At 44.1% G+C, this 117,639-nt stretch overlaps 1 protein-coding gene across 1 annotated transcript; it reads left to right on the forward strand.

Annotated features, from left to right (window-relative positions):
* The first annotated feature begins 5,686 nt into the window (after positions 1-5,686).
* Positions 5,687-73,277, forward strand: FDX1 (ferredoxin 1). Its single transcript, XM_030561264.1, has 4 exons — positions 5,687-5,876; positions 37,318-37,442; positions 56,744-56,873; positions 67,332-73,277. Exons 1-4 carry the CDS (start codon positions 5,713-5,715, stop codon positions 67,444-67,446), a joined length of 534 nt encoding a protein of 177 aa, XP_030417124.1. The 5' UTR covers positions 5,687-5,712; the 3' UTR covers positions 67,447-73,277.
* The last annotated feature ends 44,362 nt before the right edge of the window (positions 73,278-117,639 follow it).

Genomic DNA, 117,639 nt, shown 5'->3' on the forward strand with positions numbered 1-117,639 from the left:
GTGTGGGATCATTGTCCAGGATGGGTTGTAGATCCTTGATGATGCGTTGGAGGGGTTTTAGCTGGGGGCTGTATGTGATGGCCAGTGGAGTCCTGTTGGTTTCTCTCTTAGGTTTGTCTTGCAGTAGGAGGCAAGACAAACCTAAGAGAGAAACCAACAGGACTCCACTGGCCATCACATACAGCCCCCAGCTAAAACACAGATCAACAGAGCCAGACGTGTACCCAGAAGCCTCCTACTGCAAGACAAACCTAAGAGAGAAACCAACAGGACTCCACTGGCCATCACATACAGCCCCCAGCTAAAACACAGATCAACAGAGCCAGACGTGTACCCAGAAGCCTCCTACTGCAAGACAAACCTAAGAGAGAAACCAACAGGACTCCACTGGCCATCACATACAGCCCCCAGCTAAAACACAGATCAACAGAGCCAGACGTGTACCCAGAAGCCTCCTACTGCAAGACAAACCTAAGAGAGAAACCAACAGGACTCCACTGGCCATCACATACAGCCCCCAGCTAAAACCCCTCCAACGCATCATCAAGGATCTACAACCCATCCTGGACAATGATCCCACACTTTCACAGGCCTTGGGTGGCAGGCCAATCCTTGCCCACAGACAACCTGCCAACCTGAAACATATTCTCACCAGTAACTGCACACCACACCATAATAACTCTAGCTCAGGAACCAATCCATGCAACAAACCTCGATGCCAACTCTGCCCACATATCTACACCAGCGACACCATCACAGGACCTAACCAGATTAGCCACACCATCACTGGTTCATTCACCTGCACATCCACCAATGTAATATACACCATCATATGCCAGCAATGCCCCTCTGCTATGTACATCGGCCAAACTGGACAGTCTCTACGGAAAAGGATAAATGGACACAAATCAGACATTAGGAATGGCAATATACAAAAACCTGTAGGAGAGCACTTCAACCTCCCTGGCCACACTATAGCAGACCTTAAGGTGGCCATCCTGCAGCAAAAAAACTTCAGGACCAGACTTCAAAGAGAAACTGCTGAGCTTCAGTTCATCTGCAAATTTGACACCATCAGCTCAGGATTGAACAAAGACTGTGAATGGCTTGCCAATTACAGAACCAGTTTCTCCTCTCTTGGTTTTCACACCTCAACTGCTAGAACAGGGCCTCATCCTCCCTGATTGAACTGACCTCGTTATCTTTAGCTTGCTTGCTAGCACACATATATATACCTGCCCCTGGATATTTCCATTACATGCATCTGAGGAAGTGGGTATTCACCCACGAAAGCTCATGCTCCAAAACGTCTGTTAGTCTATAAGGTGCCACAGGATTCTTTGCTGCTTTTACAGATCCAGACTAACACGGCTACCCTCTGATACTTACATTCACAGACACCCTATGTGAAATCCTGGCCTCAGGAAGTCAATGGGGCCATTGATTTCAGTGGGGCCAGGATTTCACTGCAAGTCCCTATAATACAGTTTTCTGACTACACAAGCCACTAAACAAGATACTACACTCAAATATATAGGAATTTGACATAAGTTCTGTTGTTGTTTCTTTTATATGTACAAAGTGTACGGATATTAGGCCAAGTTTTCTGTTAGTTACGTGGCAGGGCTCCATTGACTTAAATAGAGCTATACAAGTTTGAAATAGAATTTGGCTACTTTTAAGACTAAAATACTGCATGATTTTGCTACCACTGCTTCTCTGTATGGAAGAGCAAAATCAGAAGAATAAAGTAATAAAACAGATTGCTGCCTTAGCAGTCTTGGGATTGCAGTAATGCTGCTGTGGCTTTTTTAATTCAAAATGGTGCCAACAAATGGTGCAAAGAATACCCAGGGTGTCACAGATATTTACGACAAAGAGTCCTTTGGCACCTTATAGACTAACAGATATTTACAAATGCATTTCTCTACCTCTACATGAGAACAGTGACAAAGCAAATGCAATAAATTTAAAGCAGTGTTTTACCACTGTCTGGGGGATTGCCAAGTAGTTGAGAAATATTAGAAGCAGCTGCTGAAACACTCCAGCAGGATGAGACACGCTGCAGAGACTGGGCCCTCACAGTGTCAGTTTGGCATAGATCAATATCACACATAAATGCTAGAGAGAAATATAAAATGTGACAAAGTCAGACCAGACTGCTATAAGAGTTGTGGAAGTCATATATATATCAGAATGTTGAAGGCCCTTTTCCTATTAACTGAAAAGAGGTTACCTTAGGTCAGCTAGGGGCAACTGAGTCCAATTAAGGGCTGCCTGTGACCTTTAAACTCCTCCCTCCCACCCCCCGCAACAGGGAAGAGAGATGAAAGACAAGCGGCAGCAGGAAAAAAAGGCTTCTCTTCTCCATATAGGGGAAGCTACGAAGCTCACTGACTGGGGAAGGACTGGCATCCAGAAGCCAGCATAACAAAGCAACACTCCAGAGAAGGGGCAGGGAGAAGTATTCCCCTTTTGTATTATGAATTTGTTTCTTTTGTTTGGCTGAAGAGTACTGCCTGAGTCTACCCTGAGGCCTATCTTGTAAATATTGAAAAATAAATACAAGTGAGAAATAAAAAAAAAATCTCTGGAGTGGGACTGATTGACTCCAGGCCCTCCCACTGCTAGAGGAGGAAATGCTGGACCCAGTGAGGTAAAGGAAGTACAGTGCCACAAGGACAAATGTGCTTCAAATGCCAAGATGCAGTTCTCAGTCTGAGTTTCCAGTAGAGGGCTCAGACAGGCATGAGACAGCCTAGCTTGTATTGCAAGGGGCATACCCCTCAGCTGTTTTTAATCCTGCCCTAAATGGAGGGGGTTTGGGTAAAGTCAAGAGCCAAATACAGTATTGCCAACCCCAAGAGTTCAAAAATCGTGAGTCAGACCCCAGAAAGCCATGAGACTGGCTTAAAAAAATCATTACATTTTAAAAACAGACTTTTGAGTTCTCTTTACTTGGCTTCTGATTTGAGCCTGTATGGTTCACATTTGCAAGATTCTTTACCCACAGCTATTAGGCCTAGAAAGCTACTTTTCTTTAAACAGTTAAATTTCTCACATGATCCCAGACTCCAAGAGCTGGAGCTTTAAGAAAACACACACCAGATGTTGCAAGAGTTAGCAGCACTGCATGAACCACCATTTAATATGCTGATACAGTTTGCATGATCCCAAGATAGCAGAGGGAAGGAGTCAACCCCAAGTTACCTCCTGTTCCAATTACATCGCTGATGGGACAGCCTAGCTGACCTGTAAACTGCAAGTCTGTACAGTGGCGCAAGTGTCTGTGTACTTAGTGCTGACTCTACAGCTGGTTTTATAAATTTTTATTAGAGTATCCAATTAGAGTTTATTAGAGTAGTTATGGGTGTATTGTTTTGAATGGATCTTCAGACACCTGAGTGCTTTATAAATGAGCTCTATTTCTAAAAATATACATATATTGGGTTATGTAATGATAACATTTGTGACTTTATTCATTAATAAATAACCATAAAAGTGCTGGGTTTTTTAAATTACAAGTAGTAGCTTCTGACAAAAGCACAGCTATATTAATTGCAATGTGTTGGAATATCCCAAAGTGACATTTCCACTACATGCAGGCTGTATTCCTTGAAGGAGATTTTCTTGCCAGTTCTCTCCACCCACAGTTCTCATATGAAAAAATGTACTGTTTAACCATTATAAGTCTTTCATTTTCTATTTCTTGAAAATTTTTACTCCATACACTACCTCTGAAATGTAAAATACTGTTTAGGGGTGTTATAAGCAAGGCATATCCCTTTCTTGGTTGCTATGCCCCCTGGTGGAGATGCAAACCTCTTGCATGGTAGGGGAATGCACAGCACTTTTTCTAAACATCTTCTGCACATATTTAATGAGAATCAGCTCAGTTAGACTAATACTGACTTGCTGCTTCCCAGATCACTATTTTTTAATGATCAGTCCATGGACCAGCACCAGTTCCTGAGATCTCCCTGACACAGTTTAGGAAGGCAGGAAACTGGTCGGAGGTATCAAAAAGATTGAAAAACACTGTCCTAGATTAGAGGACCATACAAGGAACCAGGGTCGGCTCCAGGCCCCAGCGCGCCAAGCGGTGGAGCCGCAGGAGGTCCACCAAAGCCATGGGACTAGTGGACCCTCCGCAGGTATGCCTGCGGGAGGCCCACCGGAGCCGCGGGATCGGCAACCGGCAGAGCGCCCCCTGCGGCATGCCGCTGTCCTTGGGGCGGTGAAATGTCTAAAGCCGCCCCTGCAAGGAACGTACCAACCGTCAACAGTCACTTGCCACTGGAGCGAGGACTACACTCCGCAGAAGACGTAAGTGCCTTGGGGAATAGCCGTAGCTTGTGCCGGTTATATAAGCGGGTGGACTTTACTCACAGTGGGCGGGGTCGGCTGTGTTTCAGAGTTCACTTTTAACATTCTGTTATTATCATTTTTTCATATGGCATGTATTGTCATTCCTTTGCTGAGTGGAATCAGATCTCAGAGGTTTTGCCGGTTGACTTCCACTCAGGAGGAGAAAGAGTCTGAGAATATTCTTAGTGTAACTTGTTTTATTCACAAATATATGCCAATCCTGGAATAGAAGTGGTCACAAATGGCATACAGGCAATCCCCTCTTCCAGGTATTTCAGTTCCAACATCAAAGCCCATGGAACAACTCTGCCTCAATAATTGACTCTAGCTGGAGATACTAAGGCAGATAGCAAGTTCCCGTGATGCTTGCCACAGATCTCCTATAGAAACTGCAAGAGATAAACAACACCACAGCATTTTCTTCCAAGACTAAAAGTTTCCTCACAAGCAAAAATAAAGAACTATGTTTAACTGGGGTTCTCAACTGGGGTTCTGTGAGCCCTTGCCATAATAAGATTACATGATGGTGGGAAAAGTTTTATCAGACTGGGTACAGAAGATTGGTCTCCTGAGGCTGGGGCTTGCCTGGTGCCCTTCCTATAAAAGACAGGAACAGAGCTGAGGTCAGTTTGCTAGGATCTGGCCCCAGGAGGGAAAGGGCAGCTGACCTGTTAGATTCAGAGGATGGTGAGGGTCCTGCTGCATACTGGAAATGGGGCAATAGGTGAACCAGTCACCCCTGGAAGAATGGAGAGTAAAGAGGACTGTCAGCCTCTGCAAACCCAGTGACAGGGGATCTGGGGCCAAAGGACTGAGAAGCCAGCTCCTGAGAGCTGGGGCTCATAGAGGTACTGTGCAGTGGCCAGAGAGAAGCAGTGGGGGCTGCAACAGTAGGTAGGGGCATTGGAGGGCTGCATGTGGCGGCAGCCAGAGAGGTGACTGGAGCACAGAGGCTGGAGCAGTGGACAGGGGAGCTCAGGCAGTAGGTAGGGGGCTTAGGGCAGGGTTGGAGAGGGGGCCGCAGCACCAGGCAGGGCGCCCGGGATATGGCCTAACACTCTCCACAGCTTCAAGCAAGGACACACAACGCAATTTGCGTAACCTCGGCTGTGGACTAGAAGACGGCTCTACGGACATTGCGTATTCCCCGCACAGGAAGAGGAGATTGCTCTGCCCATTTTGCGTACCAACCGTCAACAGTCACTTGCCACTGGAGCGAGGACTACACTCCGCAGAAGACGTAAGTGCCTTGGGGAATAGCCGTAGCTTGTGCCGGTTGTATAAGCGGGTGGACTTTACTCACAGTGGGCGGGGTCGGCTGTTTCGTTGCTGCCCGCCCCTGCCATGGCTGCTCCGGGCACCGCGAGTCTCCTGCGGGCCGCCGCGGCCTCCTCCCGCCGCTGGCTCCTGGCCGCGTCCCGGGGAGCCGCGGGGAGGCCGAGCGGAGACTGCGTTGCTGCCCGGACACCGGGCCGGTTCTTCGGCGTCTCTGCCCGGGCGCGGCTCAGGTAAGCGGGCAGGAGACTCGGTGGATCCAAACCCCCCCCCCCCCCGAGGGGCTTCCTTCCCCGCTTGCTTCCTTGCTGCCTCGCCCGGCGCCTCTGACCCTGCCCGCGGGTAGTGCCAGGCCTGGCGCCCTGGGCTCGGCGCTGTACGGGAGCCGCCTGGGAGGTCGGCAGCTGCCGGGGGGAAGCGGCGGCCGAGCCTAGCGTGTGAGCTGGTACCGGGACTGGGGTGGGCGTGAAACCAGTGAGCCGGGGGGCGGGGACGTGTCAGCGTCATCCCTCTGTCATTACCATGCGCTTCCCCGGGCGGGTTTTCCCTCCCCTCCCCTGGTCCCCGCTTGTTAGAGCCACCTCTCACTTACACCCCAGGCCGGAAAGCGTCGGTGCGGGTGGGTGACAGTTATGCGCAAGGGTTTGCAGGATTGGGGCCTTACGGTCGGAATTGTCCCCGGCATGTGCACTGGTGGGTGTTATTAAATGACTTCTTCTTCTGGAAGAGCTGTGGGGAATTGCTAATGTTCGGTGCGACAACCAGCAGAGGGAACAGAATTGAGCAGTAACTCCAGGGATCATAAACTCTCTTGGGTGGTATCTGAATAGTTGCACAATACCAAAAATTACTCACTTTCTGTGGACAGAACTTGAAATGCTAGCAGAGCTAAAACCAAATTAAAACTAAAAAAAAGATTTTCAAAATCTTCTGCTTTAAAAGAGAAGTGCCGGAAGCCTCTAACTAATTATATTAAATACTGAGATGTTAAATGCAAATTAATTTCAGAGCGAACAATTCCTTCCATTGTGCAAATAGCCTTTCTTAGAATTGTACAAGAATTCCCTTCTTTATACAGTAGTGTCCACAAAAACCATTGGAGCTGCCAAGTCTTCCCTCTTTATTTACAAACTACATAGGGTGTTTTAAACTGGCTTCAGCTTTATTCCAGTGCATTCCTCAATGATGAAATGTTAAATCTTGCCAAGGTGAAAGTATGATTTATATATTGTTCACCTATTAAGTATCCCAAGCTGTACCAGCAGGTCAGGCAAAACCTGTTATTTGTACTCCACTTTCTAGTTAAAATGTCATGGGTAGATAACTATAATCTCCTCTGCGTCTTCATTAAGGCAACCTGATATTAGTTTTAGAAATTCAACTCTGGAAGTCACGCAAACATGCTGGAGATCTGTCCTAAATAAGGCAGGCTTGATATCTAGCCAGCTAAGGAAAGCTCTAGTTCTTGGCAAGTCTAGAAATAAAATAATTGTATCATGGGCTGATCTTCTTGAGGCTTTTCATTTAGAAGTGCAAACAATGGCACTGAAATAAATACAATATTTGTTGCAATTTACCAAATGACAAGAAATTATATTATCACTGTTTAGATTTAAAAAATCCTGTATTGACAGGACAAGTATGCATAATTGCTTTGCTTTTTAAAGTAGTACATTAAATCCTCAACTTTCATTGGAAGTAGATTTTGAAATTTCACTGTAATTAACCAGAGGCCTCAACATAATATAGCGTCATTGTTCAAAGAAACACTCTTTTGAAGCCTCCTGATGAATGGGAGAAATTGGCTCTCTCAATTTATTGTCTGTTTAGGCAGGGTTCTGCAGACACTTATTCGTGTACACCTCTACCTCGATATAACGTGACCCGATATAACACAAATTCGGACATAACGTGGTAAAGCAGTGCTCCGGGGCGGGGCTGCACACTCTGGTGGATCAAAGCAAGTTCAATAAAACCTATAACACGGTAAGATTTTTTTGGCTTCCGAGGTCAGCGTTATATCGAGGTAGAGGTATACTTAATGCCAAGCAATAGTCCCTTTTGATTTAAAGGCATGTGTAAATGTTTGCAGGATTGGTGCCGGAGATTATAGGCTGATTAGACTCTCCTGGCACTACCATTATACAGATTTAAAAAAAAAAAAAATCTGTATAAGTCGTTTAAGTAGAAGAGCATTTGAACACTTGATTTCATAAGACATGCAACTATAGCACCATCTACAGTTTGGTCTGCTTTGTTACTAAATATTGTTAATTCCTAACTTCAGGTTTCAGAGTAGCAGTCATGTTAGTCTGTATCCACAAAAAGAACAGGAATACTTGTGGCACCTTAGAGCAGTGGTCCCCAACCTTTTTGTGACCAGTAGCACATTCATGTTTTCAGAAGAGTATGGCAAGTGCCAACAATTTTTCAAGGCTTATTTTGTATTTGTACATTAAATAATAATATATTAATCCAGAGAGAAGCCGAAGAAAAGCCACGAGGACAGAGAACACTGGTGCCTGCAGCCCTGGAGTACTCTGTCCCTGGCAGGCATGGGGCCCCAGATTCTCTTCTCTGCTGGGCACTAGGCGGGCCCTGCACCTTCCGTGGACCAAGAACACCAGTGCCCGCAGCCCCTGAGTTCTCTGTCCTTGGCAGGCATGGGGCCACAGCTTCTCTCCCCTGCTGGGAACTAGGCAGGCCCCGCACCTGTTGGGAACAGAGAACACTGCGCCCACAGCGTGAGTTCTCTGTCCCCAGCAGGTCCCCTGCTGGACACTCGGCGGGTGCACATAAATGCCCTGGTGGACGCCATGGCACCCATGGGCACCACATTGGGGACCACTACCTTAGAGACTAACACATTTATTTCAAGTTGTTTCCCTTCCTTTTTTTATAGATCTGTACTCAAATTTAAAAGTTAAGTTATGGCATGATCCCGAAGATACTTATGCACTTAATTTATTTTATTCATATAAATACTGCCATTGAACTTCAACCTGTGGAAAGTTTGTGTATGTAAATGTCTGCAAGATCAGACTTCGACAGTTAAAGCAGATTTTTTTTCCTAGTCACTGACATGCCCATTTACATTACAAATACATGTTTACATTTTAAAGTATTTGAAATTCAGTTTTGGCCTTACTTAACTGAGGTATGTTGAGGAATTCTTGACATTCTGAATAGAGAGCTTCCTCTTACTATCAGAGCTTTTGCCTCAGTACTCCAGGCTTCCTTTTCCTCACTGGGGGAAGTTCTGAATTTTGTTTTCTTCTGGGAAGTTTTAATAAAAATTAGAAAGCTTGTCATCTTGTCAAATTTAACTAGAATCACACACTACCTACCTCTTATGTAGTACTTGACATCAGTAGATTTCGAAGCACTTCATGATTTTTGTAATGAATAGTGCAAATTTAGCCTTAATCCTGCAAATCCATGCAGGTTCTTTAAGTACACAAGTATTTCTGTTGCTGATGGGACAACATGCATAATTTAAAGTTTGCAATATTGGGGCCTAAAATAAACTTGTGCCCACTAAGAGGGTATGTGGTTGCCTCTCCTAGATTTGTCCAGCTTTAGAGTTGGACAGCAATCGCTTCCGCGGCATTCAAGAACAGTGCTTCTCAACCAGGAGCAGAGGTGGATTAAGCTTTCCTGGGGCCGTGGGCCAGAGCAAGTGGGGGGGCCTTCCCCACCACTTCTGCCTGCAGCCCTGCCAACAGCCCTACCCCTTTCTGCCCTTCCCCTCCATTCTGCCCCCCCCAACTGCAGCACGGCAACCCCTTTTGCTCCTTTCTGCACCCCCCACCCCCCAACTGAATCCTCAAGACCAGAGAAGCTCTGTCCCCACAGCCTTGGGGCCGCAGTGAGGAGTGAGAGCTCCTCCAGTCCCAGGGCTGCAGCAGGGGTCTGGGTACTGGGGCTTCCCCTGCCACTGCCCTGTGCCTCTGCGGGGGACCAGGGTCAGGGCCCTGGGGCTTCTTCTGGCTTGGCGCTTCTGCTGGAGAGTGGGTTGGGAGTGGAGGCTTGTCCTTCTGCCCCACATCTTCTGATGGGGTCAGAGGCTTCTAGTGGGAGGAGCCTTTCCTGTCTTGTGGCTGCTGACTGGGTCGGGGAGCTGCTGCTGTGGGGGCGGGGGCTTCTCTGTTCTTGGAAGCTGGTACTTTGGGCTTTGACTGCTGGGAACCCCGTTGGCCAGGGCCCCATGGGCTCAGTGGCTAATCTGCCACTGGCCAGGAAGGTTGTGGCGAGGGTGGGTCTCGAAAGACAATCAGGGAGGGATTGTCAAGGCATCAATTTTATTACAGCCTAAAGCAAAGAATTTTGCTTCCTCACTGCGCGCAGTTCTTGCCCTTCAAGGTCAAGGTCCAAACAAAACATACTTAATCATATTGTTAGGTAAATAAAGCAAGTCCTCACTCACCTCTCCAGCACCCGAGTTCGTGCGGAGTTGGTATGGGGCACACAATTCTGTCAGAGATCAGACACCAATGCGTTGATCAACGGGCTCACACTATCCTTAGCTCTAAAAGCTTTAGATTAAGTGTGGCCCCTTTATTAGGGGTGAGCATCAATATTTATACACAGAAGTAAACAAAGTGATTAACAAAAGATAATGGTCATGCATAATCAATCAAGATTTTACAGGAAAAGCAAGTTAACAAGTAAATGCATAGAGATAAAGGCTAATGGCTACTTGAGAAAGGGGGTGTCATGAGTAGTTTGCAGGTCAGTGCTTTGTTCGATAAAGGGTTCAGAAAGGATTATGCAGAGACGGCCAGTCTGGGTGTGTTTTGGCTCCCCAAAGTTCACCAAAAGTTTAGACCCAACATTCCTCCATTTGTAGCTTTGAGATAACTATTAATCAAAAAGCTACACCCTATTTCAAGATCTCAAGGGCCGCTTGGCAATTTCAGCCTGGGCCAATTCGAAGAGAGTAAGGCTTTTAGCTGAAGTGGGAAAAGAATAAACTGACTTACATGAGTTTATGAGGGAGGGGGCACACTGAATACAGCAACACAGTATTATAAGGACTACTATGGCCCCAACAACACCCACCAAGAGTTTTTTAACCCACCCAAATCCGGGCAGCCAATTCCATAAGGCTCCCCACCAATCATAAGGTGGCTGGCCAGAGGAGTAGTTTTTAGCCATTTCCCTTAGGTGTTTGGTACGTTGAAAAGTGTCAGAGTTGGTGTCATTTACAAAAACACAGCATTCTTCATTTATGAGGGCGCAAGTTCCTCCCTGGGCTGCTAACATTATGTCTAAAGCCATTCTGTTTTGCAAAGCTAACTGGCGCAGCTGGGACATTTCCCCGGCCTGATTTTCAAATAGGGTTGCAGTTTCATTGGTCAAAGATTCTAATAGTCCCTGGAGACGGATGATAGCACCCTTCAAGCTAGTGTGACCAGCCCACTGCTGCCAGGACAAACCATCACGGAGATTAATATCTCTGTCAGTTTCACGGATGTTACGAACGTGGGGAAAATGAGGGGGAGTGAGGGAGATGCGAGAAGGCAGTGCTAGCCATGCCAAATAACATGACCCTGCCCAATCAGGGGAGAGAAAATAATAAGCTTTGGGCCCGCACACCCAGTATGTTCCATATAATGCGTTTTGGGTATTCCATTTCTCAAAGTAGGAGGTAACCCACCACCCGTTGTACCACTGTTCCCCTGGTAACGCAGAGGGGTCGTTGTGTGAACTGCAGAGGCACAATTTGGTAGTGTTGTTCTCAAAGGACAGTGTAGTACTGCTTGAGCAGTTGTAGAAGGCAATTGTGTATCCTTTAACAATTAGTTGGACACCCTTGAGATCTGAGCAGGGCTTTTTAAAAACTGACTCTGAAAACCTGCCCCTCCATGAAAAAGTTGAAAAGGTTGGATCGGGGTGAGGGATCCACATATGGGATAAGTGGGATGTGCAAGGCTTGAAGCCAAGATTTTTACTAAAGGTGGTGCCATTAAAATATATGTTGCATTTACTTGTTCCCACAAAAGTTGACCCTTTTCCTTTAACAAAACACAGTGATCCTGTTTGATTGGTTACCCTGAGATATTTGTTAATTGGCACTCCTGTTTTGTCCCATGTAAGATTGGGTTGGACTGGATCTTTTATTCTAGTCGGTGGCATCCAAGTCATATTAGCAGTGGTTAGGGGAATGGGTGTGAAGGGGAGTCCCTGTGCTGCATTTACTGGAAATTGAGTACATACCCAGCAATTACTTCTATTTCCTAAAATACGAGTTTTAACCTCGTGGGAATATCTAATAAAAGCATTATCTTCATAAGCAGAAAATAAACTAAAAAAGCATAAAAAAAACCATACAGTTGTCAGAATAAAGGGTCCTCTCATTTTTTTCGAGTCAATTTAAGTCTAATGTCTGAGAGAGGTAAGCTGGTCCACTGGTCGAAGGCAGTGTCCTCAGTGGTGACAAGAGCTGCTGGTCCGTCACTGTGGTCCACTACGGCTGGCTTGACGTGGGAGTGGTGGATCCAAGATTTGCGTCCTTCCAGGAACACTGCAGTCTGGGTTGTCAAAAGAACCTGGTGGGGTCCAGTAAACCTTGGCTGGAGGGTGTCGTCACGAACAAACTTTTTGGCCCAGACGAAGTCCCCTGGTTGGAACGGGTGGATCTGTTCCTCCAGCGGCACGGTCTGGGAAGACTGCGAGGCTTTCCAAAGGGTACGGAGGCGAGCTTGTAGGGAGAGAAACTGACACGCGGTCATATGATCCCCTCCCAATAGTGAAACATCAGCACGTGGTAGCGCCCCGCCTTTGAAAGGGGGGTGTCCATAGAGCAGTTCAAAGGGGGATAATCCCAATGCGCGGGTTGGGCGAGTACGAAGGTGAAACAGGACCAAAGGAAGTACCTGAGGCCACTTTAATCCTGTTTCCTGACAGTATTTAGCCAATATAAGTTTAAGTTCCCTATTCATACGCTCAACTTTCCCGCTAGACTGGGGGTGGTAGGGTGTATGAAAGGAGTGTGAAATGCCCAGTCCTTGTTCTAAACGGCCAAGGACATGACCAGTAAAGTGAGGTCCGCGATCTGAGTCGAGCACAAGAGGGATGCCAAAACGGGGTACAATGTCTCTAAGGAGAATCTTCGCCTTCCTGTGGCAGCAGTACAATTAGCAGTAGGAAAAGCTTCGACCTAGGAAGTCAGAGGGCAAACCAAAACAAGGAGGTGCTTTTTCCCAAAAGCCTTTGGCATATCTGCAAAGTCAATTTGAAGATGTTGAAATGGAGCAGCAGGCGGAGGTCTTCCACCCTTAATTTTGTTAAGAGGCGGAGCAGGTCCATTACGCTGACATGTGCTGCATGCTTTCACTATTGATAGGCAATAGGGTTGAATGCCTGGAGCATACCAAAAGCTAGCGATGGTGTCCACGAGGGCGTGCGTGCCGTAGTGACCCCCTTTATCATGGTGCCAGCGAACTGCCACGGGGTATGTGGAGCGAGGGAGGCAGGCTCGGCCATCTGGCATAAGCCAGGTCCCTTTGACCAGAGTGGCCCCGAGGCTCTCCCACGATTGTAGTTCAGCAGCAGGTACTGGTACGGGGTGCGGTGGAGTAAAGGAGGAGGCTGCAATAGCCAATGTGGGCATGGCTAAAGGTAAGCTGGCAGCCTTCTTGGCGGAGGCGTCAGCCAGGGCATTCCCACGGGTAACGGGGCTACTATCTTTAGTATGGGCCCGGCAGTGAACTACAGCCAGGACAGAGGGTTTTTGGAGGGCGTCCGAAAGCTTGTGGATGAGGGGGAGGTGCTGAATGGGTTTACCGGCAGCTGTCAGGAAACCTCAAAACTTCCAGAGGTGGATATGACAATGCACAACTCCAAAAGCATATTTGCTATCAGTAAAAATGGTAACGGTCTTACCAGCGGCCAACTGGCAAGCTCGGGCCAGGGCATAGAGTTCAGCGGCTTGGGCTCCCCAGTTGCCTGGCAGTGAGGCGGCCTCTTGAATGTCCCATTCAGAGGTGACAGCATAACCTGTGAAACGCTTGCCATCAACATAGAAGGAGCTTCCGTCCGAGAAGAGGATGCAATCGGGATTGTCCAGTGGCACGTCAAACAGGTTGTCCCTTATTTGTAAGATGCTGGAAACTACTTCCACACAGTCGTGCTGATCCTGGGGGACTGGCAGGTCAGGAAGCAAGGTAGCTGGATTAAGGGGTCCACACCTTTCAAAAATTAGGTTAGTGTCTTCTAAGAGTTCGGCCTCTAGCTGTTGCTGACGATGGGCCGAAAAGACTTGGGTTGTGCCCCTACGCAGAAGGGCTGACAAGGCATGAGAGGTCCAAACCGTGGTAAAATGACCCAGGGTTAGGCTCTTTGCCTTTGTGATCAGCAGGGCAGCTGCTGCTAGAGTCCGGGTGCAGGATGGGGTTCCTTGAGCGACAGGGTCGATTTGCTGAGAGTAAAAAGCAAGCGGGAAATGGTGGGGCCCGCTCAGCTGGGTAAGGACACCACTAGCAATTCCGCCCCTCTCGTGGACAAAAAGGTGAAAGGGTTTGCTGTAATTGGGGGTCGGAGAGACATGGAGGAGGCCACACTGTCCTTGAGTAACTGAAAGGCTTGAATAGTGTCCGGGGACCACTGCAAAGGGTCAGGAGCAAGGTTAGCAGTGAGTCGGTGGAGCGGTTTGCTTAACTCCCCGCAGGACGGCAACCAGGGGCGACAGAAGCCAATTAATCCTAAGAAACCTTGAAGTTGTTTCTTGGTGTTCGGTAGAGGGCAGTTTTGAATAGTCTTTATGCGGGCTGGGTCCATCTGTCTTCCCTCTGGGGTTAACAGGAAGCCCAGATATCGGACCTTCTGTGAGTCCCACTGAATCTTTTTAGGGTCTACCTTGTGGCCTCTGGTGTGTAGGTATAATAAAAGTGCCTTACCATCGATGCGGAGGGCAGCTTCTTTGCGATTACCTAATAGGATGTCATCTACGTATAGGACCAATGTGGATCCCTGCGGACTGGTGAAACCTTCCAAGTCGTGGCGGAGGCACTGGCTGAAAATCGTGGGGCTGTCTCTGTAGCCTTGAGGAAGTCGTTGCCAGACATAACTTTGTCCCTCCCAGGTGAAACCAAAGAGATACTGAGAGTCTGGGTGCACAGGAATGCTGAAAAAAGCTGATTTTAAGTCAATAACAGTGAACCACTCAGCATCCCAGGGGATTTGGCTGATGATAGTAGCTGGGTCAGGAACTACTGCATGAAGAGGGACCACATACTGATTAACAACTCGTAGATCCTGTACAAAGCGCCAACGAACAGGGTCTCCGTCCTTTTTAGGAGGCTTTTTGACAGGCAGTATAGGGGTGTTACAGGGAGTGCGCTGAGGGCGGACTAGCTTTTGTGCAATGAATCCCTCGATAATGGGGCGGATGCCCTCCCGGGCTTCCAGCGACAGGGGGTATTGAGGGACTGACGGGGGGGTTAAGGAAGGCTTCACCTGAATCCTTACGGGCTCTGCCGAAAGGAGCAGGCCAACATCAGTATCAGAAATTCCCCAGAGGGTTGGAGGCAAGTCAGTGAGGTCAGGGGAGAGAGAGGGAGGTGTTTCCCAATTACCCTGAGTAGGGGCAGAATCTCCTAACACTGTCATCAATAATCCTACCCCTTCAGGAGTGCAGGTTAAAGTAGCCTCAAGCTTACAGAGTAAATCCCGGCCCATCAAAGGGATCGGACAAGCTGGGGAAAAAAGAAAACGGTGAGGAAAACATTTATCAGCATAAATAACATTCAAAGGCAAAGTGAGTCCCAGAGACTGTGGGTTGCCCTCCACCCCAGTCGCAATTTTAATCTCAGAGGATAGCCAGGGAGAGGGGGCATGATTTAAAAGAGAGAAAGTAGCCCCAGTATCAATGAGGAAAGAGACAGGCAGTCCCTGGACTGAAAGGGTTAAACGAGGCTCTTTGCTGGGAGGGGAGAAAGTGAGAAAGGAGCCGGCTAAAGACATTAAGGAAATAAGACCATCACATTGTTTGCCTTCACCCCCCGGGTACCGTCATTGAGGAGGCTGAGTTTGCTGCGGCTGCTGCTGTTTCCCGTAGTTGATCCAGGCCTGGGGAATGGGCTGAGCTGGTGGTGCAGGGGTGCATTCCTCACTTGTGTAAGCATCTGCGGATGCAACCAGACCCTCTGGGCGTCCCCAGGGGCATTCACGTTTAAAGTGACCGGGCTGTCCGCACTGAAAACAATTTCCTGATGGCTGGGGTCGCCAGGAACCTCTTCCCCGAGCACCCTGGAATCCCCTGCCACGGCCACGGCCTTTGCCTCGAACACCGCCCTGAAAAGCTAAAGCCATCAGCTTATATTCTTCCTTTTTCTCTTTCTTTTTACTACTTTCCCTTTCTTTCTCCCAGGCAAAATCAGCTACGTCCAACACTGAAGTGACTGACTCACCTCCCCAACCAGGGCGAAACTTTAAGAAGTAATCCCTTACAGGGGGCACCGACTGATTCACAAAAAACGAAATAAGAGTAGGGTGGTCTGCTTCTCTCTCAGGATCCATCTGAGTGAACATTCGGGCCCCCTCCAATAGCCTCGACCAGAACTTTCTGGGCGGCTCATCAGATTCCTGCCGAATCTGCATGAACTTAGCCTGATTAGGCGAGCGGCGAGCCATTTCCTTGAGTCTCTCTAACAATCGCTCTCGATCTGTTCGCAGCTGAGTCAGCCTTGGCTGAGTCCAGTCTAGGGGATTCCAGCCAGCGGCCAGATCCCGCCTATCCATCCAAGTAAGATTAACTGCATTGCTATCTCCCCATGTCCTTTCTGCCATCCACAATCTACTACGTTCCTCTCCGGTCAAAACTCTACTTAACAACTGATCCACATCCGTATAAGTAGGATTATAACTTAGAACTTCTAGAAAGATTGTTTTTATGATCTTTCGGGGATTTTCCCCAAAAGACCCTGACAGCCGTCCCCACTCTTTCAAATCCCATTCTAGCCATCCTTTATATTCCACAATATTAGCATGTTGTAACCGTCCATCATTGCCCATATAAGGTTGATCGTGCACCTGTAAAGGCATCTCTCTGACTATACTTTTATTACTCGCAAGAGATTTGACGGGGACATCCTCTGGGCTATCCTCGGGGGGGGGGGGGGGGGCATGCACCCTGCTGTATCTGCTTGGACATTAGCCTAGTAACTACTCCTCCCGAGGTTTGCCCCTTCATTTCCTCCTCATCCTTCTGCAGAAATTCCAATTTGGGATCCTGCAGATTCCCCTCTGCTACATGGAGAGAGTCCCCCTGCGGAGGAATAGGGGCAGGTGCAGAGGGGACCAGCTGACGAGTCAAAACACGCCGTGGTCTACACCCTTCATCAAAATAACCTGGAGGGGGTTCACTCTCGGGAGAGTACCTGACTGCCATAATTTTTAAAGATTTCCACAGCTCTGCTGCTGTGTCCCAACAAAACCAGTAACATAACTGTCCCGGATGGTCTTTTTCGATCTGGCCCTTTACTCCTCTTAAGGCAGCCTTTCGAAAGAGCCATACGAAGGCCACCTCATCTCCGGGTCGGCCAATACCGCGGTATACCCAGTCCAATTCCTTACACATAGTGTGTACAACTTCTTCCTAGACATTCCTGTCTGTACTGGGAGTTTCCCTTTGTTCCATAACTTATTTACAATCCCCAACGGACTCTCAAGAGGCACGCTAGTCCCTTGACCCATGGTGTCTGACAGGAGCCCTCCAACTGGCGTTTACCCTGCTGTCCAATACACGACCCCTCAATATTGAATTGGCTGGGAGAAATCTCCTGTGGCGCCTTGCCAATTCATATATGAGTGGTCTGACCACTGGACAGAGGTACCGCACCAGAAGGAATCCCAGACGAGCCCCCAAATTGTTAGGTAAATAAAGCAAGTCCTCACTCACCTCTCCAGCACCCGAGTTCGTGCGGAGTTGGTATGGGGCACACAATTCTGTCAGAGACCAGACACCAATGCGTTGATCAACGGGCTCACACTATCCTTAGCTCTAAAAGCTTTAGATTAAGTGTGGCCCCTTTATTAGGGGTGAGCATCAATATTTATACACAGAAGTAAACAAAGTGATTAACAAAAGATAATGGTCATGCATAATCAATCAAGTAAATGCATAGAGATAAAGGCTAATGGCTACTTGAGAAAGGGGGTGTCATGAGTAGTTTGCAGGTCAGTGTGTTGTTCAAAAGGGTTCAGGAAGGATTATCCAGAGACAGCCAGTCTGGGTGTGTTTTGGCTCCCCAAAGTTCACCAAAAGTTTAGACCCAACAATATCACCATTGTGAATCTGGAGTGCCAGGATGCTGCTTTGAGGTACAGAGTGTCACATATTAATCAAGAACTTTTGAATGTATATAAGTTCTTTACTTTGCTCATTCATTGGGCTTTGTATGTCTGCAGCCAGCTTGTGTTGGAATGCTCGATCGTGTTCCCACGTGATCTCAATGTCCACCTAGTTTCAGATGGATGCTCTGTCTCCAAACCACCCTGTTATATCACTGGTGGATAGGCTCCTGAGGCTTTGCCATTGAATTGATTTGAGTGCTTTTACTTCTGCATTTCTATCACAAAGTCTTTCTAATAGTCCTTTATCATTTTGCTGTAAAATTAGCCAAGCTATGGTGGACACAATCCTTTTGGCAAATGCAATGAAGTCAAGTTAAATAATGCAGGTATATGTATACATTATTGTACAGCACTTCTTTAAGGGGCCTTAATACAAATTCATGACTGACTCCTGCCTCCACCTTGAGGTATTCTGAATTTTCCTTTTCAATAACCGATATTTGTGCTACCATTATTTCTACTCTTTGTGAAGGGATGAGGCCAGATGGCTATAGTAAAGTAGTGAGGAACAGGTATGTTTAGCCCCAGGCTAATCAAATCCCTGGTACCATGGTAACCAAATGGCAGTTGCTTCAGGTTAATCAAGACACCTAGGGCCAGTTAGTCAGTGAGGTGAGTGTGTCAGGAGCTGTAGGAGGAAGCCGTGCTGTTAGAGGAACAGAGCAGTGCAAATCCATATCAGGTGCAAGGAAGGAGGCCCTGAGGGAACAGTGAAGGAGATATTGAGTGAGGACTGCTGTCCGGAAGTGGCCTAGGGAATTATACATGTCCTATTTCCAAAAAGTCAGCTTCCATAGCTGCTACTATTAGGGTCCTTGAGCTGGAGCCTGGAGTAGAGGGCGGGCCTGGGCTCCCCCTCCCTGAGACAGGTTAGATCACAGAAACCCCCTTGGGAGCTGCCACCCAGTGTGCCAAGACTACTTTTACCTCTGCTTTTCCTGCCAGCACAGGACTCCAGCACCCTGTCTTGCTGAGCCAGACACTCCCGTCTGCTCTAACAAAGACTGAGGGTCTGAATTACTTGCCTCAAAGATGTAGGTTTACCTGAAAGCAGCTCACAGAAGTGTTCCTGTCTAACACTCAGATGCTCAATTCCTAATGCGGTCTGAACCCAAATAAATCTGTTTTACCCTGTATAAAGCTTAAGCAGGGTAAACTCATAAGTTGTTCACCCTCTATAACACTAACAGAGAGATGTTTGCTCCCCCAGGTATTAATGCATACTCTGAGTTAATATGTAAAAAGTGATTTTTATTAAATACAGAAAGTAGAATTTAAGTGGTTCCAGGTAGTAACAGAACAAAGTCACCAAGCAAAATAAAATAAAATGCATAAATCTATGTCTAATCAAACTGAATACAGATAATCTCACCCTCAGAGATGCTTCAGTAAGTCTTTTCCTCAGACTGGACACCTTCCAGGCCTGGGCACAATTGTCCCCTGGTACAGCTCTTGTTCCAGCTAAGGCGGTAGCTAGAGGATTCTTCATAATGGCTCCTCTCTCCTCTTTGTTCTGTTCCACTCCTTTATATATCTTTTGCCTAAGGCGGGAATCCTTTGTCCCTCTCTGGGTTTCCACCCCTCCTCCTCCCAGTGGAAAAAAAACAGGTTAAAGATGGATTCCAGTTCAGGTGACATGATCACATGTCACTGCAAGACTTCATTGCCCACTTGCCAGCACACAGGTATACAGGAAGATTTACAGGTAAAACACACCCATCTGCAGACAATTGTCCTGGTTAATGGGACTCATCAAGATTTCAAACCACCATTAATGGCCCAAACTTTGTATAATTACAATAGGCCCTCAGTTATATTTCATATTTCTAGTTTCAGATACAAGTGGTACATTTATACAAATAGGATGATCACACTCAGTAGATTATAAGCTTTGTAATGATACCTTAGAAGAGACCTTTTGTATGAAGCATATTTCAGTTACATTATATTTACCCATTAGCATATTTTATAAAACCATATAGACTGCAACTGTCACACTCCCCTCCCCGGTTAATCACTGAGACTAGGAGACAACAGAGACTCTGCGAGGGAGGGTTGCTTCTCCTTACTTCCCTTGCTGGCTCATGATGAAAATGGCTCAATAAGCTGTGACCCTTGCCTCTAGAGAGAGAGAAGGGCTACCTGGAGGGTCACAGTAAGCCTCCGAGGCTAGCAAAATCTGCCAGGAAATGCGGGACCCACGGAGACAAGGACAGAGCTTTGTCACACCTTCCTGATTCCAAAAAGGGTAATTATCAATAAGCCATTGTTTGTTTACATTTTACAGGGAACACAGAACATGTCATGCCCTGCATACCTTGCATGCATGTATGGAAAATTCAGGATACCATTCCCTAAATAGGGATTGATCCTACAATTGTCAATCCTTACACAATCGCCATGCTTTCGCTTGTCTTCAGCCCATTTGCATAATTGTATGCAATACCCGGTGACATTATTTATTTCACACCACAACTGACTTGTGCTTCTTGCTGTTACTTCAATGAGAGAGGCTTCCTCATATTCCTAAACTTGGATTGTTGTTTCTGTGTTTTCTCACTTTTAGATCCTGCTTCTATTAGTACCAGAAACTGCAGGCCTGGCTATTTTGTATTATAAAGTAGGGGCTTCCATATCTAGGTGCTGGAAAACAGGTGCCACTCCCCCTCCCCCAGGGTTAACTGCACCATCACTCTGTCTCCTACTTGCCAATCTACATTTTGGGCTTGTTTGTTAAAGCATACTCTGGTTTTGTCATGATTCTGCCCCTGCTCCTCTGCGATACACGTACATGTCTTATAAATTTTCCCTCAGCTGTCTTACTCATTGTTCTGTGATCTACCCTTCCTTCATTAGGTTTGGCATGGGGACTGTGAACAAATGTTCAGGGAGTCTCATCTCTCTACCTGTCATGACAGTAACAGGAGAGACACCAGTTTTATTTTAGATCCCTCTTAAAGCCATAAGAATAAAAGGCAACTTTTCATCCCAGTCTTTACCTGATTCACACACCACCTTCTTTAACATTTTTTTTTGATCTGTTTGTCTTTTCCACCAAGTCAGAAACTTGACATGGTAGTGTATGTGAAATTTTTGCTCTGTTTCGAGTATGATGCAAGCATCTTTCTTTATCTTCTCAGTGAAGGTTGTTCCTTGATTATTGTCAGGGGCATTCCCCACCTGGAAAAGAGTAAAACCTCTCCAGCACATCATCAAAGATCTACAACGTATCCTGAAAGATGATCCCCCACTCACACAGATCTTGGGAGACAGACCTGTCCTCGCTTACAGACAACCCCCCAACCTGAAGCAAATGCTCACCAGCAACCACACATCACTGAACAAAAACACTAACAGGAACCTATCCTTGCAACAAAGCCCAATGCCAGCTCTGTCCACATATCTATTCAAGTGACATCATCATAGGACCTAATCACATCAGCCATACCATCAGGGGCTTATTCAGCTGCATATCTGTAAGCAGAATCAGGATGAGCTCTACCCTGACATCTGGTGGTGAATTATGGGGAGTGTGGAAAGGAATTTTAGGTATTTGCATTGGCATACCCACCCCACCTAGCATAGCCCACGGCAGCCTGGGATGGTTATTTTGACAGCTCTGGGCTCCCCAATTTCTTTGTTACTGGGCAGGAGGAATAAAGTGTTGTCACTCTGATTATGTGAATGAGGAACTATGAGACTGCTTTACGACAGAGATGTCTCATTATCAATTAAGTAGCACTTGCTAGACAAGGGACATGGGTGCCAAAACCCATTGAAATGAGAGAGGTTGGGGACTGGTGTGTGTACTTGATGGTATGGGCCTCTTTTGAGGGCTTGGAACACCAATTGCACATCCTCCTTTCTCCACTGTTGAAGAGTAGAGCAAATTTTGATTCTATTAGAAGTCCATCTAGAGGCTGCTGAGCTGAATTCATGTTGGGCCAATGGTGCACCAGCACCGGGGCTCCCCTGCTACAAGCTGAAATCACTAAATAGAGCTAAGCTTACTGAGCTGAGATCACTGAGTGCTGTGTTAACTAGTGGGGGGAGCCTGAAGATCTATTGCTAAGTGGCTGGCAGAGCGGAGCAATTTGTAGCATGTTGGAGCAGCCCATGGAACAGTGAGTGGAGTGGATTGCGGGGACGGCTAGAGTGGCTCAAGGGTCGGCTGGAGGAGCGGCACAGCTGGTGTGGTGAAGGCTGCAGCAGAACTCCACAGAGAGGCAGAGCAGTTGGCCCTGGCCCACGTAAGGTGCCCCTTAACACCCTGTGTGTGACCCCCCCTTTCCACCCAGGCTAAGGGGGTAAAACTCTGTAGATAAACTTTTGAACTCTGGGATGGCACTGACCAGAGACTTTTGGGTTATTGGACTTTGGGGTGATTGGACTTAAGACCCTAAGGGGGAAAGGACATTGCCAAACGTACTTGGAGGTGGGTTTTTGCTTATGGTTTGTGTTATAATCCCGTTTGGAGAAACACCACAATGTGATGCCACATTGTTTCCCTCCTTTATTAAAAGGATTTTGCTACACTCAGACTCCGTGCTTGTGAGTGGGGAGGTATTGCCTCCTAGAGGCACCCAAGGGTGTGGTATGTTATTGTCCCAGGTCACTGGGTGGGGGCTCGAGCCGGTTTTGCATTGAGTTATTGAAATGGAACCCCTGGATACTGAACTCGGCCCTTGTTGCTGCCAACTCAGAGGGGCCGAAGGGTTACATATCTACCAATGTGATGTATGCCATGTGCCAGAAATGCTCCTCTGCCATGTACATTGGCCAAACTGGACAGTCTCTACGCAAAAGAATTAATGGACACAAATCTGACATCAGGAATCATGATACTCAAAAACTAGTAGGAGAAGACTTTTAACCTGTCTGGTCATTCAATGACAGACCTGCGGGTGGCAATTTTGCAACAGAAAAGCTTCAAAAACAGACTCCAATGAGAAACTGCTGAGCTGGAATTGATATGCAAACTAGATACAACCAATTTAGGCTTGAATAGGGACTGGGAATGGCTGAGCCATTACAAACATTGAATCTATCTCCCCTTGTAAGTATTCTCACACTTCTTATCAAACTGTCTGTACTGGGCTATCTTGATTATCACTTTAAAAGGTTTTTTTGTCTCTTACTTAATTGGCCTCTCAGAGTTGGTAAGACAACTCCCACCTTTTCATGCTCTCTGTATATGTGTATATATCTCCTCAATATATGTTCCATTCTATGCATCCGAAGAAGTGGGTGTAGCCCACGAAAGCTTATGCTCAAATTTATTAGGGTATGGCTACACTTGAAATTTCAAAGCGCCGCAGCGCCGCCGCTGCGGCAGCGCCGCCGCTGCGGCAGCGCTTTGAAGTGTGAGCGTGGTCGGAGCGCCAGCGCTGGAAGAGAGCTCTCCCAGCGCTGCACGTAAACCACATCCTCTATGGGTGTAGCTTGCAGCGCTGGGAGCCGCGCTCCCAGTGCTGCGGCACTGATTACACTCAGGCTTTACAGCGCTGTATCTTGCAGCGCTCAGGGAGGTGTTTTTTCACACCCCTGAGCGTGAAAGTTGCAGCACTGTAAAGTGCCAGTGTAGCCATGGCCTTAGTCTCTAAGGTGCCACAAGTGCTCCTGTTCTTTTTGCAGATACAGACTAAGACAGCTGCTACTCTGAAACCTAGAAAAGACATGCTCCAGTAATAATTTTGCTGTTAACAAATGCAGTGTCTTTTGTAGTAGGGAAGGCTTCTGTCTATTTAGTAAATGCATCAACAACCACAAGTAAATATTTGTTGCCTCTTCTTATAAGTGGCAACTCTTCCACATAGTCTGTTTGCAATCTTTCCTGATGACCCCTGAAGCGCTGTGCCTGGATAAATCCATGTTTTGTTTTTTCCTGGTGGATTATTTATAGCACAAACCAGGTAATTGTTAACATGCATTTTTTACATCTGTTTTACAATTGGGCCACCAGGCTACCTTAATTAGTTGCTGATAAGTGGCATCAGCATTTTGGTGGCAAATCATGCACCAGTCTTTACTTTTCCCATTTAAGGTACTATGACGAAATCCAAGCTAGGTAAGGCAGGAAACAGCACTGGCTGCAGGGACATGCTGGCTGCCACTTACCAGAGCTCCCATTGGCAAGAAACGGCAAACTGTGGCCACTGGGAGCTGCGGGTGGTCGTGCAAATGTAAACAAACTGTCTGGTGGCCCGCAGGTGGATTACCCTGATGGGCCACAGGTTACCCATCACTGGTATACACTGTGTATTCCATGGGGAAATGCACATTCCTTTCATAGTTTTACTTCCACTTTTTATTTGCTATAGCATTTTATTAGCTATATATATTTTTTACATGAAGTTTAACTGTTTATTTTAGGTTTGTTACAGATTTTTCGTGTACCCTTATCGAAGTGACAATCTGATTACTCAGAGCCACCTCAGTGTTCTTAATGGTGCTTTTCTTGTGCACCTCATCCCTGCCATTGCTCCAGAGGGACACTGTCTTTTTAAGTTGTCATTTGTCTCCTGCAGCTCTTGGCTGCTATTTTATTACTAAAAAAAGGATCCGGAGTCATTCCCCTTTCTCCTAGTTCTGGCAATCCCTACCATGGCCATGTCCTCAGATCCTTATTTTAAAAGATATTGAACATTATAAAAGTGTTGAGGTACATTGAGGGCTAAATAACAAAGCCAAACAACACTAGCTAGCTATGTCCGCCAAAAAGTGCCATCAGCTTTTCAACTTCAAATGAAAGATTCAGATGGATTTTTAGAGGAACATTTAAAAAAAAAAAAGCCAATTCATTTTAAACATATAAAATAGGGTTTTACAAACCAGGAGTGTTGGTTCAGGTCCTTAAAACCTTACATAAATATATTTGTGTAATTACCTTAAAAAATTTTTTTTGCTTAACATCTGTTGCGCTGCTCTCATTATTTTTATGCAACTGTATCCAGATTACATTCCCATCTTGTACATTCGGAGGCAGTCAAGTTCCAGTGGAAACTCCTTATTTCCTCTTAGTGATTTTATTTAATTTAAGACCATTCCTTTGGGAAAAGGGCCCATTTTTCCTTCAGAATGGCTATAAAAGCTCTTGGGGACAAAAATGTGGCGGTGTTGGTAGCTACTACCTGACTTCCTTGTATAATTTGTTTGACTACCAGGGTTCTATTTGGTGTGACTGTACCAACTACCATAATTTGTTTCTGTTATCAAACCAATAATTCTCTTCTTATAACACTTTAGCATGTCTACAACTCCCGACAGTTCAATTCCTTCCAAATTTTCTGAAGTGTTAATTTCTGAAAAGCTACTTTTAACTCCTCATTCTTTCCTTTAATCACTTACTTGTCTACCAAAGTGACACACATTCATCAGCCGTTTTCTCTCAGCTGCACTGAGCTTATTTTGGGCCCCCCCACTCATTCTTCAGGATGGTGCACTTTACTGGAAAGACTTAACCAGCAAGTACTGGACAATCCTTGTAACATAGCTGCCTTAGTCCGTGCTTTCTTTACCTTTAAGAAGACAGCATTCATATTTGTCTCCTTGATCTCCCATGGGTCTTCTGCTTCTAAAATTTCAGTCGCATTCAGTGGTACTTTGCCAAAAAGCTTGCCACATAGGTATCCAAAGTACCTTCCTATATTCTCCTTACTTTATTGAATTTCTCTTTAGGAGAAAATTCTATACTGGCCCCAGAGCATAGGTTGCTACCCCTTCACTCTGAGGGTGTAGAGCAAGTGAAATTAATGTCAAGGGTTATGCTGCAGTTGCCAAAATGTTGGAGTTATTAATATTTGAAATTGATATGGGAAACCACCAAACACTAATTTAACCATAAATTCCTTTATTCAATCTAAAGGCCAAATGGTATTTATACAATTGCTCTAAACATGCCAAAAAGATTGATTAATAAGCAATTTGATACATCCAAACAGTAACAAAACATGTATAAGCATTTGATTAAGATACTTACAAATGGGCTAAACTCAGGGGTGTTAGTCCCATATTGGTCGGTTCCAACGTGGACAGGCAGGTATTAGCAATGAACCCTTAGGAATTTACTTTTTTTATACACTTTAACAAACAAGTGATGTCACTGCCAATTACAGACGTTAGCTAAAAACCAGCTTGAGACAATTCACCTTATTTCCAGTTTTAATCCAGATAAATTTTACAGCCTCCTTTCTTCCCAAGTGTTCCTTCACCCTCTCACTTCCCTTGTCCTTCCTGCATGAGCAGAGAGCAACAATACCCGAACTCCAAAGGTGCAAACAGCGCTGTAAAGCCTGAGTGTAATCAGTGCAGCAAGCATGATTCCAGTTTCCTTCCTTAGTGTCCCCCTTCCCAGCTCTGACACCACAGAGCCTTGCCTGTGTCCCTGTCCCTGTTCCCATTCCCCCCTCTTAGTGAAACATGATTCCAATTCCCCCATCCCCATTCCCTCCTCTTATTTCCTGATCGACTGCAGACTATATAATAAAACTTGTTCTGCTTAGCTATATCTTAACCAATCATTTTACTGAAATTTAACTAACCAATCCTAACATGATTATTTAACCAATTATATCCCACCACCTTAATTTGTTTATACCCAGCAAAATTAATTATACAGCAGACAGAAACAATCACAGAACCAGACAGAGATTATACAGACAGACAATAGGGAAGTGGAGACTAAAGTGATAGAACAATACAGAAATGAGGATTTCACATCCCAGCTATCGATAAGTGATGATAGCACAGGATGCTATCAAACTAAGTTTCCTTTTATATCTTCTAGGCTCTTCCCTTTCTCTGGCGGTGATAGGAATACAATCCTGTCCTAACAGCCCAATAGCACCTTATTTCAGTGTGACTAGTTTGGAATGTGAGGATTGACCATACACTTCCCAGTTTATTATGGCCTTGTCTACACTACAAAGTTGCAGCGCTGGTGAGGGGGTTACAGCGCTGCAACTTAGGATGTGTACACACCTGCAGGGCATTACCAGTGCTGCAACTCCCTGTTTGCAGCGCTGGCCATACACCCGGTCATGCCTCGGGAGTAGAGGATCGTCATCAGGTGTAGACACTCACCAGCGTTTTTGTTGACCTCCGTGGAATAAGCAGGTATCCCAGCATACCTGAGGAAGCCTCTCTGGTAATTAAGCAAACTCCACTGCCCTCCAAGCAGGTCTCCTTCCCCGCGGTGTGCTCTGGCGTTCCCCGACCCCCCCTCCAAGCAGGTCTCCTTCCCCGCAGTGTGCAACAGCGCTGCAGCGTGGCCACATCTAACACCACTTGCAGCGCTGGTTGCTGTAAGTGTGGCCACTCTGCAGCGCTGGCCCTATACAGCTGTACTAATACAGCTGTAACAACCAGCGCTGCAAAATTGTAGATGTAGACATACCCTATGGCTGGCCTCTGCTACTTACCTGAAGGCCTTAGCGTAAGAATCAGGCCTCAGACTGTCACAGTAAGGCCACGTCCAGACTAGGTATTAAAATCTATTTTAGATACGCAACTTCAGCTACGGGAATAACGTAGCTGAAGTTGAATTTCTAAAATCGAGGTATTCACCCATCTGGACGGCGCGGCATCGATGTCCGCGGCTCTCCGTGTCGATTCCGGAACTCCGTTCGGGTTGATGGAGTTCCGGAATTGATGTAAGCGTGCTCGGGGATCGATATAGTCTTAACCTGCCGATGCCGCGGGTTAGTCTGGACGTGGGCTAAGAGAAGGCCCTTACACTGGCAGACAGTGATTTTGATTCTTTCCTTTATATCTCTATAACTAGCTCAGTGATAAGAATACACCTAAATTCTTAAAGTATAGGCCTTTGCAGACAGGCCTGAATATCTATATCCTAACACAAAGGCTTTTCCTTTCTTATCTTCTTCTGTCCTCCTCCTTGCTTACCAACAGAACAATGGGGAGGCTTGGGCTTGTTTCTTTTAAGACACCTTTTTTTTCTTTGTCTTGTTACTGCAGCTTATCACCGAATCACAGGGACAGTGCTCTTTCAGCTCCTCACTGTCTGTGTGACAGCCCTTCTCCGGCGTGTCACTCTTTCAGGGGTTAACCCTAGGGTTCACCGCCTTCTAGAACTACACCTCTGAGCCTTCAACAGGCCTGTCTGTCTCTATGAGCCCTCCTTGGAGAGTCCACTCGCTCTGAATCCCCTGGGGGGGCCTCCACACCCAGAGGGAGCACTGCAACCCTGACTTCTAGACAGGAATGACTCTCCCCCAGGTTAAACAAGAAGAGTGTATTGCACGTCTGGGACACAGCGCAGAAAGTTCTCAGGGACCTTGAGCATAGAAAGTCTCAGCATAGTCCAAATAGGACTTTCCAACATCCAGGTGGGCTCAGGCTGCTCTTTGTCCCAGTCCAGAAGTGACCACTCCTTCTAGTGGCCCACACTATATCACTTCCAGGGCCCCTCCTCTGTCCTTTGTCATCTTTTCTGGGCAAACTGATCACCTGGGGTATCTCTCTTCAGCTCTTAGTTCCGCTGGTCAAAAGTGGCTGGCTCCCAAGATGGAGTAGGCCTTCGGGCCATCAGTTTCTAAGTTACAAAGTGTCCAGGCTGTCTGGGTCCGGGCTGCTATGCGGAACCACACACTTGGTCCTCTGCATCAATAAACACCCTTTCCTACCACTTCATTAAACATACACGTAGAGGAAACTTGAGTCACACACAACATTCATACAAACAAATTCCCCGCTTCATCACACAGCTCTTTATTTTATTAGTTACTTTTGAAACCATACATCCTTCCCATGCTACAAGTAATACTGCTTTTTAGGGCTATTGATTAATCTCAGTTAACTTTTTAACCAACTAATTAATCGCAGATTTAATCGCACTGTTAAACAATAGAATACCAATTGAAATGTATGAAATATTTTGGATGTTTTTCTACATTTTCAAATATATTGATTTCAATTACAGCACAGAATACAAAGTGTACAGTACTCACTTTATATTTTTAGTACAAATATTTGCACTGTAAAAATGATAAATAGTATTTTTTAATTCACCTCATACAAGTACTGTAGTGCAATCTCTTAATCCTGAAAGTGCAACTTACAAATGTAGATTTCTTTTTTGTTACATAACTGCACTCTAAAACAAAACAATGTAAAACTTTAGAGCCTACAAATCTACTCAGTCCTACTACTTGTGCAGCCAGTCGCTAAAAGAAACAAATTTGTTTACATTTACAGGAGATACTGCTGCCCACTTCTTATTTACAATGTCACCTGAAAGTGAGAACAGATGTTCACATGGCACTTTTGTAGCTGGCATTGCAAGGTATTTACATGCCAGGTATGCTAAACATTTGTATGCCACTTCATGCTTGGCCAGCATTCCAGAGGACATGCTTCCATGCTGATGACACTCGTTTTAAAAAAAAAAAAAGTGTCAATTGAATTTGTGACTGAACTTCTTGGAGAATTGTATGTCTCCTGCTGTGTTTTACCTGCATTCTGTCATATATTTCATGTTACAGCAGTCTTGGATGATGACCCAGCATGTTGTCCGTGTTAAGAACACCTTTTTTCACTGCCGATTTGACAGAACGCAAAGAAAGTACCAATGTGAGATTTCTAAAGATAGCTACAGCACTCGACCCAAGATTTAAGAATCTGAAGTGCCTTCCAAAATCTGATTGGTTTAGGGTGTGGAGCATGCTTTCAGAAGTCTTAAAAGAGCAACACTCTGATGCGGAAACCACAGAACTTGAACCACCAAAAAAGAAAATCTACTTTCTGCTGGTAGCATCTGAGTCAGATGCCGAAAATGACCATGTGTTGGTCTGCACTGCTTTTGATTGTTGTTGAGCAGAACCCATCATCAGCATGGATGCATGTCCTCTGGAATAGTGATTGAAGTATGAATGGAGCATATGAATCTTTAGCACATTTTGCAACACCGGCTACAACAGTGTCATACGACTGTCTGGTTTCACTTTCTGGTGATGTAAACAAGAAGCAGGCAGCATTATCTCCTGCAAATGTAAACAAACTTGTTTGTCTGAGCAAGAAGTAGGACTGAGTGGACTTGTTGGCTCTAAAGATTTAAATTCTTGTTTTTGAATGCAGTTGTTTTTTTGGTTTTTTTGTTTTTTTTTTTTTACATAATTCTTCATTTGTAAGTTCAACTTTGAGGATAAAGAGATTGCACTGCATTACTTGTATTAAGTGAATTAAAATACTATTTATTTTTACAGTGCAAATATTTATAATAAAAATATAAAGTGAGAACTGTACACTTTGTATTCTGTGTTGTAATTGAAATTGATATATTTGAAAATATGTGGAAAACATCCAAAAATATTTATATAAATAGTATTTTTGTTTAAAAGCGCAATTAATCATGAATAATTTTTTAATCACTTGACAACTGTACTGTTTGTTATTCTCACTGCCTTATTTTACTTGCTGATTGGTGCCGTCATTACAACATATATATATTTCTCCTTAACCAAATTTAAGCTAACTTTTAATTTTTTATTTATCATACAAGGTGCTCATTAAAAAGCCTAGAGAAAATGCATCATGTCCGAAACTGGGTGCTCCCATTACACGGATCCTCACTAAGACGTTTAAATCTGCCATGTAGTCTTTACTCAACCTCTGTCATGGTACAAGTTGTACTGAGCTCAGTGAGAGTTTTGTCTCGGAAAGGAGTGTGGGGTTTGGCTGTAAAGCGATATCCAATATAAACAGTAACTCCTCACTTAAAGTCATCCCGATTTAATGTTGTTTCTTTGTTACATTGCTGATCAATTAGAGAACACTCCTGTTACACAGCCTGCATTCGCTGTTATGCCATCTAAATTCAAACCAACCAGTTTTTATCTTCTGCTATGATCCCTAAAGTTCCTAAAACTGTTCTTATTTCCTTTGTGATACCATCAGCTGCGTCAGCTTCCAACTCTATGTCAGCAAACAAATTTAAATAAATTTATTAAAGTTAATGTTAAAATTACATAACACACAGACCGAGAAAAGTGTCTTTACATCTGGGTATAGTGCTTAATTATCCACAAATACAAAGTTTGTTTTTAAAGTGATAAGATACATATAGTGCATAATGAGCATTAACCCATATTTAGGTGAGTAAATTTAAGAATGCAGTTTAGATATTAGCATCCAAGTATTCAGGTACATCACTCATGAAAAGTTTATACATTGTTGGTATGGAAAGCACATATATCAATGAATGAAGATTGTCCCTCAGTAATTGAGAATTTAGGGTAGGTTGTCCTTTTAGAAAATACAATCCATGAGGATATAAAATTACGGTCCTGCCCAAATCTGATGTATGCGCTCAGTTGTAGATAAATCAGCAAGGAGAGTGAGGGTACGTCTACACTACGGGATTATTCCAATTTTACATAAACCGGTTTTATAAAACAGATTGTATAAAGTCGAGTGCACGCGGCCACACTAAGCACCTTAATTCGGCGGTGTGCGTCCATGGTCCGAGGCTAGCATCGATTTCCGGAGCGTTGCACTGTGGGTAGCTATTCCATAGCTATCCCATAGTTCCCGCAGTCTCCCCCGCCCCTTAGAATTCTGGATTGAGAGCCCAGTGGCTAATGGGGCAAAAATCATTGTCGCAGGTGGCTCTGGGTAAATGTCGTCAGTCAGTCCTTTCTCCATGAAAGCAACGTCAGACAATCATTTCGTGCCCTTTTTCCCTGGATTGCCCTGGCAAATGCCATAGCACGGCAACCATGGAGCCCGTTCAGCTTTTTTTTTTTTTTTACAGTTACCGTATGTGTACTGGATGTCGCTGACAGAGGCGATACTTTAGCGCTACACAGCAGCATTCATTTGCTTTTGCATGATAGCAGAGATGGTTACCAGTCGTTCTGTACCGTCTGCTGTCGTTCTGTACCATCTGCTGCCAGTGTAATTTGGCAAGGAGATGACGGTTATCTGTCCTTCTGTGCTGTCTGCTGCTATCATGGGTGCCCCTGGCTGAGATCGGTCGGGGGCACAAAAGCAAAACTGGGAATGACTCTCTGAGTCAATCCCGCCTTTATGGTTTCTAAAAATAGAGTCAGTCCTGCCTAGAATATGGGGCAAATGTACTAGAGAAGCAGTGTATCAGAGAGTACAGCTGCTCTGTGTGAGATCCCACAGAAATGATGAGCTAAATGCCATTCACGGGGGGTGCCCCTGCAACAACCCCACCCGTTGCTTTCCTTCTCCCCCAACCTTCCTGGGCTACTGTGGCAGTGTGCCCCCCATTTGTGTCATGAAGTAATAAAGAATGCAGGAATAAGAAACACTGAGTTTTTAGTGACATAAAATGAGGGGGAGGCAGCCTCCCGGTGCTATGATAGTCCAGGCAGTACAGAATCTTTTCTTTTCACATGAAAGGGAGGGGGCTGATTGAAACTCAGCCCCCAGTTGCTATGATGAAGACGGTTACCAGCCATTCTGTACCATCTACTGGGAATGACTGGGAGTCATTCCTATTTTCACCCAGGTGCCCCTGGCCAGCCTCACCTGAAGCCAGCCAGGAGCACTCACGGGTTCATAAGAAGGACGGTTACCAGTCCTACTGCACCGTCTGCCACCACGGAGGGAAGAGGAGCGGATACGGCTCTTCACTGCTGCAGCATCGCGTCTACCAGCAGCATTCAGTAGACGTAGGGTGACATTGAAAGAAGTCAAGAAACGATTTCTTTCACATGGGGGGGGGAGAGGAGGGAGTAAATTGATGAACTATTCCCTGAACCACGCCGGACAATGTGTTTGACCCTACAGGCATTGGGAGCTCAGCCAAGAATGCAAATACTTTTCGGAGACTGCTGTGGACTGTGGGATAGCTGGAGTTCTCAGTACCCCCTCCCTCCCTCCATGAGCGTCCATTTGAGTCTCTGGCTTCCCGTTACGCTTGTCATGCAGCACTGTGTAACCTGTAGATTTTTTTTTTCAAACACTTTGGCATTTCGTCTTCTGTAACGGAGCTCTGATAGAACAGATTTGTCTCCCCATACAGCGGTCAGATCCAGTATCTCCCGTACGGTCCATGCTGGAGCTCTTTTTGGATTTGGGACTGCATTGCCACCCATGCTGATCAGAGCTCCACACTGGGCAAACAGGAAATGAAAATCAAAATTTCGCGGGGCTTTTCCTATTTACCTGGCCACTGCATCCGAGCTGAGATTGCTGTCCAGAGTGGTCACAGTGGTGCACTGTGGGATACCACCTGGAGGCCAATACCGTCGATTTGTGGCCACACTAACCCTAATCCGATATGGTAATACCGATTTTAGTGCTATTCCTCTCGTTGGGGAGGAGTACAGAAACCGATTTAAAGAGCCCTTTATATCGATATAAAGGGCCTCGTAGTGTGAACGGGTACAGCGTTAAATCGGTTTAACGCTGCTTAAATCGGTTTAAACGCATAGTTTAGACCAGGCCTGACAGATCTGTCTGTCATTTTGAGTGTTTCCTTACTGGTTTTGCAGTTGCCTTTCTGCAGTCTTTCACTCTTTCGGTGTTAATATAGATTGGTTTGAATCTGTGATCGCTTTTGGCTTGAAAGCTACAGAATAGTTCAACAATTCTAAAATTCAGATGTTTAGCAGCTGACTAAGCTGTTAAACAAAATGGCATTTTATTTCTTCCCTTATGCTGTATTTTATGGATCAATCTAATAACTTCTTTTAGGCAAAATGGCACATTTCTATTTCTGTGTGTTTCACATGAGCAGCTTGCTTATGTATTTGTGGGGAATAAGAAGTCTAACACTTATTTACAAGGGACTGCACTTTATCAGAAAGCGTCTCCTGCTTTTTGCAAACTGTACAAAACCATTTATCTTTCTGATCTGAAACCCACAGGTACTTATCCTTCTATGAATGCTGGAATTGTTTATATATTTAATACCCCTTATTCTTTTCTGAGCCATGTACTTTACTTGTCCCAGGGCCTTTCCTCTACTAATTCAGGATGAGGGTTTTTCACGCAAAAGGCTCCCATACATTTTTCAAATTCTTTTAAGTCCACCAAATCTGTATGTAACTGTTTATAAAGATGTGTTTTAAAATAGGCTGCACTCCTGTGACGATTTACACATATGCTTCACTTTGAGCATGTGAGTAGTCCCATAGACTTCAAAGTGAAGCATATACGTACATCTTTTTAGAATTGAGTTCTCAGTGTGCAAGTCTTACTTATTTGGAAAGGAAATGGCCTGGACCTGATTATAGTGATAGTTAAGATTGTGATCGCAAAAGATTGTAATAGCTTCTAATACCTTATCTTCCTACTAAAATCAAGTTAAACTGTTATGCTCCTGCAGGAGGTAATAGAATCATAATTTTTATACAGTGTCCTCCAGTTTGTTGGCCAACTGAGCTAGTGTGAATCTTTGACAAAAATGATTAACTTCATATCTGTAGTTAAAAATCCCAGATGCAGTCTCTCCCTGCCTCATTACTACTAACAGGTGAGGCATTCAAACTGAGATGGCTTCAGACATGTTCAGTTCAGAAGAGGGCCTTTCCTTGGCCTGTCTTCCTTCTCACAAGACATTACATATATGGCCGACATAAGCTGAGTTCACCATCTTCCCTGCTGACTAGTAACATACTTACATTGTTGTCTTTAAAGCACCCTGCCCCTCCCCTTTTTTGGGGAGAGGGTTTTTTTTTGTTTTTTTTGTTTTTTGGTCCTCTCCCCTCCAGGGGCATGCACAAGAGGGGGAAAGAAGTGGTGTGGGCCCCCCAGTGATCAGCGGGGGGCACAGAGTTCCTCTGGCCGTGGGGCCACTCAGGGGCACAAAATGTGCCCCCGCAAGAGCCATCAATTTTTTATTCCTGCACGCGCCCCTGTTCCCCTCTAATTGGTTGCCCAATTTTCTTTGCTCCTCTCCCATTTAGCCCCTCTGGCAATTCTACTTGCTGACTAGAAGCTTAATACTGTATGCAGCCTACTCCCAATTTCCCCTGTTGTCTTAGTCCAGCAGACAGGAAAACTGACACTTGCCTAGGGGTCCCTTCTGAGCAGCAGAAATGCTAAGCCAAGCAGGAATTTTACCAGCCTGACATCATTAGGAAGGATGTTTTTCAGAGGCTTAATGCCTTATAGACGTGTGGCCTGAATGGAAGAACATCTCCCAGGTGCAGGACCAGACCTGTAGGAGCCAGACACTGCTCTGACCACAGCTGGAGCTGTTGAAAAACTGAGTAGGCATCCAAAGGCATTTCTACCCTTCCTTTTGATGGTGTGTGTTGTTTTGTTGTTGTTTGTTGTTTGTTTTGGGGGGGGGGGGGAAGGGGGAGAGGAATGGAACAGAAGATGGTTGGATAGTGACCATGGAAGGATGAATGAGAGTTTTTTGTTTAAGGGAGCACTTTTCCTTGAAAGATTTTGTGCATATTTTGGAGCAAGAAGCCTACATAACTTAATAAGCCTAATTTTTTTATTTTTGTAACCTCTATCCAGCCAACCTATGACTTGCCCAACTATTGTTTCTCTCTCACACTTGTTGCATCATGTCTGCTGTTGGATTTTGAGCACTTAAGGGCAGAGAATATATCCATTCTAGATGGCCTGGCATGCTGTGGGCACTCTGAATAAATAATATTTTACATTTAGCACACTTACAAAGTAGTTCTGTAAAAGCAATCAGATCTGTATCGCCTTCACCTGCTGGGATAAAAAAGTATTCCAAATAGACTGAAACATGCTTTGTCTGCCAGAACATATGCACGTCTGCATTCTTAAAGCTGAACAACTTTATGTCCAGAAATTCAGAAACCACACTCAAGTTAATGTAGTACGTACTTCACTTAAATTTAGCGGATTAACAAGGTCAGTCTTTTGTCACTGATTATATTTTTTTGGATTAATTCATTGTTCTTGAAGGTAGCTTGTGGCTATCTTCTGGAAAATGGACTGAGAGAATATTTGACAAGAATTGAACATGGCATCATAATGAATCATGCCACATATTGCTGCCAAAGTTTTTTACAGTTATGGCAAATATAATAACTCTGTCTCAAGAAACATACTTTTATTTTTTTTAAATAAAATTATATAAGGATACTTCTAAATATATCATTTTATGCCCTGTTTCAAAATGTTTGATTTAATTTAGTCGTCATTAAGGCACTTAAGGTTTTAATCTAATTGTATAGTTAGTAAATTTTGTGAAGAATATTAAAATACTTTTCCCCCCAAAAATGTAACTTTCAGTATGAAAATTTTCGTAATTTTGTTTAGCATTGACTGTGCAGATTAGACTTCTTATGGACTGGCTTCATTTACAAGATTGGTAATTATTGTACATGGCAGGTCATCCAGAGCCTGTATGCATTAGAGGTAATACTTGGATTTAGTTTCTTGAAGCTAGATGTAATTTTAAAGCAAACATTGTATTGGTCTGCCTTTTTGCTGGTGGGAGCAATCCTATTGCCAGTTCAAGGATAATTCTGTTTACTAGTTGACATGCATGTGCATGCTCACACATGTATACAAAATAAAATAACAGGACATCCCAGTGAAGAATCTGATTGTTTTGGTTTGATTGATAATCCTTGAAGTATAGTTCTGCTCTTTAGAAGTGACTTTTAAAATGGTATTCTTGAATTCCTAGTTGTTGTTTTTATTTTTTATTGAAATGCTAATCTTACAAATAAGAACTTTTTTTTTTCTTGTCAACCCTGCAAACCCAAAATTTAAGGTGTGTGTTCTTTCTTGCACATCATTAGTGGTTTTTTAAAAAAAGTTATTGCAGACACCTGTGCAACCATATTGCTGTCGCTGGGGTTGCACAGATATAACTATTTGGAATTTAGTAAACAATTCAGTTGATGTACTTCGGAAGCCTTTCCAGACCATCAGATGTCACGTGTAGGCAGTGACTGTCTGTCCTGGGCCACTCTTTGCATATCCTCTGTTTTGGAAGTGGTGTTCAATGATGGGATTTTGTCAGTTAACCTGTGTCTGAAATAAAATAGCTCTAACTTTTATGGAAAAAAGAGAAATTCAGGATCTGATACTCTTCCCTTTCTGTCATTCATCATGACAAAATACAAACCTTAGCTGCTGTTACTTATTTCTTATGTTAGTGCACTCAGCACTGAACAAGATGTAGTGGAAATATTTACTCTGTCATGAAGAGTTTACAAACATAATTATTTCTTTGGGTTTTTGTGCTAAAAACTGTTGGTAATGTTTAGTGTTTTATTGGTGCTTCTTTAAAATTGGTAGACTACCATAAAGCTCTAAAATTCTTCTGCCAGTCACATTACATGCTTTAGTAATAGTTAACATAGATGTGCTTTTATTTTCTAGCTCAGAAGATAAAGTAACTGTCCACTTCATAAACCGGGATGGGGACAAACTAACAGCTGAAGGGAAAGTTGGGGACTCACTGCTAGATGTTGTTGTTGATAAGAATCTAGACATAGATGGATTTGGTAAGTAAAATTACTTGAATACTGTGCTTTAATTTTCGAAAGTATAATTGACCAGTTTTCTCATTTGCATAGGATGTGTCTAAAACATAATTATCTTCTTTGGAACTTCAGAATTTGTCTAACTTTTCTTTTTCTCTCTGGGGCTGCATAGAATATTTAGAATTTAGTTAATATAGAACATTACTTTTTGGAAAACAGAAACATTTGCTTTGAAGCTTTTAAAAATTGACATGAGATCTCTGCAGACAGATCTCAAAATGGAATTTTAAACAATGATAGCTATAAGAGCTTTCTCTGAAGGGGATGCACCCAATCTGACTGCTCTCTTCTAATAACAAGTTGTTTTTGCCCTGAAGATTTTCGCTGCCATGTCTTTCATGCAATCTGTCTGGAGCCCGAGTCTTGCTCTGTTTTGCCCACTGTAGAGATGCTACACAGATAGTTGATCTCCTAGTAGCATTAGCTATTTCTGCAGGTGCAAAATCTGCAGAATTGGCATATTCCCATCAATGACAAGTTCCTTCTGCCTCTACTGTCTCTAAAACTCCTCTTCATCTGTTGTAGGGCTATCTGTAACAGCCATCACTGTTGAATGTAAGTGCTGAGAGGAGGAACCAGCCAAGGCCATCTGCAGATATGGGCATACAGTTTAGCTTCTGCAAAAGCAGCAAAGAATCCTGTGGCACCTTATAGACTAACAGACGTTTTGGAGCATGAGCTTTCGTAGGTGAATACCCACTTCGTCAGATGCATCTGACGAAGTGGGTATTCACCCACGAAAGCTCATGCTCCAAAACGTCTGTTAGTCTATAAGGTGCCACAGGATTCTTTGCTTTTGCAGATCCAGACTAACACGGCTACACCTCTGATAATTGAATTTAGCTTCTGTGCGCAGGGGTAGAGGGAAACTCTTTTACTCATCCCAGTTCAATTATTTCAATGTCATCCTATTATGGTTTCCTTGAAGGCAGAGTTTATCTATTTTTTAGAGGGGTTGGATAAAAAAACCTCCTTTCCTTTCCTCCCAAGTTCTACAGACACTGGTAGGAAGTGTGGTCAGGAGTATTTCCCCTCTTCCACAAGGTTTCATTTAGGGAACCAGAGTCCCTATTCCACACACTCTCTCCCAGTCTGTTTCACAAATGCTCTGACTAGTCTTCTAGGTACCTGTTTTTGAGGGGAGGAACCTCTCACTTTTCTTCTGTTGGCTTCTCCCTTTCCTTGTCTTTCCCAGCTTCAGTTCAGACAGGACATGGAATAAGCAGTCTCCACCTGTTAGACCAGGATGCCAGTTAGTTCCTCCAGATAAGTTTTATTCTGTGAAAGCACTCATCTCCTCTGCCCCCTGCCACCCTGTCATAACTCTAGTCCCAGATTTGGACCTTAGCATCCAAAATATGAGGGTTAGCATGAAAACCTCCAAGCTTAGTTACCAGCTTGGACCTGGAACTTGCTGCCACCACCCAAAAAATTAGAGTGTTTTGGGGCACTCTGGTCCCCCTGAAAAACCTTCCCTGGGGACCCCAAGACCCAAATCCCTTGAGTCTCACAACAAGGGGAAATAATCCTTTTTCCCTTCCCCCCTCCAGGTGCTCCTGGAGAGATACACAGACACAAGCTCTGTGAATCCAAACAGAGTGACTCCCCCTCTCCGTTCCCAGTCCTGGAAACAAAAGCACTTTCCTCTTCACCCAGAGGGAATGCAAAATCAGGCTAGCAAATCCAACACACACAGATCTCCCCCTGATTTCTTCCTCCCACCAATTCCCTGGTGAGTACAGACTCAATTTCCCTGAAATTTCCCAGTAAAGAAAACTTTAACAGGTTTTAAAAAGAAAGCTTTATATAAAAAAGAAAGAAAATACATAAAAATGGTCTCTCTGTATTAAGGTAACAAATACAGGGTCAATTGCTTAAAAGAATATTGAATAAACAGCCTTATTCTAAAAGAATACAAATCAAAGCACTCCAGCACTTATATTCATGCAAATACCAAAGAAAAGAAACCATATAACTTATTATCTGATCTCTTTGTCTTTACACTTAGAAACAGAAGATTAGAAAGCAGAAACTACTTCTCCAAAGCTCAGAGAAAGCAGGCAGACAGACAAAAGACTCAAACACACTTTCCTCCACCCAGAGTTGAAAAAAATCAGGTTTCCTGATTGGTCCTCTGGTCAGGTGCTTCAGGTGAAAGAGACATTAACCCTTAGCTATCTGTTTATGACACGCCCCCCAAATTGCAGACAGTGGGGAAGCTCACTGGCGGCGATTTCCTTCTAGAACTTTAAAATAAACAGATTACTACAACAAATGCACCTTTACATATACTCCTAAGTATATAACTAACAGACTTCTACATTTTAAGAACACTTTTTAACTGCTGAATTCTGGGAAACTCTCACGGGAGAGAGCATCAGCAACTTTGTTAGAAGCTCCTGTGATGTGTTAAATTTCAAAATCAAAATCTTGGAGAGCTAAACTCCAACAAAGAAGTTTCTTGTTGTTCCCCTTGGCAGTATGAAGCCACTTTAGTGCAGCATGGTCAGTTTGTAGTTGAAACCGCCGTCCCCAAACATATGGGCGTAGCTTTTCCAGGGCGTACACAATGGCATAGCATTCCTTTTCACTGACTGACCAGTGACTTTCCCTTTCAGACAGTTTCTTGCTGAGAAACACGACAGGATGGAAGTTGTGATCTGTTGCTTCCTGCATGAGCACTGCTCCTATACCACGCTCAGATGCCTCCGTGGTTACTAGGAATGGTTTGTCAAAATCCGGGGCCCTGAGTACAGGGTCAGACATGAGCGTTGCCTTAAGTTGGGTAAAGGCCTTTTGACACTCATCAGTCCACTTAACTGCATTTGGCTGGGTCTTTTTGGTCAGGTCGGTTAATGGGGCAGCGATTTGGCTGTAGTGTGGTACAAATCGCCTGTAGTATCCGGCCAAGCCTAAGAAGGATTGGACCTGCTTCTTGGACCGTGGGACAGGCCACTTATGGATAGCATCCACCTTGGCCTGTAGGGGGTTTATGGTTCTTCAACCCACCTGGTGCCCCAGGTAAGTCACTCTGTTTTGGCCTACTTGACACTTTTTGGCCTTAACAGTTAGTCCTGCCTGCCTGATGCGCTCAAAGACCTTTTCCAGGTGTAGTAGGTGTTCGGGCCAGGAGTCTGAAAAAATGGCCACATCATCGAGGTAGGCAACTGCAAATTCTCCCAGTCCAGCTAGTAGACCATCTACCAGCCTCTGGAAGGTGGCGGGTGCATTTCGAAGGCCGAAAGGAAGGACATTGAATTCATACACCCCCGCATGGGTGACGAATGCTGACCTCTCCTTGGCAGGTTCATCTAGCAATACTTGCCAGTACCCCTTGGTTAAGTCTATTGTAGAGATGAACTGGGCACGTCCCAACTTCTCCAGTAGCTCATCGGTACGTGGCATTGGATAGTTGTGCGGACGAGTTACCGCATTTAGCTTACGGTAGTCCACGCAAAAGCGTATTTCCCCATCGGGTTTGGGTACCAGAACCACTGGAGATGCCCATGCACTGGTAGATGAGCGGATTATACCCATCTGTAGCATGTTCTGGATCTCCCGTTCTATAGCAGCTTGGGCATGAGGAGACACCCGGTAGGGTGGGGTTCTAATTGGATGAGCATTACCTGTGTCAATGGAGTGGTATGCCCGTTCAGTCCGTCCTGAGGTGGCTGAGAACAATGGGGCGAAGCTAGTGCACAGCTCCTTGATTTGTCGCCGCTGCAGACATTCCAGGGTGGTTGAGAGGTTCACCTCTTCCACGCCACCGTCTTTTTTCCCGTCGTAGTAGACACCGTCAGGCCACTCAGCATCATCTCCCTGGACTGTAAACTGACAAACCTGTAAGTCTCTGGAATAGAAGAGCTTGAGAGAATTAACATGGTAAACTCTAGGTTTTAGTGAGGAATTGGGAAATGCTATGAGGTAGTTCACAGTTCCCAGGTGCTCTTGGACCATGAATGGCCCTTCCCATGATGCTTCCATCTTATGGGCCTGTTGCGCCTTCAAGACCATAACCTGGTCTCCTACCTTGAAGGAACGTTCTCTGGCATGTCTATCATACCAGGCCTTTTGCTCTTCCTGAGCATTCTTTAGGTTCTCTCTAGCAAGGGCTAAAGAGTGTCGGAGGGTGCTTTGTAGGTTGCTTACAAAGTCCAGAATGTTAGTTCCTGGAGAAGGCGTAAACCCCTCCCATTGCTGCTTCACCAACTGTAATGGCCCCTTAACCTCGTGACCATACACAAGTTCAAACGGTGAAAACCCTAAACTGGGATGTGGTACAGCCCTGTAGGCAACAGCAACTGCTGCAACACTAGGTCCCAATTATTGGAGAATTCGTTGATGAATTTTCGTATCATGGCCCCCAAAGTTCCATTGAATCTTTCCACCAGGCCATTGGTTTGATGGTGGTACGGGGTGGCAACCAAGTGATTCACCCCATGCGTTTCCCACAGTTTTTCCATGGTCCCTGCCAGGAAATTAGACCCTGAATCTGTAAGGATGTCGGAGGGCCAACCTACCCTGGCAAAGATGTCTGTTAGGGCCAGGCACACAGTGTTAGCCCTGGTGTTGCCTAGAGCTACTGCTTCCGGCCATCGGGTAGAAAAGTCCACGAAAGTCAGTACGTACTGCTTTCCTCTGGGCGTCTTTTTTGGGAAAGGGCCCAGAATATCCACAGCTACTCGCTGAAATGGGACCTCAATTATGGGGAGTGGCTGGAGAGGGGCCTTGACCTGGTCTTGAGGCTTTCCCACTCTTTGGCATACCTCACAAGACCGGACATACTTGGCAACGTCCTTGCCCATCCCCTCCCAGTGGAAGGACTTCCCCAACCGGTCCTTGGTTCTGTTCACCCCAGCATGGCCACTGGGATGATCATGGGCTAAGCTTAAGAGCTTCCCCCGGTATTTAGTTGGAACCACCAACTGTTTTTGCGGCTGCCATTCTTCCTGGTGTCCACCAGAAAGAATTTCCTTGTATAAAAGTCCTTGGTCTATAATAAACCGGGATCGATTAGAAGAGCTGAGAGGCGGTGGGGTGCTCCGTGCCGCCGCCCAAGCTTTCTGAAGGCTGTCATCTGCTTCCTGCTCAGTCTGGAACTGTTCCCTTGAGGCTGGGGTCACCAGTTCTTCCTCAGACTGTGGACTTGGGCTTGGTCCCTCTGGAAGCGATGTAGGTGATGGGGTTGTTTCCGTTGCTGGTGAACCGCTCTCCGCTGGTGCACCTGAGGGTATTTCAGGCTCTGGCTGAGCCTTTTGGGTATGGCTGTCTGTTGCTTCTGCCAGTTCTGGCTCGCTGGTGCCCTCTGGTGTTGAGTTTGAAGATGTGGTTGCACTTGCTGGTGCTGGTTGCTGTTCCAGTTCCGGGCCTGGGACTGGAGGTGTTGTGGCTGTTTCAGTGGTTGGCATGGAATCCGGGTCCACTACCTCTGTCTGGGTCTCTGGTAACACAGACGGGGCCTCTGTGGACAGCTCAGGAACAGGAATGGGTCTGGAAGCTTGCCTGGTTTAGCTACGTGTAACCATTCCCACTCGCTTGGCCTGCTTCACCTGGTTGGCCAAGTCTTCCCCTAGTAGCATGGGGATAGGATAATTGTCATAGACTGCAAAAGTCCACATTCCTGACCAGCCTTTGTACTGGACAGGCAGTTGAGCTGTAGGCAAGTCTACAGCTTATGACATGAAGGGGTAAATTGTAACTTTGGCCTTTGGGTTGATGAATTTGGGGTCAACGAAGGATTGGTGGATAGCTGACACTTGTGCCCCCGTGTCTCTCCACGCAGTAACCTTCTTTCCGCCCACTCTCAAATTTTCCCTTCGCTCCAAGGGTATTTGAGAGGCATCCGGGCCTGGGGATCTTTGGTGTGATGGTGGTGTAATGAATTGCACTCGCATGGTGTTCTTTGGACAGTTGGCCTTGATATGTCCCAGTTCATTACACTTAAAGCATCTTCCATCTGATGGGTCACTGGGCCGAGGTGAGTTACTGGAGACTGGTGAGGTGGAAGAATAGGGCGTCTGTGGCTTTACTTGGGTTGTATGTGGGGTCTTTGGCTGTCCTCGGTTGTAGGGTTTATGGTCGGTGTGCCCCCTGGGGTATTCGTTCCCCTTGACCGTAGCTTTCTTGCTTTCTGCCACTTCCATCCATCTGGCTCCAATCTCCCCCGCCTCCGCGAGATTTTTGGGTTTTCCATCTTGTTTGTACCGTGTGATGTCTTCAGAAACACCATCCAAGAACTGCTCCATTTGTATGAGTAGGTGCAGTTCTTCCAAGGTTTTAACATTGTGTCCTGATATCCAGGCCTCATAATTTTTCCCAACGTAGTAGGCGTGTTTGGGAAATGACACATCTGGTTTCCACTTTTGGGTTCTGAAGCGCCGACGGGCATGATCCGGGGTGATCCCCATTCTGTATCTGGCCTTGGTTTGAAAAAGTTTATAGTCATTCATTTGCTGCTTAGGCATTTCAGCTGCCACCTCTGCTAAAGGTCCACTGAGCTGTGGCCTCAATTCTACCATGTACTGGTCTTCAGGGATGCTGTACCCAAGACAGGCTCTTTCAAAATTTTCCAAGAAGGCCTCGGTGTCGTCACCTGCCTTGTAGGTTGGAAATTTTCTGTGGTGTGGAACCATAATTGGCGATGGGTTGTTAGGATTGGCTGGAGTCTGTTGCTTAGCCTTTTCTAATTCCATGGCCTGTTGGTGGGCTTCCCTCTGGAGTTCTATCTGTCTTTTGTGGGCTGCCTCTTCTTCTTCTTGTTTCCTTTTGTGGGCCACCTCGTCTTCTGCTTGTTTCCTTCGGTGGGCCACCTCTTCTTCTTCTAGTTTTCTTTTGTGTGCTGCCTCTTTTGCTGCCTGTTCTCTTTGGTAGGCTGCCAGTTTGATGCTTTCTTCCTTTTCTTTCAGCTCCACCTCTTTTTGTCTTTTTTCCAGTTGTCGCCTGTGTTCTGCTTCTTTGATTTGTTCTTCGGCCTCCATTTTTGTCTTGGTAGACATGGTTTCTGTTTTCTTGTGTTGGGGTGCCCTCCGGTGTTTATCTTCAGAACTGCAGGTTCTCTGTTGCCTCCTGAAGTCTGCCTAGCAACAGTGCTTATTTCCTTTTCTTCCTCTAGCATAAACTAGAAAAACCACTTTATTTGCATGTATATAGTGCTGGTATTTGACTCCTAATGGGAGTGTTATTGCATGACAAAAGACCTGTAACAGCTCCTTAATGGCTTCTTGCTTAATATACAAGCCACAAACTGCCAGAGAGAGCAGAAAAAAAAATTCTCTCTGGTTTCTTTGAAAACCAAACCCTCTCTGCTAAAAAGTCCCTAGCAGAGAAAAGAAAAATATAATATTCCTACTGGCTTCTGGATTCTATCTCACCACTGCACACCATGTCATAACTCTAGTCCCAGATTTGGACCTTAGCGTCCAAAATATGGGGGTTAGCATGAAAACCTCCAAGCTTAGTTACCAGCTTGGACCTGGTATTTGCTGCCACCACCCAAAAAATTAGAGTGTTTTGGGGCACTCTGGTCCCCCTGAAAAACCTTCCCTGGGGACCCCAAGACCCAAATCCCTTGAGTCTCACAACAAGGGGAAATAATCCTTTTTCCCTTCCCCCCTCCAGGTGCTCCTGGAGAGATACACAGACACAAGCTCTGTGCTTCCACAGAATAAAACTTATCTCCTCTGCCCCCTGCCACCCTCCACTGGAACAAGCCAGGTTGCTCACCATGTAGGATTTAGACTGCATAGCAGAAGTTGCCTGCTCCATTCGTTATTTGTCTGGGGCAGAGTCTAAGGATCAGATAATCCATTGACAGTGGCTATTGAAATTTAGAGAGAAAATTTTTCACGAGACCAAGAAGACCAAAGAAATGGAGTTGGGGCAGCACACAATATCAGATATTTGCTCCTGAAAAAGTGTCAATGAATCTTGAACCATTCTGGCATGAATTAGCACAGAGGTGACTTCAGTAGAAGAAATTGATTCCACCCTTGAAAAAAGTCTGTATCCCAAAAGAATCTTGCAACAGAGAAACCTCATAGACTCTAAAGCAGAGGTTCTCAAACTGTGGTCTGTGGACCACCAGTGGTCCACGAGCTTCTTTCAGGTGATCTGCAGATAGTTCCCTCTAAGATGCGCGTCTGGGCAGCTGCACACAAGAATGAATGGCCACCCACCTAATTAGTGGAGTCGTGCAGGCATGGCTCCACTAATTAGGTGCCTGTACCCTGGAGAAGACGCACATGTAAGGTGAGGTGGTAGCCTTGGGGAGAATAGGAGGTAGATGGGAGGGGGAAGTTGGGCGAGAAGACAGGGTGGGGGTTATTTTGAGATATGCAGGGCTGTGGTGGCCAAAGAGGCAACTTTTCCCAGCTACAGGGCTGCAACTGCTGGGGAGAGATCTCCCCTGCTCCTTCCCAGCCTCAGCTCTGTGGCTGCTGTGGTGGTGGAGAGGGGGAGAGACCCCTCCCTCCTTCCCAGCCTCAGCTCTCTGGCTGCTGTGGTGGGGGAGAGGGCACATCCATCACATTAGAAAGGTAAGACTATTGATATTGAAATATGAGTTGTGTGCTTTTATTTGTAGAAGGAAAAAAATGTTGTTTGTTAAGGTTTTTTTTTATATAGTGCTTTTATCTAAAGCGCTTTACAATAGTTAACTAATGGTACAAACAGCATTTGGATCATTAAGTGGTCCACCTAGACCCTCAGCAATTTTCAAGTTTTCCATGGGGGAGGAAAAAGTTTGAGAACCACTGCTCTAAAGTCAGAAGGGGCTGTCGTGGTCATCTGTTTTGGCCTCTGGCATATCGTAGGCCACAAACTCACCCACCCTCTCCTGTTATAGACCCATAAACTTTGGCAGAATTACTGAAATCCTCAAACTTGATTTAGACTTCCAAGTTATGGAGAATCCACCATTTACTCTAGGTCACGCCAGCCAATGATGCATGCCCATTGCTGCAGAGGGAGGGGGGGGGGGAACAAGCAGCCTGGGTCTCTGCCAATCTGACCTGGGGAAAATTTTCTTTCAAGTCCCAAATATGGTGATCAGTTAGACCTAGACCAGTGGTCTCCAACCTTTTTCATCTGGCGGGCGCCAGACAACAAGCCACCAAGGACTGTGGCGGCAGACAAGCATCCGCCGAAAAGTGTCAACGTCAAGAGGCGTCGCCGTTGAAGTGCCGCTGATTTTTCGGCAGCGACACCTCTTGACGTTGATGCTTTTCAGCAGCATTTCGGTGGATGCTTGTCCGTCGGCCAGTACATGGGCGCAGATAGATGCCCCAGCGGGTGCCATGGAGCCCACGCAGGCACCGCGTTGGGGACCACTGACCTAGACCATATGGATAAGACCCACCAGCCAGACACTTGGGAAAGAATTCTCTGTAGAAACTCAGAGCCCTCCCCATTTAGCGTCCCATCTCTGGCTGTTAGAGATATATTTGCTAATAGCAGTCGCATATGGGCCATATGCCATTGTAGGCAAATTCATCATGCCATCCTTTTCCATAAAGTTATTGAGCTCAGTCTTGAAACAAGTTAGGGGTTTTTGTTTTTTTTTTGTTTTGTTTGCCCCCACTGCTCTCCTTGGACAGCTGTTCCCAGAACTTCACAGACATCTTAGTCTAATTTAAAGCCTAGAGTTGTTGATGGATAGTTTATATCTGTTTGTTCTTGTGCCTACATTGTCTCTTAACTTAAATAACTCCCTTTCCTCGCTAGTTTTTGGTCCTCTGATGTATTTATATACAGCAATCTTAGCTTCCAGCAGTCCTATCTTGTCTACAACCAAAACTCCTTAAGTTTCCTCTCGTAAGGCAGGTTCTCCATTCCTCTAATTATCCTACTAGTCCTCCTCTGCACCTGTTTCAGTTTGAATTCATCTTTCTTAAACATTGGAGACCAGAATTGCACTCAATATTCCAGATAAGGTCTCATCAATGCCTTCTACAATGGTAATAACACTTCCCTAACTCCTGGAGGAGTTGAAGTATTTCAAAATTCAGGATTTGGTTTGACTTCATAGTTTTGTCCTCTGCTTGATCCAGAGGGAGTCTTGGAATTGTTCTTTAGGAATAGTAAAACACCATGCTCATTTATGATGCGATGGAAGTATTACTAATCCATTACATTAGGCAGCAGCCAGTATTGCTTTTTGAGTCACAGAAGTAGGAATAAGTAGTCAACAATAACTGAGGCCATGTCAAATAATCTGCTCTGTTAAAGTACCAAAGTAGCAGTTTAGGTTTCATTTCAGAAATGCAGTACTCTACTATGGTGGAGATGATCCTGATGGCGGATGTAAGAGGAAACTAAGTTGTCGCATTTTTTCCTTCTCCCTCCAGCCAATTGTACTGGAGAATTGCACCTGTGTGTCTCTTATACAAAAAATAAAATGTGATTGTAGACTAAAAGGTATCCAAGCAGTTGAAGTAACGTCTTTGCTTTTCCGTATTTTTCAGAAAATGCTATATATTTTCATTTAATTTATTGAATTAAAACTTTTTGTCTTTCAGATAATATTACATTTTTAATACTGTAAAATGGATATCCTGTAATTCCTAGATAAGAATCTTATCTATTGTTTTCCTGTTGTCTAATCATATTGCAAAGTTTAGGTACATATTGTTTAGTCTGCATACACAATAGTACATCAAGTCATCCATTGCCCTTTGACGTCTGTGGGAAGATTCTCCTTGATTTCAGTGGAACTGGATTGAGTCTTTGGCGAGTAAAATTATGATTTATTAAGTATCATGTGCAGATCCAAATTAATGGATTCCAGTTTTTATAGTAGCATCCAAAAGCCCATATCAAATCGGGGCCTTGTTATACTGGGCACTGTATAAACTAAATAAGAGATGTTCCTTATACTGAAGGCCTCACAATCTCAGACCCCAAACTGCAGGGTTGTCTGTACACAAACCACGGAGCTCCACTGAAGGCAATAGAGCTCTGCATGGCCAGGGATCTGCCCACACAAATAAAACTTTCCGGATTGGGGCTTGAGACTAGAGCTAGAATAAACAAAAGGAGGGAGTGGGTGAAGATAGGAATACAGTAATTAGAGAGGAACAAAGTAGAGTTAGACTAGTGAGGTGCACAATTTGCAGCATTCCGTCTTGTTTTAAGAGTATAAATAAACATATCAGTGATGGCAGTAATCCGAAATCTCCTTGGTACACTTGTAGAACCTCTGTTCACATCAACAGAAACTGCATACATATCACAGAAGATTAGATTCCTAACATGATCATTTAAAACTAAAATGGATGATGACTTAGTTCAATTTTGTAAGCATGTCAAAATATTAGTTATTCTATTAAGAATTATAAATACCATCTAATACCATAAATACCACAGCATATAGGCCTGTGGCTACTCTGCTTGTATTCTATGTAAAAACATCCCGTGTTAATCTTGGAGCAAAAAGCGGTGGTCTGTAAGTTAAGAAGCCAAAATAAATATGTGAGCAAATTAAACTTTTTGAGGGACAGGGGGAAATCACAGTCTGGCTGTGTGAGTCTATGCTACATAATGTTAAAGAAATTCTATCTTTTATTAAAGTCCTATATATCGAAGTACTTGATCTTGTAAAACCTTTGCTAGGAGTGCAGTTTTGTCACTAGGGGGCAATCCAGATTCAGCAATAGTGATATAGGGATATTTAAAACTGTTTAATGACTTAACTGTAGCCACGTCACTTAATGCTACTTGTTTAACAAAATTAATTATTTAAATGGAATGGTCAATGCGGTGATTACGTAATCTCAACTGAAAATATATTTCCTCTGTTTGTGTGGCTGATTTAAGCAAAACAATTTTTAGTATTATTTTCTAACTGTGAAGTCAAATAGTATCTAGAGACACATTGCTGCTTTTCACAGAATGGAAAATCTGTTCTATTTAATGAACATTCTTCCCAATAGCATTTTAGTTTTGATGGCTAACTGCTCTGTGGTGCTTTCTAGACACTGGATGGTTCTTCAAGTATGTGTCAGTGTGGATCCCATTCTGGCGCGCATGAGGTGCATTCACACCTAGATTGGAATATTTTGTACCTCAGTGTCAACTGCAGTCATATATGTGGCTTGTGCCATCTATGCTCCAATGCGAGGACAAAGGGCAGAGCAGCCACTATCCTCTTAGTTCCCTCTTACCGCCAATAGCAGCAAGATGGAATGTAGCAAGTGTCTGACGAGGTGTTCTTTTGAGATCTTCAAAACGTGCATTTTTTACAAATTTAAGTAGAATTTTGTTTTCTACCCTGCTTTTAATTGGGCATTGTCCCCTGTACAAGTTGGGATACCTGGTATCAACTGTAACACATCATGACAGACTCTAAGCTGTTGTGTTCAAACCCTACTAATCCCCCTTACTAACAGATGTAGCAGATGCCTGTTCTGCTTGGAGAAAGAGAACACCTGTTTGGGATGTGGCTGTGCTTGTCTTTCTCTGCAAGGACTTGCTAGTCCAGAAACTCTTGACTCAAGCTACATCTTTTAGAGCAGACTGTGTGAGTCACTTCTGACCCAGAGGAAATGTTAACCAACAAATAGAGCCAAACATCTAATCAGCCAGCATTCCTTTAACTGGACACCATACTCCGGGATCTAGAGAGAAAAAGGCATCAAAGAAAGTGCTGGCAGCCTCAGAGCCAACACTGGCAGTTCTGGCACCTGTGCCCCAACACTAGAGGAGCAGCAAAGAATCCTGTGGCACCTTATAAACTAACAGACGTTTTGGAGCATGAGCTTTCGTGGGTGAATACCCACTTTGTCAGATGCATGTAGTGGAAATTTCCAGGGGCAGGTGTGTATATATACGCAAGCAAACTAGAGATAACGAGGTTAGTTCAATCAGGGAGGATGAGGCCCTGTGCTAGCTATCTCCGTGTCACCACTGATTTCCTGAGGAAACTACAATGCATTGGTTACCTTCCAGAAAACACTATCCTAGCCACCATGGATGCAGAGGCTGTTTACACAAACATCCCACACACATGTGGAATACAAGCTGTCAGGAAGAGTATCCCTGATGATGCCACAGCACAACTGGCTGCTGAACTCTGTGCCTTTATCCTCACACACAACTATATTTCAAATTTGATGACAATATATATCTCCAGATCAGTGGCACCGCTATGGGAACCCGCATGGCCCCACAATATGTCAATATTTTTATGGCCGACCTGGAACAATGCTTCCTCAGCTCTCGTCCACTCACACCCCTTCTCTACCTACGCTACATTGATGACATCTTCATCATCTGGACCCATGGGAAGGAGACTCTGGAAAAATTCCACCACGATTTTAACAGCTTCCACCCCACCATCAACCTCAGCCTGGACCAATCTGCATGGGAGGTCCACTTCCTAGACACCACGGTGCAAATAAATGATGGTCATATTAACACCACCGTATACCGAAAACCTACCGACCGCTATGCCTACCTTCATGCCTCCAGCTTCCATCCCGGGCACATCACACAATCTATTGTCTACAGCCAAGCACTGAGGTACAACCGCATCTGCTCTAACCCCTCAGACAGAGACCAACTCCTACAAAATCTCCACCAAGCATTCTCAAAACTACAGTACCCACATGAGGAAATAAGGAAACAGATCAACAGAGCCAGGCGTGTACCCAGAAGCCGCCTACTGCAAGACAAACCCAAGAAAGAAACCAACAGGACTCCACTGGCCATCACATACAGTCTCCAGCTAAAACCCCTCCAATGCATCATCAGGGATCTACAACCATCCTGGACAATGATCCCACACTTTCACAGGCCTTGGGTGGCAGGCCAGTCCTCGCCCACAGGCAACCTGCCAACCTGAAACATATTCTCACCAGTAACTGCACACCGCACCATAGTAACTCTAGCTCAGGAACCAATCCATGCAACAAACCTCAATGCCAACTCTGCCCACATATCTACACCAGCAACACTATCACAGGACCTAACCAGATCAGCCACACAATTCACCTGCACGTCCACCAATGTAATATACGCCATCATATGCCAGCAATGCCCCTCTGCTATGTACATCGGCCAAACTGGACAGTCTCTACGGAAAAGGATGAATGGACACACATCGGATATTAGGAATGGCGATATACAAAAACCTGTAGGAGAACACTTCACCCTCCCTGGCCACACTATAGCAGATCTTAAGGTGGCCATCCTGCAGCAAAAAAACTTCAGGACCAGACTTCAAAGAGAAACTGCTGAGCTTCAGTTCATCTGCAAATTTGACACCATGAGCTCAGGATTAAACAAAGACTGTGAATGGCTTGCCAACTACAAAACCAGTTTCTCCTCCCTTGGTTTTCATACCTCAACTGCTGGAACAGGGCCTCATCCTCTCTGATTGAACTAACCTCGTTATCTCTAGCTTGCTTTCTCTGCCCCTGGAAATTTCCACTACCTGCGTGTGACTAAGTGGGTATTCACCCACAAAAGCTCATGCTCCAAAATGTCTGTAAGCTGCCACAGGTTCTTTGCTGCTTTTACAGATCCAGACTAACACGGCTACCCCTCTGATACTTGACACTAGAGGGCAACTTTGAGAAGTGAGGCCAGATGGAGAATAAGCTTGGCTCCAAGCATCATGCAGGACAGTCCTGCAAGGAGGACTCTAAGCGCTACTCATCAAGAGACACATCCTCCATGGCTTCTTGTCTGAACATGTACCGTGCAGGGAAGAAGACCTGTTGCCAATCTGGGTACTGATATTAGTGACTGTGCCAATCAAGGGCCTGAGATGCATCTGTTACAGGTCTGGGCAAGTGCCTCTCTTTTGCTCCTCACCAGAGTGATGTGAGGGATCCAACAACTGAATCCTTGGGTGTTTTAAGCCTTTGGAGTCTGAACAGGGACCAAGATGGGGACAGTGCTTGAGGCTTCCAGGCATGCTTTCAGGGTGCAGATTATTTGGCACTTTTCCCTCCTGAGAGTTGCAAGCACTTGCTACAGCTTCCCAGCCCTTAGAATCAGTGCTAACTCCCAGACTCTTCCCATAGCTTAAACTCACCCTTTCACAGAACTCCAGCATATGGTGGTATGAGTCCACAGTTTACTTCTTCAAGGGGCATATGAATAATGAAGCACACTAACACTCTGCAGCTGATTCTACAACACTACTCTTTCTTTAATTGCATGAGAAATACAGAGATCTGTCCAAAAATAATAAATCCAATACACATTTCCCTGGACCCTACCCCTCAGTATTGTCATAGTATTTTGGGGGATGGGGTCAGAGTCATCTAGGGCTGTCCAGGGTCCTTCAGTGGTAGTGCCTGACTTGGGTTCTGAAGCATGGAGGCTCTCTCCAATCTTCTTTCCTTGGCTGGTCTGTTCCCTCCCCAAAACTTCCTATGTAGGTCCCATCTTCCCTCCTGAGTCTGTTTATAACCTCCTGCTTTGTCACCCCCATCTCTTTGTCCTTCTCAGGGAATTTCCATTCTTTCCACTCTCCCGTCCCTGTAGGTAAGTTGGGGGAAGTTGGAGAGGTGTTTGCCCCAGACACTGATAGGTCCTTAACAATTTTACCACATTGGATAGGGATCCCTTTTCTCTACCTTTTGGAGAGCATCCCCAAGGAAGTTTCCAGGGACCCCCATTTCAGGCTCCACCTCAAGTGAGATATGAGAGGCACTGGATCAGCCATCTGCAACCTGACCCAGTATCCTTTCAGCATAGCTTCTTGGCCATATTGGCCTGATTGCAGACTATCATCATGAAGTTCCTGAGCAGATCTTGCTTTCCCGTGGCACAATTAGCCAGCCCATCCACACCAAAGCCTGATGTCAGCCTCCAGGAGCGGCTACAGATGGACAGCAGAAACCGCCATCAATACTGTCACTTGATGAAACGAAGGCAATGCTGTAGGCCCCAGTACCAATAATTGATCACTTCCAGCCAGACCAGGATCTCCAGCTCTAAATCAGAGGCTCTGGGCCACCTACTTCCTTTGGTAATGTTTGCCCCAATATTGGCCATCCCACCATGTCCATCTTCTCCATCTCCCACAACTGTCCCTGCCACCATCTCCTCTCCCTCATGCTATCATTCCTAACCGCACTCCTCTCTCTCTCCTTCCATCCATACAACTGTCTCTGGAACTCCCTCTCTTTTTTTAAAAAAATAAAAATAAAAAAAATCATATCTATCTATGGCTTCTTCATGTCTGATACAAATAATAATAATAAACACTGAAACAGTGGTGATACAGATTAAGTCCCACAAGCTGTTGGCATACTGAGTTCTTTGACCCCAGCAGGATTGCCCTGCTGATCAACAAGAGATCCTGTCACCTGCCGTTGTCCCTGTGTACTGCATACTTGAGCCAGCGAAGGGACTGCGTCAGGCCCTGGCCACTCTGTTTGGCTCTTTAGAAGCAGAACAGATGAAGTGCTCCATTCACTAAAAGTCTCTCAGTCCATTCTACATTCCTCGGGGATCTACACACCGGGTTCCTGTAAAAGCCAAATAAAACCTAATTTCAGCAGAGGACACAGTCCTACTCTCTTGAGTTTACAGCGCATGTACCTGAGAGGAAAAGGCCCCAGTATTCCAGGAGACCCCATTTTTTGTGCTCCTTTGGACACAAAGGAGGTGACAGGTTTGGTAGGAATGTTGGGATCCACATGCGAGCCATTTTTAGCACTTGCCACCACCTTGTCCCCTTCCACTTGGTCTTGTTCTACTATCACGACTGAGAAGCAGCTGTTGGATATCCTCATCCAGGGCTACCCCATTCATTTCCATCCTCTTTTCACAAGCTCATTACAAAAAGTGACCTCCTCATTGCTTCCTCTAGGTGCCATAGAGGAAGTACCTCAGGAATGTAGGGGAAGAGGCTTCTACTCCTGGTATTTCCTTATACCATAGAAGAAAGAGGGTCTTTGTCCTATATCTAAGACATGGGTTGACTGAACAAATACATATGCTGCTTCTGATTCAGGATGATGATCATCTCTTCAGGATCAAGACTGGTTCATTCCTGTTGACTTACAGGATGCATATTTCCACATCTCTCTCCACCAGAGAGAGGTATCGGAGGAAGTACCTCATGTTCACAGTGGGGCCAGAGGAAGTACCTTATATTCATAGTGGGGCCAAATCATGTCTGTACAAGGTACTGCCATGTAGACTCTCCATGGCTCTGAGTCTTCATAAAATTCTTAGAAGTAGTGGTGGCCCACATGAGCAGTAGGGGCATGCTTATGTATCCTTTCCTGGATGGTTGGCTGATCTCCTAGCAGGAGACAGTGGCAAGGCACTAGAATAGGCACTTGTGCGCTTTCTCTCTGTTTGCCCAGCTAGCCCTGCTGGTGAACTATCAAAAAATCTTCTCATATCCCATCACAGACAATAGAGCTCATAGCAACTCTGATCAAGTGTTCAGGTCTGAAAGCACGTATCTGCCTGAGGAGAGATTCCTGCTAGTGCAATTACTATTACCTGAAATAAAATCAAACCAGACCATGATGATGGTACAGGCTTCCTTGGGATGTTAGGCTATATGTCAGCATTTATGCGTGTAACGTCACTTGCCAGACTCCACTGGGTGCTCCTTCAACTCTGGCTCAGGTAAGTCTACTCCCTGGAGAAACACTGGATGAATAGGAAGGTCTTAGTACCACCTCATGTCATTGAAGAGCTGAGATGGTAGCTAGAACCCAAAAAACACTCAAAGAGGTGTACCGTTCTCTGCCCCTTCCTTTACAAGGACATTAATTGTGGATGTATCACACAGGTTTGGGAGCCCACCTGATCCAGATGCAAGGGACCTGGTCCCCCAGAAGACCTAGGACTTGGCAAAAATGTCCTGGAACTCAAAGCATCAGGGTAGTGTGTATGGCATTCCCAAGTATCCTTTGAAATTCCCTGGTGTAGATTCTGACGGACAACACATCTGGGATGCGCTACATAAACAAGCAGGCAGGAGCCTGCTCATCATCCCTTTGACTGGAAGTCATCAACCTCTGAACATGGTGCCACCGATATGGGATTTCAAGGTCATCTCTTGGGAGTCATCAACAATTTGATGGACTTCCTGAGCAGAAAATCTGTTACCAATCATAAAGGGTCACTTGCGAACCATCATAGAGCTGATTAATTCCATTATTGGGGGGAGGGATGAAATTCTTGTGAAAGACCAGTTTGGCACTGAAGAGAATGTCAAGAATCTGAACCTTTCTTCCAGAGGGGGTAGGAGTAATCCAAGGGATTGTTATTGGAAACCATAATGGAGTCAAGATCTCCTATATGCCTTTCCAACAATATTCCCAGGGCACTCTACATAGTTAAACAACACAGAGCCACAATCCTCCTTGTAGCTCCCTACTCGTTCCCAGCAGTATTGGCTGACAGACCCACTCCAGATATTCATTCAGCTCCTAGACTGCCTGGACTTCACATCATCACAGTCAGATAATCCATCCAGACCTGAAATCGTAGCATATAACAGCATGGATTTTTGTCTGGAGTACCGTGGATGGGGCCTGTTCTTGGCAAGTCCAGGAGATACTGATACAATGTGGAAAGACATTACCAGAAGTACTTACAGTAATTATCAAAGTGGGTTTTGCTTTGAGGGCATGAGCGTATTGGTGTTAGAAGCATTCTGGTTTCTAGGCTTATTCTTTGGGCTGGTGGGTACTGAGTGAATTTTTCAAGTTCTTTATATATTTGAAATAAGATACAACTATCACACACATTATAGTATTTTTAAGTAGTTTAAGTAACATTCACATTCATGTGATAAGGTACTTCTCATTCTTTAGCCCTGCCTTAGGAGTTCAGTTTCTTCTTTTCACACAGGATGTATAAATTGAATAAAACTACAGTAAATATGTTTGTGCATAGTTCATATGGCTTGTGATGTCTGAGGAAAAAGTGGATGGATCTAGTAATGCTCTCTATGCTGCCTAATAAGACTTCTGATTAACTCAAGAATTTGTCGGAAATAAATAGCATGTCATATCTTTGCACTTTAACATTTCTCATTACTCAGTGGTTGACTTTTATTAACAAGTAGTTCATTGTTTAGTAAGGGATTCTACTGATTCTCTGCTATAATGCAGTGGCAGATGTAGTCTCCCATTTCAGTGGGTGCACGAAAGCAAGAGAGTCCCTGCTTTGCATCCAGACCTGGCTGCTCAGAGTTGGGAGAGGCAGTGGGTGCAGTTGAACTCATGAGCCTCTGCTATAATATAAAACTCAATATTTCTAGTAAACTTTTGTCTATCTTGCAGGTGCATGTGAAGGAACATTGGCCTGCTCCACTTGCCACTTAATCTTTGAAGACCACATATTCGAGAAATTAGATGCAATTACTGATGAGGAGATGGACATGCTGGACCTAGCTTATGGACTGACAGAAACGTAAGGCACAGTCTTTTTGAATATGCCAGCGGGCTGAAAGAAAGGGATGGAGAAGGGGGCAAGAAAGAATTAAATGTTGCTAAAGTGACTTAATCAAATGAGAATAAACAGTTGGGATCAATTACATAGAAAAGTTAGATTTTCTTTGTTAGCTGACGTTTACTACATAGGTGGCACCTGTACCACCAAAGACTTTGCCAGACCTCAGTAGTATCCTTTCAGTGTACAAATGATCTTGCACAGAGCTGTCATGTAGCTCAGTATAAACAAAGCATCCTTCTAGTAGTTCCGCTACTGCTCTCCTGTTTATTTTCTTTCTTCTGCTTTTCTGGACCATATTAACCTTGTATGTAGAGGTTATGAACAACACCATGTTGCCAATTTGGAACAGGTAATTAGCAGCCATCTATAAAAGCAAAAAATGTTAGATTGCTATTTAGTTTTAAGCACATTTCTTTGTCTGCTGAAAACCTTTTCCTGTTAACCTTTTCTAGTGTTAGTCTGTTACAGCGTTCAGGTGAACACAGACAAGCGCTCCTAAATACTTCAAAAAGCCCAAGAAAGTTTAGAAAGAAAACTTGTGCTCAAAATATGGGGTTCAGTCGCTCACCCACACTGAAGAATTGTGTACTATGCATTGAGGGAGACAACTGCCCCTTAAAGAGCTATTCTAGAGAAGCTGCAAATCAACTCCCTCTCCCCCTACCTCCATATATGTAGAGCCCTGCACTCATACAAATTTATATCCGCGATATAAATCGGTATCCGCGGAACCAGAGAGCTCTCCCAAAAACCACAGCAGTGAAAGGAACAGAACATGGGGCCATCACCAGTGCCCCACGCCAGCAGCTCCTCTGGCATGGCTGTAGCACCCCAGCCCTGCCCATTGGGGAGGGCACCAGGTTTACTGACAGCTGCTCTTGATCGCGCTCTTGTGTTCAAGCGGCATGCATGCCCCCAGATAGGAGACGCAGACTGCTGCATGGAACTGATGGGGGCAGGGCTGCAGACAAGGGGTTGCTGGCTCCTGGGAGCAGTGGCCCCACATTCTCCTTTCACCGCTGCGGTTCTCAGGAGAGCCCTCCAGATATAAATTTATATCTGCGCAGGGCTCTACACATATGAATACATTTTCCTAGCTGTCAAAGGCTGTTATATGATTAGCTTTTCCTTGTGAAGGCTCAGAGACAGGAGAACATGATAGACAGGCACTTCATTAATGGTTTTAAAGGCCTGATTCTATCTGAGGTGTGCCTCACAAAAGGCCTGATCTAGAGCCCATTGATGTCTTTGGGAATCTTTCCATTGATGAGAGTGGGTTGGTTGGTTGGTTTGTCTTTCACCCCTACCAGTGGGCTTTGGATGTATCCCAAAACAAATTTTTGACTCTGCAAAGAAGTGGGTCTAATTCAAGCATCCTTCCGTCCTGCAATTAATGGGACTTCTGAATTAGTCAGAGACATTTCCCCACCCTCTGCCTGGGTTTTGGTCAGCCAATCTTTTTTTTTTTTTGTCTTAATAATTGCTATTTGTTTCTAAAATTTGTCTCCTAACTAAGACATTAAGCTATGAGAAAATTGTTTTTGCTTCCTTTCCTTCCTCCTCCTCCTCCTCCCCATCCCCTTCCCTAAACAGAAAATTAAAAAGAAAGAATGAAGAAAATGTAAGACTTTTAAACATAGTTACTTCAACCTTACCATCTCTGTTCACTTCCTCCACTGAGAAAGAGGTACTTTAGACTCTGGGCCAGAGCTATTTGGGGAACAGACTCCGGAAAGAATGTTCCAAGACCATATGTTTTTTATTTAACCACCTTTTATTTAAGGCTTTAGAGCAATGTTCTCTTAATGACTAAGGAGCAGAATGCCAAGCAGATCACGCAGGCAGTTTAAATAAATTAAAAAAAAAAATCTGAATGGGAGGAAGCAAGATGGTGAAGTTTCAGAGTTTCTAAAGCAAGTTCTACTTCATCAGCTTACTTGTCATAACTATAGCATCCTTGGCCAGAGAAGCAATGGTCTACTCAAGAGAGAGAGAGAGATTTTTTCTGGATGACCAGACCAACAGGAGGACAGAACTTTTATGGCTTCTATTGCATTTGCTATAGGCTGTCTGGCCTGTTACGGTGATATAATTGTTAGGTAGAGAGAGAAACCTGATAACTTTGCTAGGGTAATATATATAGGTTTTCCTTGCAGGTGAATCTCTAGACTTGGAAAGTTTCAGCAAGGGGAATATATTTGGTTAAAGATAATTGTTTGAACCATTCACAAAGACTCTAAACGTGTTGATAGAGGAACTTAATGAGAAATCTGCTAACTACTTTCATTACAGTGTACCCATCTGATTGGGGCTCCGTTATGCTGTGCACTGTACAGACACAGTTCCTGTCCCAAAGAACTTGCAACCAACTTGAGACCAATTTATATCTTAAATTATATCCGTGCTAAAGCAGACACCTATGATGTTCTCAGAAATCAAGGTGATTCTCTAGGCCAGGAGCCCCATGAGACCACTACAATTCTTCATCTAAAGTATTAGACCAGTAATCAGAGCTTCATCTGGTTTCTTCTTGGATTTTGTGACCCCCTCAGCTCTACATCTGGGTATCTGTGTTTTTTTTCACTGCTAACTTTACTGCCCTCTAGTGAATATTGGCAAATAAGTAACATTAGACTGAGAAGTATCAGAGGGGTAGCTGTGTTAGTCTGGATCTGTAAAAGCAGCAAAGAATCCTGTGGCACCTTATAGACTAACAGACGTTTTGGAGCATGAGCTTTCGTGGGTGAATACCCACTTCTTCAGATGTTAGTCTATAAGGTGCCACAGGATTCTTTGTTGCTTTTTTAGACTGAGAAGAAAATTTAGCCTGGTTGTTTTTATTTCATATAAAGAACATTTGCTAATTCAACCCACGGTGCTGATTTTTGAGGATGAATCTTCCTAAAGTTGTGGTGTTCTCTCACATTCAAAATAAAGTTATTAGTTGGTGTTAATCTGTAACCTTGAGTATTGTAATAAATCCATCTGGTTGGAAGCAAAGAACAAGCGTCTTCGTATTGCCACCCTAACTTACATTTGTTCTAGTCACCTCAGTAAAGCATGAGAAAGGATGCCACCCTCTTCTGATGGTCATTATGAGCCCATTTCTGTGAAGTTTAGTTCACCTCCAGGGACCTACTGATATTCCATTGATATAAGAGTTGAATTTCACCCATGTAGTCTTTCAGAATTAAATTAATAGAATTTGTTAATTTACCTGTTCTATCACTTCACGAAACCAGTCCATAAAATCATCCTCAAATGCAAGTCTTTCCTAAACAAAGGAAGTTTTTTTCATTTAAAAAAAAATCTTTCTTTGTTCCAGCAAACCAAAAGAGAGAGAGTAACTTGCAGGATATTTTTATTAAGATAACAGAATGATTTGTTGTGTTAATGAACGTCTGGCTCCATTGAATATCTTTGCTGGTTCTGAATCGTTGCTCTCGTAATTAGAGCTGAATTTCTCATGTAATGAGAAAATAAATTGAGTTAGTGAATCTTAGCATCAGACTTACTGTATTTGGTGGTAGGGACTGTTTTGGTGGAGTTAGTCACTTTTGGTCCAGTGAAACTAGGCTAAAGTCAGAGAGAGTATCTCTAGATTGGCGCTGCTAAAATCAGTATATTTGAAACAGAGGCAGTGTGAATAAAGTTAATGTTGGTCCTATGCGGAAGATTGGACATGTAAAATTGATATGTTTTAATTGATCTAAAAATTTCTAAAACTGATGCTAAAAGCTATAGTGTAACTTACATTAATTGCCTCTCAATCTAACTGTGCAAAATTTTAAATGTTAACTGTTACATGTACATTTTAATGGACTTAAATTTTAGTAAGGTAGGGTTTTTTTAATGTAACAGAGCAAGAATATAAAATGCTGTCACAGTCTCTTAAAGACATTTATTAAGACACCACTTTTTTTAATTTATGAATGAACTTGAAAATTGTCTTGCTAATGGTATTGCTAAACTACAGGAAGAACATTATGAAATGCTTAAATAAGAATATTAAATGCTATTTTTATAGGCGTTTGTTTCCCCTCTGTCCTTACGTGAAACTGATATGACTTCTATTGCAGTACAGTAACTCCTCACTTAAAGTTGTCCCGGTTAAGTTGTTACACTGCTGATCAATTAGGGAACATGCACGTTTAAAGTTGGGCAATGCTCCCTTATAACGTCGTTTGGCAACTGCCTGCTTTGTCCACTGCTTGCAGAAAGAGCAGCCCGTTGGAGCTAGCTGGCGGGGGCTTGGAACCAGGGTAGACCGGCAGCCCCCCATTAGCTCCGCTAAGTTTCGTGTGTGGCAGCCGCCCAGCAGGCTACCAATTGCCGTGCAGTTCAACTGTCCCTCCCCGCACTGCCCTGTGCTGCTCCTGGGAGCTTCCTGCTTTGTGGGAGGAGGGTGCTAATGTCAGGGTATCCCCTTTCTGCCCCCGCTGCTCCTGTACCTTATCTCCACAGAGGGGGTGGGGAAGGGAGGAACACATGACGGGGCTCAGGATGGAGGGAGCTTGCTGGCAGCAGCTGCTGTCTCAACTTGCTGATTTACTTAAAAAGGCAGTGTACGTAAAGGGGCAATGCATGTGTCTCTCTCGCTCTCTCACAGACACAATGTGTGTCTCTGTCTCCCCCTGCCATGCTGTCTCCCCTCCCTTCATTCGTGCTGCCTTGTAGAGTGTGAGGCTACATTAACAATAATGTGTTAACCCTTGAGGGCTCAGCTGAGTGCTAATTCATTGTTTAGCAGTAAGGCATTCCCTGGGAAATATCCCACCCCCTTCCACCCTCTGATGTCACCACCTCAACCAAGTTTCACAATCATCATTGCTGTGTACAGTATTAAATTGTTAGTCTTGTCTGGCAAAAAAAATTTCCCTGGAACCTAACACACACACACCCCATTTACATTAATTATTATGGGGAAATTGGATTTGCTTAACATGATTTTGCTTAAAGTAGCATTTTTTTTTAGGAACATAACTACAATGTTAAGTGAGGAGTTACTGTACTGCCCACAAACTCCAATCAGGATCACTATGCTTGGTGATACTGTTACTGTGCAAACATAGGGCAGGGGTCAGCAACCTTTGAGAAGTGGTGTGCCAAGCCTTCATTAATTTAAAGTTTCGTGTGCCAGTAAAAGGTTTCGTGTGCCAGACAGGCAGCACAGGCGGCGGACGGAATCCCAGACTGGCAGCGGGCTGAGCAGCTCATTCCGCTGCCGGCCCGGGTTCCGTCCATCCAGGCCGGCAGCGGGCTGGCAAGGGGCCGGCAACTGGGATCCTGGCTGGCAGCAGCATGCCACTAAAAATCAGCCTGTGCGCTGCCTTTGGCACGCGTGCCACAGGTTGCCGACCCCTGATATAGGGTGATATGGCTCATGTGATGAAAAACTTGTAGTCTGAGGCCTTAGCCTTGCAATATGCAATGCATGGGCACTGCTGTGCCTGTGTATTGTACACTGAGGCTATGTCTAGACTACCCGCCGTATCAGCGGGTTAAAATCAATTGCTTGGGGATCGATATATCGCGTCTCATCTAGACGCGATATATTGATCCCCGAGCGCGCTTATATCGATTCCGGAACTCCACCAACCCCAACGGAGTTGCGGAATCGACAGGGGGAGCCGCAGACATCAATCCCGCGTGGTGAGGACGGGTGAGTAATCCGATCTTAGATATTCGACTTCAGCTACGTTATTCACGTAGCTGAAGTTGCGTATCTAAGATCGATTTCCCCCCGTAGTGTAGACCAGCCCTGAGATTTAATTTGAGAGAGAATAGAAAGGCAACAGTCAAGCAAAATGTTTGAGGTAATGTTAGATGCACTTCTTAATTTTTTTCTTTTTAACTTCTTGCCTATTTACTCTTTATAGTTTCTTAAATCATGTTTTTTAAAAAAAATATTTTCCTTGCCTGTCTACTGTTTTTGTATTAACCCTTCCCCATATTTTAAATGTAATTATTACCCCTACATAATTTTCAGTTATTTTCCAGATCAAATTCACTCCGTCACCTTTGCTTTTCTTCAGCCAACCTTAGCATCTGAGCTATTCAACCCACTGCCTTCCTTCACTGTCACATATAATCCAGAATTCCTAGCTTTGTATACTTTCTTTCTCAGTTATACTGCTAAGATGTGGAGAGAAAATATTTATTAATAGCACAACTGACCCTGGAAATCATTACAAGTAATCACAGATGGATGGGAGAGGTTTGCTTCATCAAACTCCTTTTTGTATGCAGAGGAGAACTGCTCTGTAGCACCACCAAACACCACTGAGTAAATAACTTCACGTCCTCTTTATCTGAAGTTCTCCTTCTATGCATATATTTTTAAAAGCCTTTTTCAATTATTTATAACCATTGTTACATAAAGAAATGCACCTTTTGGCTCTTGTAATTTTGGCACTAGAACTTCTAGCTATAATTACAAGCCAACGTCTTACATTTGGGGTACCTTGCTAATTATGGTGTGTGTGTGTGTGTGTGTGTGTTACTTTTAAAAGGTTTTAGGAATTCTCTTGATGCTCTGCTCCTCTCCCCAGCCCAGGTTTCAAAATTAAAACCAGTAGCCAATTAGGGCTTTTAGTAGTGCTTATCAGCAGCTGAAATGGTGTTTTACTTTCATATTTTATTATTCGAGATGAACTACCTGTTTCGTTTTCCAAACTTAGCTTTATTAAAAAAGAGTAAAAGCCAACCTAATTGAGTAAAAGCACAACTGAAAGCCTTAAATACTGGCTTCAATATTTAGACTATGAGTAGTTCTTCAGATTGTTTATATGTATTCTTTTCCAGTTGTATAGCTACTCCATGCACTTTAGATCGCAATCTTTTGGCTAGCAGTGTCTGTGGGGGTCATGTGTGCGCCCTGAGTACCTTTGCACCCTCCCATTCAAGAGCATAAAGGGCAGGGTAGGGCCAAACATCCCTCAATACCTTGCTACGGCTCATGGTTGTGAGATGGAACTATGAGGAGTTTGTCTATTTGTTGCCTGCTTGGCTACCTCCAGTTATCTCTTAGTTTATATAATATTTAGATTAGTGTGCAGGTAGTTAGCACGGGGGGGGGAGGGTTGTTTGTTTTTTCTTATATCCAATACCGGTCTTCAGTCCTTATGGCTAAGCTCAAATATCCCAGTCTTAAATATTGCCCCTCTTATGAGGTAGCTATGCCCGTTAGTGATAGACATCAGATGTCTCTGTTTTGTCTGGTAAAGGGCATATCCCTGAAAAATATTCAATCTGCAGATTGTTTTCTAAATGAATACAGAGGCAAGAGAAGTTCTCCTAAACAGCTGTTCTGACGAACTTGTCTAGTAAGACCTGTTTTTGATCTGGATGAACAAGACCCTTGTGGAATAGAGCAGGTTTCCTCTGAACGTGTTTTGGTAAGCTCTTGTTCCACTGCTCGCACCCATGCTTCTGCTCCTGAAAAGACTATCACTGTTCTTGCCTTCGTGTCTTTGTCGGCTACTGAGAAGGGTATGAGAAAGCATGGCTCTGGGAAAGCATAGGAAAAGGTCACCTTCTAAGGGAGCTGCTAAGAGAAAGAGACTCAAACCACCATATTTTACTGCCTGTAAGGGTACGTCTACACAACACTTAAACCCCCATGGCTGGCCTGAGTCAGGTGATTCCAGCTGTGGAGCTGTAAATTTTGCTATATAAATGTTTTAGCCATGGGCTGGAGCCTGAGCTCTGGGACCCTGTGAGGGAGGAGGATCCCAGAGCTTGGGCTCCAGCCTAAGCCTGAACATCTACATGGCAGTTTTTTAGCCCTGCAGTCCGAGCCCTAGCAGCCCAAGTCAGCTGACCTGGGCCAGACACAGCTGTGCCGCTAGTCTTTTATTTCACCCCAAGAAATAGCATGTATCCCAAAATGGATCTGTCTGGTATCCTCAGACTCCAGTGATTGAGTTGTGGTACTGTCTAAGGAACAGTTTCAGCCTGTCTCTACTGAAATTGTGATACCATAATTGGTGCTCTCGGTACCAGAACCAATCTTTTCAATATCAGCATCTTCCACCCTGGTGCCATTAATATCTAGTGTCTTGCACAGGATACCAACCTTCTTGCCTCTGAGCTCACGGTATTGAGTGATCTCATGGAACGATGCTTCCTGAGTCACTACTGTTATGTGAGGCTACGCTCCTTTGTACTGGCCACTAGCTCAACTTTAGGCACCAAGTATTTTCACAGTACAGTTGAGGGAGTTCCCTGTGCCTCACCCTGGGACCCAGCTAAAATCAGCACCACCACTTGAGGAGTCCAGTTGTTCACCCTTTGCCAAGAAGTGATTCAGCTGTCAAATTGATGCAGTGAGTATCAAATCACTTCAGTAGCTCTGAACCTTCTAGGATTACAAAACACCCTAGCAGACTATTGTCCATATGTAATCACATGGGAATCAAGGACTCAAGTCATTCATGTTTTTGCAAATAGGGTCAACCAATCATGGATTTATTTGCAACAGAAATAAACATTGTCCAAATTTCTGTTTGGGGGAGGGGTTGTGTGTGCATGTACATGTGAGCCCTGGCTCTCAATTAGATGCTCTCCTCACCAATCCCTCTAATATTGAGAAAGCTCAGACAAGATAGTTTAATGATCCTAATAGCACTAGATGGCAATCTTGGTATCTTCTGAGCTATCTATCCGACTATCAGTAACGTTTCCTCAGATCCTGCACACAATTTCCCAGAACAATGGACAGATCCTTCAGCCCAAACCCGCTTCACTGCATCTCTCAGCATGGATTCTGGCTGGTTGATTGTAGTGAAAAGGAGCTGTTCTGCTGGTATCAGCATTTTGTTCCAAAGCAGAAAAGACACCACAAAACTGATACATGAAGCTTAGTAGAAAAGATTGTCTATTTGGACAGAACAGAATCACATTTCTCCCTTGGACACTTGGGTTCCTTTTTATTCTGGATTATTTACTATTATTGTAGAACTCTGGACTATCCATTAGTTCTATTTAGAGTACATCTGATAAAAGCTTCAGCATGTCATCCCCCATCCAGGGGCACATTATATTTTCACTTTTTCTTCCTGCTCACTAACCCTTTCTTGGCATGCTGCCCTGTGACCACAGAAAAGAGGCTTTCTGTCACAGTAGGATTCAATCTGGCATGTGGTGATCCAGCACTCTGACAAAGAGATTGCGGAGAAGAGAGGACTCTTCGGAAACAGTCATTAGTGAGGGCAACACTTCTAATGAGGTGGAGAGAGAAGAAACTTGACTGGAGGGATGTGGAGAGTGGATGTCAAAGCATTTGGAAAGTACAGTTTTCCTTGGTTAATCTCCTTGAGCAGGCTAAAAAAGTTTTATTTAGGATATACGCAAAGAGGAGAAGAGGCAGGAGAAATGAGGAGGCTGAGACAGGAAAGAAAAGAAAGGGGCATTGAGCGAGAGCTCCTGAGTGTGACGAAGGATCAAAAGGACAAAAGCAAAGCCAAGTAACCTGTGGAAAATATTTACTCCATTCAGTCTACTTGGGTGCCAGATCTATTCACTCCACTATTTCCATTTTTTTTTTTAAATACAGTTTCTGAATTGACAACAATGAAGAGTGAGGTCCTAGCTAAAGAATAGGTAGAAGTACAGATCAAGGCTGATTTTTCTCCCCCTACCCCTCCTGCATAGTTCCATGAATATTTACCAGTTGTGTGACCTGCCTGAATCATCAGAAAATTTAGTCCTTTTTTATACCAATTGCTGTATAATGTGATTTAGACTTTCCACTAGAAACTGGACTTGAGAACAACCAACTTGTCACAATAACTGCTTGAAAAAAATCTCAAATTACTAGTGACCTAACAGGATTTAAAACCAGTTACATAAAGTAGAAGAGGTTGTGCGGTGCAGATTCTCAGATGGTGTAAATTGTCATAGCTCATTGAAGACTTCATTGGAGCTATGACAATTTACACTAGCTGCGAATCTGCACCATAGGTTTTAACTACCCCATGCTGCTGATTTTCAAACTTAGACCCCTCTCCCTAAAGCTGTGTCATGTGCATACGCCCAGGCAGAACCCCATTGATTTCAGTGAACATAATGGTTTACTCATGTGGAGCAGCTTGCAGGATCAGAATCTTAAATATCTCTTCCCCCCCCCCCCGCCCCCGCAGAGGTAACACAGTCTACCAGTTCACATTAAGGACTAAATTAAATGTGTTTTTAGCTGTATTATTTTGCATCTTTATGCTACAGTATTTACAGCCTGCCAGCTTTTTACAAATGCACTTTTTTGGGGGGTGGGGGAGGGGTAAACGGTACTGAGTATCATATGAATGGGCTCTGAAAGATCAGATTTTTAACCCCATGCTGTGTTACTGCAGTGTTAAAACACCATCAGCATAAGTATATGGCTAGAACTAAAGATCGTGTTGTTCTTTGTTACAGATCTCGTTTGGGCTGCCAGATCTGCTTGAAGAAATTTATGAACAACATGACTGTTCGAGTACCTGAAGCTGTTGCTGATGCTAGACAATCCATAGATATGAGCAAGAATTCCTAAAATAAAACTTGTTAGGAGCTTTTCATGACATTTTTAACTATTTTTATAACTTATTTCTGAATGTTTAAATGTGAACTTGCATAATCATGGGAGTTATTTTTGATATCAATGTTAATTCTGTTTTAATTTTCTTTATGGAACCATTTATTTTAATTCTTAAAATGAAGTAATACTTTTTAACAAGGTGAAGCTGAACTGTAAAATGTTGACCAAATTAGACTTGGAGAAGTCATTAATGAATTTATTTATGTAAAGAAGTATTTTTTTTTCTTTTTCAGCTGTATTTGAAAACCAGACTTTTTCACTAAAATAGTGATTTTTTTGTAATAGATTCAAAACCATTTGGTTTTTAGGGTTTTAGGCCTAGAAACATTAGGGTGCTGAACAGATGACAAATGTAGCACAGACTGTTCTTCTGTTTAATTCCCTGTGCGTTTCATGTGTTGTAGTAGAAACAAGAATATCCAAAGAGAGCTAATTTGCTGGTTGATGGTATGGTGCTTTCACAGCAACTGAAAGTGTAATTAGGAAGACAGGTGGAGCTGGCATGTCCTAAATCTGGAAATCTTGATAAAATATGACACATACTGTTGAGATAATGTTTCCATCCAGTCCAGTCCTGCTGCTGGTAGTGTCTAATACCTGATAAAAGCAATTTTCTTATCTTCCCATTGAGGCCAGATCCTACCTTTACTGTGTGCATAGGATTAAGCCCTTACTAAATATTTGACCCTTTCTAGATTCCCACCCACCCCCAGAAAAAGAAAAAAATCTGAACTTCATGCTTTTAACCATCATTGTATACTTTTTCCGTTTTCATGGCTACATTATTAGGTGTGTCAACTACCATGAAATATAATGGTCATATCATTAGTGTATAAAGTCATTTTTAGATTTGGATGAAATCTTTATTTTGTATATAGCTGAACATTAATTCACATTTGACTACTTAAGTATAGTCATCAAGTACAGTATCCGAGCTGTCAACACTGGCCCCTAGATTTTTTTATGTGAAAGGTTTTTTCATGTTTCATTTATATGTGAAAAAGAATTGCCTTTCTTAACTATGCAGTACCTATAACTCATAGACTGAATTTGCTGTCTGTTACCCAGGATTGACTAAATCCTTCTTCACTTCTTAGAGTGAATCAACATCTTTTTACATACTCAAGGAATTCCTTCTCTTCTAAATATTTCAAAAACACTCATTCTACTTCTGATTTCAGGGGTGCTCCTTTACACTAACCATTTCTTATTATACTGATTCATGTTACCTAATCCATTTTTAATCTATGTAAGACTTTACCCCTTATCCTATATGTTCTGGTGAGAAAGCTCATTTACTTGGATTTTCAAAAAAATATTTGGTTGAGTGGTCTGACAAAACACAGCAGGAATATATTCATTCTGAAGCCTCATTGGGACATAAGCAGAACAAAAAGAAGAGGTAAATTAAGGAAATATATTCAAGATAAAATATAAATAGATATTGAGCTCTGTCTTTTCGTCTGTTACTGCTCTGTGAATAACATTGTAGGATGGTGGGAGTGTAATATCAGAGGGAGTCCCACTGTCTCCTCTCTGAATTCTTTATGTAAGGCAGTACTATCACTTAAAATACTTTAAGATTTTATTTTATTGAATAGCAGCTCTTTACACTTTGACTAAGAACACACTTGCAATTCAGGTCACTAGAATGGTAGTAGTATAACAAACTGCATCATGTGCTGTAGAAAACTGAACGTTTTAGTAGGTTTTATTTATGGTACAAGGCACTTTTCATTGTGATGACCTCAAAGCACTTAAACACTGTGAGCTAGATTCACAAAGGGATTTAGGTGCCTAACTGACACTTTAGGTGGCTAACTCTGAAATGTAGGTTCCGCAGGTAGTGAGAAAGTTCTGCTCACCTGCCACCCAACTCTAAGTGCCTAAATTCACTTGACACCTACATTTCTGCAGAAAAAGCTCACTAAGTGTCTGTCTGTGCCTCTGCGCATATACACTGTAGCTTTCCTGTAGGCATCAAGACAACTTTCTCCTACCCAAGCTGCAGTGTCATGCGCAAACCGGGGAAGATAGGTGTTCCTCTGCCGAACTGGCATGTAGCGCCTGATCCAGTAGTTTTACTGGATCATGCCTTGCAGGCGAGCTCACCTAGTTCCACACAAAAGAGGTGAGAGGGGGTGGCAGAGAAGGAGGGTTTCCCTCAAAACTTTTAACCCAGTGGTGAGGATACTTACCTGGGAGGCAGGAGGCCTAATGGATGAAAGGTGTGAACATAAGCCCATCACTGTCCAACATTAAACAAAGTTAAACAAGGTCTATGATTTCGTATACAGAGACCTCAGCCTGCTTAGTACCATGACAAACATACCATTAAACATTCTTTTTATCTTAAGAAAAAACCATTAAAGCATTTGAAATATAAAGTATTAAGTAAGGCTTTTATTTTAATCTTTCTTGTTCCTTTTCCCTGGAGAACGTTTTAGACCTTAGAAAGGAACGGTGCTAGTACTGATCTCTATGGGAAGCCATTGTGCAGACTCTACGTTTTTGCTAACCTGAATTGAGAGATCATGGAACAGTCCAAAAACATTGACCTAATGAGTAGAAATGTCTTGTCACATTGAATTAGGTTGGATAGCATCAGAAATGAGTCCTTGTGCAAGAGTTTCAGGCTGATGACAAGTTGATAAAAGCTGTGGGCGTTTTAAGCTTCTGCTGGAAGCCAGTCTCAATGTATGTAGTCAGTACAAGCACTGGTTCTTAGCAACTTTGTCCTGCCCTGCAGTGTTTCTTTTCAGGGGGTCTTGCAGGCTCTAGGATGGGGGTCAGCCTTACCAGTATTATCCACTCCAATAATTTGTATTACATGTTGCAAGATCATTTATGCCAATGAACTGGCACCACTGACACAGGCTGCAACTTTCAAGGAAGTGAAAGACGTCCTTTTTGCTGATCTGAAGGGAATGGAAAATTTACATTCGGTACTGGCGGATCAAACCCAATCCATCAAAAATGGTGTCAGCTTTCCATCTCAGCAGTTCTGAAGCTATGAAGATGCGGAATGTAAACTGCTGTGGCAAAGTAATTGCCCATGATCCTACCTCCACTGCCTCAAAGTCATTCTCAGTCACAGCCTTACCTATCAACAACATTTGAAATAGGTAAGCCATAAAATCAGGAGTTGCACCAATATCATGCAAAAGCTATCTACCTCTAGCTGGGTTCTCAGAGCTTGAATGCTATGAACAGCAACACTGTTTATTCCATGTCCAAGTACTACACACCTATTAGGGGAGGACATTTGGATACAGACCTTGATATCCAGGTAAAGGGGGCTGGCACCCTGAAGTCCATTCTGACTTGGTTTTAAGTCCTCATGGACGTCTTCGAACCATCTGGTGACAGCTGGCTATGTTGCATGAGTACAAGAAAGCTCTCACTGACCAAAAGCTGCCGCTTCATGACAACCTTGTTCACTTGCCTTACACTTGACTTAATGCCACCAACCCATTCTGGGCAGCTGAAGAAGCCTTTTTTTTCCCACCCAGCTTCAACTCAGAATACAGCTGGTGCCTGCAATGGGCAGTGAGTGATGTAAACAACCAGCACATCATAGATGATCCCACTGATGAACTGCCTGGTTTCTTGTTCCACCAAAGACAGTGGATGACCATCAACTGTATTAGGATGTTCCATGGAAGATGTGCACATCCCGTGCACAAATGGAGAATTGGGGATTTGCCACAGTGCGAATGTGGAGACCTCCAAACCATCAAACACATTGTGAACAGCTGCTTCGTCTTTTCATTTCCAAGAGCTAGAGGAAAGTTGTACTCTGCATCTCCTGAAGCCCTTGAATGGATTTCTAGCCTTGCTGTGAACTTGTAAATGTTGCTATGAAAAAAGTTTTGGAAGGAAACCCCCCCCCACTTGTTTGACAGTCAGTGTCAAAGATGGTAACTGTCTTTTTGTATAAAAGAGAAGAAGTTAATGAGCTGGAGCTGATAAAGTCTGCTCCTGTTTTATTCCATGTGGTGTTTTGGGATTCAGCTGGAGCTGGTAGTGGGGTGATATTATCAGAATCCCTCTCTCTGGCGCAAAGACATTCCTCAGGATTATGATGCAGAAGGTCGGGGGTCCCAAGAGACAGTGGGGGGTAGCAGCCAGCTCCAGGAGACTCTGCTCTTCTATATCCCCCCTCACCCCAGCCTCTGAAGTCTTTCTTTGTGGACCCAAAACAGGAGTGATGGGAGGAATAGCCCATCCCCTCATTATTTTGTCTACCTGTGAGGTCTTAATATCTGACGCACCAACTTTGTTTAGTCAATTTCCAGTTCCACATTTTATCTTTTTACCAAGCATGATTTCAACTGAGTCCTTTAATCGTATCAACTTGCCCTTTTATTTGGTTGAATTAATTAGTCTCTCTGCTTCTCTTGCCCTTGTTTATAACATTCATTAGTGCAAGCAACTTGACCTGTTTCCATCATCATTTGTTATAGGTGTTTTCATCTTGTTAACCCACAATTTGGACATCAGGCACTCCAATAATGATTTGCCTACAATTATGCAATTTATTCCATCCAAATAGGTAATAAGGTGGTGGCCTACCCTAGAATTACTACCAGGGGTTTGCCTCCAGCCTGCAGAGGACTCCGTTAAGCCGGCTCATCCTGCTATTCCCTTGGAAGGACACGGATACAACCTTCCACTCAAAGGATTGACATGCAAACAGCAAGTCTTTGAAAACACAGTATCATTTTATTTAAAGGAAATAAGCAATTACAATATATTTAATAAAGCAAGAAAAGATACTCTATGGGATATTCTGGTGTGGGGCTCCCTCACTCCCTCCTCTGGAAGCTGTTCCATTTTGGATAGTCATGGGAGTAGGGAAACTGGCTCCCCTGGGTGAGTGCTCTAACCATCAGACTAGAAAGTCATTCTCATATGTCCACTTGCACGCTCTGGCCCAGTGACTAATTATTTATCCAGAGTGGAAAAGCTTTAGCAGCAGCGATTTGAGGCAGCCCCGGATCAGAATATCCTGTAACCCAGTGATAGGAGACTTACCTAAGAAGTGGCAGATACTTCTCTGCACTGGGGGGTGGGGTCCTTCCATATCCAAGATGAATATTCTAACCTCTAGGCTAAAAGTTATGAGAGCTCTTCCTCCTCTGCCCCACAAGAGAGTGTGCACAGCTGATAATCCCAGCAGCTGCAGATGCCTCCATCCAGCCTGAATTTAGGTGTTGAACTCCCTGAGCTCAAAGCTTAGGCCACACTCCCCTCACATTGGCTAGTTTAGGCAGGGCGCTGCTTAGTGTGCTGGCTTTTGTGAATCATATGTCCCTCCCTTCACTGCATAGGAAATCTGTGTGCGTAATCAGACACTGTGAATCCCAGTGATTTTATAGGCATCAAAAATATAAGCACGGTGATGATCAGTCTTGCAATGTCTGAGTCCCTTTGTGAATCTAGCTCTGTATCACCACACAAATGTGAAACCAACGTCCAACTGTCTTTGGTATAGATAGAGTAAGGCTGTTATAATGTGTTAGCACTTCACATGAAGGCCTCCTGCAGTGTGGGGTTTTTTTTCTTTTAAATTTTGTAGAATATGATCATAGGAGGAATTCATTCAGCAGAGAAAGGCAAACAGAAACCACAAAGTTCATTTTGACTTCTGTGAGTGTCCTATGTTGTATAGGAATGTGGATCTGAGGAATTGGCATGTACTTGAGAAAATGCATACAGCTCCTAGCTGTACCTGATTTCAGTTGTCAAAAATGATGTGCAAGTAAATCTTATTTTATACCAATTTTCCAGACACTTTGTCTTTTACAATTTTCTTCCATTTTTGCCTTTTGCCATAGCATGTGTTCCTAGATTTAATGCGGACTATATATTTCAAGGTAAATGGTGCAAGAAATGCATACACTTAAATATGTTATGACTGCACAAAGAAATATATCATTGTAAATAACCCATCATGTATGGTAGATATATGGTACCAATTTCATATCTACTGTAACCTCGTTGACTTCAGTAGGACTACAGTAGGGACAACTTTGGCTCATGGTATTTTCTAATTTCCCTATTAAATGACTTCACGTACTGTGAATGACTACTTAAATAGCAAAATATATTACTGAGTGAACTATCATGTGGAAATAAAGACTAAGGAAAGGATGATTTACAATTGCATTCATCTTCTGACAAATTTATGCAGTCATAGTTTAATCCTTAGGTAGCTAAGGCAGAGTATACTATACTCATCCTTAGTTTTCCCAAATGAGGGAAGGAGCTGACTTAACCTAATTCCCTCTACTTTCATCCTTTTTTCATTATGCTAAGGACTGCAGTGTGCATGTGTAGGACCTGGCAGCAGTGGAATGCCTCACCTTTGGTCTAATTTTCAGGATTGCATTTACCTTGTGGAGAGTTTGTCCCCTCACCTCTGCTTCACTTTCTGAAGGGTTTGGTGCTCCTGGTGCCCTTGCAGGCTTCAGGGAGAGAGCTAAGCTAAGAAATTCCGAAGGCAAAAGGAGAGGATTTTGTCTCCTATTTCACTTCTTTGAGTGTCTTGTTGGGGACCTCGGCCAGCTCAGGGGGTAGTGTGATGTTCACCCATCCAGCCCACTCTCAACTGAGTTGCCTCAGGCTCCTTGCCAGGGAAGGAAAGGAGCCAGGCAGGACTGCAATAACTGGATTCAGAAGCATGAACCCCTCCCCCTCATCTCCATGCAGCAAGCAATCCTAAAAGGGCAGTGTCCCATGTGAGAAATGACTACAGCAGCCCTAGGGCCCACACCAGCAGCAGCCATGGTTCTGACTGGAACTTTGCTGCTCCTCCTGGTCCACCTCCCTGCAGATTGTGGATGGAAGGCCCTGGACATAGCCTGGAGCCTAGTAATGTTTGAATCTGATAAGGGATCTTCAGGCCTAGCCTTGCCCCAGTCTGCCACCTCTATAACAGGACTGCTAGCCTAGGCCCCAGGGGAAATGCAGAACAATCTAAACTTCTTACAACAGAAAGTGATAGAGCTTACACGTCCATTCTTAATTCACAGTACCATCCCTAAGAACACAGGCCCCAGAGGTGGAGGGGGTAAGTGGGCCATGGCCTGACCAATTTTTCACCTGCCACAGTCTAGCTCAGAGCAGGCAATCCAGCAGCACCCTCACCAGAAAGAGGGCAGTGTTGCAGGGAGCAGGCCTTACCTGCATGCTGTGGTAAGAGCAAATGGGCAAGTAGGGGGAGCTGGTCCCAGCCTGAAAGGATAGGAGCTGCTGTGGGATGAGTGGTGGGGGTGGGCTCACTCTCCAGCCCCACCCAGGGCTTCTAGATCCCAATGCCAGGGGCTGGACCTGATCTGTAGGCAGGACCCAAGTATGCACTCCACAACATCACAACTCCTGGGGGTGGGATACAACACCTGCTCCTACCTGATGGAACCCCTGCTGGGGATACAAGACAAGGTAAGCCCCTGTATGGGGGGCAGTGAGGTTGAGCCACTTGAACTATATTTGGTGCAATGGCTGAGCCCCCTAAGGCAGGGTTATAGGGACAAACTCCCAAAGATACTATAAATAACTCAGCACTGGTTCCCCTACTCACCTTTACAGAGTGGAGCATGGTAGCTAAGCCTCAGCACCCAGTTCCCCAGCTTCCCTTCATGATATGCAGCTTGGCAAATTAACACAGAACAGACCAACCCAAAAAGCCATGCAGATTCCTCTATGGGTGCACACTTTAGAATTTTTTATAAAGATCTTTTTTCTTCTGATGGGAGGAAGGCCCGCTGGCGGAATCAGAATTAGGACTCAAATCATAAAACAGGATCAGCAGAGCACTGAATGCTGTGAAACTACACTTAGGAGGGCGAGAGCTGCCCTAAACAAACTGTAACTGTTCCTGCTCAAGTGCTCTGGAAAGATGTAATAAAGGACTGGGGATTTCCTGCCACTCCTAAAATATTAGGAAACAGGCTGTCATCCCCTGTGGGTCACCACACCCTAATGTTGGGGCTGCTGTCCCCTGGTCGCAATGGGGGACAACCAGGCCAGATTAGCTGCTGCTGCATGCTGCCATGCTTCACCTATAGCCCTGCCTTGCAGCAGTTCTCCATAGAGTGACAAGAAGGTGAGTAGCCCAGATGTGGAAGAATAAGCAGGCACTAAGGAGTCTCTTGACCTAGCCTTTCCTTGTTTCTAACTTGCCTGGCCTCCATTTTATAAGGCCATACATTTTTTTGGGTGCACTAGTCCAAATTCAACATGGTGTCACTTCCAAAGGTAAATGAGGCGATCTTCTCTGGTGGCCAGGGACTCAGCATTTCTAACTGGGCAAGACTCTTGTGCCTGAAAGAATGGCATCTTTACTATGGAGGCCTTTTGTAGGCAGCCAGGTCTGATCAGGTATCATTTTGCTCCCGCCCCTGGACATGAAAGATCTGTAGGCCACTGCCTAACATCAACAGAAATAAATAAAAGTGCAAAGTGATATTCAACAGCTTACATGGGTGGTCAGTGTTGCCATATGAGCTTTCTGATCCTAAAATAGCCCATAATCTAAGGGTTTTTCACCCTGAAAAGAAATAGTGTGGCACAAAAATGTTTTATGCTGGTTTGAGGGGCCTCGGTCATTGAGATTAGCTGCTCAGGCGGAACAGTTTCCAGTGCTTCATGTTGCAGTGGGGATCATTGCAGAAAGCCATAGCCATAGATATCGGAAAAGGAGCTTTACAATCCTAGCTCCTGTCAGGGACTACAGAACACATGGCAAGTTGATGAAGTTGCTGTAGTATGACAGAAAATACCACTTTGGTGAAGCAAGGTCAGGCGCTGCCTTCAGGTGCCTCAGAGCATAACTTCTGACGGGCCCTACCAGGAGTTAGACCTGCAACTGGTACCAGGTTCTTTCAGTTTGATAGAAAATTAGCTACAGCTTTGGTCAAAATGAGGTCCCTGGACAACCAGAGGGAGTGGCTCTGTGATACTGTGCAAAGAATTAGAAGCACAGTTTTGTCCAATTCCCAGTTTCACACAACACCCTGGAAATGCCAGGATATCCAGCAGCTACTTCAGATCAGAGTGCTCTAGCAAGCACTCTGTGGATTTTGCAAATGCAAAATAATATAAAACAAAAAGGAAGTAAAACCTCACCATGCAGCAGTGGCTTCTGTCACTCAGACCTGGGCTGGGCTCCCCACTCCAGGAGTTGTGACCTGGGGTACACAGTAATATGGGGGCAGCCGGGCCAAATTTGAGAGCGTGGCATTGTGACCTGGCACATGGGGTCACAGAACCACTCACTCAAATTTGGCCTGGCTGCCTTGCCATCATCATGAGAAAGGAATGGTCAGGCCAAACCTGACCAGTGCTGCACCAGGCCACAAAGCTTGGCATTGGGCCCAGCTCCAGAGACAGGAACCACCACTGCAGGAGGGGCTTGCTCTGCACCCCCCCCCCCAAGGACCTCCACCGCCCTGGAGGCAGGACCTGACACCTCCTGGGGGAGGAGGGCAAGACCAGGGCCAGAAGGGTAGAGTTAGGGGTTCAGGGAGGCAGAGGAAATATATAAAGGGGTATAGAGGAGGGGGTCCCTGGAACTCAGTGTGGGATGGGAAATATTTAAAGGGGGAGAGGTTAATGGGGGCTTGAGTGGGTGAGGTTCAATGGCAGAGAGGGAATATAGAAGGGAAAATGAGGGTGCCCAGGGAGCATCCCTGGGTAAATAGAGTGGGAGCTGGTGGGAGCAGGGAGCTGGAGAAGGAAACAGTAGGGATTGGGAAGATCTGCAGTGTCCCATGGGATTTGTGGCACTGAGTGGGGAATGCAGTACTGGGTAAATTTCGAGGAGGGAAACCCTAAAGAGATGTCCAGGTATTTTGGGGTGGTTAGCTATGGGGTGTCTGTGTGTGGTGGTGGTGGTAGGGAGTGAATATCTCAAGGCATGGAATAATGCTTTATGCTTGATAAAATGATGTAGTGTAAATAACTCGGATTTATAGACTGATTTTGTCTATACAAGGTCATTTGGGGTATTTTATTAATGCAAATGTAATAAAAAGAAAAAACATTTTTGACAGCTAAAACAAGACATGATTTCCAGAAAAATAAAATGGAAAAATACAGAAAATAAGAAGGATGTCATGAGGCTCTAGAAATAACCCATTCCCTATCGAGGGCTGGTCATTCTATTTCTAGCTGCAGGGACTCAGGAATAAATGGAGCAGGACTCAGTCTGAAACATCTGAATAGATTCCTAAAAGAGGCCTGTTTTCAAATTCCCATTTTTCATACCACAGATGATTCTCCCACTTTGCATATGGCTGATGGGACTCACCATTTGCGTTGACAAGTTGGCCCACGGTCTTTTTTCAGCAGAATGTTAAGAGGAAGAGGAAGCCATGATGAAGATGACTGTAAACAAAAACAAGAAATGGTGTCACAGAAATGAAAATCCAATTCTTAGTGAAACTTATTGAGAATGCTAACCTCATGCACAGACCTGCTTCTGTGAACAAGGATTTACATGCGGCCTACCCAGTAAATCCTGTCAGCTCCTCCACATCACACCCTATCACATCTATTGGCAGAGGGCAAGATCCAATTCTCTATTCTCAGCTCCCTCAATTGGTGAATGCAGAACTTCAGATTTTTTTTTAAAAGGATCCACACATCAGTGAACCAGTGAACCAGACAGAGAAATCCTTATGTCAAATGCTAGCTGGGGCTAATGGAAAGGGCTCTCTCTGTCTGGTACCCATGGGCTCTATTTCATTTTCTCAGCCAACCATTCAGGGCTCTAATGGAGGTATATGAAAGTCTTCAGGCTAAAGCTAGAACTTGTGGTCAGTACTGATGGCCTCAGTAGTTCCCAAAATTATCCTGTAAACTGGTCTTAACACAAAGAGAGCTGGCCTCTTTGAAAAATAACACGAGAGTTTTGATCAAAGTTCTTCCTTTTTTTATCCTTTTCAGTCAAAGCTGATGTACAAGTATTCTTTTCAAGAGCAACAAACATTAATTTCAGGAGAGAGAGTTTGTAAAATAAATCAAATCAAACCTTCTCCAAAAAATTGTTTTGCTATGTGGGGGACCCTATTTCTTTGTCTAGTTATAATTTCAGGAAGACTTGCCATTTCAAGGGAAGGCTAGTTCATTAACACTGGTAGCCAGCTGATGAATTGAAAGTAGAGCTGGGTGGAGAAAAGTAATGCTGTTTTGTGGAGGACTTCAATATTACGAAATTTGGTTTCATTTTGGTTTGGAACAAAACCCAAACATTTCAAAATTCTTTGTGAAAAGGAATGGAGCCCAGACTCAATGGCAGTCTGCCTGGAGGGCTGCCATGGACCCAAGAAGCCCTGGTGTGCTGAGCTCTGGGACAGAGTGCCTGGCAGACTGCCCCAGAACAGGAGATTGGAGTTGGAACTTAATAAGAACATAACAACGGCCGTACCGGGTCAGACCAAAGGTCCATCTAGGCCAGTATCCTGTCTTCCGACAGTGGCCAATGCCAGGTGCCCCAGAGGGAGTGGACCTAACAGCCAATGATGCAAGTTTAAGCCTAATATATTAAGAAACTGAATACAGATAAATCTCACCCTCAGAGATGTTCCAATAAGCTTCTTTCACAGACTAGACTCCTTCCTAGTCTGGGCCCAATCTGTTCCTCTCGTACGGCCCTTGTTAGTTCCAGCTCAGGTGGTAACTCGGGGATTTCTCATGACTGGCAGCCCCCTTTGTTCTGTTCCACCCAATTTTATATCTTTGGCACAAGGTGGGAATCCTTTGTGTCCCTCTGGGCTCCCACCCTCCTTCCAAATGGAAAAGCATCAGGTTAAAGATGGATTCCAGTTCAGGTGATATGATCACATGGCACTGTAAGACCTCCTTCTTCATTACCTAGTACCTGGAAGACACATATATAGGAAGGTTTGCAGGTAAACAAACTCATTCACAGTTCACAGATTCTGAAGCACCCTTAATGTCTTCCACTTAACATGTTTACATAGTAATACAAGTTTATATCTTATTCTCCTAATTCTGGACATTGAAATAATGCATGCAAATAGGATGAAAACACTCAGTAGATCATAAGCTTTGTAATGATACCTTACAAGAGACCTTTTGCATGAAGCATATTTCAGTTACATCATGTTCACACTTATAAACATATTTCCATAAAATATATGGAGTGCAAGGTCACGCTTGGTTGGAGTGATCATGAGCTAATTCAGTTAAACAAAATGGAAGGATAAACAAAAATAGATTTGCAGCTAGGATCCTTTATTTCAAAAGAGCTAACTTGAAAAAATTAAGGGAATTTATTAGGAAAGTGAACTGGATCAAAGAACTCAAGGATTTGAATGTGGAGTTGGCTTGGAATTACTTTAAGATGAAGTTGCAGAAACTATCTGAAGCCTGCATCCCAAACAAGGGGAAAAAATCAGGGAAGGGTTGCAGACCAAGTATCTCAAACAGGTGATTAAGAGAAAGCAGAAAAACCTACAAGGAATGGAAGATGGGGTGGATCATCTAGGAAGGAACTTCTTGAAAGTCAAAATGTGTACGATTAAAGTGAGAACTGCCAAAAGCCAAGCAGAGATAGACCTTGCAAAGGGAATTAAAACTAATTGTAAACTAATAGTAAAAGGTTCTATAGCTGGATAAATAAAAAGAAAACAAGGAAAGAAGAAGTGGGACAGCTAAACACTGAGGTGGGTGTGGGGATTAAAGATAGTCTACAGAATGGAGAAAAAATACCAAGCAAAAGGAGTAAATCAGTCTAGAGTCCCAATACAGGGTGACTTTAGGAGATTTGTTATAGTAATTCATTGAGACACCCTCACCTAATCAGTACTGCCAGTTCCCCTGACTTGTACAACTCTCAATTTGCCGTAACTGCTCGGTTGAACATAAAGAAATAAATAGATATGTTACAGTTGTGGCTCCGATCAACAACACAGAAACAGAGTTACTTTATAATGGCTCTAGTACCATAATAACGGAGTCTCATAATAATAGCTTTCCTTCGGGCACTTGTTGGCTTTTTTTCAGTGATTAAGGAAATTTCTGACAATCTCAAAGTCCTTTGCTAGCATGTGAGAGGCTCAGGGGTGGATTATCCACTGGGCCCACGGGCTCCAGCCAATTGGGGACCCTTGGAAAAATGGGCACCCTGCCCCCAGGGTAGTGTGAGGGAAGTCTCTGCACCCCTAGACCCTGCTCCCCGGCAGCAGCGCTGGGCGGGGAGAGAAGTAGTAGGGCCAGAGCCTCTGCAGGCATGCTGGAATGCTACCCGAAGCAGCTGGGAGAAAAGCCTGGCTGGGGAAGGGTAGCAGCTCACTCAGGGCCAGCTTTAGGGCAATTCCCGGGAATCAGGCCCTGCACCTAAGAGGGTCCCACAGCATCTGGAAGTGAGGCCCTGCATCCTCCACCAAAGTGCTGCTGGAAACAGCGACAACCGATTGAGCTGCCACTGAATTGCTGCCATTATCTTGTCTTCAGTGGCATTTTGGCGGCAGCTCATTTGAATCGGGGCCTGCATGTCCTAAAGCCAACCCCGAGCCCACTCCCTGTCCAGGGTCAGCTTCTGGGGAGAGCAGCTGATTGAGCTGGAACCCCCTTTCCCTCCACTCCCCTGCCACTGCCACCCCTCCCGAGCCAGGCTTTCCCCCAGGCAACTCCTCACCTAGGCCTGCCAGGGATGGTGGCAGGCAGCCAAATGTGCTGGGGGGGAGTAGCCAGAGCAGCAGGAGGACAAAGCCCCTTCCCCCCTCAGGTAACATGTGCTGGGGTGGGAGGAAGAGAGTGCGGGCCCTGGTTGGGATCGGTGTGGGGAGGAGACACCTGGAGAAGTCACATGTCCTTCCTTTTAGTTAGTGCCCCCCAGTATGGAGAGGCACTAGTAGGCCCGGTGTCGAGCAGGCAGAGTGTGAGAAGCCCCGGCGCCCCAATGCCCATCCTGCACAGAAGTGCGGGGTGGCAGGGAAAGCCCCAGCACCCAGACCCCTGCTGTGGCCACGGCACTGGAGGAGTCTGGCTCCCTGCTGCAGCCTCAGGGCTGGGAGAGCTCTCATCCCCCCTGCTGATGCCCCAGGGCCCTGGTGCGGGGTGGGGGGAGAGCTTCTCCAGTCTTGGGGCTATGGTGGGGAGCAGAAAGGAGCAGATGGGGGCCACAGTGAGGGTGTGTGGAATGGGGCGGGACAGTGGGAGGAAGAAGGGCGTGGATGCAGGGGGATGAGGCAGAACAGCGTGGGGCTGTGCGCAGGGCCATAGGTAGAAGGAGCAGAAAGGGGGCGGAGCCACAGGCAGAAGGTGTGGGGAGGGGACCTCCCCTTTGTTCTGGCCCAGAGCCCCACGAAACCTTAATCTGCCTCTGGAGAGGTTCATCCCACCCATGTCCTAATATAAATCTGCATCGGATTTTTTGAATTCTGAGTTACAGTTGTGGATCTCACTGCTAATTTAATTGCACTGGTACAATTAAATCATCACTTGGAGAAGATGCAGTTAGCAGATTATGGAAATGGATACATTAATATTTATTTACAAAAACATTGTTTTTCATCCCCCTCAAAAATATAAAAATAAATCATCATCAAGAAGATACAATAAGGTCAGACTCCTGCAACTGTGACATCTATGAGCAGCTTTACTCCAGTAAGTCATCCTATATCATTTAACCAACAAGGAATCTGGTGGTACCTTAAAGACTAAAAGATTTATTTGGGCATAAGCTTTTGTGGGTAAAAAACCTCACTTCTTCAGATGCATCATTTAATATCATTTAATGGGACTCTCGGGAGAGTCAAGTTACCTGTATATTTTTTCAGCATTGAGCTCTAAGTCTGTGTGTTGACCCTGTTGTTTTGGTAGGTCTTTTGGGAAAGAGACCCACTGCAGCTTTACTGTACCTTGCTTCTCCTTCTCTCCAAACAAACAGGCCAATGGTTCTGCAAAACTTTAAAAAGAATCTTGAAGGAAATTACACTGGATAAAATTCACAACAACATTTGAGAGGTAAGTGGCAACGCAGTAATATTCCTTCCAGTGAATTGAGAATATGTATGTATAAAAAACCCCACAGTAATGCCCCAATCCTGCAAACATTTTGTTTCCTGTTTGTCCTCTTTTGCTTCCTAAGCTTCTTTCAGTGAAGAGCTGAAGTGTAAACTTCTACTGTCTCTCCTGTTTTGTTATCTGCAACGCCTTGCTCCCATTTCAACACCTTTCAGCTATAGCATTTACCTATTTTTGTTCATTTAGCTGCTTTTTTATATGTACCATTTTAAAATGTGTCAAAAGACACAGAGATAGACTACTTGCAGACATTTTCTTCTTATCACACCAGTCAATATTTGTGTGTTAAATGTAAACACTGTGAGGGTTTCATTATATACTTAGTCTTATGACTGCATACATCTCTGATAACAGGACCAAAATACTAAGTTCTAGTACATGGCTAAGCCAGCAAAGATCAAGTTTTTGCTGGAGAAAAGAGAAAGGGGGAATGTCACAGAGCTTTAGTCTTATATCATTCCTGTATTATTGCTTTTGACCCTTCCTAACTCCGCTAATAGCTAGGCAACCTTTAAAAAGAGGATGTGAGACTATAGTTGTTGTGTAATGTTCAGAGGCAGCTCAATATATCTGGCTTTAATAGCTCAACTAAAATGAGTTCCTGTGTTTTGGCAGTGCCTTTCATTTCTTGTATCAGACATGGGTCTCAAGAAAACAATTTCACTACTAGAGTCAAACATCCTAAGTAAAAATATGTGTATGGAACATTTTCCATAGTCGTTTGCTTTACCATTATTAGGTGGGAAGTCAGAAATAAAAATCTAACCTCTCAGCCTTGTGTATACAGCACACACAGTTTAGAATCTGTATAGCCACCCATCCTTCACATTTTCTACTCTGTGACTTTTGCCAAAGCCCATTGTACAAAGTGCTGGGAGAAAAAAAAACTTGGATGTTTGATCTTTAGGGTGGATAAAAAGCTGGCTATGTCATCGGGCTCAACAGGTAGTGATCAATGGGTCTATGTCTAGCTGGCAGCCGGTATCAAGCGGAGTGCCCCACAGGTCGGTCCTGGGGCAGGTTTGGTTCAACATCTTCATTAATGATATGGATGATGGGATGGACCGCACCCTCAGCAAATTTGTGGAAGACACTAAACTGGAGGGAGAGGTAGATATGCTGGAGGGTAGGAATAGGGTCCAGAGTGACCTAGATAAATTAAAGGATTGGGCCAACAGACATCTGATGAGGTTCAACAAGGACAAGTGCGGAGTCATGCATTTATGACAGAAGAATCCCGCCCACTGCTACAGGCTCGGGCCCGACTAGCTAAATGGCAGCTCTGCAGAAAAGGACCTGGGGATTACAATGGATGAGAAGCCGGATGAGAGTTAACAGTGTGCCGTTGTTGCCAAGAAGGCTAATGGCATTATTGGGCTGCATTAGTAGGAGTGTTGCTAACAGATAAAGGGAAGTGATTATTCCCCTGTATTCGGCACTGGTGAGGCCACATCTGGAGTACTGTGTCCAGTTTTGGGCCCCTCACTACAGAAAGGATGTGGAGTAATTGGAGAAAGTCCAGTGGAGGACAATGAAAATGATTAGGGGGCTGGGGCATATGACTTATGAGGAGAGGCTGAGGGAACTGGGCTTATTTAGTCTGCAGAAGAGAAGAGTGAGGGGAGTATTTGATAGCAGCCTTCAACTACCTGAAGGGGGGTTCCAAAGAGAATGGAGCTTGGCTGTTCTCAGTGGTGGCAGATGACAGAACAAGGAGCAATGGTCTCAAGTTGAAGTGGGGGAGGTCTAGGTTGGATATTAGGAAAAACTATTTCACTAGGAGGGTGGTGAAGCACTGGAATGGGTTACCTAGGAAAGTGGTGGAATCTCCATCCTTAGCGGTTTTTAAGGCCAGGCTTGACAAAGCCCTGGCTGGGATGATTTAGTTGGGGCTACTCCTGCTTTGAGCAGGGTGTTGGACTAGATGTCCTCCTGAAATCTCTTCCAATCCCAGTCTTCTATGATTCTATGCTCTTGAAACAAGAGTCAACTTCTCTAGTGAATGGCTGCTCTAAAATCCAGTCTGAAAATAGTTTACTGTATCTGTGGTACAGTGCAGGTACGCTACTCTGTTTTCTGTTACTATTAACTCTGAAAGAAAGAAAACATTGTTTCTGCACAACTAATATGGAAGGCAGCAGAAACCCTAAGCCCTCTTCCTACTGCTGCTCCTTGCTTATCAGCATCTGAGAATCTCCCTGCTGGTGGTACGCATCCTCTCTACTTGTTTCATCCTGCTGCTTTGTATATTAATGCTTCTTTGGAATTCTCCATTGTAGTACCCATAGAAATAGATTCTGGCTATGAGTTCTCAAACCCACCATTTGTGGAGTTTCAGGCTGTTACTTTCACAGACATCACAGAAAATGTGAAATTAACTGTTTCCTGTTAAACACCTAAACTCTGGGAAAAACATAAAATGCAAACAGTTTGCCTTTTTTTAAAAAAATCCCTGAAAATTGCTCATTTAGAAGGTACATGCGAGAAATCAGCTCTGTCAGGCTGAATGAAAAACATCATCATTCAGCTCTGGCAGACTTCACAGAATGTTTTCCAGATTTGACAAATATTGCAGTTGTCTTTGAGTCCATTCCCAGTGCAAGAGCTGAAAGATCCTTTTCACATTACACTGCATTGCTAAAGGATAAATATAGACACACAAAACCAATGTGTTTGTCTATACAGCATGCTTTACCATAAACTCAAATAACATCACCATTTCTATAGTTATTCTTTCCTGTTTAGATTCTTAGTTAAGTTGATTTTATTGAAAGTTGTTGTGTTTTTGAACACATCAGACATAAATATACCCCTTGAGTCCTGGAATGTTTCAAATTAAAGCTCCAACAAACTAAAAAGTACTTGGACATTATTTTTATTTTGTTAGCTGAGTGGTGAACCATTTCTGTCACATAAAGCATTGGTTGGTTGATATTAATCATGAAAGTACATTTATGAAATTTAATGTTGGCCTATGAAATTTTGCTACTTTGGTCCATGGCTGCTGTGGTTAAAAAACAAAACACTAAAAAAAAATAAAAATTCCAGCCTTCTTTATTGTAGGTGAGAGGTCAATCACTTGAGGCTATACCAGACACCTGGTTTCCTGTGTGGTAGCTGTAGCCCTTATGATTAAAATTGCCACAGAAGTCCTTTGGCCAGCTTTTTAAGTCACCTCTTAGTGGTACAGGGGAGAGCGCAGCCACAAATATCCTGCTACTGCACATCATTCCTCCTCACATCATGTATGTTTAACAGGGGAATCCATCTTATCTGGAATAGAGCACCTGGGGCTGTCCTTAGACGGTATTTAATGCAATTAAAAGATCTGACAATACTGGATGCCTTATCACCAAGCCTAGTGAGTGTGACAGCCATCAAAGAAACTTGTCAAGAGGGTTACAAACAGTAACTGGTATATTGAAGATAGAAACTAGGGGCTAAACGATACTACTACTAGAGCGGAAAACTTACAGGCTTGAAGGTTAAAGGTAGGAGCTAAAGCCTGGACCTCATTAGGTTTGATCACACCTTGGGACTACTGTTGAAGCAAAACTCTAATCCCCTTGGCAAGCTGAATGTGATCCAGGCTTCTGCTTTTGTGCAATATATGTTCATGGGAAGGCAGAGACCACGCCAAAGCTCAAATTAATCCCCCAAATATGCCCAATACCTTTGCTCCCAATTGTGTATTGGTAACTTTTGAGGGATTATTGTAATTAAATCTTTTAACCTATTTTCTTCCATTTTTCTTCCATGTTTCCATGTTTCTTTCAAAATTCAGCACCAAATCCATAAGGTTGTTATCCTTAGTGCAGAATTTTTGACTACTGGAGCACAAGCTACTGTGCTCTACCCTGCACAGTCTTGAGTTCTGCTATGTGGTGCTCAAATAAATATTTCTGTGGGTAGCATGTTGTTTTAAGATGCAAAACTTCTATCATGGCCAGAGCAAGAGGCTGAATGGGATCTTGGCAGAGACATATTTGATAATATCACTACACAATTTTGCACCAGATCTTAGCTAGTGTGAAATCCACATAGCTCTAGTGAAGCCAATAGAATTATGTTAATTTACAATTCCCAAGCATCTGTCCCTTTAGCTTTAAGATTCTCAGGGTTGGGTCATTGGTTGATAAACGTTGTTTTAGTAATCTACAGTTAGAGACTCATACACTGTATGTGTCCATCTTTGTGACATCCTTGTTTACATACCTACTATATATGACACTTGAACTTTAATTTATAAAAGCTTCTTGTTTGGGGCTGCTTAGACAGATGTTGCATAACAAACTGATTGTGAGATTTATTGTAAGTCTCATTATCCTCTCTCTCTCTCTCTCTCCCCCACCATAAAGTGAAATTGCAATAGTAATGAAGAATGAGAACTTCTGAGATATATTCTCATATGTTTAGGTTTTCCCCTTTTCTGTGATCTGAGCCTAGGCAGATATTTTTTTTAACCTAAGGAAGCAGCGTGACAATGTTTGGAGCAGGGATGGTGAGTCAGGGGTCCAATTTTCTAATATTGACCTTCTCTCTTGTCCTGTGTCCTCACTGACCCACTTAGCTTTCCTGTGCATCAGTTTCCCTATCTGTAAAATGGAGGTATTTACTCACTAGGTAAAGCACTTGGACATTTGCAGAAAGGGGCTATGTAAGTGCCAACTGTTACTATTACTACATTTTAGATCTATAAATGAAAAGAAAGTATAATGGACAAATATTACCCAGATGGAACGCAGGACAACTGACAATTTCACTGTAGTTGCCTGTGACCCAAATATGCTGACAGTGTCTTCTGGGAACTCTCAGGTGTGGATTTAGAGAGGGAGAGATAGGGCTGGATTAAGTCAATGCAGGGCCCTAAACACAACATGCATCCCATCCATACACTTAGAGTGGTGATGACAGTGGTCCCCATCCCCAGAGAGTGATAGGCAACGGCCTAGTGCCCCTTTCTTCTCCGGCCCCCAGGAGTAGCAGCAGGTGCCACCTTCTCCCTCTCTCAGATGGGTAGCCGGGACACCCCAGTACTTACACCTGAACAGCTGGAATATCTGCTTGGGTGGACGGGCTGGGCTTGATGCCCTCTTCTCTTCCTGCCAGACACACAGTCCTCTGTTGAGGTGATGTTGGTAGGGCCAACCAAGAGCAGTAAGTATTGGGGTTAACAGCCCATTGAGATGCATGGGGCAATTCATACTGCCCAGAGCTTTTGTCTCAGGCTCTTTGCAGACCCAGGTAAGTTACAGTGAAACTTTTCTTCATAACCATGGGGCTAGAGATTTGCTTTTTTTTAAAAAATGAAAACTGATTCTGATATAATTACATGACTTCAGGAGCTTTAGTCCTAGGCATGAGCCTATAGTTTGTAAATCTCAATCCAGACCTGGAGAGAGAGATTATTTTGATGGTGAAATGAGTTTTATTCTGCCTCCTGTTATGTGCACAGGAGTTCACAACTACAAAGACGACAATGGAAATCAAGCAATGGCTGTGATATCCACAAAACAGGGATCACCCAGCAAAAATAGGTTTCTAGCTTTCCTCTGGCTTTATCTCCTCCTGCCTGGGTTTCCAGTCTGGAACTTGCTTTTCCTTCCCCAACCCCAGGCTGAGCAAAGAAAAGACTTGCCTTTTTCTCATTACTGCCTGTGGACTGGCAAGCAGGGAACTTAGAAGCTGCTATGCCATACCATCCAACTATACACCTCCAGGAGGCCAATGTGCTTCTAATCCCCAAGTACCCCTGCTCACTCTGGGCTACAAAACTTGTCAGTAGCATGGGGTTATGTATAGAACTGAAAAGCAGGTTTATTGGAATCATCATGTTTAGGGCTTAAGCAGTGGCACATGCTGTTTGCAGCCATGCCCTATTGGCGATTCATCCGTGTTGGGCAGGCAGGGGGTGGTAGCTCCATTTCCGTTCAACAAGGAAGGACAGCTTTGATATTGGGCCGGGGAGCTGTAGGAACCTTGCTGATGGAAACTGCTCATAAACTCTGAATGAGCACTACATCTCCCAGGTCAAATGCTGCATAACTGGTCACTTTTATGTCCTTTTGTGGTTTTTTTGTTCCTTGGGTTGTTTTATGGTGATTGACGCTTTACATTTGCTGGACCTCTTAATTTAAAAGATTTTTCAAAACCCAGCTTTGTCACAGACTGTGTTCCCAGATGTCTTGATATAAAGCTTTGCCCATCAGATGCAATCTGAACATCAACCCAAGTTTACCCTCAAATACTAGTCTCTCTAGCTTGTCTTGTACTAAGCTAGTACTTTCACTATGCTGTGATGGGGGCCGGTATCTTTTTCTTTTTAATGGTATCTTGTCATCCAGTTAATAGGTCAGAACAGCTCACTCTACAACAGACTAGTTCTGTCTTGGGAAATGTACATCACAGGGATGCTCTGAAGGGCTACACCTTTAAATATGATAGAGCTGAACAGAATATAATTGTAACATTTATTAACCAGGCCAGACATCAAACAACTGCAAACCATGCAATAAAAATGGGATTATAGGGCAATTATGTTATTAAAACTTATCTAGTGGGTAATGTGGCTGCTATTGAAGAGCTTTTGTTACAGAGAAAAATAAAAATAGAATTAATAGCTCTTACAAGCACCTGAAAAAAAAATCATGGCTTGTTTTCTGGCTTAGGAGCTCACTGAGACCTTGGCAGTGTGTGTGTGTGTGTGAGTGTGTGTGTGTGTGTGACTAGAATGGCTGAGCGAGAATAAATGACCCTTTGTTCTCATTCCTTGTTTCTTTCCTCAGCACCTGCTACCTCAGCCTTTTCTAGCTGGAGAGATCTGGAAAAAAGGTTTATATAGTCTACATAAGGTATTTATAAAACATCAGTCACTTTAATATCTACTCACACTGCAGCCATCCTGATTAGTTCATTAATCAACTCCTCTCCCCTTTTAGTTATATGATCATCAGTAACTGACTCCACTATGTGTGGTGGTATAACATATGACCGGCAAACTGACCCTCGTACTCCCAAGTAGTCTGAAGTCTCAATCATTGGTCAGGACACTTACATCTAGAAAAGCAATTTCAGGTCATTTTTCGAAGATTTATCACTTGCTTTTTCTGAGCCTTGCACAGTTGGACTGGAAATAACTAAGGCACCTGGCTTTGCAAAGGGCAGGATACAGAAATAATCTGCCATACAAAAATTTAAAATCTCTCCAAAATGTTCTGATAATTGTTTTGCTGTATGGTGAATGTACCAAACACACAATAGAGTGGTGTTGCATAAAGGCTCGCTTAGCTCTCATTTGGGCTTGCCTGAGTAATCTACTCCTGGACACGTGTGAGTAATGTGCCATTTCATTCACATTAGTAAATAATAGCCTGGAATTGTGCACAGTGTGTCACACTCTCTACCATCCTGCCAGCATTGATATGCACAGCAACCTTTGCTCATTTGCATTTTAGTCTCAGCCTTTGTATTATTAAATAGAGAGTTTTCAAACTGAATCCTGTCCCTTTTCTAGACTGTAGCACCCAAACTTCTTCACTGATGTCTTTTACCTTTTATAAAATGTACAATCATCATGTATTTCCCTTGTCTACTAATGAGTCATATTACGAAAGGGTTTGATAGGTCAACTACACCTCTCTTTTATACATGACAGCTAGCTGTAGGCCAGTTCTGCACTCATGAGGTTAATGTAGTTTGATACTCAAGCAATCAACTGACGGCTATTGAAGCTGGCTATCCTCGTCTGTAAAACAGGAACCGTCTATCTTTTCCCTCTGACCCTTGACATCCTGAACTGCTTCCCTGAATGTTAATGAGCATAGATAACAATTCAGACTGCACAGAGTCCTGCAGCCACCCCTGAGAAAGTAAAACGTGCTGCTAGCCTAATGAGGAGACAGATTGAAAGAATCATAGTTCAATTTTCTCATTAGCCTAGGGCAGAGAGAGATGCAGCCAAAGATTCACTTGGCTAATTTTCCAGCCAGCTGCCGATGCAGTATTCCTGCTGAAAGAAGGAAAGGGGCTGGGAAATATGTAATAAATTGGATTGACATGGTGAGGTAAGGGCATGTTACAGGACAATTGAGTCTACCCTACAATTATCTTCATTTAGAAGTTCAAACCTTTCAGCCGCTACAATGGCTGGAAGGCAAAGGAATAAGGAGCTGTTTCTGAAACCCATGATGGTTTGTTCAGGCATAGCAGGACCCTCTGTCAGGTGATGTGCAAATTTCTTCCCAGTTTTGTTTTTTTGCTTTTGTGCAAAGAAGAGTAAACACTCCTGCCGAGGACGAACTTGAATGACTGTCTGTGACAAAAGCTCCTTTCCATCCTCTCTCCCTCCCTCAGCCCTTTTCGGCTATTTATAAAAGATTAACTCTGAACAAAGGACAATAAATGTGATTCATATCAAGGGGGGAAGTGGAGATGAAACTTCCCATTTTCTTCTGAAGATTAGTATCAGTTCCTCTTAGCCCAAAGTTTGTGCACGGCTGCAACTTTCACAACACTGTGCAGGATTACTTATACCAATAGGGTGATCTTGGAGTCAGAAGGTGTGTGGGCTTGGATCCTGTAGACTATTCCGGAAAACCCTGCTTCTGATCACTGCTGTAATTCCATCACCTTCAAAGGAGTTTAGCCTGGTTCATACCAGGCTAGGTGAAATCAGGTTGAAGCCCACAAATTTCAGCAGCACTGTAGGACTTGTGTGATGCCTGTCAGTCCTGTCTCCGCCCCCCTCATCAGCACTGGGACGGAATTAGGAGTGTGGCTGGAGTGCACTGCACTATGACTGCTCTCTGCTTCTCAGAGGCCAGTGGCCAGGTGATTGTTCTAACTTACAGCAGGGGTTATGTAGGTCCCTACATGGCCTCAAAATTCAGGGAGTGTAAAGGTGACTTAGGGCTTGTCTACGCTGTCACTTTACAGCACTGCAACTTTCTCAGAAAAAACACCCCCCTGATGTCGACAAGTTTCAGCGCTGTAAAGTTCCAGTGTAGATAGTGCGACAGAGCTGGGAGCTAGTCCCCTCATGGAGGTGATTTTTTATAGCACTGGGAGAGCTGGTGCTGAGACTACACAGCCACGTTAAAGTGCCTGAGGCAGCGCTTTAATGTTACTAGTGAAGACATACCCTGAGAGATTTTGGTGTCCATCCCCCAAGCACAGGACGGAAGAACTGAAAATCAGGCCCATACACGTTATGTATGTAAGCAGGGTCTGAATGAGTTCTCCTCTGACAGCTAACTGGGAGGAAGAAGGACTTCAGGAGCAAACTGTATTTACATGAACATACCTACTCTGTCAAGCTGGCCAGTAGACAGAGCAGTATTGCTCAAAGTGATCAGCTTTGGCTGGTGTTGGGTTACAAATCACTTTAGTGCGGAATGCAGGGGTAGTGAAATGTTGTTATCATTGTTGTTGTCCTTATTATATTAATAAAGGGAAGCAGAACTGTGCTTAACCTGTCCCAAATGAGGGGTTCACCCTCAGCTGAAAGGACCTAGTTAAGCCAGGGGCTTCAATGCCATACGCCTGTGAAAGTAAGAGCTGAAATCACTTGGGGGTGGTGATGAGCTCTGCCCAGCCTGCTGAGAGCTAAAAGTCACCTACAGAGGTCAAAGCAAAAAGGCAGCTGGCAGCAGAAGGTGACTGACAGGTGGCTATTTCTTCCATTTTAAAAAGTGGTACACTCTATTCTCCATAGTGCAGCTCCCCATTCCACCGCTGTCTGTCTTGCTCTTCTACAATCAACTGCACAGAACTTAATGCAACTACCAAGTACACTGAGGACTGAGAGGCAAAGTGAAGATGGGAGGTGGGTGTGTATACCACAAAGAAATCCACCTTGACTTTTGTTAATGGTTGTCTTGATCACTTTGCTTGTATATTGTATACCATCACAGACCATACATTTTTCGGGGCAGGGATTGTCTCCCCCTCTGAGCTTGGAAAGCACATATCACATTTTGGTCACTGCTGCAACAGAAATAATAATCGACTGAGTTAACATCTCCAGCCAGAGACTGAATCTCTGGTTCCACAGAAGCTAAATATTTCAAATGTGAGGCTTAGATGGCTAAGCCTCTGACTAATTAGCATACAAAATCATTAAGCACTAAGAAATGCCTGTGCAGGATGTAAATACTGGATAGAACAAATAGCTAGAATGGCAATTTCATCAGACTACTGACCACTACTACGAAAGCAATGTGACATTTTTACTTCTCTCAGCTTTTTGCCGCCAGAACAATTTGTGTCCTTTCTAGCTGCTTAATCCTATAAAACAGAAGTTTAAAATGTGCAGTCTATAAAATCTTCCTCTTTTTCCCTTATTAGCATGAGGTCCGGGGGGTCTGAATATGTTACCATTTTCACAATCATGTAAATCACATAAGAACATGTAAAGAGAAAACTCTGGACAGAAGCCTTCCAGTGCGGGGAGGGATTTGGTATTTTTAGGAGAAATTCTCCCCTAGTCATAATGATTAGACTATCTGCATTGAAGCACAGAGACAGTATTGACAAAAATGACGTAATGAGTCAAGTTGAGCCTGCGGCTAGTGTGTGTTTTGAGGGAAAGAGCGCGAGCAAGTGAAAAATGAAGGGAAATCATAATGGCCCTGAGCTCACACAGTCCTTTGACTGTTTCTCAGAAAATGAAGCAAATGGCTGCTGCTTTGTTTGGAATTTAATTAATGATAGTAAATAATATTTCTTTGTGCTAGGAGTACATAGAGCTCTTCATCAGAGGACCTCAAATTGCTTACCAAACCAATTAATTAAATCTCACAGCCAAAACTGAATTATTCATTGCAAATAAATTATTTGAAGAATACAGCCCTTTTTGCTGTTTGTAAACCAAGCTCAATATCTGTGAAGCTATTTGATAAGGCTCATCTTCCTGGGGAAGCAATTGCACAATAAGCTGGCTATAAATTAAAGCCAGTAGCTATTCCAAGTTAGCTTTGGCATACCATACGAGTGTCCACACAGGGACCTATGTCTACACTATGAGTTAGGGGTGTGATTCCCATGGTTGTATAAACATACTAGCTCTAGCTCTCAGTGAGCTGGTGTGAGTACGAATAGCAGCATAGCCATAGTAGCAGTGGGAGCAGCAGTAGAAGCTGAGCTGGACCAAGTACAAATGTGCCTGAAACTGGTGGGTAAGTAGTTGGTCCGGCTCAGATATGCCTCTGCTGCCTTTACCCACACTACTCTGGCTATGCTGCTATGTGGACACTGCTGCTGCACAGTAAATGTTCCCTAATGTGCTTTGATCTGTTCCCATTTCAATATGGAAGTAGATCAAAGCAACTAGTGAACTTTTAGTGTGTGGCAGCAGGGTCTATGTGGACAGTTAGTGCGCAGCCAGCTAGTGCAGGGTAGATTTATTCCCTAGCACTAGCTGCTCATAGATTCATAGACTTAAGGTCAGAAGGGACCATTATGATCATCTAGTCTGACCTCCTGCACAACACAGGCCACAGAATCTCACCCACCCACTCCTGGAACAAACCCCCAACCTATGTCTAAGTTATTGAAGTCCTCAAATCGTGGTTTAAAGACCTCAAGGTGCAGAGAATCTTCCAGCAAGTGATCCATGCCCCATGCTGCAGAGGAAGGCAAAAACACCCCAGGGCCTCTGCCAATCTGCCCTGGAGGAAAATTTCTTCCAGACCCCAAATATGGCGATCAGTTAAACCCTGAGCATGTGGGCAAGACTCACCAGCCAGCACCCAGGAAAGAATTCTCTGTAGTAACTCAGATCCCAACCCATCTAACATCCCATCACAGACCATTGGGCATATTTACCTGCTAATAATCAAAGATCAATTAATTGCCAAAATTAGGCTATCCCATCATACCATCCCCTCCATAAACTTATCAAACTTAGTCTTGAAGCCAGATATGTCTTTTGCCCCCACTACTCCCCTTGGAAGGCTGTTACAGAACTTCCCTTCTCTAATGGTTAGAAACCTTTGTCTAATTTCAAGTCTAAACTTCCTAGTGTCCAGTTTCTATCCATTTGTTCTTGTGTCCACATTGGTACTAAGCTTAAATAATTCCTCTCCCTCCCTGATATTTATCCCTCTGATATATTTATAAAGAGCAATCATATCCCCCCTCAGCCTTCTTTTGGTTAGGCTAAACAAGCCAAGCTCTTTCAGTCTCCTTTCTAAGACAAGTTTTCCATTCCTCAGATCATCCTAGTAGCCTTTCTCTGTACCTGTTCCAGTTTGAATTCATCCTTCTTAAACATGGGAGACCAGAACCGCACACAGTACTCCAGATGAGGTCTCACCAGTGCCTTGTACAACGGTACTAACACCTCCTTATCTCTACTGGAAATACCTCCCCTGATGCATCCCAAGACCCCATTAGCTTTTTTAACAGCCATATCACATTGGCAGCTCATAGTCATCCTGTGATCAACCAATACTCCAAGGTCCTTCTCCTCCTCTGTTACTTCCAGCTGACGTGTCCCCAATTTATAACCAAAATTCTTATTAATTCCTAAATGCATGACCTTGCACTTTTCACTATTAAATTTCATCTTATTACTATTACTCCAGTTTACAAGGTCATCCAGATCTTCCTGTATGATATCCCTGTCCTTCTCTGTATTGGCAATACCTCCCAGCTTTGTGTCATCTGCAAACTTTATTAGCACATTCCCACTTTTTGTGCCAAGGTTAGTAATAAAAAGATTAAATAAGATTGGTCCAAAAACCAATTCTGGAGAAAGTCCACTAGTATCCTCCTTCCAGCCTGACAATTCACCTTTCAGTATGACGCGTTGTAGTCTTCCCTTTAACCAGTTCCTTATCCACCTTTCAATTTTCATATTGATGGCCATCTTTTCCAATTTAACTAATAATTCCCCATGTGGAACCGTATCAAATGCCTTACTGAAATTGAGGTAACTTAGATCCATTGCATTTCCTTTGTCTAAAAAATCTGTTACCTTCTCAAAGAAGGAGATCGGGTTGGTTTGGCATGATCTACCTTTTGTATAGACAAGCCCAAAGTTTCAGGGTACGGTTTCTTGTTTACTGACTGGATGAGTGAACCTTTTAAAGCAGAATAATGAACAGAGAACAACAAATACTCATCAGGAACAATACATTTATTCATGCATGCATACAGGTGTTCAAGTGGGGCAAAATTCACCCTGTGCAGTGAACTCAACCAAGGCCCATGCACCACTTAAGTCCTCAAAACAGGGCTCACGGGGCATTTAAGTGAGACATATCCCTTAGACTGGTCCTTTGTACAGCGGTCGATTTCACCCACAAACAAGAGCCATTCCCCAACTGTTCGGCTGAAGAAAGACCTGTTTGCATGAATAAAAAGGGGCACAAATGTAACAACATTCCTAGATGGGGCATCGAGCACAGGACCTCAGTATTTAAAAGCATGGAGTCACACTTGCTTGAGCTAAATGACTCATTCCACTCCCTTAACACTATTAACAGACTCTTTACATGATTCAACCACTTGAGGTGGACAAAACCCAGCACTGGGTCAGCCTGGGTAACAAATGCATGATTGAACCAAACGGCTGTTCACAAGTCAAACGTTTGTTGATTCTTTATATACAGCTCCCAGCCAGGTCTTTGCCATCATGACACATACATTAAGGTACTAAAATGAGTTGGCCAAGGCCTCACAGGAAGGCAGCGGCAGAGCCAGGACTAGAAACCAGTGCTGTACTCTAAGCACACTTTCTCAGCTCTCTTCCCCCTATGTCTGTGCATACTCAAGGCCAAGCTGAGAAAAAATATTTGCTCTGAAATTCCATGTTGGAGTCCCATCTACACTAGCAGTTGCCCCACTCATAACAAGGTGCTGTTGGACAGAGGTGGAAAAATGGGTGCTACATTTGCTCCGGCAATGAACCCTTAAATGAGTTAAACCACCTTCTTTATGGATGTAACCAGACTGTCAGAGTGTTCAACGTCCCAGTGCTTTCACTTCATACAAATTACCCTGCTCACAGGAAAACCCTTGGAGGAACAAACCTTCAAGTGTGCTTTAAAAATCTCTCTCTGGGTGGAGTTGTTCAAGATGTGACAGGAGTCCAGGCAGTACATAAAATCCTGTCAGTGCAGCGCCACCGCTAATCTCGTTTCACAGAGGGAAGTCCAGCCAGATAAGTGTTACTTCCACATGTTTTTCTCAGTTGCATGGCGCTTAAATGCTACCTAATGAGCACTGTAAGGTCACAGTAATTGGGTTGCGGTAGATTTGGAAACACACCCGCCTCTCTGCACTATAGCAGCTAATGTCATCCACTCAAGCTTTCCTTCACTCCGTCTACCACGGCAAGCAAAGTAACAGGAACAAAAACAATGGTAGCACCTAATTCCCTTCCCATCTTCTATTTCCTCCACAAACTTCACGGAGCTTTCTCAGTAACTTTCTATTTAATTTAATTTTGTTGGAGTTGATTGATTAATTTCTTCAGTCTTAATTTCCTGCTGCAATAGATGCAATTATTGCCTGTATGTGTCAGAGCATTACAAATCACTATGGGTTACATTCTGGGCAAGACTGGATGAGATGTATGAGGAATTCATGCTCTCTGAAAACCCACCTCATTGCCTGAGGGCAGATTATCCTATCCCATGGAAAAAGAACACGTGAGTGGTCTCCGAGGAGGAAATATCCAAGGATCTCTTTACGAGGATCCTGCCTGATTATTTTCTGTGAGGGAGTGTAGGGATTACTCCCCTGTGGAACAGGCCACTGGACCCACCCAGAAATCCAGCAGATCCTGAGGGATCCACAGGAGGCCAGGGCCAGCCACACAGAGTCTATGTTGCCATACCAGTTCTAGCTCTGCATTTGCCGCCACTCTACGGCTGCCATGAAGCCATATTAGCATGTACTCTCCTGGCTACAACTGCCCTTCAGACACCACAAGAGTAGGTTCCCTGGTAACAATTGTCTGTAGGGGTGGCATGGGGGTGTGTGTATGATGTTCATACAGCCTGACCCAGAGAGAAGCCTCTGAGGGTGCTGTAGGTGAAGGGGGAGAAGGATGGCTCCTTGCTCTGCCTGGATCTGTGGATAATCCCACTCTTTGTAAATGGACAGTATTTTCACATCCTCTCTTTGAACTTTGTCACTTGTTTGGTGCCAACAGTAGGCTTAGACCCTGCACACAGAAAGAAAGGAAGACATTGTCCCTGTCTCAAGGACTTTACAATTCAAGGACCCAATTCTGCAAGGTGACAAGCTCCCTCAGAGTTCCCATAAGGTCAATAGGACCACAGACCTGATTGAGTACTACTGCTTAATCCATTGAGAGTCATCTCAGACAGCTATCCCAACAAACTGAGTAACTTTTGGATTCCATTTTCACCCTAGACCTTAATGGTTGCTATGGTGTATTGTCCTTTATGAGAAAGTACTGTAGTATATTGTGTTCAATAGTGTTAAGTGCATTTAGGACATGACATGGGTAGATGTAAAACATCTTCAAGCAGTCCATGAGATCTATTATGAAACAGTTATATATTGCATAATCATAGAATAGCAGGGTTGGAAGGGGCCTCAGGAGGTCATCTAGTCCAACCCCCAGCTCAAAGCAGGACCAATCCCCAACTAAATCATCCAATGAATCTCATGGTATATAAACAGATATTTTATGTCAGGGGTTGGCAACCTCTGGCATATGGCTCGCCAGGGTAAGCACCTTGGTGGGCTGGGTCAGTTTGTTTACCTGCTGCATTGGCAGGTTCGGAGGGCCTCGGCTCCCACTGGCCGCGGTTCGCCATCCCAGACCAATGGGGGTGCAGCACATCCCTTGCCTGCGCCGCTTCCCACGGAAGTTAAGTTTCTCAGACAATTCAGTCTCTGTTCAGCCTCATTCTTAAGCATGATTAATTTGTCTTGCACATTCTGGTATAAGCTGGAATCTCTCACCTCTTATTTTAAGACAGCATGACACAGTTTGAAATGAGATCCCAGATGAAAGAGGTAGAGCTCTAGGAAATGACCCACCAAACCTCCACAGACAAATATTTCAACACACACAGAACAATTGAATGGGTTGAAGATCTAGGCCAAGCCTACTCTAAAAATCTTTGCAGGTCTAATAGGGTCACTTAAGGGGTGTGATTTAAAATTTTCAAGAAACAATTTGAGTGTTGATAAAAATGCAGTTATAGGTGTCAATATACTGTCCCTGCTAAAATACTGCTGTAGAGAGAGGAACTTGGAATAGATCTCAGATGGGACAAACCAGAATAGTCATAGGTAGAAAAAAATATGCTAACTATAAAATGGACCTGGGCGACACCGCCTCAGGTGGTATAAAGCCAGATAGCCCCACTGAAGTCAATGGTTTACACCAGCACCTCTCTGGCCTCACCCCTGGACAGGGGCTGCAGCTGAGCAGGGGGAGGGAGTGGCAGTGGGGTCTGTGGGTCAAGAGCTGTGATCAGGGGCAGGGGCTGAGAGTGGGGGGCTGGGAGCTGAGCCAAGCCACTGTGGCCAGGGGCAGGGAGCGGAGTGGGGGCCACAGCTGTGGCTGGAAGCTGTGGCCAGAGGTGAGGCCAGAGAGGTGCTGGGTAGTGCGCCCTCCCTCCCCCTCCCCATGGGGGCTGGGCTGGGCCCTGTTGCACTCCCCCCAGCATATTCCTCCTGGGGGGCGGACCCCACAGCTTGGGGACCACTGCTTTACACCATTTGAGGATCTGTTCAGGGGAGGAGGATGCTAAAGGCAGCCTATCCTAATGCAGCTGAAGGACATGGCATTCTATACAAAAAAAGACCTAAGAATGTAAAACATTCCAAAGAACACTGGTCCCTTCTGTACATTTTTCAACATGAGCATTATCAGAATGAGGGGAAAATGTATCACAGATTTGTTTTACCACATTGTATTAGGCTTTAGCAGAGCTATGTGAAATTACTACAAATATCAAAAACATGTTATATTTAAGAAAAGATGATTTAGAAGTCCACTGAGAGCTATATAACTTACAATTTACAGTTCCAGTGTATCATTTGGATGAAATGTGAAATATACCATTGAACTGTGAAACTGTGACAGATTAAAAGGGAAGGTGGAATATTTGTAATCTGCAGGCTATGCTGAAACAGACGGAACTGGGCCAAGTCCTTTTGGAAGAAAATTAATTCATAATATAAAATATAATATAAAATGGCAATGAAGCAGCTTAGCAGCTTTGATTTGCATTCATCTAGTAATATTAACGCAGATTTCTGGCTGCAGCAAAATTATATGAATCCAGGAAACTAGTCAAGCAGATTAAGAGAATTAGCATTAAAAATATTAAAATCTGTAGCCAATGGGAAGTAATATCATGCATGTAACATATGAATAGAGACAAGTTTAAAAGCACATAGTGCTCAATTCTGCCACCATTACTCATGATGAGTAATACTGTCTCATGTGAGTAGTTGCAATGTGAGCAATGGTTGCAAAATCAGGTGGGTAATAACATCATGTTAATGTAAGTAATAGTGGCTCCATAATTTCTGTTCCAGAAATGCAAAGCATTAACAGGTGGAATGGTCTACAGACTCGGGGTACTAGAGGCACCCCCCTCAAAAAAAACTTGCTGCTCCTGGATATGTGATCCTGTCAAAAAAAGCACAAGTCCCACATATAACAGATCTGTGCTAAAAGGTCCAGATTCTGACACCACTGCAGGGAGTAGTCACTTACTGCATGAGAAGGCCTATTGATTTCGATAGGACTACTCATGGAGTAACACTGGCAGAAGCTGGGCCATGGATCATGCACGGTTTGAGTGGAGGTGGGAAGTTTTAACCCTATGCTCAGATTGTTCACATACTGACATTAATATCAGGGTACATTCTATTACAGTATCTCACACACACACACACAGTAATAACACTCTTGAGTCTGCGCCAGCGTGTAGTCGTTAGAGGAACCAGATCCTGTGAAGATTGGGAAGTGGATGAGCGTTGAGGGCACTCAGCACTTCACAAGATTAGGGCACAGAAACTCTTAAAAGAAAGCAGAGGCAAAATTTAAGATACAAATATCTCTGAGTTACTGAACAGGTTTTGCCCTTCATTTTTCTATTGATGCCTTTCTGCACTGAGACTGTACAGCACCTTGCACACAGTAGGCCCAGGGATTTGTCCACATAGATCCATTTGTGGGGCTGATGGCTTTGTGTGCTCTGTAAAAGTGAAAACAAAATGAGGATTGCCAAGTAGTTTTATGAGGTTCAAAGCTGAAACATGCAGTTTCTGCCCAATAAGTTAATTATTATGATACTGCCTTGCAGCACATTACATTTACACTCCTCAGAGAAGTATACTTATATCTTCAGGTAAAGAATGAAAGCAATGCAGACTTTGACATTGCCAAGTATGTTATGGTGCAAATTGCACATTTTTTCACCTATACAGAACACACAAGCATTGACTGCATTTGCTTAATTTTCACCATTTGCTGGAAAAACTAAATTAAAAATATCTATTCCATAGATAGGGTTAAAAGTAATTTGATATGAAGCAATTTATTAGCAAATCCAGTATGCAAGGTAAATCTAATCTTGTACATACAAAACAGGAGCACAGACTCCAATTCAGCAATGCAATTAAGCACATTATTTTCAATGGGACTATTTATATAATTAGAGCTAAGCATGTGCCCAAGTGCTTTGCTGGACCAGGTCTATGCTGCGAACTGATTAGTCAGAATATAGAGAAGGTGCTTTCACTATGGCAGTGGACATTTAAAGAACACAGACAATATTTCACCTTTCCAAGATGTCCGATGACATCTCTACCAGGAAAGTATAATATACAGTTCAGCTGTTACATACTGGAATATTTCTTAGGCTTGTGGCAATTTAGCCTCTTATACAATACTTAGCGCTGGAGTCAATAATTCATAGCAAATGATGTACAGAATAAGAGTAAGGTAAAATTTCCAAGAGCACCTAAGCACGTTGTGGTCAGATTTTTAAAGATATTCAGGTATCTAAAGATGCAGATAAGTGGTTCTGAAAATCTCACTAGCCACCTAGGGCCTAGTTCCCTTTCCTTGGAGGTTCAGTGCCTAGGTGCTTTTGAAAACCACACTAGGCACATATCTGCAGCTTGAGATGCCTGAATATCTCTAGAATGCTGGACTTCAGGAGCCAACATTTCATTTTCAAAAGTGAGTTAGGCACTTGGGTGCCCTAATTTCTATTCAACTTAGGCTCCTAAGAACCTAAGTTACTCTGGAAATGGGATTTAGGTGCTTTTGAAAATTTTACGTTTTTTACTTCGTTCATGAATTGACCACAAGCAGCTTATAATTTTTTCTTATTTATTCCTAATTCAAAACGATCTGCTGACAATTTGTGACACAGAGGCCTATGGGTGTTTCACTACTCTGTGTCAGCAACTCTTGTCAGGCCAGTAATATTGCATGCTGTATGTACTGGGTGTTGTGATAAATGAAGCAGGGGAGGGGAGAGCTCCCTTTTATGGACACCCAGCCAGCCAGTTAGCTATACAATTCCTCTTAGTAGCTGTTTTGTATTTGCTTTACCCTCAAAGGGTTAACAAGTCCACAGGTAAAAGAAAAGGAAGTGAGCACCTAACCAAAATAGCCAATGGGAGGGCTAGAACTTTTTAAAATTGGGAAAAAGAACTTCTCTTTATCTGTTGTTGTTGTTGTTCTCCGGAGAGTGGAGAAGCAGAGCAGCAATGTTGTAAGCAGCTTAAGCCAGGTATGATCATAAATCGGGGTCTCAAACACACGGCCCACGGGCTCTTCTGTGCGGCCTGCCAAGCTCCCCGCGCCTCCCCCGCCCCTCTGCCTACCTCCAGGCCAAGGGTGGTCAAACTATAGCCCATGGGCTGAATCTGGCCCGCGGAATTGCCCCCTTGCCGCTCCCTTAAGCAGCTGGCAGCAAGTCCATTTGGGCCGGAGGGGAGGGAGAAGGCGGCAGGGGGCTCCTGCATTGCCTCACTTCAAGGTACCGCCCCCCACCCCCCAGCTCCCACTGGCCGGGAACAGAGAACCATGGCCAGGGAACCCTGATGCACCCCACACCCTTCCTGCACTCAACTCCCTGCCCTGAGCCCCCTGCTGCACCCCCCACCTCTCCTACACCCAACTTCCTGCTCTGAGCCCCCTGCTGCATTCCACACCCCTCCTGCACCCCAACTCCCTGCCCTGAGCCCCCTGCTGCACTCCACATGCCTGGTGACAGGGGAGGGGCAGCATTGGGGTGGGGACTTTGGGGAAGGAGGTGGAAAGGGGCAGGAAGAGGCGGGGCAGGAGCGGGGCTCATGGAAGGGGTGGAGTGAGGGCAGGACCAGGGGCAGTGAGGGTGGGGTATCAGTGATGCGGCCCTCAGGCCAAAGCACTAGACCTCATGTGGCCCTTGTGGTCATTTGAGTTTGAGACCCCTGTCATAAATCCTCAGATCATACCTAGAACTACTTATCTGGAATTCCCAAATGTGTAAGTAGATCAGGAATGTTTAGAAAGATGTGATTAGGGTTATTTAGCTTTATTATGGCTAATGGATTCCTCTGTGGTAACCCCGGATGCTTTTGTTTTGCCTGTAATCTTTAAGCTGAACCTCAAGAGAGCTGTCTTGATGCTTAATTTTCATAATTGTTTCTTTTAAGAGGTCCTAAGAGCTTTGTGCATATTGTTTCTTTTCTTTCTTGTTTTCTTTCTCAGTTCTTCCTCGGGAGGGCTTGCAGGTACCCCACAGGGAGGAATTCGCAAGTACTCCTTCCTGAGTTCAAGGGGGATTTTTTGCATTTGGGTGGTGGCAGCATTTACCAAGCCATGGTCAGAGAAAAACTGTAACCTTGAGAGTGTAATAGAAGCCTGGTGTGGCAAGTATTAATTTTTAAAATCCTTGTGGGACCTCAAAGTGTCAGAGTAGGGATTCAGCCTAGACAAGTGTATGCAAAGAGACATGAATATGCACTAGAATTATGACCCTGCCAAATGAATGAGGTCATCAGGCAGAGACTCATAGACTCAAGGACTGGAAGGGACCTCGAGAGGTCATCGAGTCCAGTCCCCTGACAATGAAGGCACATCTAAATGGAAGGTAAACAAAGCCATCAACCTAGTGAGTGGGGGAAGATAGCCTCTTAACTAAAAGGACAGGAGGTCTGAACCTCAAATAAGTAATTAATTGACTCAAATTGTATACACTATTGCTGTATTATAAAAGTGTATCAGGTAAGGTCTATGAAAGCTAATGACATACTGGTGATTAATATAATTGTAAAATGTGTGCATTAATACTATATGAGGAATTATGAAGCCTCATTGATATTATACTTTAAAGTCTGTGACCAAACACAGAGAGAAACAGCTTTTCCCCCAGACTCAATTGAAGGCAGCTACCTACCTGTGTCTGGTGAAATTAAGCAAGATGTGACCAGAAACAGTAGAAACCCTATTTACATATAAATCAGCAGGAGAATGGGAAGTCTACATGAAGGGAAGAACAGCATAAGGTCAACCTGAGTCTGGGAAAATATAAGGAGAGAAGAAGCAGCCATCTAGGCATCACTCACTGGACAGACACGGGGCCAGGGCTCTTGTGAGCCAAGTCATCCCTGGGAACTGACTATATGGGAGAAACTTGCATAGGCAAAGATCTTTCACCTAGGAAGACAAGGGAAATCAGCATCTTGTATTTCTGTGGAAAGTCCTGGCTGGAAAGAAGAAAGATTGGTAAGAAATCTACCTTGAACCAAGGCTGTAGCTTCCTAAGTGTTAGCCACTAGGAAGTGGATTTTACTTTTATGTACTTGTAACCACTTGTGTCTTTATCTCTTGGGCTTGAACTCACTTAAAATCTGTCTTCTTCTGTTAATTTGTTTTCCTTTTAATCCAAGCCAACCTAGTGCTGCATTTGAATTGAAGTAATTGCTAACTTCAGCTAACGTAACATGCTGTGCTTTTGTCTTTTAAAGGAGCAATGAACCATATTTACTTCTGAGTGGTCCAGGAGAGGGCTGGACACTTCCTGGCAGACTGTTTTGGGGAAACTCCAGACTGGGAGGATGTTGGGGGTCATCCTGCAAGTAGAAACCCAGGCTGGTAGATGTCATAGGCAGACTGCTGGGGTCAGAGCACTGAACCAGGGCTGCATAGCACAGACACTTGGGGAACTGCATGCTTGTCTGCTGGTGGTGGGGGTCCAGGCCATGCACCACAGCAACACAGTTTTTAGGGCTTCCAGGATTATAGGGCAGGTGGAGATACAAACTTCTCCCTGGTTGTATTACACCCCAAAACGTCATCCAGTCCCTTCCCTGCTTTTAGTGAGGGTCTCTCCCAGGCCTTTCTGCCTGGAGAGCTTTTCCCTAGTCTCTCCAGGGCCCTTTTGCCCTCTGCAGTCTGTGCAGATATCAGAACAGTTTCCTGGGCTTCCCCACCCCCTTTCATGGTTTCTTCCTGCCTTCACAGGAACCTCCCTCCAGCTCTTTCCCCAGCTAGGCTTTATCACTACTTAAAACTGGCTCCTCTACACAAGAATCACTTGATTCCTCTCAGGTGAGGCCCATCCTATGGTCAGGGTTAGCTGAGCCCAGGCTCTCCCATCCATGGGAAAAGCATCCCTGTTACAATGAGGAAACAGCAGCAAAGAGGTTAAGTAACTTGCCCAATGTCCTAGAGAGATTCGTTGAGAGAGGTGGGATTAGTACGCCGGAGTTCCTTTCTCCTAGCCTTACTCTCAGGCCTCTCCCTGTAAGTTCTCTCACCCTCTGAACAGAAAGATGTTGAGATTTCCCACAAAAAAAAGAGGCGCTTTAGAGTGATGACAGCCATCCACTTACATGTTAAGTCAGAACTAGAGCCATGTTTGAAAGAGTGACTTTACAACAGACTTTGATTGAAATCATATGTGACAGCAGGATCAAGTGAAGAGCAACAATTTTTGAATTGAAAACACCCCTCTTATACACAGTCTTTGAATGGCTACATTCTGAACTATTTTACTTAACTACTGCCAGTTGTGCTACTAGACTAGACTACTTGTCCTCTAGGAATGGTTGAGATGTGCAGTCAAGGCACTGAAGAACCTAGACAAAATAAAGCCTACAGCAGTCCTTGTATTAAGAAAATAATCAGTGTATCTTGTGCAGTACAAATTTATAAATCCAAGTGATGCACCAAACCTTTTAGGGCTTACGTGGCAAACACACTCTAGCAGAAATCTTCAGCACCTGAGCACATTTAGTATCCTAGATTTCTATGGATCAATTAATATTTATTTCCCTCATGGCAACAGTACAGCAGCAGTATTAGCTACTCCGCATAATAAGTGAAATCATGTGCATGCTTCTGTGAGTTAAAGAGGGTTGTTCTCTATTTATTTAGGGCTCCATTTAGCCTGCAGTTGCTGCACTAGGGAGGCTCCCTGCCATTTCACACTGCTGTGGTGAAGGCAGCTTCCCATTCCTGTGGGGGAAGTGGGCCTTCATGAATGCCTATGTAAGGTTTTATGCAGTTGCTCATGTAAAGCTACTCCACCCCACTCAGTGCTTGGCAATGATGTGAGGGGGAAGTACCGAGCATGCTCCAATCCTCACAAGGAAAGTAGGATCTTGGGTTCTTTCCACGTTGATCATCAGAAGCTTCTGTCTACAGCCAAAAGTAAATTACCCAGCGGTGTCACAAAAGTCAGCCCAGTGCCATAGCCTCTGCTGAATATTCAGTGTAGAGAGGCCAGGATGGTGGGAGAGGTTAAGAGTTGCTGGAAATTGTCATGTCTTTTTCCAGTTACTTTTCCGGTAAAGGGAGGCCAAAGATTTATATCCACAACTGGTTTCTTGAGAACTGTCCAGATTATTGCAAACTTTAGGGAGGTTGCCTTCTCTAGAGGAGGCTCTCCTGATTTTGGTCCCCAGCCACCCTTAGCTGGATTTCACGACCCATGGTCACCCATGTGCTGCTAGCTGGGAAGGAATTCTGGGGTTGTCTTCTTGCCTACAAACACCACAGACATAGACCTGCAGGTACATGTTAGCTACAGCAACTCAAGAAAATGAACAAAGGGACATGGTCCATGTAGAGGAAGGGAAGCAATAGGCACAGGCCTGACTGTCCATCTTAATCCAGCAAAGGAAGCAAGTAGAAGGGCCCAGTTGCAGCCTCTCAGCAAAATGATGATTGGAAACTCTCAGAGAAGCAATGGACAGGTAGTAAAACAGCTGGAATCTTCTCCAGACAAATCAACCAAACTCTGCAGGTAACATAATCCAGTGGAGTGAGCAGAGGCTCACGGCAAAGCAGAGTCAGAGACCAGGAAAACACATTTACAGGCTTGGAAAGCAACTTTACAAAAAACAATGTATAACCCAGCTAAGTGGAATCTGACTCATCCTGCCATATGCCCCCACTCTAGCCACCCACCAACCAAGCGAAGAAACACCTCTAAGCTTGTGTCTTGCCCTTCATGCATCATGTCCCAGTGTTCTCCCTCCTCCCAGTGCTTTCTTCAGGCTTATTAACTTGCACAGCTGGAAACCAGATGTAATGTGAGTCTAAGTGGTTTTCTCAAAATGACCTTGGTTTAGTCAAGGCTCCATGTGTACCAGATGAGCTGTCACATTTCACTGTGGTTATGCGAGTGAAACTGTAAACCTATCACAATGGCTACAAGAGAGTATTTGCTATTTCAATCCAGCAAGAACTACCTGGGTTAAGGAGCTTCAGCTACTTCCACCGTACCCTCTGCTGCTCTGCAGTACAGAGAAGGGGCTTTCCCAGCTCAAACAACAGTGTCAGAGGGGCCCATTAGTCAAAGATTTACCTCCTTCTGCTTCACATGGCTCAAATGTTACAAACAGATTGGGCCAGCCCTTGTATTCTACGAACTCTTTCGCATGCATAGGTTCAAGGGTCAGAAGGGACCAATGTGATCATCTAGTCCGACCCCCTGCACAAAGCAGGCCACAGAACCCTACCCATCCACTTCTATAACAAACCCCTAACCTATGCCTGAGTTATTGAAGTCTTCAAATTGTGGTTTGAAGACCTCAAACTGCAGAGAATCCACCAGCAAGTGACCCATGCCCCATGCTGCAGGGGAAGGCGAAAAACCTCCAGGGCCTCTGCCAATCTGCCCTGGAGGAAAATTCCTTTCCGACCCCAAATATGGCGATCAGCTAAACCCTGAGCATGTGGGCAAGACTCACCAGCCAGCATTCAGAACAGAATTCTCTGCAGTAACTCAGATCCCATCCCATCTAACATCCCATCACCAACCACTAGGCATACTTATCTGGCGATAATCAAAGATCAGTTGCCAAAATTAGGCTCTCCTGTCATACCATCCCTTCCATAAACTTATCAAGCTTAATCTTAAAGCCAGATATATCTTTTGCCCCCACTACTCCCCTTGGAAGGCTGTTCTAGAACTTCACTCCTCTAATGGTTAGAAACCTTTGTCTAATTTCAAGTCTAAACTTCCTAGTGTCCAGTTTATACCCATTCGTTCTTGTATCTACATTGGTACTAAGCTTAAATAATTCCTCTCCCTCTCTAATATTAATCCCTCTGATATATTTATAAAGAGCAAGCATATCCCGCCTCAGCCTTCTTTTGGATAGGCTAAACAAGCCAAGCTCTATGAGTCTCCTTTCATAAGGCAGGTTTTCCATTCCTCGGATCATCCTAGTATCCCGTCTCTCAACCTGTTCCAGTTTAAATTCATCCTTCTTAAACATGGGAGACCAGAACTGCACACAGTATTCCAGGTGGGGTCTCACCAGCACCTTATATAATGGTACTAACACCTCCTTATCTTTGCTGGAAATACCTCGCCTGATGCATCCTAAAACCACATTAGCTTTTTTAACGGCCATATCACATTGGCGGCTCATAGTCATCCAGTGATAAACCAATATCCCAAGGCCCTTCTCCTCCTCTGTTGCTTCCAACTGATGCGTCCCCAATCTATATCTAAAGTTCTTATTATTAATCCCTAAGTGCATGACCTTGCACTTTTCACTATTAAATTTCATCCTATTACTATTATTCCAGTTTACAAGGTCATCCAGATCTTCCTGTATGATATCCTGGTCCTTCTCTGTGTTAGCAATACCCCCCAGCTTCATGTCATCTGCGAACTTTATTAGCACATTCCCGCTTTTTGTGCCAAGGTCAGTAATAAAAAAGTTAAATAAGATTGGTCCCAGAACCGATCCTTGAGGAACTCCACTAGTAACCTCCTTCCAGCCTGACAGTTCACCCTTCAGTATGACCCGTTGTAGTCTCCCCTTTAACCAGTTTCTTATCCACCTTTCAATCTTCATATTGATCCCCATCGTACAAAGTCACATTGCACTAAGAACAATCTCCTGGGTAATGACTCAGTGTCCCTGTTATGGCCCAGCACAGTTGAAACAAGGCAACATGTTCTTGGAAAAATTTGAAAATTAAGAAAATGGTTTTCTCCAACCCATGGCTAGAGATCTTAGGAATTTGTAAAATAAGCAGTTGTGGAAAGATCTGAAAAGTTCCAACACTTGGGTTGGGAATTATTCATGAGAGTTTCCCAGGTGATGATTGATATTACATACAGATCTGTATTTTCTTTGTTCCTGAAAAGGAGCAGATATTTCAGAGCTGCCACTTTTCTGATCTGCCCAGATCAGATACACATTTCCATGGCAGTGCCATTTATGTCATATTTGCTCTGTTTATTAGCTGAAGCAGTTTGTGGCCATCGGGGCTAGGGCTTTTGACAATTTTGCATCCTCTTCAGTTTCATGCATCAGTCATCAGCAATGAGAGCTCTGGGTTATGAGCATGTTTTTGCCTCAGGCAGAAGGCTGACAAGTTGATTCCTTATGAGCTCTTGCAAGTTGACCTGCAGGGCTGAGTGCGGACACATTTGTTTTCATTAGTAAACTGAACAAACATGACAAGGAAGTTAAAAAAAATAATAAAAGGGACATACACACAATATAATTAAGTTTAAACCTGACATCTGCCAAATGTTAAAGAATTGTTCCCTACCTGTGATTTTCCCATGCCTGATGCACATCACTTACAAGATCTACTGAGATTATTACTGTATCACCCCAGATCTCAGAAATTACAGTTGCAAAGACCATTTAGTCCCTCTCACCCTGCTACTACAGGATTATTTCTGTAACCCTTCTGCCAGGTGGAGCCAGCAGCAACCAGGGGCAGGTTCGAAATCTAGGGGTTCCTTTTCAGTAGTATAACACAGCAGTGGCTCGAGCCCCTCTCACACTGCAATCGGCACTCGACACACTTCTCTCTTACTGCCCTAGGGACACAACTGTCCTGATTTTGTAGGGACAGTCCCGATATTTGGGTTTTTTTTATATGGGCTCTTTTTACCCCCCACCCTGTCCCGATTTTTCACACTTGCTATCTGGTCGCCGTATGCTGCCCGTATGTCTCTCCTTCTCCCAAAGGAGTGAAAAGATCTCCCATCCCATTGCCCTTTAACCTTTATACTTCCACCAAGGGGTTACAACATCTCCAGCTCACTCTGGAAAAGGACATTTGACATAGGAACAAAATATGACCAGAGCCATGTTTTAGCAGAGTGAGTAGCTAAAGCTCCTACTAATCTGATCCGCTCTCTCTCCTTAAAGGAACTGTTTTTTGGCTCTCAGTGCAGATTGCCTCCCCCCAATCCAATTGCCTCTTTGAAAGCATTTCTGCAGGAAGAAATGTGAGTGTTAAAGGCCTTAAAAGTCACCTCCAGGGCCAAGCAGAAGTTACTAATGGAGGGATGGCCAGTTGTTCCAGTACCTGGCAATCAGTGCCCCATGGATGTCCCCTTTCTCTGCCAACCCCCCTCGGCACTAAGGCTTTTTGGAGCCAAGCTGTCCTTCCTCATGCTAGCTTTGAAACCAAACAATGTCCTGAATAAAACGAACTGACTCATAGTGGATGCAACTGCCAAAGTATCTGCTGAACTGGGAGCAACAGAGCTGCTGTTGCCCACTCCGGGCTTGACCAGTAAAAAACCACAGACTTCCACCTACTTCTTTGAAACTGAGCTAAGAGTCACACCAGCTAGAACAGCACTGGGCAGTAGGACCCAATACTAACTAGATCTCTATGTCCACAGGCTGATTTCTGGGGAAGGGAGAGGTTTCTTAAAGGAGTTTACTCTCTTTTATTAAATGTTGGCATTTCTAGCCACAACAGCGGCAGCTGCATCTGCTGTAACAGGACCAAAAATGTAGCAACTAGTTTAGGCTCTTCATAAGCTTCACACTTAAAGATTCAGTTGGGAGCATGGGCGATCTGGGTGGTTCAAATGTTAAGTCACAGCCACTGTCAGAGGCAGCTCACGGACACGTTCCCAGGTGGGAGCTAATTAAGTGCAGTCAAGTCTATTTAAAAAGAAGGCAGTTATGGCCAGTGAAGCTAGAACCAAATCAGAAGTCAGGAAGCTTTGAGGAAGCACAGCTGCTCTCCTGTAATATGGTTTTTATATTTGGTGTTTGCTGTTTGTAAAGTTACATGGAAGGAAATGCAGCTTAAGCCTTCTGCTAAATTGGTATCAATTTGGTTAGCCCAAATGCCAGCTCTAAAACCTACCTACAGAAAATGATTTTTACATTCAGACCTGAACCTCCGGGTAAGTGTTTGCTCTTGTTTTTCCACCCCTGGTCCCATGACAGGGAGATGAACCTTTTCTGAGTTTAAAATATCTTCTCCGCAACTAGCCAAACTGTTGCTCCAGACCTGGACCTTGCACCTGAACAAGCTGCATCCTGGGTTTCCTATTCTGTGATTGCCTTTGCACAATTCACTGTATATATCAATAGAAAGTGAAAGAAGGTGACCAAGCAACACTGCTACTTTCAGAAACACTGCAGTAGGAACAACATGGCACGAGCACGCTCCCAGCTTTCATGTTTGACAGATGAAGATTCATTTATATACAATCACCATAAGCATGGTGTTTGTTTAGAACAGTAAATAGTTTAAATCTTATTTGCCATATTAATCTTGAACAAGATGCCATCAGTAATCCACTCAGAAACCTCCCAAAGGACAAAATATCAGTGCAGTCCTATTTCTTTCAAACTAGTTTCTTGTATGTCTTGTTGTATGGGGTGAGGTGTGTGTAAAACATATAGGTCCAGAGAGAAACCCAGACAGCTTGAAGGAACATCTGAAAGTCTGGGGTCTGACCATGGACCAAACCTGGGGCAAAGTTTTTTGGGTCAGCGGGAAGTAGGGATGGGAGGATGTATTTCCTGCTATTTGATTTTTGTCTCTGAACACAGAAGGACTGTAAATCCATCAAAGAAATACTTATCACCAATTTCTCCTCCAAGCTGGAGCAATACAGGCCCTGAACGTTGACTGCTCCCTTCAAAAAGGGGCAACTTACAATTGTGAATTGTTACAGTTAAGAGACTGAGAAAATCATCTTGTGTGCCACCAAAATGTATTCCCCTTATTGCTCCTGGTATAAAGGAATGACATAGTAGACTGCTATGTAACAAAACAATTTCACTAACTAAATTAGAATACAGAAAGGTCACTACATTTTAATAGTACAGAAGGGGTTAATAACTTATAATTTTTCTATTATTTGTAGAACAGTAGTACCTAGAGGCCCCCTTGTCCTTGGAGCTCTACAAACATATTAAGACAGTCCTTGGCCCAAAGAGCTTATCCTCTGCAACATGCAGCAAGTCCATGGCACAGTTGAGAGTAGAATCATAGATTAGGGTTGGAAGAGACCTCAGGAGGTCATCTAGTCCAACCCCCTGCTCAAAGCAGGACCAACTAAATCATCCCAGCCAGGGCTTTGTCAAGTCAGGCCTTAAACACCTCTAAGGATGGAGATTCCACCACCTCCCTAGGCAACACATTACAGTGTTTCATCATCTTCCTAGTGAAATAGTTTTTCTTACTATCCAACCTAGACCTCCCCCCTGTAACTTGAGACCATTGCTCCTTTTTCTGTAGTACTTCGCCACTGGAGTTCCAGCCCAATTCCCTGGCAATTCAGGCACATTACCTCCCCCAGTTGTGAGCAGACCAAGAACAGTAACTATTAACAAAGGCTGTGTAATTTGGAGACCTGATAAAGGAATGCCATCAATCAAAGAATCACTTTGGTTTGAATCTTATGTCTTGTTGCAAGTGGTGTGTAAAATTGCTGTAGCAGGGATTGGAGGTGAAACATCTATACCCTTCTCCGCTTGGTTACTTTGTGTATCTGACACCAGTTTTTGTGTAGTTACTTTCACTGTTTCTCCTGTCACATCAGTCAGTTTTCTTTATTTTGTGGGCCTTTCACACAGCAATAGGAAAAAGATAAAACAACTTGAGGCTGACTTAGAGCTCAAGTCAGCTGTGTCCTTTGGCGGTTATTAAAATCATTTAAAAATTTTGTTCATTCAAACAATTTGAGTGAATTTATGGATCACAGTAGCAAGCAACTTAACACCCAAGTCAGATAACACTCTTATCTCACCCAATGTACCTCAGTACTGGCCTGCCACATCTGTTATTCCATCTGCCAGCCCCTACCACTTTGCCATTGTGTCATAGGCCTCATCTGCAACCTTCCCTTCTACTCCAGTTGTAGGCTGACCAGCATGCCAGATGGGCAGTGTAGAAGAGTGAACTCATTGCTGAGCACCCCTTTCTGGCTGAACACAGCATAGCAGTTCTTTCTTGTGTAGCACCCCCACCGACAGTTGCCCTGGTCCCATGGTGGTCTGCCCTTCCTTGTGCCTCAACACTCCAACCAGGTCATGCTTTAGTCCCCACCCCTTCTAGCCCAGCAACCCCCTCCTTCCATCCCCCACCATTCCTTTTGTCCAGTCTGCCACCCTCAATTCTAGGCCAAGCAGTCTGAACTATGGGAAGCTCTGAGCAAGGATGTATATCTCCTTCTCAGGGGCTTCATGCCACCTTACTAGGGGAACCCAGGGCCATTCTGACCATGGGGTTCCAAGTCTAGGGACACTAGTCCCTGAATCCTTGCAGCAACCTCCCTGGACTTCTTCCTAACAAGCTTTTCCAAGACTTTCTCCTTATCCTGCTAGAGCCTCTCTGTTCCCTACAGAACTCTTCAACTCTACTACCAGGAGCGTAACTGCAGAGTTCCTGCCTGCTCCCGCCTGCCTCAGTTTATTGCACCACCCTGCTCCTCCTCAACTGGATGTCATTGTGAGTTAGGTCTGGCCCATTCCAGGTGGGTTAACTGAGCTCTGACTCCTGTGAACCCTTTGCTCACCTGTGTGGGGTCAACACTCCATCACAGATGGGCCTTGATGCTAGCACAGATACTGTTGCAGGATTGAGGCCTTAATAATGAATGTATGGTGATCTGTATGTGACCAAAAAACATGTTTTTCAGCAGTAACATTATGCCTGAGTTCAAAGTAAGGCTTAAACATGAAAGGCTAGTATTCTAACCCTCTCGCCCACCAATATACCAGTGGTTACAGTCATTAAAGTAGCACATATGAAAAAAGTAAACTGGCCATTAGCCATTGCAAAGGGACTAATTTGGGAGCTATATTATCTGAATACATTTCACTCTCCTCTTGTGGCATGTTATATTGGCTTCTGACTGTATAAATACCTATTAGTTGCAATGCTTATTAGCCCAGGCACCATTTTATAATCTTTGGCTTCCCTTAATATACAAAAAGAAGCCGCCAGTGCCAAACATGGAGAATAACCTTGGCAAAGTGTGGTGGCAGTAGCCATTCAAACAGGATTCAGCATTCCCTTTGTATCTCCATGTATGCAATCTGATGAGCATTTTGTGAATACACACTCCCTGCACAAGCATTGCCAATATGACATACGATTGCCTGTTTAAGAGGCCAAGTTGCTAAGGCCCCCAGGCTGTCTGTAACACTTACTGTAAAGAATACTTTTTTTGGGTAACAGTAGCTTATTCCTAGTTACAGAACCATCCCTCGAGATGTGATGCTACCTCTACTTTTATTTTATTTTTTTGAGAACCGAGATGTAGGCCCCATTCCTGCACATGATCAGCTTTATGTATGAGTAGCCCATGGAGTCAATAGGAAAATGCACATGTATCAACTTCAGCGTATGAATGTTTGCAGCTCAGAGCAATAGCATGAAGATTCTTAGGCCAGGTCCACACTACAAGGTTTTGCTGGCATAGCTGTCAGTCAGGGGAGTGTAAAAGACACCCCCCTAGCTGATAGAAGTATGATGGCAAATCTCCCAATGTAGACACAGCTACACTGAGAAAAGTGGGTTTCTCTTGGCACAGCTAGCGTTGCTCAGATAGTAACTATGGTGTAACGATGCTGACAGAAAAACGCCTTCTGTTGGCATAAGCTGCGGCTACACTAGAAAGCTCTGCTGCTATAGGTGTACCAGTACAGCTGTATCAGCAGAGCCTATGTAGTGTAGACATAACTTAAACCTAACATTTTCTCCAGTTCCAATACACCAGCTTAAGAAGCAATTTAGGGTTCCATGACATGATCACACAGCGTGACTGAAAGTAAACAGATATATCTTCGATTTAGACTGTATGTTTTGGGGGGACATCAACTGTCTTTGTTACATAGTTGTATGCCTAATGCAATGAGGCTGAATTCTCTAGGTGCTACTTGTGATGTTGCACTCCATAGGTTTATGGAAATATGCTAATGAATGTAAATATAATGTAACTGGAATATGCTTTATGCAAAAGATCTCTTGTAAGATATCATTACAAAGCTTATAATCTACTGAGTGTGTTCATCCTATTTGTATGAATGTATCATTCTTGCATCTAAAACTAGAAATATGAAGTATTACTCTGAGGTCCTACTGTAATTATGCAAAGTGTGGGCCATTAATGATGGCTTGGAATCTTGATGGCTCCCATTAACTAGGACAATGGGTTGTAAATGGCTCTGTTTACTTGTAAGTCTTCTGTATACATGGGTACCAGACAGTGAGCAATGATGTTTCACAGAACAGTCCATCTTAAACCTGGTACTTTTCCATTTTGAAGGAAGGGTGGAAACCCAGAGAGAGAGAGAGAGAGAGAGAGAATTTCTACCTTGTGCCAAAGATATAAATGGGGGTGGAATAGAACAAAGGGGGGCTGCAGTCACGAAAAAAAACCCTAGTTACCAGCTGAGCTGGAACTAACAAGAACTGTACCAGGGAAAAGAATTGGGCCCAGACTAGGAAGGAATCTAGTCTGTGAAAGCTTATTGGAACATATCTGAGGACGAGATTTACCTGTATTCAGTTTCTTCATGTATTAGGCATAGACGTGTGTTTTATTTTATTATGCTTGGTAACTTATTTTGTTCTGTCTGTTATTACTTGAATCCACTTAAATCCTAATTTTTATACTTAATAAAATCACTTTTGTTTATTATTAAACCCAGAGTAAGTGATTAATAACTGTAGGAGCAAACAGCTGTGCATATCTCTCTATCAGCGTATAGACGGCGGACGATTTATGAGTTTTTCCTGTATAAGCTTTAAAAAGAATAAAACTGATGTATTTGAGGTTTGGATCCCATTAGGAGCTGGGTGTCTGGGTGCTGGAGGTAGGAAACCTGCTAAGCAGTTTTGGTTAAAGTCTGCAGCATGGCTCAGACCTTGGGTCTGTGTTGCAGAGGAGTAGTGTGTCTGGCTCAACAAGAGAGGATTCTGGAGTCGCAAGCTGACAGGGAAAATGGGCTCACAGGTAATCTCAGCACCTCAAGTGATAGTCCCAAAGGGGTCTCTGTAATGGAACCCGTCACACTACTGTTATACAAATAATACAGAAATAAGTTATGGCATCTGCTGTCACCTACATTTTCAAGGTGTTCTATAGATTTTAGCTACTCAACTCCCAAGAGTTTCCACAGGAGTTGTGAGACGAAGTATCTGATACAAGCATTGGGAAACATAAGGATAAATCTTTTCAGTGGATAGCTGAGCAGTTCAGTGAAGAAAAGTAAAGTCATAAGAATGGCCATCTTGGATCAGACCAATGGTCCATTTAGCCCAGTATCCTGTCTTCCAACAGTGGCCAATGCCAGGTGCCCCAGAAGGAATGAACAAAAGAAGATGCCGTAGCTTTCAAGTACTGAAGATATGTCCACAGAAGCCCTCTTCCATCAGCACAGCTGTGGACATGCTGTGAATTTAGTCAGTATAGCTCGGTCGGTCAGGGTTGTGGTTTTTTCATACCCCTGGCTGATGCAGCTATGCTGACATCACTTTTAAATTTATACCTAGCCTAAGATGAGATGCTACTTGTAGCCATACTAGTTCTGTAAAGAATGGAGGTGAAAGTAAGTTTGCAGACAACCTGGATTCTCCCTTGATTTGTAGTGGGGTAGGGAACTTTTTGTACAGTTAGCCTCCAACCATGTTGGAGGATAGAAGTAAATACTATGACTATTCTATAAAGTTCTCTATGGCTGCACTTGACCCTCTCAGATACAGTTTCATTCACTTTGCTCCTTAGCACCACATAATTCATTCAATACAAGGCTGTTGATAGAAAAGGAATCCTGAGCAAAGGTTATTGGACTCCAATGGGCTTGAAGTCTACGAGCAATTTCTCTCCAGCTCATGCATATAATAGAGGTAGGCCAAAAATTTTCATGTCATGATTTGTTTCCATACATTAAATGTTACAAATTTGGTATTTTTGTAATACAAACTTTGAGTCTATTGTATCATTCACTCAGTTTATTTAAGTACAGAATCAGCTGTTGTCTTATATTATCTGATTTTTTCCCCTGGAAAGGCAGCACACCTAGGGGAATGAGCCTGACACTGGGAACCAGGAACCAGTCACTTGCTCAGGGCTAGGGCATTGCATTTATGCCAGAGCCCTGTATAGCAGGGACTCCTCTTGGAAGAGCATCAAAGGGAATGTGCCTCTCACGCAAGTAGTTTCTCTTGATGCTTTGTGCTTCCTGCTACCCCATCAGGGGCACAATCTGCTCTACCCGTTATGACTCCACCCACTTTTCAGTTTATTTCTCAGGGGGAAAACAGAAGCAAGTAAGCTCTCCACTCCAGAGCCCAGAGACTGCAATTACAGGAGCCTTTTGTGCAGCTACTACTACTTT

Source organism: Gopherus evgoodei, chromosome 1, assembly GCF_007399415.2.
Source record: "Gopherus evgoodei ecotype Sinaloan lineage chromosome 1, rGopEvg1_v1.p, whole genome shotgun sequence".
Lineage (NCBI taxonomy): Eukaryota > Metazoa > Chordata > Testudines > Testudinidae > Gopherus > Gopherus evgoodei.

Bases quoted from the DNA above. Each gene is read 5' to 3' on its own strand.
- FDX1 (XM_030561264.1), top strand. From the start codon at position 5,713: ATGGCTGCTCCGGGCACCGCGAGTCTCCTGCGGGCCGCCGCGGCCTCC. The intron at 5,877-37,317 runs GTAAGCGGGCAG...TTTATTTTCTAG, and splicing joins TCTGCCCGGGCGCGGCTCAG to CTCAGAAGATAAAGTAACTG. The intron at 56,874-67,331 runs GTAAGGCACAGT...TCTTTGTTACAG, and splicing joins GCTTATGGACTGACAGAAAC to ATCTCGTTTGGGCTGCCAGA.